Below are 144,179 nucleotides of genomic sequence, written 5' to 3' on the forward strand. Positions count from 1 at the left end.
TTTATTTCTATTATTGATTTCTAGTTTGGTTTCATTATGATCATAGAATATAGTGTGATGTGTGGGGTTAAAGAGAGCAGTGTCTTTCACCAGAATTCCATGAGCAATTCTATGGCCATCATGGGTACAGAATCTCCAGGAGGCATAAGAGGAGGTTGCAAAAGCCTCTGTATAAAGGACTCTCAGGGGGATACTAGTGGGAGTGCTATTTTTATTGTTATTTGAACAGATTCTAGAGACTTCTGTTCTAGGAAATCCTATTTAAAGTGGTCTGATTTGTAATAGCCTATATGGGCTTAAGTAAAATTTTTAAATGAGGAATATGTTTCCAAGATCCAAATAGACTTGAAATATGTTGGGTTTGTTTCAACATTGTGAATGCTGAGAGGGTAAATAGCTGTTTCTTGATAGAATCAAAGATAGAGTGGCCCTTGACAAACCAAAAAATTAAGGTGGTGAGGCTTCTTCCGTGTGTGGGGCAATGATCCATCCCTTTATGTGAGCTCCTTTGTTATTATTTGTATGTCCTGAATAACTGTATCAAATAAATCTTCTCGGAGGAGGATACCATCAATGAAATATTATACCTGTGTTCTGGATAAAGTTGGATGTGGTTAAGATACTACCTGCAATGCAGTTGTGAAGACAGTTTATTAAGGCTGGTGAGATACTGTATTGAGTCAGACTCTTTATTATAAGATCCATTTACTCTTCCTACTTTAAATATAATGGTCTCACTTATTCTCTCTACATATATCGAGCAACATAATAGATGTAATTTTTGCTTTAATCGTCAAATACAATTTAAGAACCTCCTGAAAAGTTTATTACCCATAGTTTCACCCATTTTGTTTCTCTTCATTATTTCCTAAAGTTCCAATCCTTTTTCTGTTATTGTCTTATTTGTTTGGAGAGTCTCAGTTGGCTGTTCTTTAAGAGTAGGTCTGTGATTGGTGAATTTTTTAGTTTTTCTTGACTTGCAAATATCCTTATTTTCCCTTTAATCCTAAAGGATATTTTAACAGAATATAGAATTCACAGTGTACAATTATTTTTCTTTCAGGACTTGAAAAATGTTTATGCTCACCCTTCCAACCTCCATGAGTTTTAATGAGGGATTCTTTTACATCCACTTTGTTCTGCTATTAATAATACACTAATGTTTTTCCCTGGCAGCTTTCAAGATTTTAACTTTAGCTTTAAAAATTTTCTTTAGTTTTCAGAAATTTAATTATGATGTGTTTTTGTGTGAACATTTTGGTATTTATTCTACTTGTGGGTCACTTAACTTCTGAAATATATAAGTTTACAGCTTTCACCAAATTTGAGAAATTTTCAGCTATCATTCTTTTGAATGCTTTTCATGCTTACATCCTTTCTCTTTACCTTCTGGGACTCCAAAGATACAGACATTAGCTATTTTGTCATTTCCCCCTGGTCCCAAAGAGCCTTTTTTCTTTTCTTTTTTCCAGTCTATTTTTTTCTGTTTTCAAATTGAATAAATTTTATCGATCTGTCCTCACTTTCACTGATTCTACATCATTTCCACTCCACTAGTAACATCTTCCAATATAAGTTTTTTATTTAGTTATTGCATTGTTCAGTTCTGTATTTCCTTCCGGCTTATTTTTATAAATTTTAGTTCTCTGCTAATATTTTCCAGTTGTCTCAAATAAATGCATAATTACTTGTTGAATCTATTTTAAGATTTCTGCTCTAAAATCTTGTCAGATAATTCCAATAATTGATTCATTAACTACTGGTGCCAGTTGATTGCATTTCATCACTTAGTTTGTGATTTTCTTGGTTCTTGGCATGACAAAGTATTTTTAATTTTATAATGTGTAATTTGAATATTATGTTGGAAGATATTTGGTGCTATTTAAATATTTATTTTAGCAGGCACTTTCCCTGTTCAGGTGTAGCATATTCATTCTGGCACCCTCTCTGGCTCTGTTGACATAACCACAGGGGACAAATCAGAGTGATGTTTATATACTATATTATATAGATAATGGAACAACTGAATATTGTGCTCTACTGTTGACTATTTATACTCTCAATGAGACTATGAGTTTTAAGAATCTAGAAGCCTTTTTCACATTAAGGAAGAGTAAAATTATTAATGAAAGAGATAAAACAAATATACTTTAACTGTATAAACAAATATACTTTATGAGTTTTTTGGATAAAGAAAAAAACTTTAATGAATTACCATGAAATAATTATATTTCATTTCCACCTCTGAAGAGTCAAGGCACATTTAATCTTTTCTTTTTATTTCCTTTCTCCTTTCTTTCATAAGAAAATTATGTTCTCTACAATAGTATAATTATTTAAAGCAGCTTAAAATGAAATATTTAATAATATATAGTTTGTAAGGATTGAAAACAAAGCAAGACCATATTAAATATGTAAGTGGAAGAAACAGAAGTTTACCCTGTCTGTATTGCTAATGATAGAAAGATAGGAAAAGTTCCAAATTTTGAAATAATAATAGAAAATGGGAAAATTCTTCATTAATTTCAGGCAAATTTTGTTTTTATTATATATTAATTACTTTTCTTTATTTTTAAGTTATATATGTTGAGGGAAATAAAAATAAAATAAGTAAATACTTTTTCAAAGGTATATTATTTTAAAATATGTGGACTGGGTGAAATTTATTTTCATGTATTTATTAGTATTCTTTATGAATAGGACTATTTCACTGGGTGTGAATAAGGCAAACATCAACTATGCACGTCTAAGCAAGACTGAAGTTGCTCTCAAAGAAAACAATAATTACACAGAGTCTCAAACACTAAAAAGGTATAGCAGTCTTAAAAATTTTCTCTCCAAGTTGGATTTTCATCTTGTTATCTAATTCATTAAGCAGAAATATGTTTGAGTATATTTTATTGCTACCAAACATAATATTATACCTCATTTTCTAAGTTGGATTGAATATTTACTCTATAGATTGACTACAGAAAAAACATTTAGAATACATTCAGTTTAAAATATCCGATCAAAAAATTTATGCACAATTGAATATGAGGTCAGTAGACCATAAAAAAAAAGAGGTGAAATGTATAAATGATAAATGGAAATATTTAAAGTTCTTGCAGGTCAGTAATTAGACTTGTACATTTTGGGTTTTATCACTGGCTTTTTCATAAACTAAAAATGAGTTTTCATAAAGCTTAATGTATTTGAATAGTTTATTTGGAAGCATACTATATAACTTTTTAAAATTTATTCATTTAAATGCGTTTATTTGCTTTAAATTAAAAAAAAATTATTACACTACTTAAACCACGCCCAAAAGAAGTAAAGAATACTCTTAGAACATAAAATGTTTGTCTGTCTTTCTCACTCTTTCCAACTTTATATTACAACTTTAATTTCCCCCTGAAACCAGGAACATGTACTGATCCACGGAACTGTAAGGTTTGAATCATTATTTCTTCCCCTTCTCATGTTATGTTCTGAGGTTGGGATCCATCATAAATATTAGTATTATCATCTGGATCTGATTAAATGTAATGGATACACAGTTTTGGAAAATAACCCACTTTTTGGCCTATTAGTAAATAATATTGATTCTTCTTTACACAAATCACTAAAATTCTGTAACACCCAGTAAAACAATGGTCTTTAAAAGCTTGCCCATCCTTGTGTATAAAGTTTTATCTTCATAATTTAATTCAGTCTGATTATTTTCATTGTTTTTTTTACTATAATAGCTCTGAGATTACCTACTGACATAAAATATTTTAAACATCCATAATTAAAACCTAGGGGGGAAAAGACAATAAAACTTCAAAACTAGTTTAAAGCTTTGCAGTAATATTTTACTGCCAGAGAAAGCAGATAAGACTTTCACACTGTGTTGAAAACTGCAGGTAATTAATTCCCATGGCAGAGAAGTGAAGGGAAAGCACATTCCATATTCTTGGGGCAAAGTGTAAAAGGAATTTGTAGCAGATCCTGTTAGGTTTCAGCCTTAAACTGTGAGGGACACTTAGCATGGACTAGGATGGAGGGAAACGGTTGAAGTACACATTATATGAGAAATGCTTCTGGCAGCAAATCATCCACAACAAGAGAAAAAGCTCCAAGTGATACAACGAAAGGACATATTAGGTGTCCAAGTTCTTTACTCATTTCACTTTTAGCCACATCACTGGCTTTCCTTTCCCTGCTTTGCTTTCCTAACTCAGCCACAATTAACCTCATATTTCAGAGTATCCCTGGCTTTTGCCTACTCTGTTTTCTGACTTTTAAAGACTAGAGTTTTCTTTCCTTATGGATTTGTAATTCCGATTTGCCTCCTCCATTTTAGTCATTTATTTCCAGGGGTAATCTGTAGTTCATCACTAATTCGAGGAAATATGTACAATCTCATGAATCCTGGAAGCTGTAAAATGGAGGTGGGGTGGAGTGAGTAGAAGACAAAGGCCTGCACACCATTAATGAGGAAAACTTGTAATTTTCCTGGATTTTGCCAAGACTTGACTGTTTCAAACTCTCTGCAATGTGTTTGATATATCAAGCAGGAATATAATAAACAGTCCACCAGGGGAGCCACGGCAGGTCATAACATCATATACATGGCATGTATAGAACATAGACTTTCTTTAAATTCTTCACAAACGGCATTCAGGTGGGCAATGCTTGACTGTTAAGATTATGACCATGCGTAGAACAATAAAACAATATTTTTACCAGTGACTATATTTTAAGTCATATCCCCAAAACCTTGACTAAAGCATTGTCTGACATATTTAAAGAGTTAGTGAAAGCAGAGTTTGAATGAAAATATACAAGATCTGTTCCTTCCTGAGGGTAAAATTCACAAAATGGTTTAAAGAAATCTATGCAAACATCCCGGAGAATGATATCCTAGGACAAGACCCAGACAACATCCCATAGTTATGCCCATTTCCCCCCACACACACTTTATAAAATTTTAAGTATTCCAGAACTTTAAAGCCTATGATAAGTAAACATGAAGGTCCAGCAATAGCAGGTGCCTTGTAAACATATTAAATGCCGTGGAAATTACTGAAAGATTTTGCTCATGTGTGCCAATGGATTCTTCTACCATACCAAATCATTTGGATAACTGAAGAGAGAAAGAAATGCATTTTATTTTTCCAGGTAGTGTTTTTGAAGGGGTGTTCTCCACACCATCCAAGTTCTAGAGATACATAAGCCCATCAACAGTGGTGAGGGAAGGTGAGTGGAGGGCCAAGCAAGCCATGTTTTGAGTTCTCCAAATGTACTTGAATCAGTGCAGGTTTGCTTTTATCTACTTTACAGTCTGGAAAACTTCTCCCACTTAAACTGTCACTGCACTACAAAGGCTATTCTGGTATAAGTTACAAGATCCAGACCTCAAATGCACGTATGTAAAAAGGAGAATAAATCTTATGAGTCCTAATTGTTTTTACTGCTAAACTATTAGAGCACATATAAGGAATTTGCTTTGTGGTCTTTGTGTGACTGCTAAACAGAGACTGCCAGGTAAACAATTGTAATTAACAAAGGCTTTTCCACTTCATTGTGTTAACATTTCAATTTGTCCTTACCACTCAGTACAAAACTCTTAAAACCACGTCAGTAGTCAGTAATTTCTTAATTATCAGAAGGACATTTATTAGTTTTCAGAGTCGTGAGTTTCAGTTTTAGTTTTTCCAGTTTAATCCGTATTGATCCCCACAGTGTGCACAACACACTACGCAATCGTGACAGTAAAGTATGAGTGACTTTTGCAAAACTGAAACGCTCTGAAGTCTGAATGCATGCTTTTCCCTGAGAAGCTCGTATTAAACCAATGGCCTTCTAAAAATCTATTTTAAAATCAGACAATTAATGACTGTGATGGTTACTGTTAGGAATATATCTCAAGTGGATTCCTTTGATCTTGAAGCAGTTTAGCCACACAGGTATCAATACCACATTAGATAGGTCAATGTTTTTTCCCCAATTTTCACAGACAAGAGAGAGAGAGACACACATTGAGAGGCTGATAGATTCAACTTGATGACTGAATTCCAAACAGTAGAAACTCAAATCTTCCTTCTCAATCCTTGTTACTTTTCCAATAAATCCAAGTTGCCTTTGTAGTCAGATTTTGACTGTTTGTTTTAGTACATATAATGACGTGACAACCATTGGATGATTGTCTGATTCCCTCTATCCTATACACAGAAAGAGAGTAATACACACATTTTTACTCACTATGTTCTCTGTGTCTCCTAAGGCTTGAAGAAACTTTAAGTCCTGATTCTTCTACCAGACTGAACTATCGACAGGGTACATTTCATATTCAGGCTGTTGTTATAGCTTATTACACATACTATTCTGCCATTCTCGATTTTATGGTACACAAAGCATTGCATTTTATATATCTTTGAAAGCCTCACCAAACATGGTATAGTTTCCAGAACACTGTAGGCTACATCTATGTCTGTATCTGTCTATTACATATATGTGTATGTACATAGACACATATGAAAGATGTTGACTTTTGAGAGATCTGAGTTTTAGAAAGAAGACACATGCTACTGATTCCAGTCTGTACTAAGATAAGGAGGTATACGAGTTATTAACCCTCTCTTGACTCAATCTCTGGCTGATGTATGATAAAAGTCCATCTGAAAAATAAGATTTCTAACAAAAGTCATCTTTCTAGAGGATAAAGAAATATCAAAAGTCTGAAACATTTTCCCCAATGTAAAATTAGTATCAATGATAAAACCTTGAAAGCAAAGAGGGACCTCTAATTGACTCTCACAAAGTTTTTGGAAAATCTAGAAATAAAATAATATCTATTTAAATTTGTGAATAGTAGTTTTCACGGCAAAAGCTGACTTGCTTTCTCCTCATTACCCACCCCCAGTCTTCTTATTCAATTCAGATTCCTTTACTTTATTGGCTTGGCCATTAAAGCATAACTAAAAGGAAAAAAAAGTTTCTTGCTTTCCAAAAGTATTTTCGAGTGTTGGTTTCCCTTCTGGCTTCACATTAATTTGAGGTAATTACATAAGTTGTTGACAAATAAACATTCAAGAAATTTTTATGAAGGATAACCTTGGCAAACCACAATAGCCTTTAAACTTTGCTTTAAATTAAAATTCTAGCAGTTTATTATGTTACTTTGTGCCAGGATAAGGCTATAAACTGCTCTCATATTCAAAAGAATGTTTCCATTTAAAATTTACATTTACAAGTCTAATACGATGTTCCGGCTCATTCTCTTCACAGAAAATCTACTGAGTTGTATAACTTTATTAGAAACCCAACTCACATTGTTTCTTGAATCAATTTAAGTTAGTCAACAGTTTTTTTACAATGAAATGTTGTAGGTAAATTAGAGATAATGATAGAATCTATAAGTTACTAAATAGTTTAATATAGACAGGTAATTTATTATGAAGGTAGTGTATCCAGTGATTCAATTTAAAATCAGCTTTGAATTTCATATTACTTTTTGATCACTTTAAGTAGATTGTTTGGAATATTCTGTCATGTCCAGTTTAATTTTAGAATATAATTTATAGAAGGTACCTAGAGAACTATATAAAGTACAATAAATACGTATGTCATGTGGTTTCATCCACATGAGATGCCTAATCAGCTATGAGAAATATTATGGCCAATAAGTTCATTACATATTGTATGTAGAGAGTGATAAATTATAGGCCCGTTCTTTGAGAATGTAAATTGCAATCCTTAAAATTCTTGCGGAGTTTCAAAATTCTAAACTACGGGACATAATTGACAATTTTAAGAAAAACTTAAATGCTTGGAAATTGTTTTGGCAACTGATTTACTTCATGAATCCTATCTAACCTGACAAATTTATACCCTGCATTTTTATGCTTAAATTATTTAAAATTTGAGCATTATGGATGATATGTAATTCTCTTAGAAGATATATTCAGTCCCATAGATAATCATATGTTGGAAATAAAAAGAGGAAAATGTGATAACTAAATTGGCTTCAGTGGGAAAACTTAAACTGATTTCTGTGAGAACCATAATGACCTGAATTTTATTTATGACAAATTCTATAAGTGATACTTACAAAAAGGACTGAACCGAGAGGTAGACTTTGAACTACTCCAGGGGACCGCAAGCATCTCTATTGAAGTCTTCATAGTATTATTTACTGGATCACCTAAGGAGGGGCAAGTGTTTACAAACCTTTTATAATCTTCTATTTTACCTTTAACAAAAACACAACAGAAAGCGCTACCAGCTGTGTATATATGTTTTTATGAACACAGAGAACACACAGAGGCACACATACACAAGTATGTACACTGGGGAAGATTTCCCAAGGTTGGGAAGTAGCACGGATATGCCATTGAAACTGAAATGAAACCAAACATGTCTGGTCTGCTTAGTGGTGAGTAAACTACCATGGCTGATTTTAAATGAAATAGAAGATACAAAAAATGTTTAAAACTGGCATATATCATAAGTATGTATGGTGATGGATCTTAACTAGACTTATTGTGGTGATCATTTTGCAATATATACAAATATCAAATCATTATGTTGCAACCTGAAACTAATATAATGTTATATGTCAACTACACCTCAATAAATAGATTGATAAATAGAAGAAAACTGGTACATATACAATCTGTGGAAAAATGTAGACTGATATCTGCTGCTTGCTAGTTCCGTACATGTACAAATATAATAAAAACTAGCATTAATTATTAATGTATGACAGATACAGGGAAACATTATTTTCTCTATTTTAACAGATGAGAAAACTGATACTTACAGACAGTATCTAACTTGCTTATGACCACACAGGTATGTATAAGTAGCAAACTCATGATTTGAATACAAATCTAATTTCAAGGTAATATCTCCAGTGCTTCACGGCTTGGTTTTCTGGGTTACATAAGGTAACATTCGTAAAATGCCAAATATAGTGCCTGAAATACAGTAGCTATTAAATACCAGCTATAGTATTTAAGCTTTATTAACAATTAGCACCTACCCTTTGGAAGATTCTGGGCAGTTAAATAAGAAATCATTTTGCATATATCTTATTCTCCACTTCAACTCCATATAAGCTGATTATAATCCTATAGATACTTATGAATATAATACAAAATGAGGAAGAGTGTAATAAGCTATACCTCTGTCGTATGTAGCCTAATACTCTGTTTCTGATAGTGACAATAGTTGCAGTAGAGCTTGTTCTTCAGTTTCCTATTGCCAGCCTCAACGAATAGGAATTTACTTATGGTAATCATCCCAAATTCCATTATTTATTAATTATATTTTCATGATATATTAATGAATTTAGATTCTTCCAGAATCCTTGTCAATGTCTACCAAATATTTTTGGGTGGTCAAGGTGTGGTTGGAAGGAGGGGAGTTCTTAGGAGATCAAATCATTCCTAGCCATATTGTAAACATCATCATAAATTTAAAACTATCTCTTTTATTCAACATTTCTTCTAAAATATATACTCCAGTCCTATTTTGTCCCAAATATTGTGCAAAACATTGAAAATACAGTAGTGTGTAAAGAATCCACTGTGCCTTGCTAGCATATCATTTAGAGCTTTTACTGAAATTCAGACAATAGAAGCTTCAAATACAATAATGTATGGTAAGTGCTTTGATAAGGAAAAAATAGAGTGCTGTGAGATGAAATCCAATGAAATCTTGCCCAGTCTAAGACAGTCAGAGACATGTCCCCAGAGAGAATGAGGTTAAGGCTGAGAACTGCTACAAATTGTAAACTGTGATCCCTTTTCAGTTTTTCTCAATCGCAATGAAAACCTTTCCTACCCACCAAGTCATACTTGATAGAAATGTTATAGACATTGACTATATTCTGACATTGGAACTTTTGGTCCAGAACCTAATGAAACAAGTAGTGTTAAGCAATTAAATAAGGTATAAAATGAGCGAATGTGGTAGCTCCCCAAAAATGCATTTTAAGTGGGTATATATTCAACTGCTCTTATACTTACTGCAGGAGGACAGAGCTAGACAATTTGACTTGCCTGCTGTGCATGTGTGTGTGTGTGTGTGTGTGTGTGTGTGTGTTCATAATTTTATAATCATCCCAAAGAGGCATTATATGGTCTCTTGCTTAATATTTCATAGAATGAGACCACACTACAAACATGGTAGCTTGTGATACTCTGAATCTAAGGAGATAGAGTAAAATTTCAGAAAATCAGAAGGAAATAATAGGGACTTCCCTGGTGGGCCAGTGGCTAAGACTTTGCACTCCCAATGCAGAGGGCCCAGGTTCAATCCCTGATCAGGGAACTAGATCCTGCATGCTGCAACTAAAGATCCCGCATGCAAAAATAAATAAATAAATAAAAGATCCTGCACACAGCAATGAAGATCCCTTGTGCTGCAACTAAGACCCAGTGCAGCCAAATAAATAAATCTTTAAAATAAATAAATAACAAAAATAATTAACAGAGAAACACGAATTACATAAAATAAAAATGTTAACTAGACTTATTGTGATTATTTCACACTGTATACAAATATTGAATCGTGTTGTATACCTGAAACTAATATTAATGTTATATGTCAATTATAGTTCAATTTAAAAATTTAATTCTTCTGTAAAGCAGGGGTTCCCTAACCCCTGGGCCATGGACCGGTACTGGTCCGTGGCCTGTTAGGAACCGGGCAGCACAGCAGGAGGTGAGCAGCAAGTGAGCAAAGCTACATCTGCCACTCCCCATCACTCACAGTACCACCTGAACCTTCCCCCACCCTCCCCACCACTGGTCCGTAGAAAAGAAATTGTCTTCCACGAAACCAGTCCCTGGTGTCAAAAAGGTTGGGGACCACTGCTGTAAAGAATAAAATAGAAAAGAGTACAATTGCATGTAAATCTCTAATATTAGCTAATATTTATAGATTGCTTACATGTGGGAGGATCTTGTCTCAGTGATATACATGTTTTGAATCTCAAAACAATAATCTTCATTTTACCATTATGTATATTCATTTTACAGATGAGGAAATTGAGGTATATTGAGTGAGGCAATTTTAGTATACAGTTGATCCTTGAACAACGTGGGTTTGAACTGCATGGATCCAGTTATATGTCGAACTTTTTGAGTAGTAACTAGTAGAGTGCTTCACAATCCATGGTTGGTTGAGTCCTCAGACGAAGAGCTGTGGATACAGAGGAACTATGTGTAGGAGGGCCAACTGTAAGTTATACACGAATTTTTGACTGTGCTGAGGGTTGCTGCCCCTGACCCCTGGAGTTGTTCAAGGATCAACTATTTATCCACATATTCCTTGGTATTCCTTCCTTCAAGACATGAAATCTAACTCTCTTCTCTTGAGTGTGGGCTGGACTTGGTGCCTTGCTTATTAGGTATAGAATGTGGTTAAAATGCAGTGTGTGATTTATAAGACTCTTTCATACAAGACACTGTTGCTTCCACTTTGATCTGTCTGTCAGATCACTTGCTCTAAGGGAAGCCACCTACCATGGTGTGAGATTTCCCAAGCAGTCCTGAGAAGAGGCCCATGTGGTGAGTAACTAAGGCCTCTAGCCAACAGATAGCCAAGAACTAAGGCCTTCTGCCAACAGCCATGAGTGTGAACTTGGAAAAGAATTCTCTGGCCCCAGTCAAGCGTTCAGATAAGGGCAACCTTGACTAACACCTTGACTGCAATTATGAAGAAACCCTCAACCAGACCCACAGAAAATGTGAGATAATAAATGTTTATTATTTTAAGCCATTAAATTTGGCGTTAATTTGTTACACAGCAATAGATATGGGGAGTTAATTTTCTTGTCTAAGTGGAGTACTTGAAAATTAAATTCAGGAAGTATGGCTTCAGAGCTGAAGCTCTACATATAGAATGATGATAGTGATGGCAGTCATTTATGACATTCTGCCATGTACTAACAACTCTCCTCACACTTAGCATAACACCAATCAGTTGATCATTTATTTTACTCAGGCTCAGATGGGTTATGTTCCTTGTTCAAAGTCATTGTGCTACCAAGGTGGAGAAAACAAAGAACAATAAGGATTAATTTAGGGCTATAAAACTGATTGTTAGGAAAAGAAAATGGGATTTGATACCGAGACTTTAATACTATTTTATATTCACACTATCTACCTATAGGAAAATCGAAAATTAGGTAAGGTAATACTTGAAATCATTTTATAACATAATTTTTACAAATATAGGATTGAAGATGTTACTACTACGGCTAATAATACTTAAATGAATATATTTAAATAAGAAATTAATGAGTAGATATGTACCAGATGACAGAGAAAGGTGAAATGTCATCTTTTTTACATAGTCTTATTGGAGATGAGCAAACGTTTTCTGTAAAGTTTTAGATAGTAAATATTTTAGGTTTTGAGGGCAATAAAAATTCAGTTATAACTGTAAAACACAGCTATTGCAGTATAAAACCAGCCATAAATAGTACATAAGTAAATGGTATGGTTTTGTTCTAATAAAACTTTATTTATAATAACAGGTGGTGGGCTGCATTTAGTCTATGAGTCATAATTGGCTGATCCCTTGTCAAATATAAAGTATTTGATATAAAAGAAATAAATATCTCTGATGTATTTTAGTTTATAGTCATTTTAGCCTACATTATTTCCATTCCCAATCTTAGACAACAGAGAGAGTACCAAAATTAACAAACAGGATTTAGTTATACTCCCTGATCACAAATAAAAACAGACAAGACCAAAACTGAGTTTTTCTAGGGGGAGAAATGAGAACAAATCAGAATAGGGCTGAAGACATCCCAGAGAAGATTATCATGACAGTAAATGTGGTCAAAGTGCTGGATTTAGAGTGGGAAGATTACATCAGCTGTTATCTTAGTCCATTTGGGATGCTATAATGGAATACTGTTTGCAGTGTGATGTATAAACAAGAGAAAAATTTTTTCTCGCAGTGCTAGAGGCTGAGAAAACCAAGATCAAGGCACTAGCAAATTCTGTGTCTGGTAAGAACCTTCTTCCTGGTTTATAGATGCCCTTCTTCTCTTTGAAGAAGGAGCAAGGGAGCTCTCTTGGGCCTCTTTTATAAGGGCACTAATTCTATTCATGAGGGTGGAGCCCTCATGATCTAATTACCTCCCCAAGGCCCCATTTTCTAATACCGCCACAATGGGGAGTAAATTTCAGCATATGAGTTTTGGAGAGACTCAAATATTCAGCCTATAGCATTCTAGCCCTTTCCTGCCACTAAATCCATGCCTTTCTCACATGCAAAATATGTTCATTCCATCCCAACATTCTCAAAATTCTTAACTTGCTTAAGCATCAACTTTAAAAGTCTAAAGTGCATGGTGTCATCTAAATGTCATCTATGGGTAAGAAATGAGGTATGATTTATCCTGAGGCAAAATTTCTCTCCAGCTATGAACCTGTGAAACCAAACAACTTATGGGCTTCTAAAATTCAATGGTAGGACTGGCATAAGATAGATATTCGCATTCCAAAAGGGAGAAATAGGAAGGAAGAAAAGAGTGACAGGTCCAACGTAACTTCAAAGCCTAATTGGGCAAATTCCATGAGACCTCTAAAATTCGGTAATAATCCTCTTTGGCTTGATGCTCTTTGGCCTTCCGTACCCACTGGGGTGTCAAAGACTCCCAACAATTTGGAGGGGTGTTGCCCACACTGTGACTCTTTGCCAGGGCCCCATCTATGCCATGGTTCCACTGCACTGGCTGTAAACCACTCTGCAACTCTTGATGGGGTCACAGGCATGAGACACCTAGGCAGGGACATCCTGGACCACCTGCGCCAGAGGGGTGGCCTCAGCCATAGAAATAGTTTTTTCCTCTGGGCAGGTGGTGGGAGTGGCAGTCCTGATGACCTCTGAATCAGTTTCAGGGGGTCATTCTTCCCTTGTCTTGAAGAACATTCCCTGTCTTCTGGTGAGATGGCTGTCTAGGTCCATGGTTTATACCCACACTAATCTCCTTATCGAAAAGTCACCTGGCCATACCCTTAGTATTTTCTGAACATCCTTTCTCAATTTATTGCAGTATGGATAAGCTGAGAATTTTCCAACTCTGTAAGTTTTGGTCCCTTTTTACTTAGTAATTCCATCTTCAAATCATTTCTCTCTTTGAGCAGTTTATAATAAGCAGTTAGGAGGAACCAAGCCACTGCTTCAACGCTTTGCTTAGAGTTCTTCTCAACTAAATATGCAATTTCATTGCCTTCCACAAAACAGTAGAACATGAACACAAATCAATCAAGTTCTTTACTACTTTATAACGAGGATCAGCTTTTCTCCAGTTTCCAGTAACACGTTTCTCATTTCCATCTGACACCTCAACAGAATGACCCTTACCAGCCATATTTCTACCAACATTCTATTCATGATGACTTAGGTATTCTCTAAGAAGTTGAGGCTTTCTCTCTAGCTCTCCTCTTTTCTTTCTCATTTGTCTCTAGAATCATCCTCAATGTCCATATTTCTAGCTTGCACTTCACAACTCTTCCAGCCTCTACCTGTTACCCAGTTCCAAAGCCGCTTCTACATTAGTTGGTATTTGTTACAGCAGCACCCCCACTTCACAGTACCAATTTTTGTCTTAGTCTCTTCAGGCTGCTATAACAAAATATCATCAACTATATCGGGGTGACTTATAGATAGAAGATATTTCTCACAGTGCTGAAGGCTGTGAAGTCCAGGATCAAGGTGCTGGCAGATTCAGTGTTTAATGAGAACCAGCTTCCTGGTTCACAGATGGCCATCTTCTCTCTGTGCTCTCATGTAGATGGAGGGGGGAGCGTTTTATAAGGGCCCTGATCTCACTGATGAGGGATACAGACTCATGACCTAATTACCTCCCCATAACACCACTTCAAAATATGTCACACTGGGGATTATGTTTCAACAATATTTTTAAGGGGACACAGATACTCAGCCTATAACAGTGTTTATGCTACATTTACAAAGTGTACTATTAGGTGGCCATTAAAAAGAATATACTCATTTCTCATTATTCACAGGAGTTATGTTCTATAAAGTTGGTTCTGAATTAGCAAATACAGAAACATTGATCCAAAAGGAATTACAGGGTTAGGTTCCATTTAGCCATAACATTTTTGTCAACTGATCAATAGATAACCTTGTTTTATGTGTGTTCTGTTTAAAGACATATTATTTAATATATATTTCTTAGAAGTAATTAATTTCATGGTACTGAAATAAAGTCAGAGCATTTGGGGGCCATGTGTGTTATATAGATTTGTTTACCAATGCTTTTATAAACAAGTCAATCTCATCAGCTTTAACAGTCTGCTCTTAACTCATCACCTGTATAACACTTAATAGGTATTTAAAAAAAAATCTTTCTACAGCCTCCTGATGTGAGAATCAGCCTTGTCTGCAAGTTTAACATTTTTCAAGCCATACCACCTTTTGAAACGTGCAAGTCAGTCAACACTAACAAAGAACTTTTAACATTTTCATGACCCTGGGTAAAGTGACTATAAATTTCTTCGGCTTTCAACTTCACAACAATGCTGTCCCCTGCACTTTTATTATTAGTCATCATCTCATGAATCCATAAATTTAGCTTCTTTTTCATTATTTCCATAGCTTCATCCCACATTGCAGATGTTACTTAGCACTTCTGGAGTGACCTCACATACAGGTATACAAATTTGCTTTTTCTTTCTCTGGATGTACCCTATTATTGATTCATTAGCATTGAACTCATGGTCCACAGCAGTATAAATCAAGCCTGAATGAAGTTTATCTAACATGTATCTTCTGTGTAAGACACAGCACTGACTGCTTGTGCTTACAAACCCTAGATAGCAGTTCATCACTATGCTTGAGGGTCATTTAAACAGTGAAATCATTGACAAAAGCGTACAAAGGCAAAATAAAAAAAATGTGCCATGTAGACCACAAGAAGAACATTTGTTTAAATACAAGAGCTAAAATAACAAGGCAGAATGTTACCTTGTTTGACCTCAGATGGAATGTGCACATCAGATGGCTCAAATTTTTCACTGTTCTGCACATGTCTGCAAATGACCATAAAGGCTCCAGAAGTATTGATTGGGGTTAAAAATAAATTTTGGCGAATAAGCAAATCCATAAATACAGAATCCATGAATAATGAGAATCAATCATATATACAAAGAAGAATATTACAGCATATTTTATTTGCTTGGATTCACTTTTGAAATATTTTATAAGCATTTGATACATGATGATAAACACCAAGTTTACAAGGATTTATGAGAATTCATTCTCTTAGTACACATACATATATGTACAGTGGAATGAATATGAAATTAATTATTGTCCACACTTGGTCACTGTTTATAACTTAGTGTGTTTACAAGTTTTAGTATACAATTATATTTTGCATAGTGGTAGATGGGTACAGAAAAGAGAAAATAAAGGATTCATCTGATTAACAATGGAAAGTTTATCTCTTTCTCTTCACCTTTGGTATGCACCTCTACTCTAACGAACACTCCCTTTACTCCTCTTATATTCTATACTCTTCATACCAATATAGAAAATGAAGAGAATAATAGAATGATATTAAGTATATAAACTTTGTTAATAAAAATTACCTGCTTTCCTACAATTTTAATAGCAAGGTAATGAATATATTAAAACGATAAAAAGTAGAAGAGACCAAAAAGGAAAAATATATGATTTTATATTGTTACTGAATTTTTTGTTTTATTTTCTGACTTAGTATCATTATACTTGGACAAGTGGCATGCACTGACAAAGTAAGCTTACATGCAAGTGTTAATCTATATTTTATTTCAGCAAAAACATAGTCCATCACTTAAAATTTGTATATGTAAATTTGTCAACAACACTCTCTATGCTGAAGTCATACCAATGTGTGAGGTAAGAAGCCCTTTGAAGATAGGGACTGTCGTGCATTTCAGGTTTGTATCACCAACCTTCTACACAGTTGCCAGGTTTATAGTAGGACCTCAATAAATAGTCACTTTATTAAGTAAATATTAGTTGTTGAAAATGGAAGTATTCCAGTTTTTAAAGTTCATTCAAAAATATGTTTCTGACATATTAAAGAAAAAGTCCATTGGGTCTATGGCAGATTAGTGAAATGAAATGCTAACTATGGTAGTGAATGCAAACAAAGACTGTATGTATTCACAATGAATTAAGTGTTGCAGTGAAAAAAAATTGCCTTCTTTCCACAAAGTTGGGACCATCTGTTTGATCATAATTATTAAGGAAATAAAGTGATTTCTGAGGTTCTATTGATAAACTTTAAGATATTGCTAGACTATTGGGTTGTGTGCAAGAGGATGGTGAGTTCATAGTTTTTTCTTACAACATTGGCAATCTTGCTATGTTAATTTCATGTGAACAATGTGGTCAAATAAAATAATTAGAATGACATAAGGAAAATGGTGTGTTAGTGAAGTGTTAGTACACACATGCTGTAGAGTTTAGTTAAAAGACATAGCAAGAATTTCACCCATAAGTAGAGCCAGTGCAGATTTCTAAACCAAATCATAATATGTTCTATATGCTTAATATCTACAGAGTATGAACTATACAGCTGACTTCATTTTAATTAGGTTTTTTACTTCCTAGATCATCAACACACATGCACACATGCACACACACACACACACACACACACTCTTCTAGAATTCACATATATGGTGTATAGTAGTTTTGTCATCATTAGGCCATACAGAATAACTTCTCAGGTCTAGAGTTTTAAAAGATATAAAATTTTACTAATCAAAAAAAGAATGAAGATATTCATACTGAATTCTTAGTTGCATTACATTGTAAACAGAAAACCATATTTATTCTTAGTGCAATTGAAACTGTATATCATTTTGAGGCTCACATTTTTTCTAGGAGTTCTCATTTCATATTCACTTTCAAAACAAATTAGAATGAATTATGGTATACATATAGTGGAATATTACATGGCAATAATAAAGAATGAATTATGGAAGTGACCACAAGGATGAATCTCACAGAAATTATATTTTGTAGAAAAATAAGGCACAAATGCCTATTTACTGTACATACAAAATAATTTTATTTAAGAACAGAAAAAAATAACTTTATAATGATAAAGTCAGAATAGTTATCTCTCCTGGGGATGCTGAGAGGAGTCAGGGCCTGGGTAGATATTAACAGGGATAAAACATGAGGGATACTTCTTGAGTGTTAGAAATGTTTTATGTCTGATCCCATTGTACCTGTAATACTAATGCACTTTATTCCTTTGTCCTCAATGGAAAAAATTTTCAAAAGTACTTACCACATAATAAATAAATATATATAATTTTTATTAGAGTATAGTTGATTTACAATGTTGTGTTAGTTTCAGGTGTACAGCAAAGTGAATCAGTTGTACATGTATTTATATACACTCTTTTTAAGGTAAGTTTTGATCCACCTCCTAGAGTAATGAAAATAAAAACAAAAACAAATGGGACCTAATTAAACTTCAAAGCTTTTGCACAGCAAAGGAAACCATAAACAAAATGAAAAGACAACCCTCAGAATGGGAGCCACATACTAAATATTAGCCATATTAGCTTAATTGATTTTAAATTCAATGGAGAGGGAATACATTTAAACATTTTACCTGTAAGATATAAAAAGTGGCTTCTGTCTATTCAAAACTATTTTTTAAAGATATAAAATAATCTAACATTAATATATCACTTCTGAAAACATTTGTGTAAAATTTTTTAGATAAATGACACTTTGCTCTGAAATGTTTGTTATTTGATTTGATATGAGCAAGCTGCTCATATATGCAAAAAGAAACATTTGATATTGTATCAGATTATAGTGCATTAATCTGACAAACTTACATCAACTTAAAAAAATGGATTGTTAATACACTCTGTACTCAAGTGTGATGTATACAGGAATACTATATATAGTTATCCTGTATATCCATTATACAAACTTAAGTGATCCACTCTTATCACAGTCCATGTGAGTTGTGCCCCCTATAGTTATTCATTGCAGCATTCTAAATATTTTATGCATAGAGCGTAATCACATTATTTCCCATCAAAATCTTCATAATTAACAAAATTATCCAAACATGCTCTAATACTAATGTCTTCTTCACATTGAAAATGACCTCCCATTTAAAAAATTTTATCTTGTATATGTGAAAAATCTTAGGAGTTGCATAGGATCAGTTCTTACAAATAATTTTCATGTTATTAAAATCAAAACAAAACTACAACCTTCATACTGGTTTCCTACACGTATTGCAATGAGATTGTGGACCTAAATGAATATGAACCCAATTCCACTAAATCTTAAGTGTTTCCTCAACATAATAAATTCAGAAATAACTGTGGTTATTTTATGTTCATCTAGAATTAGATATTATAGAGAACTGAGGCTGTTTATCAGTACATACATTCAAATTTTAGATAAATGTAATGGACTCGCATTCAAGAAGGTTTATTGAGAATTAAGGAATTAGGAAATCCTTAGGAACACCTACAATGAGCAATGAAATGTACTATGTTAATTTGGAACATCAAAAATGCCAGTTATCTATAAATTAGTGAATAAACTCAATCACAGTTCAAAGGAAAATAATAAATGCAACAGGATAATAAAAGCTTTATTATGGAGATAGATATGGACTGAGGTTTGAATAAAGGAGATTATGTGAACTGGCAGACAGAAAATAAATGTGACAAATGACATTACCAAAGGCAAGGAGGCTGAGGGGAGCAAGGCACATTGGAAAACAGTGTGAGTGTTTGTGTCAAGAAGATCTGAAAATAAGCATGATGAGGAAATAAGTACAGATCCAGAAGGTCCTTGATTCTCAGCTAAAGAAATCTGACTATCCTGTAGGCAGTGCAGAACTATTGATTATGCAGTTCAAGGAGAACAGAATCAAAGTGAGGATTAAATCCAGAAAATACATGTGGAAATGTCTAGAATAAGGTTTGATTGTTGGTGAGGATCAAGCAGTTAACTAATGACAGAAATCTTACTTTATGTATTATACTTGTCTTTTATATTGTAGTTTAGATATCATACCAGTGATATTTGCATTCAAGAGGACAAAACTAGGAGTAATAAAAGTTCCCTAGAGGGACTTCCACTCCAGAAATGATCTTCCCTGTTCTTTTAATACTTCAGGTCACTTTATAAACCTTTTATTTTCTAACAAAAATTAATAGCCATATATTTCCCCATTGGGGATTTTATTTACCATGTTTACTCACAAAGAGAAAGCTCTCCAGAAAACCAATGTATTTTCAAGGTAATTTCTCAAGCCATGTTGCAAATATATGCAATTTGATATTGTCCATTATATTTGTGTGATCTCTATATAAAGTATGTTATTTCATCTAAATATATTTTTGTTCTCAAGTTTATTATTAACTAATGAAAATAGTAAATGGGTACAATTTCATTTTTGAGTCATATATTGGCTTAAAATTTTGGTGAGGGATTTAAAGCAGTGGTCTGGAAAAAGGTGGAAGCATTCAGAGCATAGGAGAGGAAGAAACAAAGAATAACAAAAGCATAGATAGGTGAATTGGGAATTTATATAGATAGAGGAAATCTTATTCAGCAACATGGGCCTAAGGGGGGAAAAGGGAGAATATTAAAACATTCATAAAATAGAATTAAAAGCACAAAATGGCATGGAAAAAGTCAGCATTTTCTAAATCACTTAAAGTACATGTGCCAAATATATTTTGGAATGACATAAAGTAGACTTTAAGTATATGTAACTCAGAATATGACACTGTTTTAGATTGAAATGATACATATTAAAGTAGTTCAAAACATCTTGGTTAGCACTAAAGGGAGAATAAAGATATTGACACTGTTATAAGTTTAAAATCAAGTCAACATTTTAAGAAGTACTGCTTTTCCTTTGAAACCTGTTCTTTTTCCTGGCTACACTTTGCCACCAACAGTATCAAGTTAACAGTGAAAAATCCAATGTGGGTTTAATTAGAAAGCAAAAATATCAATCATTCTTAGATACTGTTCCACACTTCACTATGATATTTTCTGACATGGGCATTAAAATGAGCTTTCAGAAGAGTGAAACATGGGAGTAAATATAAGGTTTGCATGTAAAACAGAAGAAAAGCATTAACTAGGTTCTAGTCATTGTCTAGTTATTTGAATATGTTAGTGAACTGTAGAAAAGGAGGACTGGATGTGAGGTGTTCATAAGCAATCTGCACATCCATGTTAGAGCATCCATGTTTACAAAGTTAGTCTGAAGAAATTGACTCAGATCTACTTGAGTTCCTGTGGATGTGAGGTGTGAGGAGTAGGTGCAGGTCTGCCTTTGGAATCTAAGACCTGGCACTCAGTTCAGCCCACCTGGCCCTATGACCCTTGATCGCACAGGGCCCCCCTTCAAACGCCTGATGACCCTCGGCTATCAGTTCATACTGGAGAGATAGACAATGAAAAGATAACTTGAAAATATGCTCACATGGAGAAATGTCATCTATTAGTTGGCTACTCTCTGCCCTTTCCTTGAAGTTCTCAAACTTTTTTAGATAGCATCTTAATAGATATAATTTGTGAAATATAACAACTTTTCTAATTTCTCTGAATATACTCAAAGACTTTTGATTTCTTTTTTCAATTTTTAGATTATTTTCATTAATTATTGCTTCCTGTAGGGATGGATTTTCTTTTTGTCTTTTTGGGTCCTCCTCTCTGTAGTTGATGGCTTTCCTAATTACCAGTCAATATTCAGTTGTTTATGCATAGGTTAGATTAACGTACCAATTAGTTGGCTTGGGTTTCCTCTGTGGCTGGATAATAAGCTTCTTTCATGAGTGGTGAGGATGCCTTGAAACTTTTAAGTGCGCATGCTGGAGCATGAGGGTGCTGGGAGGGAGTGGGGTGGCTTGCCCACTTTTAGGCTTCCCAAACTGGGAAAGCTGTTGGAAGTTCACTGTACGCCTGTGGTGTCCCCAGACATTAGAAAAAGAATAGCTACATCAGGGAACACAGAGAACAAGCATGAACTAGGACTATCCTGAGCAACACAGGATGTGTTCATGCTCTTCATGGAGAACACAAAGCTTAAGATTACACAGAAGCTACAATGATCCATGGCTCCCATTTGTGCCTTTTTGGTGTAAATACAAATGACTTGATTAGTTCAGAATTGTTATCAGGGAGCCACTGAGGACACAGACTCTCACTGTATTACTACTCAAGTATCCTAACACCAAATTCCATTCACAAGATCAACTCCTGGTCAAAGATAGTTGCTAGAACTCCAACTATACAACTGCAATGTAGGCTAAAAGAAAGACAGACAGAAAGAGTAAGATATCTATTTTAGTTAAGGATTTCTTTTTCATTCTCTCTCCCTAAACATACACACACACACACACACACACGTGCACTAACATATACACACATATAAAATGTGTATTATATGTGTGGATATATGTTTATAGTGTTTATGTAAAGAACTTCCACAAATTGGTTTCACATTTTTCTATTTTTGTTTTTCTAAAAATATTCTTTACTGAACACATACACTTATCCATGTATACAGGGGCAAAATTTTCTGTAAGATATATATGGAAAACAGAATTGCTTGGATTATACAGCTTTCTTCCCCCTAAATTGTACCAATTCATACTTCTGGCAAAAATAGATAATTATAAAATATTTTAATGTTTACAAAAAAATAGTATCTCAATTTTGTTTGAATTTTGCTACTTACTAATTGTTTCTTTTCATGTGTTAATTTTCCATTTGCATTAATTTTTATTATATTTTTGCTCATTTTTCCATTAAATTGATGTCTGCTTGTCTAAATGACCTCAACAATACATGCAAATATTGTGTAATATAAGTTCAAATTATTTGTTTTTCTATCAGCTTCAAACTAGTGCTAATATTTTCTATATTATGTCTACATACCTTATTCCAAAATTATAAAATGAAGTTATTCTGTATTTTCTTTTTTTTGCACTTAGCTCTTTATCTGTCTGGATTTCATTTTCACATGGTAAGTAACTTGAATTTAACTTTATCATTATTTTGTTTAAAATGCAGATTAGTTATGCTAAAACCTTTTATTTATTAAATTGTTAATCTTCCCTCAGTGGTTTGAAATACCTATTTTTTTATTTTGTATTGTGATACAGTTGATTTACAATTTTATATACATTTCAGATGTACAACATAGTGATTCACAACTTTTAAAGGCTATACTCCGTTTATAGTTATTATAAAATATAGGCTATGTTCCTTGTGCTGTACTATATCCTTGTAGCATTTTTATTTTTTACGTAGTAGTTTGTACCTCTTAATCCTCTACCACTGTTTTACCCCTCCCCCTCCACCCCCCACTGGTAACAACTAGTTTGTTCTCTATATCTGTGAGTCTGTTTATTTTTGTTATAGTCACTATTTTATTATATTTTTTAGATTCCACCTACAAGTGATATCATACAGTATTTGTCTTTCTCTGACTGACTTATTTCACTGAGTATAATATGCTCCAAGTACATTCAAGTTGTTGCAAATAGCAATATTTCATTATTTTTTATGGCTCAGTAGTATTCCATTATGTGTATGTGTGTGTGTGTGTGTGTGTGTGTGTGTGTGTGTGTATGTATGTGTATACACACACACATCTTCTTATCCATTCATCTGTTGATGCACATTTAGGTTGTTTCCATATCTTGGCTATTGTAAATAATGCTCCAGTAAACATAAGGGTGTATATATCTTTTTGAATTAATGTTTTTGTTTTCTTCTGATTCTTCAGATATACACCCAGGAGTGGAATAGCTGGATCATATGGTAGTTATATTTTTAGTATTCTTGAGAAACCTCCATACTGTTTTCCACAGTGGCTGCACCAATTTACATTCCCACCAACAGTGTATGAGGGTTACTTTTTCTCCATATCTTTGCCAGCATTTGTTATTTGTGGTCTTTGTTTTTTTATATATAATTCACAAACTATATAATTCATCTATGTAAGGTATATAATTCAGTGTTTTTTAGTGTATTTACTGGATTATGCAACCATCTAATTTTGGAATATTTCAGCCTCCCTAAAAGAAACCCTGTACCATTAGCAGTCACTCTCCACCTCCCTCGACCCTTCTACCCAGAGATCTAGGCAAAGACTAATCTATGTTCTGTCTCTATAGATTTGCCTATTCTGGGCATTTTATATAAGTGGAATTGTGCATTATATGGTCTCTTATGACTTAAGCATGATGTTTTAAAAGTTCATTATGTTGTAACACATATCGGTACTTACTCCTGGTTATAGCTAAATGATATTCCTTTGGATGGATATACCACATTTTATTTATCCATCACTCAGTTCATGGGCATTTAGGTGGTTTCTACTTTTTGGCCACTTATTATGAGTAATGCTACTATGAATATTTGTGTATGAGTTTTTGTGTGGATATATGTTCTCATTACTCTTGGGTAGATACCTAGGAATAGAATTACTAGGTGATATAGTAACTCTATGTTTAATATTTTGAGGAACTGCCAAATTGTTTTTCCAAAGTGGCTATACCATTTTACATTCCTACCAGTAGTGTATGAGGGTTTCAATTTCTCCTTGTCAACACTTGTTCTCACCTGTCATTTTGATGATAGCCATTGTAGTGGATGTGAAATGGTGTCTCTGCGGTTTTGATTGACATTTCCCTGATAACTGATGAAGTTGAACATCTTTTCATGTGCTTTCTGCTATCTATATACTTTCTTTGAAAAAATGTCTATTCAAATCTTTTGCCCATTTCTATATTGGGTTATTTGTCTTATTGCATTCTAAGAATTCTTTATATATTCTAGATACTAGTCCCTGATCAGATATATGATTTGTAAATATTTTCTCCCATTTTGTGGTCTTTTTGATGATAGCCATTCTGACAGGTGTGAAGTGATATGTCATGGTTGTTTTGATTTGCATTTCTCTAATAATTAGTGACGTTGAGCATCTTTTCATGTGCCTGCTGGCCATCTGTATGTTTTCTTTGGAAAAATGTCTAATCAGTTCTTCTGCCCATTTTTAAATTGGGTTGCTTGGTTTTTTTTTGATATGGAGTTGTATGAGCTGTTTATATTGATACATTCTGAATGTTAATCCCTTATTGGTCATATAATTTGTAAATATATTCTCCCATTCAGTAGGTTGTCTTTTTGTTTTGTTGATGGTTTCCTTTGCTATGCAAAACCTTTTAAGTTTAATTCGGTCCCATTTGTTTATTTTTGCTTTTGTTTCCTTTGCTGTAGGAGACAGATTTTAAAAATGTTGCTACGATTTATGTCAGAGTGTTCTGCCTATGTTTTCTTCTAGGAGTTTTATGGTTTCCAGTCTTACATTTAGGTCTTTAACCCATTTTGAGCCTATTTTTGTATATGGTATTAGAAAATGTTCTCATTTTATTCTTTTACATGTAACTGTCCAGTTTTCCCAGCACCACTTACTGAAGAGTTTATCTTTTCTCCATTGTATATTCTTGTCTCCTTTTATTTATTTCCTAGAATCTTTCCTTTTTGTTTTATTAGCATGTTTGTTCCTATTTGTCAACCAGTTAGGCTGGTGTCTGTATGTTTGTAGATTACAGGGGTGTAGATCAACCGTCAAATGGGGACTCAGAGACCTAAATGCAGAAGAACATATTTTTTCACAGCCATTTCCCAAACACTACTTTGTGTGTGTGTGTGTGGTATGCGGGCCTCTCACTGTTGTGGCCTCTCCCGTTGCGGAGCACAGACTCCAGACACACAGGCCCAGTGGCCATGGCTCACGGGCCCAGCCTCTCTGCGGCATGTGGGATCTTCCTGGACTGGGGCACGAACCCGCGTCCCCTGCATCGGCAGGCGGACTCTCAACCACTGCGCCACCAGGGAAGCCCCCCCAAACACTACTTTTATAGGTGGTTGAAACTTGAGACTGGAGGGATCTCTCTTTTTAGTCAGGCTTGTCTAACTAATATTCTGGCATCCTACAATTTTGTATACTTTTTAAGAAGTGGAAAAGGAAAATAGGAGGGTGGGAGGGTTTGTCTTTCATTATCTCAGTTGGAGAAATGAAGAAATGTGGTGTTTTATTCATAGGGAAATTTTCCTGGCAAATCTTTTAAAAGTTAGTGGTATTTTATAGATTCTCTACCCACTCCACCCCCTCTACATCAGCCACTCCCCATCAAAATAAAAAAAAAATTATCTTTGGTAGATGAAATTACTGGCCTCAATTCTTTATTCATTCCCTTTACCATGTAACTTTGCAGCCCCTCACACAAAAGGCAAAGTTTTCCACTGGCTCTTACTTGTTTTGGCCAATGAGATCAGGGGGCAGTTACCATGTGCCAGTTCTGCACTTGGGCCTTAAAAGATATCACTGCTCTCATCTCTGTGAGAAGAGCTTTCCCCAGGCAGTTGCTACCCCTCTACCTGAGGCCTGAAGGAATACATAGAGAGCCTGCAGCATGGAGCCAATTGCTACTGGGTCTACAGCGTCAGGCAGAGCCACTTAGCTGAGCCTAGCCTAGCTGAGACAATATCCAGCTGACCTGCAGACCTGAGAGCAAGAATAAATGATTATTGTTTTAATCCACTAAGTTTTGGAGTGAATTACTTGTTATGCAGTAACAAGTTATAGCCAACCGATACAATGCCCTTAATTCCTTTATCTCCCCAATTCATATATTAATTCTCAGCTCAGTATGTTTAGGGGCAAATGGATATTTTCTCTAGCCTTTTCAAAGTGCTTCAAGAGCTGATTCTATGCATTGACTTCAGTAACAACACATTGCTAGTGACCAGCTCCTCTTCCTAATGAATATTGACTTCATGGAAGGGACTACATCTTCCAATCTCTCTGTCCACAGCACCGAGCTTGTGCATGAGACAGTCCAGTCTTGTAATTAAGTCAAGCTTCTCCCACTTAATCACTGTGTAACTTTGGTGAACACATTAACCTCTCTGAATCTCAATTTCCGCATCTGTTGGGGAGAGAGTTAGTGGAGATAATGTACATAAAACACTCAGCACATAGTAAGTGTTAACAGCTGCTATTTATTTATGTTTGTGGAATAAATCAATGAATGCTGTTTTTTTCTTAATGTCGGTGACCTGGTACCCTTTATGAGGTACCTACCTCTTCTTGAGTCCATGAAGTTGAAAACCAGATACTGAGTTTGATTCGGTAGTTTACAGTATTAAGTAAGTTAATGTCACAGTCTCAGCAGGTTTCTGGTGTTGAATCTGGGAACTGGATTGGAAAAAGAGTGGGAATCTGAATATTGGAGTAGAGAAATTATGGTGGATTTGGATGAGTCTGAATATGTGGATTCCCTTACTGCTGTTGTAGAAGCAACATTTTTCCCCATCTACTGAGTCTATTCCTGCTTTGTATGAAGAGCATAGAATGCCAGCTTTGATCATTTATCTTTCAAGGAGATGAAAATTTTACCCATGATCTTTTCTTACCAACCCGCATGTCCTCCAAGCCAATAATGAGGTTGCAGCACGTTTCAGGGACAAAGTCTGACTATGACATGGATTACATGTCAAAAAGATGTGTGTGGTTTTTTTTAATTTACATTGGCAGAAATATAAATATTGCAGAATATGTTTTAGAATGAATTCCAAATCTGTTAAACCATGTTGGAAAGAACATGAGATTGGGGCAAATTTATCACTATGGGTACACCTATCAGATGATAATTTTTGAATTCAGTGTGCTAGCTTAAACAGTTGGAAATGGCTCCAACAGTTTGCCACGTTGATTTTCTAAAACAGGAAGAAAAATGTGACCTACATTAAGTAAAACTGAGATTCCAAAGATGTTTTGGTGTAACACAGGGAAAACAATTCAAAGAGTTAGTGATATTGGTATGTTGGAGTTCTTACATCAAGTACAAAGTCTTATTTTAAATTTTTAAAATTTATTTTACATTTTGAAATGATATTTTATGCAGTTTGTACACATCGGATAGATGCTCTTTCATTTTTGATATTCATAAATAAACACAAGGGTTCTTTTAGTTTTATAGCTCTAGTCCTCAGTACTTATCAACATTAAAATATATGGCTAACTCATGTGACAAAAACAGTATCGAGGTTATACTCAGGTTGCAATAAAGAGGGAGACTTAAATGTTATCAGCTTTATTAGAATTCCAGATAGATGGTGTGACCGTTTATTTATATACATTTCTGTTTTTTAACATATATTCAGCAGAATAACCTTTTTCAGTCAAATTTCTGGATTTCACCTATTGAAATATAATCACAGAAGGGAGAAAATATAGATGTTCTGAACATAAAGGGTAATTTTAAACATTAATCTATTTCTCTGCAGAGCTCTTCAAGTATGGGTAAGTTATCTTGTATACTTTATGAATGGGCTGTTTTCTAAGTGGTAGTAAGTGACAAAGACCATTTTTGTGTGATTCTCTCAATTTTCTATGAGAAATAAAAATTAAAAATCAAATAGCTTATTAAAAAAGTATGTTAAATCTGCCTAAAAAATAGATTAAATATTTAAGTGATTCCTAAATAAGCCACACAGGAGTAGTAAGGCTCACTACGAGCACTGTTATAAGGCAGACCCGGTGGACTCCTTCTCTCTGCTTCCCCTCTTCTAGCAGCAGCATCCAAGTATGTTTTTCATAATTGTGCTATACTCAAATCCATCTAAAAACTGTAGATTGCTTGCACCAAAATGGATCACAGTAATAGCACTATAACTTCTAGGACACTAAATCTAAATATATTTTATCAGTTCTTATCTTACTTCACTTAGTGATCTTTTCAAAATGCAAATCTGGTCATGTTACTTCCCTTTTAAGACACCTCTGGGTTATCTCATTGTCCTAGAAATGAACACCCTTAAAATGACAACCAAGGCATATAGAGACTACTCTCTAACTTTGGAGAATCATCTTGTTACCTTTCCCTCCTTGCTCTCTGCCCTTCAGAGAACTAACTTTTCTTCCCTCCGTGGAACACACCACCTTCTTTCATATTGCAGGCCATTTGCATGTGTCATTCTATGTCCGACATTCTCTTTCTTTTCCTCACCTTCCTTTGCCTAGTTACTTCCTAATTTATCCTCATATTGTATCTCATGTGTTGTTTGTAGTCATCAACATAGAACGCTGCTTTACAGCATTTAGGCCTTTTATAGTTATATATTTATTATCATATTTATTTAGACTATTTAATAATTACATACTGTATTAGTCAGGGTTTCCAGAGAAATAGTAATAGAACCAGTATATTTTATATATATATATATATATATATATATATATATATATATATAAACAGTTAAAGAGTAGTACATATATATATATATAGAAAGTGAATATGTGTGTGTGTGTATAGAGAGAGGAAGAAAAGATATATATATATTTTAATTTATTATAAATAATTGGCTCAAAAGAATATGGAGGCTAAGTCCTAAGATTTGCAATATGCAAGGTGGAGATATAGGCAAGCCAATGGCATAGGTCCAATCTAAAAGCAGGAAAAAATGATATGGCAGCCCAAAGCAGTCAGTTAGGAGGAATTCACTCTTACTCACAGAAGGGTCAGCTGCTCAGTACTATGGTAATATTTTATCTATGGTACCAGTGGTATTCCTCTAATATGTTTGGGATGATGGTTAGAGGAAGGGTCATGTTTGCATGGGAAGTCTGCAGAACAAGACAGTCAGATGACAATGAGCAAAAGGGATAAAGAAGCCTCAGCTGGAAGACCTCTTCCCAAGAGAACAGGCTATGACCACAGGTGGGTTATTCTAAAGGGAAGTCAGGGGTGATCATTCAGATTGACCTCAACCTCTGCACCACTGACTCAACTGTGTGGATTTAGGACAGCGGGTAGCAGAATCAAAATTGTATTAAAATATTTATAAAGCACTAGGACCATAAAGTTACTGCAGTGACTTAGAGCTGGAATATCCAATATTAGTGCCTGAATAGGGTGTGGCAGTCTGGTACCATTGCAAGGTCAATAGCTGCAATTATTAACAGTGCTTAGATATCATCATTGGCATTTTCAGCTTTACAACAGAAGACATCAGGGAGTATGAAAAAGAATGGCTAACACTACATGCAACCCTGTGTGAAATTGTGTCAGGGAATTTCTAATGTATGTGGAATATTAGAGTGCTGGGAGGTCTCACAGTATTGAATGGAGTCAAAGCCAAAGAAATATTGCAATTCTGTCGTTCCAAGTTCCACTGAAACTCTCTCCCTCTATGGATTATAAAAGGTCACTGCAAACAGCTGCTATTAATTTACAATGTTTAATAAAATATAAATTGAAGTATAGTTATTTGGTCATAGAGAAATAGAAGACAAATGTATTTTTCTTTATCATTGTATTCCTTCAAATTAAGAGAATATACTTATATAAAAATTTTGTGTATCATACGTCTTAACATGACAAAAGACTTTTAAACATGTTACAGGCAATGATTGTTTGGAATGCAGATAGCTTCAAATTGTATACCATAAGAAGTATCAGAAGTATATATATATTGTCATAGCATTCTTTTTATATATTTATGGCTGTCCAAAGGTTTCCATGTGAAAGAAAACACTCTCAAACCTTCTCCACCTCTTCACACATGGTTTTACCCATTCATCATCACCAGTATACTATAGGATGTAACATGAGTCTGAAATCTTTCCCAAAACCTACATTTTGAGAAATTTTCCAGAAATATTTTCATCCCCAGTGATTAAAACTTTGATGAGGAAGAGAATTCCTCACCAATATCACCAGGCACACACACACGTGTGTGTGCATATATGCACACTACCCCCATATGGACCAATGTCTACTGTGGTCATGTGCTCAACATTCTCTTTCTTTATGTGGCATATGCCATGCAGATTACATGGAAACTACCAAGGACATGCTGGTAATATCCATGTTTTCTGATCCTTTGGAAATTTTATCTTCTTTGTGGGTTAGGTAAACAAATCAATGAAGCCTAGGAGTCTATGACATTATTTTTTCTCAAATTCAAAGTAAGATACTTTGAATACAGTATTTGGAAGTGATTTTTGTAAGTAAAACTTTGGTTTAAATACTGAATCTGAATTTTCTACATGTGTGACTATGAACAGCAAACATAGAAGCTTTTAAAGCCTTGATGTCTGTGTTCACAAATGTCTGGAGATAATTATACCAGCCTCACAAGATCCACAGGAGGACTTAATGAAGTAATGTCTAGAAAGAGATTAACACAATGCCTGACTCATAGTAAGTGCTCAATAAATTATTAGTAGTAGTGGTATTGTAAATTTTGAATAAAGAAAACAAATGTTAAATCCAAAATCGCTTTACTATAACACCTAAAGAGAATAACAATTTTGAGCAGAGACTGTGGTTTTTTTAATGCTGCATCAGTAAAAGCATATTTTCAAAATGACTCATATTCTTTTTTCACTTCACTTTATTTCCTTCTCTCCCTTATTTCACTGTTACTGAAACTTAAGATTTGTCTTTAGCTTTATCATAATTCATTTAGTTTTTCCAACAAATTAATTCTTTTAGTAGTTAAGCCAACTAGCTCCTCTTAGAGTTTACTCAGCGCTTTTCCATATAAAAACATGTTACTCAATTATAAGTGTGGTTTGCTTGTTTTGGCTGAACTAATTGAGAGCACATTTTATAATGTTTACCTATCCGTGAAATTTTACCTTCTGCAATGTGATATAATTATTAGATACAAAACATGGATTTAGGGCTTCCCTGGTGGCACAGTGGTTGAAAATCCACCTGCCGATGCAGGGGACACGGGTTCGTGCCCCGGTCCAGGAAGGTCCCACATGCTGCAGAGCAGCTGGGCCCGTGAGCCATGGCCACTGAGCCTGCGCGTCCGGAGCCTGTGCTCTGCAACGGGAGAGGCCACAACAGTGAGAGGCCCGCGTACCGCAAAAGAAAAAAAAAACGGATTTATGACAATTTAATTAATAGTTTTATGAATTTCATGAGCCTCTAATTCAAGATTCTCATTTTTTTTTCAGGTTAATTCAAGTATTGCTATCTAAAAATGAACCTATCTCCTTTATACAGCACTACATGAAGTGCATGCATTCCATAGATTTCCCACACAGATAATGCAACAAGAAATCACCCAGCACATTATAAGCAAAATTGCATTTAGAATTTATATATCATTAGCTTCCAGTCTAATGTTGTCTGGGGGACAATAGAAGCTTAGTCCTCCTGATGTTTAATTCTGATAAGAGAGGCCTGGAACCAAAACAAATTTGAACCTCACTTGGTAAATTGACATTGCTTTGGGCTCATTCCATCCTGTCTTACCTGGTAAAAATTTAAAGTGTTTCCTATACAGTCTATTAAATTGACAGCTAAACCTGTGTTCCCAGTTTCTCTTTCAGTGTACTGATTCTCAGTACCACTTCTCCTCTAGATGCCTCCTTAATTCTCTGTTACTCTCTGCTGCCCAATTCTTTTATGAAATTTATAATTTTACTTATTTTAGATCAATCCCAGAGCCAAAGAAGAAAGTTGAACTCTTGGTCCTTATATTTCTTGGCCACAGTACTTGCTATGTGAAAAGAAGAACAAAGCTGGAGGAATCATGCTCCCTGACTTCAGACTATATTACAAAGTTACAGTAATCAAAACAGTATTGTACTGTGACAAAAACAGGCACATAGATCAATGGAACAGACTAGAGAGCCCAGAAATAAACTCACAAACTTATGGTCAATTAATCGATGACAAAAGAGGCAAGAATATACAACAGAGAAAAGATAACCTCTTCAATAAGTGGTGCTGGGAAAACTAGACAGCTACCTGTAGAAGAATGAAGTTGGAACATTCTATAACACCATATACAAAAATAAACTCAAAATGGATTAGAGACCTAAATGTAAGACCAGATACTATAAAACCCCTAGAGGAAAACTAGACAGAACACTCTTTGATGTAAATCTCAGCAATATTTTTTTTGGATCCATCTTCTAAAGCAAAGGAAACAAAAGCAAAAATAAATACATGGGCCCTAATTAAACTTAAAAGCTTTTGCATAGCAAAGGAAACTATCAACAAAACCAAAAGACAACCTACTGGATGGGAGAAGATATTTGTAAATGATATGACCAATATGGGTTAATATCCAACATATATAAGCAGCTCATACAGCTCAATATCACAAAAAACAACCTGACTAAAAAATGGGCAGAAGAACTGAATAGACACTTTTCCAAAGAGGAAATGCAAATGGCCAACAGGCACATGAAAAGATACTCAACATCCCTAATTATTAGTTTGACCCCTGGGGATGGGAAGGGGGACACTGAGGCAACATGGAGAAGAGCTCAGGGGAGCAGAGTAATGAATTTGTTTTCTTTAGTGAAGGAGGAATACAATCAAACGTTTTCTATTCAGAATGTTGTGCAATATTTTGGGATGGAGCATTGGTGTGTTTAGAGATTTAGTTTAAAAACAAAAAGATTGATCAAATCTGTACAGTTTATATTCCAGAATTTTTAAGTTTGTATTAAAAGCACGATATATAATAATAAATAAAATGCTGGCCATGGATGTGGAGAAATGTTGGTGAGAATGTAAATTGGTGCAGCCACTGTGGTAAACAGTATGGAGGTTTCTCAAAAACCTAAAAATAGAACTACCATATGATTCAGGAATCCTGGATATATATCCAACAGAAATAGAAATACTAATTTGAAAAAATACATGCACCCCAATGTTCATAGTAGCATTAGTTATAATTGCCAAGGTATGGAAGCAACCTAAGTGTCCATCAGCAGATAAATGGTTAAAGAAGATGTGAGATACACACACACACACACACACACACACACACACAATGGAATACTACTCAGCCACAAAAAAGAATGAAATTTTGCCATTTCCAATAATATGGATGGACTTAGAGGGCATCATGATAACTAAAATAAGTCAGACAGAGAAAGACAAATAATGTATGATATCAGTTATATGTGGAAACTAAAAAATACAAACTAGTGAATAAAAGAAAAAAACAGACTCACAGATGTAGAGAACAAACTAGTGGATACCAGTGGGGAGAGGGAAGGGGAAGGAACAACATAGGGGTAGGGGGAAAAAGGGTTATTATGGGATAATATGAAATCATGTGTGTGAAACTTTTGAAAATTAAAAAAATTATTGAAATTTGTTGATTGGCAATGTTGTGTTTCAGGTGTACAGCAAAGTGATTCAGTTATACATACATATATATATATATTTTTCAGATTCTTTTCCCTTATAGGTTATTACAAAATATTGAGTATAGTACCCTGTGCTATACAGTAGTTCCTTGTTGGGTATCTTTTTTATATATAGTAGTATGTATATGTTAATCCCAAACTCCTAATTTATCCCTCCCCACCCCCTTTCACCTTTGGTAACCATAAATTTGTTTTCTATATCTGTGGGACTATTTTTTTCAATAGAAAATTTTTAAGAAAGAATATTGAAAAAGATAATTTTCAAAGACAGTGGCTAAGACAAAAATAAAGGTGAATTAAAAACAAGATTAAAAGAAGATTAATTATCAAAATTTTTTAAAAATCTGTCAAAACCCATAGAACTCAACATCATAAAGAGTAAAACTTAATAATGCAAACTTAAAAAATTCACTTAGGAGGTTGGGGGACCCTAGGATAGTTATATTTACACTGAGATTGAACAACTTAGTAAATGTATGGCAAATGATGGAATTCAGATTTCTCACTGTGGCATAGGAGGTTATATTTCAGCAAAGGAAGGAGGCTGGAATGATTCATGTGGTAATGAATTAGAGGTGTAGACATCAGTATGAACTCATGTTCAGCTTTATATAAATATAGCTGGTTACATACAGAAATATTTATAGAGATATGTATATACATGGGTGAGTATACACACATGTATTTCCTTGCTTTGTCAGAACTGAGAGGCCCTAAAACAAGAACTCAAAGCAGCGAAGAGCACACCTAGATTTTAATACCATTCTTCAATAAAGAACCAGGACTCCTTGGAGAAATGGTTGTTTCTAGTTCTAGGGCAGGAAATACACAAGATGTGCCTAAAACATTTTGTAGTGCTGGAAAGTAAAGAAGTGTTCAAAGCAAACAAACTCTATAATGGTGGAGTTATGTCAAAGGGACACAAGATCCACTGAAAGAGCTTCCAGATGGCCAAAGATGGAATAGTTTGTGCAACAAAATAAGTAAAATATTATTGGATTATAGTTCAAAGTATAAAATAAATATTTAAATTCCAACTGATATAAATGATTGAATAAATAAATACATAGAGGATATGAGACAAATCTCCCAAGCCAAAGAATTTTAAATAATTTATGGAATTATTTCATCCTCAAGGAGGTGGAGTGTCATTACTCATGCTTTTTTTTAAAAAAATTTATTTCATTTATTTTTGGCTGGCATTGGGTCCTCGTTGCTGTGCACAGGTTTTCTCTAGTTGCGGTGAGTGGGCTTCTCATTGCGGTGGCTTCTCCTGTTGCAGAGCACGGGCTCTAGGCATGCGGGCCCCAGTAGTTGTGGCATGAGGGCTCAGTAGTTGTGGCTCGCGGGCTCAGCCACTCTGCAGCATGTGGAATCTTCCCAGACCAGGGCTCAAACCAGTGTCCCCTGCATTGGCAGGCAGACTCTCAACCACTGCGCCACCAGGGAAGTCCCATTACTCATTCTTTAAGCTTGAGCTACACATAGTGAGTTACTTCCAAAGATCGCAGTATGGAAAAGTAACTATACAATAGAGAAAGCTGGCAAATACTACCTCTGCCAGTTTATCAAGATTAGTATCAATAACGGTAAGTCACATTGATAGTATGTACACTTGATATATGATGAAAATGGCATGTTAGTTTGTGGTCTTGCTTCTCCAAACTCATACCCCAATGAAATCATGAGAAAAACAACAGACAAATCCCAATTGAGAGACATTCTACAAAATATCTGATCAGTATTCCTTACTGCCAAAGTTATCAAAAACAAGAAGACCAGATGACTAAATGTAATATGAATCCTGGATGAGTTCTTAGAACATAAAAGGGATACTGGGTAAAAACTAAGGAAATCTGAATAAGTATGGACTTTAGTTAACAATACTGAACCAATACTAGTTGATTGTGGGAAATATACTATACTAATATAAGATGCTAAAAATAGAGGAAACTACATGTGGTGTATATGGGAACTCTCTGTACTATTTTTGCAATGTTTCTAAAATAAAAACTTTAGTAATCTAAAATACCTTTAAGAAATCTGTTTTGACAGGCAGATTGTAAAAAAATCTACAAATCAATGGGACAATCAAGAATTTTTTAAACTCTATACCAAAATACTTGGCATTTTAAAGCAGGATTTCTATACTGTATATTTAGAGGCTGTTTCAGAGGTATTGAAATGTATGTTTAGAAGTTAGCATATGCTTTCTAGGGAGAATAAATTTATTGATTTATGTTCAAGTTAATAAAATTAAAATATAACTTCAATTTCTAAAGAACTTTGTGATTTACTGAGTGGTTTCATATAGTCTCTTACTTCTTGTAAAGAGGGTAGAAAATCTATTACTATTCATAACTTTATTATAAGAAGACTAAAGCTCAGATACATTAAATGGCATGTTAGTGCCATAACAGAGTTAGCACATTGCAGAGTCAGAATCTAGAAATGATCTCCTCTAATTCACTGACTTATTTTTCAACTTTGCCCTGAAAAAACATCTAATGAGGTTCTTTAGTCATTTGTAAGACAAGCACATATTAGAGTATTGGAATTTACTTCAGCTACCCTTAAAGAGAACAAGGTTAAGTGATTTTCAACTACAATTAAAGATAAAATATAACTACATTTTCTCTCTGCCTTCCTTCAACATTAGAGGCTATTTTTTACCTTAACTTAAAAAGTAAGAAATTTTCCAGAGATAGTTTTCATGCCAGGACTGTGGATTGTGCTAGAGCTACAGATGCCCAACCTAGGAACAGACTGACCCATGCTCCAAGACCTGTAAGCAATGATGAGAAGTCCAGGTACCCAGTCTTCTCACTATACCCAATGTGAAGATTTCAGACCTAATGATGGCATCTCTACTTCTCTTTGGTTCTGGTACTGATTACTGGCTACTAATATTTTGGCTTTTACTTCTTCCCTTTAACCACAGGAATTATTTCAGGAATGGACGTGTAAGAATTGAGCTGATGGAAGGCAATCCTCGAATTTCTAGGAGTAAAATACAAAGAGTTTTTCACACTGCAGTTGTTTCCCCTCCTCCCCCCAGTTTAATTGAGTGATAATTTATGTACTGTAAAACATATTTTGCACTGTAAGTGTACAATTCAATGACTTTTTATAAAACTATCAAATTGTTCTAACATCTGTTAGAACATTTCCACCACCCCAAATAGTTACCTTGGACTTGTGTGCAGTTAATCCCTTCTCTCTAGGTTATCCCTAGATTACCACTAATCTGCTTTCTAGATAAAATAAATTTGCCTTTTCTGGATATTTCACATTATTGGAATCAAGCAACTTGTGGTCTTTTGCATCTGGCTTCTTTTACTGATAAAATGTTTTTTGTTTGTTTGATTTTTGATATTCATTCGTGTTGTGGCATATATAAATAGTTTGTTTCCTTTTATTGATAAGTTGTTCTATTGTATGGATGTACCACATTTGTTTATCTATGCAGAATCTGATGATTATTTGGATTATTTCCTGGTTTAGCTACTGTGAACAATGCTGCTATGAACATTTATGTACAAATCTTTTGTGGACACATATATCAATACATATTTTTTTCTTGGTTAGACTCCTAGGAGCAAAATTACTGGGTCATATGGAAAACTCATGTTTAACATTTTAAGAAACTGCTGAACTATTTTCTAAAGTGCCTGTACCACATTACCCCAGCAAGCTACAAAGGTTCCAGTTTCTCCACATCCTTGCCAACACTTGCTACTGTTTATGTTTATTATAGGTTTTCTAGTGTGTGTGAAGAAGCATCTTATTTCTCTAATAGCTAAGAATTTTGAACAATTTTTCTTGTGCTTATTAGCTATTCTCATTTCTTCTTTAGTAAAATCTATCTTTAACTTGAATATTTTTAAAAAGACTATTTGTCTCATTATTGTGCTAAGTATTGTTCATATTTTCTGAATTCAAATTCTTCATCAGATGTACAATTTGCAAATATTTTTCCAAGTCTATAGCTTGTCTTTTAATTTTGTTGATTATGTCTTTTAAAATGCAAGAGTTTTTAATTATGATGAAGTCACTTATATTTTTTCCCTTAAGGATCTTGTTTTTGGTACCATATCTAAGAGCACTTGACAGGCCAAATTTCATGAAGATTTTCTCCTATGTTTTAATGTAAATTTATATTTTTACTCATAATTTAGGTCATAATATTAATTTTTCTGTATACTATGGGATAAGGGTCTAGATTCTCTTTTTATGAATGGATATCCAATTTTCCCAGCATCATTTGTTGTAAATAGTATTTTCCAATTGACTTGTCTTGCATTTTTTTTTTGAAATCAGCCATAAACATAAGGATTTATTTCTGGACTCTCAATTCTGCTTAATAATTTCTGTTTCTATTCTTATGCCAGTAGCATACTGCTTTTTATTAGTGTGGATTCATAATAAGTTTTGAAATTGAAGAATAAGTCAGTTCTCCAACTTTGGCTATTGTAGGCCCTTTCATTTCCATACAAATTTGAAGAACAGCTCATGTATTTCTAAAAAATAAGCCGCTAGAATTTTGGAAAGAATTGCAATGAATTAATAGATTGATTTAGAGGGAATTGTCATCTTGAATATATCTTACAATTTATAAAATAGAGTGTATCTCCATTTATTTAGATCTTCTTTAATTTCTCTCTGAATTGTTTTATTGAATTCAGTGTAAAAATCTTAAACTTCTTTTGTTAAATGTACTCCTAAGTATTTTAATCCTCTGTGATACTACTAGGAATTTTTTCTTAATTTCATTTTCAGATATTTTCTTGCTAGGATTTAGAATTACAAAAGATTTTTTTAACATCTTTATTGGAGTATAATTGCTTTACAATGGTGCGTTAGTTTCTGCTTTATAACAAAGTGAGTCAGCTATACATATACATATATCCCCATATCTCCTCCCTCTTGCATATCCCTCCCACCCTCCCTATCCCACCCCTCTAGGTGGTCACAAAGCACTGAGCTGATCTCCCTGTGCTATGCGGCTGCTTCCCACTAACTATTTATTTTACATTTGGTAGTATATATGAGTCCATATCACTCTCTCACTTCATCCCAGCTTACCCTTCCCCATCCCCATGTCCTCAAGTCCATTCTCTACATCTGCATCTTTATTCCTGTCCTGCCCCTAGGTTCTTCATAACCTTTTTTTTTTTTTTTTAGATTCCACATATATGTGTTAGCAGACAGTATTTGTTTTTCTCTTTCTGACTTACTTCACTTTGTATGACAGACTCTATCTCCATCCACCTCACTACAAACAACTCAATTTCGTTTCTTTTTAAGGCTAATATTCCATGGTATATATGTGGCATATCTTCTTTATTCATTCATCTGTCATTGGACACTTAGGTTGCTTCTATGTCCTGGCTATTGTAAATAGTATTTGAATGAACATTGGGGTGCATGTGTCTTTCTGCATTATGGTTTTCTCAGGGTATATGCCCAGTAGTGGGATTGCTGGGTCATATGGTAGTTCTATTTTTAGTTTCTTTAAGGAACCTCCATACTCTTCTCCATAGTGGCTGTATCAATTTACATTCCCACTAACAGTGCAAGAGTGTTCCCTTTTCTCCACACCCTCTCCAGCACTTATTGTTTGTAGATTTTTTGTTGATGGCCATTCTGACTGGTGTGAGATGATACCTCATTGTAGTTTTGATTTGCATTTCTCTAATGATTAGTGATGTTGAGCATTCTTTCATGTGTTTGTTGGCTATCTGTATGCCTTCTTTGGAAAAATGTCTATTTAGGTCTTCTGCCCATTTTTGGATTGGGTTGTTTATTTTTTTGATATTGAGCTGCATGAGCTGCTTGTAAATTTTTTAGATTAATCCTTTGTCAGTTGCTTCATTTGCAAATATTTTCTCCCATTCTGAAGGTTGTCTTTTTGTCTTGTTTATGGTTTCCTTTGCTGTGCAAAAGCTTTTAAGTTTCACTAGGTCCCATTTGTTTATTTTTGAATATTGATTTTATATTCTGCAAGGTAGGTAGACTGATATATTATTTCTAAGGTATTTTTGTATATGTCTAAGATATTTGCGCACGTGTGTGTGTGTGTGTGTGTGTGTGTGCGCGCATTTCTTGGATTATCTGCCTACTGGATGATGTGGTTTGCAAAAAAAAAAAAGGTAGTCTTACTCTCTTCTTTCTAATTCTAATCTTTCTTTACCTCCTCTCCTGCTTCTTGCATGTGCATGCAACTTATTGTATTGCCTAGAACTTCTAGTAGTATGTTCAATAGAACAGGCAAGATGGACATCCTTGTTTTGTTCCATTTCTTAAGGGATTGACAGCCTTTTCTTTTTCATCATTACGTATGGTTGTAGGTGTGGGTTTTGCATTGAGGAGGTTCTTTTCTAGTTAGAGTTTATTGAGGGTTTTTATACATTGCTGAGTTTTGTCAAATCATTTTTCTATATCCATTGACATAATCCTTTTTTGTAAACTTTTCTTTCTATTATTATGACACATTAATTGATTTACTATGTTAATTCCACAACGGGGTCATGCTGTAAATTTTTCTGAACTCAGTTTGAAAATTTTTACATTGATGTTCATGAAGAATATTAGCCTTTAGTTTACTTTCCTCATGATGTCTTTATCTGGCTTTGATATATAGATAAGCATGACCTCATAGAATGAGTTTGGAAATGCTCCCTCATTCTTATTCCCTGAAAGAATTTCTGATGTATTGGTATTATTTTTTTCTTTAAATATTTGAGAGAATTCACCAGTAAAACTATCTAGGCCTGGCTTTTCCTTATATATATAGTTTTAATTACTAACACAATTTCTTTACTAGTTAATGACCTATTCATATTTTTATGTTCTTCTGGAATCAGGTTTGGTATTTTGTATCTTTCTAGAATTTTTTCCACTATATTAAAGGGTACTGATGTACTCATTCTTGATTTTTGTAATTTGTATCATACATATTTTTTCTTGGTCAGTAAGACAAAATGTTTATCAGTTTTGTTCCTCTTTCAAAAAGCCCATTTTGGGGCTTCCCTGGTGGCGCAGTGGTTGAGAGTCCGCCTGCCGATGCAGGGGACACGGGTTCGTGTCCCATTTCGGGAAGATCCCACATGCCGCTGGGCGGCTAATTTGGAGAGGTATTCTTTCACTCATGTGTTGTTTAGTAGTATGCTCTTTAATTTCCAGATATTTGGGGATTTCCCAGATTTCTTTCTGATGTTGGTATTTGGTAAAAGAGCGTACTTTGTATGCCTTTAGTATGTAGTCTACTCTGAAGAATGTTTAATGTATGGTATTTTTTAGTTGTTACTAGTAGATAATGTTCTTACAGTACAGACTTCTCCTTCTAACTAATAAGTTGAGTTCCCTTTGGGTGTGTTATATGAATCTGTCCTACAATAGAATCCCCCTTATAGAAAAATGTAAAACATTGTATATAAGCCATTATATATAATATGAATTACTTGATTAGGTTTGTTAAACTAATGGTGTAATATTCTTATACATTCTAAAGTATTCTGTCCTTACCACTGTACCATGAATATAATAGGTGTATAAAACGCCTTGTCTTAATTTAATTGTAACTGTCTTATCTAATAATTTCCATGGTGTTAAAATAAAATGCGTTACACATTACCCTTTCTAACACAATGAGACATTCTAAGCAACATATTCAATATATACTTTCTTCAGAGACCTCATAGGAAAATGCACACACTGTTGTGCTCGTGGTATATTCACTCATGACGTATGCCCTTGATTTATTAGTGGCAACTCAGCAAGTAGATTTCTGTTATCTATGTTCATGAAGCAGAATGGTAAAAGTAACGAAGTGGCCTTAGTATTTCATGGACCAAACTAGAATGGGTGATTGCTTATCAGGGATGCCATTGTTGTTTCAACAATTCTCACAAATGTATACATATCAGCTCTTTAAATCCTTACATTTCTGGAAGGTAATGATTCCTGGAAAGGCATTTGTACAGATCCACTAGTGCTTAATAAGAATGTCTACTAGTGCTTAATTCTTATTAAGTCCTTGGGAGGATTGATTCCAGTTACAGAAACATTTTCATGGGAGTCAACAATTTTATTTCTCTTGTAACACAAATGATAATCAAACTATTGAGGGAAAACTTTGAGTGTTACTGCTTTCTTGATATCTAAAAACAAGGTTCTAGCATAAATTAACAGTAAAACATTCCTTTTTCTGTTTTTTTTATAGTTATTGACTATATTACCCACACTGTACGTTTCATATCCATGACCCATTTATTTTGCAACTGGAAGTTTGTACCTCTTAATCTCCCTCACCTACTTCTTTCCTCCCCTCCCCTCTGGCAACCCCATTTGTTCTCTGTATCTATAACTCTGTTTCTGTTTTGTTATGTTTGTTCATTTGTTTTGTGTTTTAGATTCCACGTATAAGTGAAATCATACAATATTTGTCTTTTTCTGTCTGACTTATTTCACTTAGCATAATATCCATCCAGTATTCACCCATGTTGTTGCAAGTGGAAAGATTTCATTCTTTTTATGCCTGAGTAATATTCCACTAGATATATATACCACATTTAAAGTTTTTAAAACTTTCCACTTTTGTTTAGATGCCATAGGTTTTTTAAGGGAACACCAACACTTATATAACTTTTTAAACTTTTATTATATTTGGGTACTTTTCTGCTAAATTCTCTGTTATAAGCACTTTAGTCTGTTGGCAGCAGTTAAGTACAATAATCTCCTTAGTGTTCACTCCTTGGAAATTAAAACATGGGTTCTGGTGTAATACTGTTGCTATACATTTTTACTTGATGAAATTTTATGCACTTGAGGAATGTCTGAATAAATAACACATGATTTTCTCTGGCATTTATCCACAAATATTTTGACTAACAGAATATTTAAGAAAAATACCCAGAGTAGTACCCAGGTTTTTATATTTTTATAAAGAAAAAATAAGTATACCACTTATTTTAAAGCCTTATTGATATGTAATTCACATACCATACAATTCACTCAAAGTATACAATTCAGTAGTTTTTAGTATTTCCACAGAATTATGCAACTATTGCCACAATTTTAGAACGTTTCATAACTCAAATAACTCTACATCCATTAACAATCATGTCTCATTTCCCTCAAAGGCCCCTATCCCTAAGAAATTGCTATTCTCCTTTCTGTCATTTATTCTAGACATTTCATTTAATGTAATCATACAATACATAGTCATTTGTGACAAGATTCTTTGACTTAACATGTTTTCAGTATCCATTTATATATTGCAGAGTATATAAGTACTTCATTGATTTTAACTGCTGAATAATAGTTTATTGTATGCATTGACAACATTTTATTTATCTATTCCTCAGCTGATTGACATTTGAGTGGTCATAACTTTTTGGCGATTTTTAGAAATAATGCTGCTATGAACATACATGCACAAGTTTCTGTGTGGACATATTTTTTTAGTTTTCTTGGGTAAATGCCTTGGAATGGAATTGCTGGATCACATGGTGATTCTATGCTTAGCATTATGAGGAATTCCAAAATACTGTCCAAAGTGGCTTCACCATTTCATGTTCCTATCTGCAATGTATAACAGCTCCAATTTCTCTAATTCTCACAAACACTTGGTGTTATCTGTCTTTTTGTTGTAGCCAAACAAGTGAGTGTGAAATAGTGTCTCATAGTGGATTTGATTTGCATTTCCCAAGTGAGTAATGAATTTGTGCTTCCTTTCATGTACTTATTGAACATTTGTATATATTCTTTGGAGAAATGTGTGTTCCTATCTTTCGTACATTTAAAAATTGGGTTATTTGTCTTTTTATTATTGTATTATAAGTGTCTTTACATAATATGGATACAAGTCCCTTATCAGATAAATATTTTCCAAACATTCTCTTACATTCTGTAGATTGTCTTCACTTTCATGTTGTCCTTTAAAGCACAAGTGTTTTTAATTTTGCTGAACTCCAACTTACCTATTTTTATTTCCTTGGTTATGCTTTAGATGCTACATCTAACAAGGCTTTGCCTAACCCAAGGTCACAGAGATTTACTCTGTGCTTTTCTTTTAACTGTTTCATAATTTCAGTTTTTATATGTTCGTCTAAGATCAACTTGGAGTTAATTTTTTATTGAAGAATAGATGATTTACAACAACATTATGTTAGTTTCAGATGTACAACAAAGTAATTCAGATTATATATATATATATATATATATATATATATATATATATATTCTTTTTCAGATTATTTTCCATCATAGGTTATTACAAGATATTGAATATAGTTCCCTGTGTTATACAGTAGTTCTTTGTTTTTTATCTATTTTATACATTGTAGTGTGTCTCTGTTAATCATTGGAGTTAGTTTTTGTGTACACTGATAGAAAGAGAACTCAGTTCATTCTTTTGCATGTGGATATCCAGTTATCCTAGAATCATTTGTTGAAAATACTGATTAATCTTCCCACATTGAACTGTTTTGGCCAACTTGTTGAAAGTCAATTGTATATCACTTTGTTTATAAACTCAAGTAGTTAATTTTCAACTGGACCTTATTGTTCTAATTTTAATTAAATATCCTTTTTTTTTTTTTTTTTTGTGGTACGCGGGCCTCTCACTGCTGTGGCCTCTCCCATTGTGGAGCACAGCCTCCAGAAGCGCAGGCTCAGCGGCCATGGCTCACGGGCCCAACCACTCCACGGCATGTGGGATCTTCCGGGACCGGGGTACGAACCCACGTCCCCTGCATCGGCAGGCGGACTTCCAACCACTGCGCCACCAGAGAAGCCCATAATTAAATATCCTTTTGTTAATTGAAGTATAGTTGATTTACAATGTTGTGTTAATTACTGCTGTACAGCGAAGTGATTCAGTTATACGTACATATACATTCTTTATATTCTTTTCCACTATAGTTTATCATAGGATATTGAATATAGTTCTCTGTGCTATACAGTAGGACCTTGTTGTTTATCTGTTCTGTATATAAAATCTTACATCCGCTAACGCCAACCTCCCACTCCATCCCTTCCCCAGCCCCCACAACCTTGGCAACCACCAGTCGGTTCTCTACATCTGTGAGTCTGTTTCTGCTTCATAGATAGGTTCGTTTGTGTTATATTTTAGATTCCACATATAAGTGATAGCATATGGTATTTGTCTTTCTCTTTCTGATTTACTTCATTTAGTATGAAAATCTCTAGTTCCATCTGTGTTGCTGCAAATGGCATTATTTCATTATTTATGGCTGAGTAGTAGTATTCCATTGTATATATGTACCACATCTTTATCCATTCATCTGTCAATGGACATTTAGGTTCTTTCCATGTCTTGGCTATTGTGATTAGTGCCGCTATGAACATAGGGGTGCATGTGTCTTTTTGAATTATATTTTTGTCTGGATATATGCCCAGGATTGGGATTGATGGATCATATGTTAATTCTATTTTTAGTTTTCTGAGGAACCTCCATACTGTTCTCCATAGTGGCTGTATCAATTTACATTCCCACCAAGAGTGTAGGAGAGTTCCCTTTTCTCCACACCCTCTCCAGCATTTGTTATATGTAGACATTTTAATGATGGCCATTCTCACTGGTGTGAGGTGGTACCTCATTGTAGTTTTGATTTGCATTTCTCCAAAAATTAGTGATGTTGAGCATCTTTTCATGTGCCTGTTGGACATGTGTATGCGTTCTTTGGAGAAATGTCTATTTAAGTCTTCTGCCCAGTTTTCTATTGGGTTTTTGGTTGTTTTTGTTACTGAGCTGTAAGAGCTGTTCGTATATTTTGGAAATTAACCCCTTGTTGGTTGCATCATTTGCAAATATTTTCTCCCATTCTGTAGCCTGTCTTTTCATTTTGTTTATGGTTTCCTTTGCTGTACAAAAGCTTGTAAGTTTGATAAGGTCCCATTTGTTTATTTTTACTTTTATTTCAATTGCCTTGGGAGACTGAAAACATTGGTATGATTTATGTCAGAGAAAACTTTCACTATGATCTCTTCCAGGAGTTTTATGGTGTCATGTCTTATGTTTAAGTCTTTAAGCCATTTTTGGTTCATTTTTGTGTATGGTGAGAGGGTGTGTTCTAATTACATTGATTTACATACAACTGTCCAACTTTCCCAACACCACTTGCTAAAGAGACAGTCTTTTTTCCCACTGTATATTCTTGCCTCCTTTGTTGAAGATTAATTGATTGTAGGTGTGTGGGTTTATATCTGGGATCTCTATTCTGTTCCATTGATACATATGTCTGTTTTTGTGCCAATACCATGCTGTTTTTCTTACTGTAGCTTTGTAGTATTGTCTGAAGTCTGGGAGGGTTATGCCTCCTGCTTTGTTCTTTTTCTTCAGGATTACTTTTGGCAATTCTGGGTATTTTATGGTTCCATATAAATTTTAGGATTATTTATTCTTGTTCTGTGAAAAATGTCATGGGTAATTCGATAGGGATCACACTCAATCTTAGATTGCTTTGGGTAGTATGCCCATTTTAACAATATTAATTCTTCCAATCCAAAAGCATGGGATATCTTTCCATTTCTTTGAATCATTTTCAATTTCGTTTATTAATGTTTTATGGTCCTCATCATATAAGTCTTTCACCTCCTTGGTCAGGTTTATTCCTAAGTATTTTTTCATGTGATTTTAAAATGTATTTTTTTTTACATTCACTTTCTGATATTTCATTGTTAGTATAAAGAAATGCAACCAATTCCTGTATGTTAATCTTGTATCCTACTTTGCTGAATTTGTTTATCAGTTCTAGTTATTTTTTTGTGGACTCTTTAGGGTTTTCTACATATACTATCATATCATGTGAATATGATGAAAAATTTACCTCTTCCCTTCCAATTTGGATACCTTTTATTTCTTTTTCTTGTCTGATTGCTGTGGCTAAGACTTCCAATACTATGTTGAATAGAAGAGGTGAGAGTGGGAATCATCTTGTTCCAGATTTTAGTGGGAAGGCTTTCAGCTTTTCACCATTGAGTATTATGTTGGTTGTGGGTTTATCATAAATAGCTTTTATTATCTTGAGATATGTTCCCTCTATACCTACTTTGGTAAGAGTTTTTTTTTTTTTTTTACCATGAATGGATGTTGAATTTTTCAAATGCTTTTTCTGCGTCTATTGAGATGATCATGTGGTTTTTGTTTTTTTATTTTGTTTATGTGGTGTATCACATTATTGATTTGCATATGTTGAACTATTCTTGTGAACATGGGATGGATCCCACTTGCTCATGGTGTATGATCTTTTTTATGTGTTGTTCGATTTGGTTGGCTAACATGTTTTGAGAATTTTTCATCTATATTCATCAAAGATATTGGCCTGAATTATCTTTTTTGGTTGTGTCTTTGTCTGGTGTTGGTCTCAGGGTGATGGTGGCTTCATAGAATGTCTTTGGGAGTGTTCCCTCCTCTTCAATTTTTTGGAAGAGTTTGAGACGGATTGGTGTAAGTTCTTCTTTGTATGTTTGGTAGAATTCACCTGTGAAGCCATCTGGTCCTAGACTTTTGTTTGCAGGGAGTTTTTAAATTACAGATTCTATTTCACTTCTAGTGATAAGTTTGTTCAAAGTATCTGTTTCTTCTTGATTCAGTTTTAGTGAGCTGTGTATTTCTAGAAACTTGTCTATTTCTTCTAGGTTGTCAAATTTGTTGTCATATAATTGTTCATAGTATTCCCTTATGGCTTTTTGTATTTCTGCAATATCAGTTGTTATGAATCCTTTTTCATTTCTTATTTTATTTGGGTTCTATCTCTTTTCTTCTTGGTGAGCCTGGCCAGAGGTCGGTCAATCTCGTTTATCCTTTCAAAGAACCAGCTTATGGTTTTATTGATTTTTTTCTACTTTTTTTTTAAATCTCTATTGTATTTATTTTCTCTCTGATCTTTATTATTTCCTTCCTTCTGCTGACTTTAGGTTTTGTTCTTATTTTTCTAATTCTTTAAGTGGTACGTTAGGTTGTTATTTTGAGATTTGTTTGTTTTTTGTGGAAGTCCTGTATCACTATGAACTTCCCTCTAAGAACTGCTTTTGTTGCATCCCAGAGATGTTGTTTGGTCGTGTTTTTACTGTCATTTGTCTCAAGGTAGTTTTTAATTTCCTCTTTGATTTCATCATTGACCCATTGGTTTTTTAGTAGCATGTTGTTTAGTCTCCACGTAATCATTTTTTCCTCATTTCTTTTTCTGTGGTTAGTTTCTAGTTTCATGTCATTGTGGTCAGAAGTGATGCTCAAGAGAAATTCTATCCTCTTAAATTCATTGAGGCTTGTTTTTTGCCCTAGTATGTGGTCAATCCTAGAGAATGTTCCATGTGCACTTAAAAAGATTGTGTATTCTGCTTTTTTTTTTTTGAATGTAATAACCTGAAAATATCAATTAAGTCTAAACTGTTCTGTTATATCATTTAAGATCTCTGTTGCCTTATTCATTCTCTGTCTAGAAGATCTGTCCATTGATGTGAGTGGGGTGTTAAAGTCTACTACTACTGTATTCCTGTCACTATCTCCCTTTATGTCTTTATTTATTTCATGTATTTTGGTGTTCCTATATTAGGGCATATTTGTTGATGAGTGTAAAATCCTCTTCTTGTATTGATCCTTTTATCATTATATAGTGTCCTTATCTTTCTTTATGGCCTTTGTTTTAAAGTCTATTTTGTCTGATATGAATATTGTGACCCTTTTTCTCTTGTCATTTCTGTCTGCATGAAATATCTACTTTCATCCCTTCACTTTCAATCTATGTGTGTCCTTTGCCCTAAAGTGGGTCTGTTGTAGTCAGCAAATTGTAGGCTCTTGTTTTTTTTGTTGTTGTTGTTTTTGCAGTATGCAGGCCTCTCACTGTTGTGGCCTCTCCTGTTGTGGAGCACAGGCTCCGGACGCGCAGGCCCAGCAGCCATGGCTCACGGGCCCAGCCACTCCGTGGCATGTGGGATCTTCCCAGACCGGGGCATGAACCTGTGTCCCCTGCATCGGTAGGTGGACTCCCAACCACTGCACCGCCAGGGAAGCCCCTAGGCGCTTGTTTTTTAATCCAATCTGCCACTGTCTTTTGATTGGAGCATTTAGTCCATTGACATTTAAGGTAATTATTGATATGTATTTATTGCCATTTTAAACCTTGTTTTCCCATTGATTTTACATTTCTTCTTTGTCCCTTTCCTTTTGTTTTTCCTTTTGTGATTTGATGGTTTTCTTTTATATTATACTTATTTTTTCTTTTTGGTTTTTGTGAATCTTATATGTTTTACCCTGTTTTTCAAGTATGTTAACCCCCTCCTATAACTACTTGCCTTAGACAGCCACATAGGCTCAAACACATTCTAGGGGAAAAAAATCTACATTTTCTTACTCTCTTCTCCCACATTTTATGATTTTGATGTCCTCTTTTACATCTTTATGTTCCACCTTTTGTTGTTCATTGTGGTTATCATCACTTCCAGAGGAATTTTTTTGTTTGTTTTTTTGATCTGTGTACTGGCTTATTTAAGTGATTTACTTTCCAACTGTGATTTTCTCTTTCCTATTTCTTCTTGCATTTTTGCTATTTAGAGATGACCTTTCAACATTTCTTTTAGGATAGGTTTAGTATTGCTGTGTTCTTTTAGTTTTTGCTTGCCTGAGAAATTCTTTATCCCTCCTTCTATTCTAAATGATAATCTTGCTGGGTAGAGCATCCTAGGTTGCAGATTTTCCCCTTTCTGTACTTTGAATACATCTTGCCACTACCTTTTGGCCTGCAACATTTCTGTAGAGAAATCATCTGATAATCTTATGGGGGTTCTCCTCTATTAAACTATTTGTTTTTCTCTTGCTGCCTTTAGAATCCTCTCTTAAACTTTTGCCATTTTTATTATAATGTCTTTGTGTAGATCTGTTTGGGTTTAGATTGTTTGGGGCCCTCTGTGCTTCCTGTAGCTGGATACCTGTTTCCTTCTTTAGGCTTGGGCAGTTTTCAGCTATAATTTTCCTCAAATACATTTCTGATACTCTTTTCTCTTTCTTCTTCTTCTGGAATCCCTATTCTGCGTAGATTGACAGGCTTTATATTATCCAATAGGTCACTTATATTGCTTCCTTTTTTTTTTTTTTTTAATTTGGCTTTCTGTCTGCTGTCCTGATTGGGTGATTTCCATTATCCTATCTTCCAGGTCACTTATTCTTCTGCATTATTCATTCTGCTATTCATTGCCTTACTTTTTGTTGTTGTTGGTATTTTAAAATTTTTATTGGAGTATAGTTGCTTTAAAATGTTGTGTTAGCTTCTACTGCACAGCAAAATGAATCAACCATACATATACATATATCCCCTTCCTTTTGTATTTCCCTCCCATTTAGGACACCACAGTGTATTAAGTAGAGTTCCCTGTGCTATACAGTATGTTCCCATCAGTTCTCTATTTTATACATAGTATCAACAGTGTATATGTGTCAATCCCTATCTCCCAAATCCTCACACCCCACCCCTTTCCCCCTTGGTATCTATACATTTGTTCTCTATATCTGTGTCTCTATTTCTGCTTGGCAAATAAGGTCATCTATACCATTTTTCTGGATTCCACATATATGCATTAACACGATATTTGTTTTTCTCTTTCTGACTTACTTCACTCTGTATGACACTCTCTAGGTCCATCCATATCTCTACAAATGACCCAATTTTGTTCCTTTTTATGGCTGAGTAATATTCCATTGTATATATGTACCACATCTTCTTTATCCATTCCTCTGTTGATGGACATTTAAGTTGCTTCCATGTCTTGGCTATTGTAACTAGTGCTGCTATGAACATTGGGGTACATGTATCTTTTCAAATTATGGTTTTCTCTGGGTATGTGCCCAGTAGTGGGATTGCTGGGTCATATGGTAGTTCTAATTTTAGTTTTCTAAGGAACCTCCATACTGTTTTCCATAGTGGCTGTATCAATTTACATTCCCACCAACAGTATAAAAGGGTTCCCTTTTCTCCACAGACTCTCCAGCATTTACTGTTTGTAGATTTTTTGATGATGGCCATTCTGACCACTGTGATGCAATACCTCATTGTAGTTTTGATATGCATTTCTCTAATAATTAGTTATGTTGAGCATCTTTTCGTATGTTTCTTGGCCATCTGTATGTCTTCTTTGGAGAAATGTCTATTCATTGCCTTTAGCTCAGCTTTCGTCTCTGCAAATAAGTTTTCTAATTTTTCTTGGCTCCTCTTTATAGTTTCTAGTTGCTTTTTACAGTACTCTGCATTTCTGTGGATAGCCTTTCTTAATTCTTTCAGTATTTTCATTCTCTCCTTTCTGAAATCAGTACCTGTTAGACTCAAGAGATCTGTTTCATTGTTTGTTCTTTCAGGGGAATTCTCTTGGTCTTTTAACTGGTAGTGGTTCCTCTGCTTCTTCATTTTGCTTATATTTCTTTTACTCTGTGAGTTTAGGAGAAACAATTACGTACTGTGGTCTTGGAAAGCTATAATGTGGGAGCATCCCTGTGTAGCTCATGTGGGTTTAATATGTTTGCTGCAATGGCTGACTATAGTATAGATGCCTGTTGCCTCTTTCCTCAGTGTGTGTTGGTTGTTATCCCCTGGAAAGGGGGTGTACACATGCGGTGGCTGGTACCCGGTCCTGGGGTTCTTGGTGGTGGCAGTGGTTGCTTGGGTGCACCCCTGGAGCATGTGATGGGAGTATAGGCAGCTCACAATGACTCCTGGAGTCTGGGATGGTAGTGGCAGCAGCAGCTTGCGACCACTCCTGGCGTCCAGGTGGGAGGCACCGTCTGCTTGTGATAATTCCTGAGGTCCAGGAGTCCAGGAGTTAGGTGGGAGGGGGCTTGCAACTATTCGTGAGGTCCAGGAGGGAGGCAGAAAAGGCTTGCGACTGCCCCTGGAGCCTGTGTGGGCAGTGTCCTGCCCTACGGGAGCACACACACAGGGAAAAAGGCTTACAGCCAGATCCAGCCCCTCCCCTCACACACCCCCAAAACAATGGCAAGTGGCCTCCAAGGTGGCACAGGCTTCCTCTGCATACACCCTCAGTTGTGGTTGCACTGGATTCCAGCCCCCCTCCCAGGCTGTTTCTGCAAAGCCAACCCCATTCTTATCTCCAAAGCCCATGTTCCAGCATCCAGCCCCTGTCCGCACTGGTGGACACGTCTCAGGCTGGGGAGAGCAGGGTGGTGGCACTGACCATTTGTGCAGTCCTTCCTCCTCTCTGGTTGCCACAAACCATTTTCTGTGCTCTCCTCTGAAGCTTCCCTTCTATCCCGGCTGATCTCCCCGCCAGTGAGGTGGCTTCCCAGAGTGCAGGAACATTTCCTCTTTCACAGCTCATTCCTAAGGGCACAGGTCCTGTCCCGATTAGTTTCTTGTTTTTTTTTTTCTTTTTACTTTTTTCATACCTGGTTACATAGAGATTTTCTTGCCCTTTTAGCAGCCTGAAGTCTTCTGCCAGGGTTCAGTACATATTCTGTAAGAATCGATCCACATGTAGATAGATGTATTTTCTTTAACTTTTCATTTTATATTGGAGTATAGTTGATTAACAAGTTGTGTTAGTATCAGGTGTACAGCAAAGTGATTCAGTTATACGTATACATGTATCTATTCTTTTTCAAATTCTTTTCCCATTTAGTCTGTTATATAACATTAAGCAGAATTCCCTGTGCTATACAGTAGGTCCTTGTTGGTTATCCATTTTAAATATAGCAGTGTGTACATGTCAATCCCAAACTCCCTAACTACCCCTCCCCACCACCTTCCCACTGGTAACCATAAGTTCATTCTCTAAATCTGTGAGTCTGCTTCTGTTTTGTAAATAAGTTATTTGTATCAATTTTTTTAGATTCTGTATATAAGCAATATCATACTGTATTTCTCCTTCTTTGTCAGACTTACTTCACTCAGTATGATGGTCTCTAAGTCCATCCATGTTGCTGCAGATGGCATTATTTCATTCTTTTTAATGGCTGAGTAATATTTCAGGTGTATATATGTACCATATCTTCTTTATCCATTCCTCTGTTGATAAACATTTAGGTTGCTTCCATGTCTTGGCTATGGCTATTGTAAACAGTGCTGCAATGAACACTGGGGTGCATGTATCCTTTTGGACCATGTTTTTCTCCAGATTTATGCTCAGGAACGGGGTTTCAATATTGTGTGGTAGCTCTATTTTTAGTTTTTTAAGGATCCTCAATACTGTTCTCCACAGTGGCTGTACCAATTTACCTTCCCACCAACAATGTAAAAGGGTTCCTTCCCTCTACACCCTCTCCAGCATATATTGTTTGTGGATTTTTTGATGTGTGAGGTAATATCTCACTGTAGTTTTGATTTGCAATTCTTTAATAATTAGTGATGTTGAACATCTTTTCATGTGCCTCTTGGCCATCTCTATTTCTTCTTTGGAGAAATGCCTAGTTAGGTCTTCTGCCTATTTTTTGATTGCGTTGTTTGTTTTGATGATATTATGCCCCATGAGTTGTTTGTAAATTTTGGAGACTAATCCCTTTTCAGTCACATCATTTGCAAATCTCTTCTCCCATTCTGTGGGTTGTCTTTTCATTTTGTTTATGGTTTCCTTTGCTGTGCAAAAGCTTTTGAACTTAATTAGGTCCTATTTTTTAATTTTTATTTCCATTACTCTGGGAGACAGAATGAAAAAGATATTTATGTCAGAGAGTGTTCTGCATATGCTTTCCTCTAAAAGTTTTATAGTGTCTGGTCTCACATTTAGAACTTTAATCAATTTGGAGTTTTTTGTGTGTATGGTGTTAAAGAATGTTCTAATTTCAGTTTTTACATGTAGCTGTCCAGTTTGCCTAGAACCATTTATTAAAGAGACTGTCTTTCCTCCATTGTATGTTCTTGCCTCCTTTGTCATAGATTGATTGACCAGAGGTATGTGGACTTATTTCTGGGCTTTCTATCCTGTTCCATTGATCTATATTTCTATTTTTGTACCAGTACCATACTGTCTTGATGACTATAGCTTTCTAGCATAGTCAGAAGTCAGGGAGCCTCATTGCTCCAGCTCAGTTTTTCTTTCTCAAGATTGCTTTGGCTATTCAGGGTCTTTTGTGTCTCCATACAAATTTTAATATCTTTTGTTCTAGTTCTGTGAAAAATGCCATTGGTAACTTGATAGGGATTGCATTGAATCTGTACATTGCCTTGGGTAGTATAGTCAATTTGATAATATTGATTCTTCCAATCCAAGAACATGGTATATCTTTCCATCTGTTTGTGTCGTCTTCAGTTTCTTTTATCAGCATCTTATAATTTTCAGAGTACACGTCTTCTGTCTCCTTAGGTAGGTTTATTCCTAGTTATTTTATTCTTTTTGTTGTGATGGTAAATGGGATTGTTTCTTGAATTTCTCTTTCTGATCTTTTGCTTTTAGTGTATAGAAATGCAACAGATTTCTGTGTATTAATTTTATAACCTTCAACTTTACCAGATTCATTGATGAGCTTTAGTAGTTTGGTGGTAGCATCTTTAGGATTTTCTATTTGTAGTACCATGTCATCTGCAAACAGTGACAGTTTTCCTGCTTCTCCAATTTGGATTCTTTTACTTCTTTACTTCTATAACTGCCATAGCTAGGACTTCCAAAACAATGTTGAATAAAAGTAGTGAAAGTGGATATCCTTATCTTGTTCCTGACCTTAGAGGAAATGCTTTCAGCTTTTCACCATTGAAAATGATGTTAGCTGTATGTTTGTCATATATGGCCTTTATTATGTTGAGGAAGGTTCCCTATATGCCAACTTTCTGGAGAATTTTTTTCATAAATGGGTATTGAATTTTGTCAAAGTCTTTTCCTGCATCTATTGAGATGATCTTATGGTTTTTATTCTTCAATTTGTTGATGTGGTGTATCACGCTGATTGATTTGTAGATATTGAAAAATCCTTGCATCCCTGAGGTAAATCCCACTTGATCATGGTGACTGTCCTTTTAATGTTTTGATTGACACAGATTGCTAAATTTTGTTGAGGATTTTTACATCTATGTTCATCAGTAATATTGGCCTGTAATTTTCTTCTTTTTTGGTATCTTTGTCTGGTTTTGGTATCAGGGTGATAGGGGCCTCATGGAATGCATTTGCTACTTTTAATTCCTCTACAATTTTTTGGAACAGTTTCAGAAGGAAAGGTGTTAGCTCTTCTCTAAATGTTTGATAGAATTCACCCGTGAAGCCATCTGGTCCTGGACATTTCTTTGTGGGGAGTTTTTTAAAAACAGTTTCAATTTCACTACTTGTGATTGCTCTGCTCATATTTTCTATTTCTTTCTGGTTCAGGTTTGGAGACTGTACCTTTCTAAGAATTTGTCCATTTCTTCCAGGTTGCCCATTTTATTGACATACAGCATACAATTGTTTGTACTAGTCTCTTATGATCCTTTGTATTTCTGTGGTTTCAGTTGTAACTTCTCCTTTTTCATTTCTAATTTCATTGATTTGAGTCCTCTTCCTTTTTTTGTGATGAGTCTGGCTAAAGGTTCATCAATTTTGTTTATCTTCTCAAAGAACTAGCTTTTTGTTTCATTCATCTTTTGTTTTCTTCATCTCTATATCATTTCTGTCTCATTTTTATGATTTTTTTCCTTCTACCAACTTACTTTGGGTTTTTTTTTGTTCTTCTTTCTCTAGTTGCTTTGGGTTTAAGGTTAGCTTGTTTGTTTGAGATTGTTCTTGTTTCCTGATGTAAGTTTCTATTGCTATAAACTTCCCTTCTCTTTGATTTTTTCAGTGATCCATTGGTTGTTACATAGCATATTTTTTAGACCCCATGTGTTTGTGTTTTTTACAGTTTTTTTCTTTTTCTGTAATTTAAACTCATAAACTGTGGTTGGAAAAGAGGCTTGATATAATTTCAATTTTTAAAAATTTACCAAGGTTCACTTTGTGGCCCAGCACGTAGTCAATCCTAGAGAATGTTCCAAGTGCACATGAAAAGAATGTGTATTCTTCTGCTTTTGGATAGAATGCTCTATAAATATCAATTAAGTCTATCTGGTCTGATGTGTCATTTAAGGCCTGTGTTTCCTTATTGATTTTCTGTCTGGATGATCTGTCCATTGATGAAAGTGGGGTTTTAAAGTCCCCCACTATTATTGTTTACTGTTGATTTCTCCTTTTATGGCTGTTAGTATTTGCCTTATGTATTGAGGTGCTCCTATATTTGGTGCATATATATTTACAATTGTTATATCTTCTTCTTGGATTGATCCCTTGATAATTATGTAGTGTCCTTCTTTGTCTCTTATAACAGTCTTATTTTAAAGTCTATTTTGTCTAAGAATTTGTCCATTTCTTCCAGGTGTTGCTACTCCAGCTTTTTTTGATTTCCATTTGCATGGAATACCTTTTTCCGTCCCCTCACTTTCATTCTGTATGTGTATCTAGGTCTGAAGTGTTTCTCTTGTAAACAGCATATAAATATGGGCCTTGTTTTGCATCCATTCAGCCACTCTATGTCTTTTGGTTGGGGATATTTAATACATTTACAGTTATGGTAATTACTGATATGTATGTTCCTATTGCCATTTTCTTAGTTGTTTTGGGTGTGTTTTTGTAGGCCTTTCTCCTTGCCTTCTTCTCATCTGCTCATCTATTGTGGTTTGATGACTGTCTTTAGTGGGTTGCTTTTTCTTTTTTGTGTGTGTATCTTTTGTAGTTTTGGAGTTTGCTCATGGGTCCCATGAGGTATTGATATAGCAGTCTATATATGTACCAGGTTGTTTTAAGTTTCTGGTCTCTTTTCCACCTAGAGAAGTTCGTTTAGCATTTGGTATAAAGCTGGGCTGGTGGTGCTCAATTCTCTTAGCTTTTGCTTGCCTGTAAATCTTTTGATTTCTCCATCCAATCTGAATGAGAACCTTGCTTGGTGGAGTGTTCTTGGTTGTAGGTTCTTCCCTTTCATCACTTGAAATATAGCATGCCACTCCCTTCTGGTCTTCAGTGTTTCTGGTGAGATATCAGCTGAAAACCTTATGAGAGTTCCCTGTTATGTTATTTGTTGTTTTTACTTTGTTGCTTTTAACATTTTTTCTTTTTCTTTGTCAGTTTGATTACTATGTGTCTTGGTGTGTTCCTCCTTGGGTTTATCCTGCCTGGGACTCTCTGCACTTCCTGGACTTCTGTGATTGTTTCCTTTCCCATGTTAGGGAAGTTTTCTTTCCACATCAGTGATTTCCACCATTCTGTCTTCCAGGTCACTTACCCGTTCTTCTGCCTCAGTTTTTCTGCTATCAATCATTTTTTCCTAGTGTATTTTTCATTTCAGTTATTGTATTGTTAATCTCTGTTTGTTCTTTAATTCTTCTAGGTTTTTGTTAAACATTTCTTGTGTCTTCTCAATCCTTCATTCTTTTTCTGCATTCCTGGATCATCTTTGCTATTGCTATTTTGAATTATTTTTTCCAGAAGGTTGCCTAGAGCCACTTCACTTAGTTGTTTTTCTCGGGTTTTATCTTGTTCCTTCATCTGGGATATATTCCTCTGCTGTTTCATTTTGTCTAAATTTCTGTGATTGTGTTTTCCATTTTGCAGGCTGCCAGATTGTAGTTCTTGCTTCTCTCTCACATAGATGTATTTTTGATGTATTTGTGGGAGAATGTAAGCTTCCTGTCCTACTGTCCATTGTCTTGATCTGCTCTCTAAATACACTGTTAATATTTATTAAATGACTCATTAATAATAAATATTTGATTCCTGGGCTTTCCAAGATGGCAGAGGAGTAGGAGGACAGGGAGTTCATCTCTCCCCACATACACATCAGGAATACATCTACAGATGGAACAGTTCTCACAGAGCACCTGCTAAACACTAGCAGAGGACCTTGGACACCTAAATGGACAAACAAGATCCCCACGTAACCAGGTAGGACAAAAGAAAGAAGAAGGAAGGAAGGAAAAAGGAAGAGGACAGGAAGCAGGACAGAACCTGCACCCCTGGCAGGGAGCTGAAGGTGAGGAGAGGTTCCCACATCTGGGGAAGCCCCCTTCATCAGTGGGGACATCAGCTGGGACAGAAGGGATGCTTCAGGGGCTCAGAGGAGAGCCCACTAACTGGTCAATGACAGGCAGGGCAGAGTAAGACCTAAACAGATGGTCCCTGCCACAGCCATGCACACCCCAACCTGAGATGGGTGTCCACCAGCACGCATGGGAGCTGGGTGCTTGAATGTGGGTTTTGGAGAGCTGACCTGTGGAGGCGACTGCTGCTGGCTGTGAGGAGACAGCCTGAGGAGAAGGGAGTGAGGAGCTCCATGCTCTTGGAGGAAGCCTGCAGTGCCACAGAAGTGAAGCACCATTGTTGAGTGATGCACAAAGGGCTGGGGCACCTTGCAGCCTCTCTCTCCTCATGTGCCATACCCTGCCTCCATGGGCATTAAGGAAGGCTCCCAGCTGAGCCGGCTCATGAGCCCCAGCCATTGCCTCCTCTGCCCGCCCCCCCGCCTGGGTAACCCACTGGCCCTGATCACCACCTGACAGGCTCGTGCATTCCATTAGCTACCCCAGCACCATCCCACCTCGGTGGCCTACTAGCCCAGATTGCCAACTCAGCTCCTTCCTGCCTGACAGGCTAGTGTGCTCCAGTAACCTCTGAAGCAACCTGAAATAGGAGGAACACATGCAGAGGTAGGGCTAAAACTACAGCTGAGCCCCAGGGGCAGTGTGACTAAGGAAGAAGAGCTGAAATCTCTCCTCGTGACTGTGTGAACCATGGAGTTACACCTCTGCTGATGGCTTCCTAAATTCAGCACCTGCAAAACATCTGAATGGACAAGTGCTCCTGCAGCTGAGATGGGTCTGGCTTTAGCAGCTGTGGGCATTGTGGAATGTACACAGGCGAGTTGGGCCAGGATAGAGTCTGAGCTGCTGCCATAGTTCCCACAGCAGGTCCAGGTGCATGACTACTGCAGTCCTGGTACCTGACCTCAGTGGATCTACTGGGCGCCTCTACTCCAACTACTAGGGAGCACACCCCACTCCTGACAGGGCACTGACAACCGCAAAGGGGAGGCCCTGTTCAATATTCAGGAGAGGCTCTGGTCACACCACCACCATTCAAATCCCTTATCAAGGGGATAAAGGCACAAGTCTCTGGACCAATGTCACCCAACAGGAGACAGAAACCAGAAGCAAGAAGAACTATGATCCTGCAGCCTGTGAAAAAGAGACCACAAACCAGTAAGTCTGACAAAATGAGACAAGAAAGAAAAGTGTTGCAGACAAAGGAGCAAGATAAAAACCTACAAGAACAACTAAATGAAGAGGAGAAGGCAATCTACCTGAAAAAGAATTCAGAGTAATGATAGTAAAGATGATCCAATTTCTTGGAAAAAGAATGAAAGCATGGATCAAGACAATAAAAGAAATATTTAAGACCTAGAAGAACTAAAAACAAACAAACAGAGATGAATGAGACAATGAAAAATACACTAGAAGGAATCAATAGAAGAATAACTAAGGCAGAAGAACGGATAAGTGACCTGGAAGACAGAGGGGTGGAAATCACTGCCATGGAACAGAATAAAGAAAGAAGAAAGAATGAAAAGAAATTAAGACAGTCTAAGAGACCTCTGGGGCAACATTAAACACAACATTTGCAGTATAAGTGTCTCAGAAGAAGAAGAAAAATAGAAAGGGCATGAGAAAATATTTGAACAGATTATAGACAAAAACTTTCTAACATGGGAAAGGAAATAGTCACACAATTCTAGGAAGTGCAGAGAGTCCCAGGCAGTATAAACTCAAGGAGTAACACACCAAGACACATATTAATCAAATTGACAAAAATTAAAGATAAAATATTAAAAGCAACAAGGGAAAAGCAACAACTAACATACAAGGGAATCCCCATAAGGTATTCAGCAGATTTTTCAAAAGAAGTGCTGAAGGGAATAGCATGATTATTTAAAGTGATGAAAGGGAAAAACCCTGAGAATACTTTACCCAGCAAGGCTCTCATTCACATTTGACAGAGAAATCAAAAGATTGACAGATAAGCAAAAGCTAAAAGAATTCAGCACCACCAAACCAGCTTTACAACAAATGCTAAAGGAACTTCTCTAGGTAGGGGAAATGGGAAATGCAAACCCCAAAACTACAATAGACACACACAAAAAAGGAAAAAGTAACACAAACACAACACTAAAGATGATAGTCATTAAACCACAAGAGAACAAGAGAGGAAGGGAAGAAAAAAAGACCTACAAAAACAAACCCCAAATAGTTAAGAAAATGGCACTAGGAACATACATAACAATAATTACCTTAAGTGTAAATAGATTAAATGCTCCAACCAAAAGAAATACACTGGCTGAATGGATACAAAAACAAGACCCTTATATATGCTGTCTACAAGAGACCCACTTCAGACTTAGGGACACATAAAGACTGAAAGTGAGAGGATGGAAAATGGTATTCCATGCAAATGGAAGTCAAAAGAAAGCTGAAGTAGCAACACTCATATCAGGCAAAACAGACTAGTAAACTAAAGACTGTTATAAGAGACAAGGAAGGACACTACATAATGATCAAGGGATCAAACCAAGAAGAAGATATAACAATTGTAAATATATATGCCCCCAACATAGGAGCACCTCAATACATAAGGCAAATAGTAACAGCCATAAAAGGGGACATCAACAGTAACACAATAGTGGGGGACTTTAACACCCCACTCACACAAACGGACAGATCATCCAGATAGAAAATCAATAAGGAAACACCCGCCTTAAATGACACATTAGAGCGGATAGACTTAATTAATATTTATAGGACATTCCACCTGAAAAGGCAGGATACACTTTCTTCTCTAGTGCACATGGAACATTCTCCAGAATAGATCACGTCTTGAGTCACAAATGAAGCCTATGAAAATTGAAATAATTTCAAGCATCTTTTCTGACCATAAAACTATGAGATTAGAAATTGATTACAGGAAAAAAAAAACCCTGTAAAAAACACATACACATGGAGGCTAAGAAATATGTTACTAAATAACCAATGGATCACTGAAGAAGTCAAAGAGGAAATAAAAAAAATACCTAGACACAAATGAGAATGAAAACATGACGATCAAAAACCTATGGGACACAGCAAAAGTAGTTCTAAGAGGGAAGTTTATAGCAATAAAATCTTACATCAAGAAACAAGAACAGTCTCAAACAAACAAACCAAACTTACACCTAAAGCAACTAGAGAAAGAGGAACAAACAATATCCAAAGTTAGAAGATGGAAAGAAATCGTAAAGATCAGAGCAGAAATAAATGAAATAGAGATGAAGAAAACAATAGCAAAGATCAATGAAACTAAAAGCCGGTTCTTTGAGAAGACAAACAAAATTGATAAACCTTTAGCCAGACTCATCAAGAAAAAAAGGGAGAGGACTCAAATCAATAAAATTAGAAATGAAAAAGGAGAAGTTACAACTGACACCACAGAAATACAAAGTATCATGAGAGACTACTATAAGCAACTATACGCCAATATAATGGACAATCTAGCAGAAATGAAGAAGTTATTAGAAAGATACAACCTTTCAAGACTGAACCAGGAATAAATGGAAAACATGAATAGACCAATCACAAGTACTGAAATTGAAACTGTGATTAAAAATCTTCCAGCAAACCAAAGTCCAGGACCAGATGGCTTCACAGGAGAATTCTATCAAACATTTAAAGAAGACTTAACACCTACCCTTCTGAAACTCTTCCAAAAAACTGCAGAGGTAGGAACACTCCCAAATGCACTCTGTGAGTCCATCATCCCCCTGATACCAAAACCTGACAAAGATACCACAAAAAAAAAAAGCACAGACCAATATCACTGAGGAACATAGATGCAAAAATCCTCAACAAAATATGAGCAAAGCAAATCCAATAACACATTAAAAGGATCATACACCATGATCAAGTGGAATTTATCCAAGGATGCAATGATTTTTCAACACCTGCAAATCAGTGTGATACACCACACCAACAACCTGAAGAATGAAAACCATATGATCATCTCAATAGATACAGGAAAAGCTTCTGACAAAATTCAACACTCTTTATAATAGAAACTCTCCAGAAACTGGGCATACAGGATACCTACCTCAACATAATAAAGGGTATATATGACAAACCAAGGCTAGCATCATACTCAATGCTGAAAAGCTGAAAGCATTTCCTCTAAGATCAGGAACAAAACAAGGATGTCCACTTTCACCACTATTATTCAACATAGTTTTGGAAATCCTAGCCATCAGAAGAGAAAAAGAAACAAAAGTAGTTCATATTGAAGAAGTAAAACTGTCACTGTTTGCAAATGACATGATACTGTACATAAAATATCCTAAAGATGCTACCAGCAAACTACTAGAGCTCATCAATGAATTCGGTAAAGTTGCAGATTACAAAGTTAATACACAGAAATCTCTTGCATTCCTATAAACTAACCGGGAAAGATCAGAAATAGAAATCAAGGAAACAATCCAATTAACCATCTCATCAAACAATAAAATACCTGGGAATAAACCTACATAAGGAGGCAAAAGACCTGTAATGAGAGAACTATAAGATGTTGATGAAAGAAATAAAAGATGACACAAACAGTTGGAGATATATACCATGCTCTTGGATTGGCAGAATCAATATTGTGAAAATGACTATACTACCCAAAGCAATCTATAGATTCAATGCAATCCCTATCAAATTACCAATGGCATTTTTCATGGAACTAGAACAAAAAAATCTTAAAATTTGTATAGAAACACAAAAGATCCCAAATAGTCGAAGCAATCTTGACAAAGAAAAATAGAGCTGGTGGAATCAGACTCCCAGACATAAGACTATACTACGAAGCTACAGTAATAAAAACAGTATGGTATTGGCACAAAAACAGAAATATAGATCAATGGAATAGGATAGAAAGTCCAGAGATAAATCCACTCACCTGTGGTCACCTAATGCATAACAACAGAGGCAAGAATATACAATGGAGAAAAGACAGTCTTTTCAATAAGTGGTGCTGGGAAAACTGGATAGCTACATGTAAATGAATGAAATTAGAACACTCCCTAACACCACACACAAAAATAAACTCAAATTGGATTAAAGACCTAAAACTAAGGACAGATAGCATAAAACTCTCAGAGGAAAACATGAGCAGAGCATGCTATGACATAAATCGCAGCCAGATCTTTTTGATCCACCTCCTAGAGTAATGAACATAAAAACAAAAATAAACAATTGGGACGTAATTAAACTTAAAAACTTTTACACAGCAAAGGAAACAATAAACAAAATGAAAAGACAACCATCAGAATGGCAGAAAATATTTGCAAATGAGGCAACCAACAAGAGATTAAACTCCAAAATACACAAACAGCTCATGCAGCTCAATACCAAAAAAAAAAAACCACAAAAAACAAAACACACACACACACACACACACAAAAACTAACAACCTAATCAAAAAAAGGACAGAATATCTAAATAGACATTTCTCCAAAGAAGACATACAGATGGCTAAAAAGCACATGAAAAGATGCTCAGCATCACTAATTATTAGAAAAACGCAAATCAAAACCACAAGGAGGTATACCTCACACTGGTCAAAATAGCCATCATCAAAATGTCTACAAATAGTAAATGCTGGAGAGGATGTGGAGAAAAGGGAACGCTCCTACACTGTTGGTGGGAATGTAAGTTGGTAGACCCACTATGGAGAACAGTATGGACGTTTCTTAAAAAACTAAAGACAGAGCTACCATATGATCCAGCAATCCCATTCTTGGGCATATATCCAGATAAAACCATAATTCGAAAGGATACATGTACCCCAATGTTCACTGCAGCACTATTTACAATAGCCAGGACATGGAAGCAACCTAAATGTCCATCAACAGAGGAATGGATTAAGAAGGTGTAGTACATATATACAATGGAAAATTACTCAGCCATAAAATAGAATGAAATAATGCCATTTGTAGCAACATGGATGGACCTAGAGATTGTCATACTGAGTGAAGTAAGTCAGATAGAGAAAAGCAAATTTCATATGCTATCACTTGTATGTGTAATGTAAAATAAGGGTACAAGTGTTCTTACCTACAAAACAGTAATAGAGTTACAGATGTAGAAAACAAACTTATGTTACCAGGGGATAAGAGGGAGGGACAAATTGGGAGGTTGGGATTGACATACACACTACTATATATAAAATAGATAACTAATAAGGACCTAGTGTATAGCACAGGGAACTCTACTCAATACTCTGTAATGGCCTATATGGGAAAGAATCTAAAAAAGAGTGGATATATGTATAAGTATAACTGATTCACTTTTCTGGACACCTGAAAATAACAGAACGTTGTAATTCAACTATACTCAGATATAAATAAGTAAATAAATAAATCCTACCCATTTTTCAGAAAAAATATTTGATTTCTTCCCACTAAAATCTAGAACAAGACGGGGATGACCCCTCTCACATCTTCTATTCAAAATAGCATTGGAAGTCCCTAGTCACAGCAATCAGACAAGAAAAAGAAATAAAAGGTATCCAAATTGGAAGTGAATCCTAAAGAGTCCACACAAAAATGACTAGAACTGATAAACAGATTCAGCAAAGTAGGATACAAGATTAACATACAGAAATTGGTTGCATTTCTTTATACTAACAATGAAATATCAGAAAGTGAATGTAAAATATAATAATCCATTTTAAAATCACATCAAAAAATTCTTAGGAATAAACCTGACCAAGGAGGTGAAAGACTTATATGATGAGGATCATAAAACATTAATAAAGGAAATTGAAAATGATTCAAAGAAATGGAAAGATAGCTCATGCTCTTGGATTGGAAGAATTAATATTGTTAAAATGGCCATACTATTCAAAGAATCTAAGATTGAATGTGATCCCTATCAAATTACCCATGACATTCTTCACAGAACTAGAATAAATAATCCTAAAATTTATATGGAACCATAAAACACCCAGAATTGCCAAAAGTAATCCTGAAGAAAAAGAATAAAGCAGGAGACATAACCCTCCCAGACTTCAGACAATACTACAAAGCTACAGTAAGAAAAACAGCATGGTATTGGCACAAAAACAGACATATGTATCAATGGAACAGAACAGAGATCCCAGATATAAACCCACACACCTACAATCAATTAATCTTTGACAAAGGAGGCAAGAATATACAATGGGAGAAAGACTGTCTCTTTAGCAAGTGGTGCTAGGAAAGTTGGACAGTTGCATGTAAATCAACATAATTAGAACACACCCTCTCACCATACACAAAAATGAACTCAAAATGGCTTAAAGACTTAAACATAAGAACATGACACCATAAAACTCTTGAAAGAGATCATAGAGAAAGCATTCTCTAACATAAATCATACCAATATTTTCTTAGGTCAGTCTCCCAAAGAAATAGAAATAAAAGCAAAAATAAGCAAATAGGACCAAATCAAAATTGCCAGCTTTTGTACAGCAAAGGAAACAATTTTTAAAAAAGTAAATACAACCTACAGAATAGGAGAAAATATTTGCAAACAATGTGACCAACAAGGGGTTAATTTCCAAAATATACAAACAGCTCATACAACTCACTAACAAAAAACAAAAAAAACCCAATAGAAAACTGGGCAGAAGACCTAAATAGACATTTCTCCTACGAAGACGTACAGATTACCAGAAGGCACATGATAAGATGCACAACTTCACTAAGTATTAGAGAGATACAAATATAAACTACAATGTGGTGAGGTACACCAATCAGAATGACCATAATTAAAATGTCTACAAATAACAAATGATGGAGAAGGTATGGAGAAAAGGGAGCCCTCCTACACTGTTGGTGGGAATGTTAATTGGTTCAACCTGTGGGGAACAATATGGAGGCTCCTCAAAAAACTAAAAATAGAATTAACATATGATCCTGCAATCCCACTCCTGGGCAAACATTCAGACAAAACTATAAAAAGATACATGCATCCCAATGTCAATTGCAGCATTATTTACAATAGCCAAGACATGGAAGCAACCTAAATGTCCATTGACAGATGGATGTGTAAAGAAGTTGTGGTACATACGTACAATGGAATACTACTCAGCCTTATAAAAGAATGAAATAATGCATTTGCAGAAACATGGATGAACTTAGACATTATCGTACTAAGTGATGTCAGAAAAAGCAAGACAAATACCATATGATATCACTTAAATATGGAATCTAAAATACGATACAAATGAACCTATCTATGAAACAGAAACCACCTCACAGACACAGAGAATATACTTGTGGTTGCCAAGGTGAAGAGTGGGGTGGGGGAGGGATGGACAGGTAGTTTGGGATTAGTAGATGCAGACTATTGATATTATATATAGAATGGGTAAACAACGATATCCTACCGTATAGCACAGGGAACTATTTTCAGTATCCTGTGATAAACCATAATAGAAAAGAATATGAAAAAGAATGTATATATATATGTATAACAGAATTACTTTGTTGTACAGTATAAATTAACACATTGTGGGCTTCCCTGGTGGTACAGTGGTTGAGAGTCCGCCTGCCGATGCAGGGGACACAGGTTCGTGCCCCGGTCCGGGAGGATCCCACATGCCGTGGAGCGGCTGGGCCTGTGGGCCATGGCCGCTGAGCCTGCGCATCTGGAGGCTGTGCTCTGCAACGGGTTAGGCCACAACAGTGAGAGGCCTGCGTACCGCAAAAAAACAAACAAACAAACAAAAAAAAACACATTGTAAATCAACTATACTTCAACAAAATAATTTTTAAAATATTTGAGTTCTCAATTCATTATCTTTTATATAGTATCTTCTTTTTTTTTTTTTTTATTGCGGTATGCGGGCCTCTCACTGTTGTGGCCTCTCCCATTGCGGAGCACAGGCTCCGGATGCGGAGGCCCAGCGGCCATGGCTCACGGGCCCAGCTGCTCCGCGGCATGTGGGATCTTCCCGGACCGGGGCACGAACCCGTGTCCCCTGCATCGGCAGGCGGACTCTCAACCACTGCGCCACCAGGGAAGCCCCCTATCTTATTTCTTGATCTGCTATCTTAATGAATGCATAGTTTAATTTTGTGCCAAATTTTAAGTGGTAAAATATGCACAGTTATTGTCCTTCTTGATATATCAAGCATCAAAGAACTCTGAATTAAGGAACTGTAGAAGCCTTTTGCCCTAGCTTTTGATAAATATGACAAAAATGTAAATTGCTACTATAAATACAAGGCACACCTCAATTGACCAAGTTCTGCTTAAAATCCATATTATCAAAATAAATGCTGTTTGGAAATATTAATATTTGTAGAAAATCATTATCATGTTTCCTGGTTACCTAACATGCTCAAAAACCCTACCCTTATTTGAATAATTCTTAAGTTCATGATCTCATTTGTTAAAACAGAAATTCACCCCTGTCCTTTACAGCTAGTACCCAGTTAGATAAGTCTACACAAAACAAACAGATTTACCTGTTAGAGTCTTTAAGTCCTTGAGTAACTGAGGGAATTAAACACAGGACCTAATCCATTTGCCTGGTTATAGTGGCAGCAGGAGCATAGAGCATTAATGGGCATCAGAGTTTGCAAAGCCTCATGCCTTGCAGAGAAGGTATTCATGGGGAGGCCATGGCTGCAACTTCCTCTAGAGCTTGACTGCTGAGCAACAGCAGGACAGTATTTCCTCAGGCTCAATCTGTAGTGTTTTATGGCATGTTTCCTGAAAAGTTTACCCTTAAACCTGCTCTTTAGAAAGTTCAAAATTTCTGTAAACTTCTAGAGTATTCTCTAGTAAATTTCTTTTCTATTTAAAGATATAAAACAAATTTTTCTTGCTTTCACCTTACAATCTCATTGCTAAAATATCCTATATCATTCTGAAGTAGATTGATAATAATCATATAGGAAGTCATATTGTTTGTTTAGTAATAGAATTTAATTAAGAATAGAATATACTGAGGTTCACTGACGTATAAAATGTTCTCGTGTGATCACGGATTTTTTCAGGTATAAATGCAATATTCAATGCATCTAAACATTATTCTGTTTCTTCTTTTCTACTTCTTTCTACACAGGACCTACAGTATGAAATAGAAACTGAGGTCACAGATGGAAGTGGTAAAATATTTCCTCAGCCTATGAATATGATCTCATTGGCAGTTTAGACTCCTCTTTTCCTATACTATTTGAAACTCCAGCCAAACTTGAGAGCCAATTATATACAGAAATGTAATATCAAATTTATTTTTAGGGCAATCAATGCACTTGAAGCCAAGTTTCACAATGAGATTTTAACATGCCCTGAAGATTAACAGCAACTCTCAGGGTGAGGTGAAACGATTTAATGCTCTTGAAAGTTGTCAATCAGAAGCATTATAGGGTGTATATAAACATCTCCTTCCCATTTCATCCTTGGTTTCCATAAAAAGGGAAGTATATTATGAAGTAAAGGAATTAATATTTATAGAAGGCAACTGTATTAGAATCCTTACATTATCTCAGGTAATTTTTAAGAAAAATATTTGAGATAGGCATTATAACTAATTTCCAGATGATGAAACACACTGACTGAGGTTAAGCACTGTATCTACACAAATAGAAAAATGTATTGCTGTATCCTTTCTCCCATTCACTAAGTCATTCAACAAATATTTATTCAGCACATGAAAGGAATAAAGTAGTTTCAATTTGTACTATAAAAGCTATAATAAGATACTGTTTTTTGAATTATATTCTGCATATTATAATATTTTGAATTTGTGTTTTCAGGGCTATGTTAACCAGGTATGGTTGGGACCTTTATTTTCATTTAGTTTGTTTCCAGTGTTGGTAATAACTGTCCCTAAATCTTGTTGTTATTTATAGTGTTAGAGACTTCTTAGACTGTAAATGTCATGAAGGCAAAGATTTTCTCATTCTTATTCATCAATGAAAATATCCTGAATTTAGGATAGTGCCTTGTCAGGTCCTCAATAATGATTTATTTGAATGAATGTATGAGATTACAGAAAATGATACTTTTATTACAAAAGTGAGAAAACAATAATAATTGGTTCATAACTTTTTCCAATTAATAAATAATTAAATTTACATCTGGTTAAATTTACACTGAGTTGGAGATCATTACAGTATTTTTCAGATAAGAAGTTATCTCATAAAACATTGAGATTGTGTTATGTCAATTTGGTGCTGTCAATATGGGGTGGAGCATAAAATTAGAGATATTAAATTAGAAAATAAAAATAAAATTCATTAAAATCTAAACACCCACCATTCAGAAATAACCACTGTTAGAGTATAATCTTGCACATTTTTTGATACCTATTTTTATATCTACCCATGCACTTATTCATTTGTCTATCCTTGCGTACAACATTAGTAAACTCAGTATATTCCTAATATTGGTCATTAGGTTGTAAATATTGTTTGTTCCTTTTTGACTTATTTTGCTTTGCTTGCTATTGTAGAAGCATAGCAAATTTTCTATAGGAAAAGCTTTGCACACATCCACGTGAAGAAATTCCTAGATTTTAATTTGAGGAGCCTGGAGTATGCCTATTTTTATGGTTTTGAAAAAAATGAAAGTAGTTAATTACTCAAAAGTACAGTACATTAGCATCATTTTCTTGACACTGAATATTGGCATGCCTTTTAATTCTTACCAAATTCAAAGATATCTTAATTTTTATGAGACCGTTTGTGTAATATAATGCTTTAATGCTTTAGTCTCAGACAACTGGCTCTTTTTTTCCATCTTCTGTACCACATGGAGTAGTTCTCATAACCCTTAGTTTCTCTACAACTCTGTTGACTAGTAGCACTCCAAATAAGACTCTGAATGTTTCTTAATGTTGTGGATTTTTTATCCTGGCTGTTGATATGCTCTGTTAATGATTTCATATTTCTTCAGTGTTCTTAGCAACCATTATGGCTGTAATTGCAATACAATATAAGTAATGGTTACAATCTTTATCTCTTTTGTGTTCTGTGACTTCATGATAGATAATCTTGGAGGAGCCTTGCATTCTTATAATAGCTGCTGGTCATAGACAATCCTACATTATAGTTTAAATTCTCTCATTCAACCAGTGTTTTTTTCATATGTTTTGGCAGAAGATTGATTTTAGGACTCACTAGCAGGCAACTTCACCATTCAACCTGACTTGTGGGAAAGAAGTAAATAGAATATGAAAAGTAAATTGCTGACATTGAATAAAAATTGAAAGTAAGAAATCAGCTAATATTCAGTGTCATGATTCTCTTATATCAATGTTATATTATTCGTATTATTCTTACTAAGAAAAAAGTCCCCACGTCTTGCTGTAAATATAAAAATACAGTAATTTTGTCTATGATCTCTCAATAAAGCAATTGCTTTTTTCTTGTTTTAATGAAAACTGGGGTCATAGAATGAAAATAATTAGAGCTTATTTTTGCAAACACCAAATCTCAAGATGGATGAGTGCATATGGTTTTAACTAGAGACCTTATTGCTGCAATGCATGAACATTTCTTCATTCATAACCTCATTTATACAACAAATATTTCCTGAATGAAAAATATATGTCAGGATCTGTGGTAGATGCTAGAGATAAATGATCAATAAAACAGAGCCTACTCTTACATTCCCTGTGCATGTAATATAATTGGAATTATAGATATTTGAATGCAAATATGAGAGTGCTATACTGAAGGAATAGAGTCTAGAGGTGTCAAGTGTTTATGCCATAGTCTAGAAGAATCAATGAAGACTCTATTAAGGAAATAACATTTATGATCTTAATGATGAGAATTAGAAATTATTTATGTGACAAGAGGACAGAATTTCAAACCGGGAATATTAGAAATAAATGTCCAGAGCACAAGATGGCAGAGTAGAGGGATGTAAGTTCACCTCTTCTTACAAAAACACCAAAATCACAGCTAACTGCTGAACAATGATTGACAAAAAAACAGTGTAGGGCTTCCCTGGTGGCGCAGTGGTTGAGAGTCCACCTGCCAATGCAGGGGACACGGGTTCATGCCCTGGTCTGGGAAGATCCCACATGCCATGGAGCAGCTGGGCCTGTGAGCCATGCCTACTGAGCCTGCGCATCTGGAGCCCGTGCTCCACAACAGAAGAGGCCACAACAGTGACAGGCCCACGTACTGGGAAAAAAAAAAAAAAAAAAGAACAGAAACAAAAAAAAACAGTGTAACCTACCAAAAAATATATCCTACATCCAAAGACAAAGAACAAGCCAAAATGGGATGGCAGGAGGGGTGCAATTTGTGATAAAATCAAATCCCATACCCACCAGAAGGGCAACCCATAAACTGGAAAATAATTATATCACAGAAGTTCTCCCACAGGAGTGAAAGTTCTGAGCATCACATCAGGTTCCCCTGCCTGCAGTCTGGCAATGGGTGGAGGAGCCCCCAGAGAATCTGGCTTTGAAGGCCAGCAGGATTTGATCACAGGAATTCCACAGGAAACAGAAACTCCACTGTTGAAGGGCATTTACAAGTTCTTGTGTGCACCAGAACCCAGGGAAAAAAGCAGTGACCTCATTAGGGCTTGGGCCAGACCTACTTGCTGGTATTGGAGGCTCTGAAGAGGTGGGGGGCAGCTGTGGCTCACTGTGATGACAAAGACACTGGCACTTCTGGGGAACACTCATTGGTGTGAGCCCTCCTGGAGGCCGCCATTTTCTCACCAAGACCTGGCTGCACCTAACAGCCAGTAGGCTCCAGTGCTAGGACACCTCATGCCAAACAACCAACAGGGCGGGAACACAGCCCCACCCATCAGCAGACAGGGTCCTTAAAGTCTTCTTAAGCACACACACAACTATTTGCTAAACACACACCTTGACATGGTCCTGCCCACCAGAGGGACAAGACCCAGATCCACCCACCAGTGGGCAGGAACAAGTCCCTCCCATAAGGATGCTTGAACAAGCCTCTTAGACAGCCTCATCCATGAGGGGGCAGACAGCAGAAGCAAGAACTACAACACTGCAGCCTGTGGAACGGAAACAGCAATCACAGAAATTTAGACAAAATGAGACAGCAGAGGAGTGAACAGATGAAGGAACAAGATAAAACTCCAGAAGAACAACATACTTAAGTGGAGATGGGCAAAATTCCCAAAAAAAGAATTCAGAGTAATGAAAGTAAATATGGTCCAAGGTCTCAGAAAAAAGGATGGAGGCACAGATTGAGAAGATAAAAGAAATGTTTAACAAGACCTAGAAGAACTAAAGAACAAACAAAAAAAGATGAAGAATAAAATAACTGAAATGAAAAATATACTAGAAGGAATCAATAGCAGAACAGCTGAGGGAGAAGAATGCATAAGTGAGTTGGAAGACAGAATGGTGAAATCACTGCCATGGAGCAGAATAAAGAAAAAAAGAATGAAAAGAAATGAGGATAGTCTAAGACACCTCTGGGATGACATTAAACACACCAACATTCACATTATAGGGGTCCTAGAAGGAGAAGAGAGAAAGAAAAGTCCTGAGAAAATATTTGAAATGATAATAACTGAAAACTTCCCTAACATGGGAAAGGAAATAGTCATCCAAGTCCAGGAAGGACAGAGAGTCCCAGGGAGGATAAACCCAAGGAGGAACACACTAAGACACATAGTAATCAAATTGACAAAAATTAAAGACAAAGATAAAATATTAAAAGCAACAAGGGAAAAGCAACAAATACCATACAAGGGAATTCCCATAAGATTATCTGCTGATTTCTCAGCAGAAACTCTGCAGGTCAGAAGGGAGTGGCATGATTATTTAAAGTGATGAAAGGGAAGAACCTACAACTGAGAATACCATACCCAGCAAGGCTCTCATTCACATTTGATGAAGAAATCAAAAAATTTACAGATAAGAAAAGCTAAAAGAATTCAGCACCATCAGACCAGCTTTGCAACAAATGCTAAAGGAACTTCTCTAGATGGAAAAGAAAGGGCCACAACTAGAAACCAGAAAATTACAAATGAAAAAGCTCACCAGAAAGGGCAAACATACAGTAAAGGTAGGAAATCATCCACACACAAATATGATATAAAACCAGCAGTAATGAGGAGAGTACACATGCAGGATATTGGAAATACATTTGAAATAAAAAGCCCAGAAACTCAAAATAATCTTGTTTATATATTGACTGCTATATCAAAACCTCATGGTAATTGCAAACTGAAAATCTATAATAGATACACACACACAAAAGAAAAATAATCCAAACACAACACTAAAGTTAGTCAGCAAATCAAAAGAGAAGAGAACAAAAGAGGAAGGGAAGAAAAACACCTACAAAAACAAAGCCAAAACAATTAACAAAATGGCAATAAGAACATAAATATTGATAATTACCTTAAACGTAAACTGATTAAATGTTCCAACCAAAAGGGACAGACTGACTGAATGGATACAAAAACAAGACCCATATATATGCTGTCTACAAAAGACCCACTTCAGATCTAGTGACACACACTGACTGAAAGTGAGAGGATGGAAAAAGTTATTCCATGCAAATGGAAATCAGAAGAAAGCTGGAGTAGCCATACTCATATCAGACAAAATAGACTTTAAAATAAAGACTGTTACAAGAGACAAAGAAGGACACTACATAATGATCAAAGGATCAATCCAAGAAGAAGATATAGCAATTGTAAACATATAGGCACCCAACATAGGACACCTCAATACACAAGGCAAATACTAACAGCCATAAAAAGAGAAATCGACAGTAACACAATAATAGTGGGAGACGTTAACACCCCACTTTCATCAATGGACATATCATCCAGAAGAAAATTATTAAGGATACACAGGTCTGAAATAAAACACTAAACCACATGAACTTAATTGATATTTATAGAGTCCATCCAAAAGCAGCAGAATACACATTCTTCTCAAGTGCACATGGAAAATTCTCCAGGATTGATCACACGCAAGATACAAAGTAAGTCTCGGTAAATTTAAGAAAATTGAAATCATATCAAGAAGGAACCAGATAAACCCACGCACATATGGTCACCTTATCTTGATAAAGGAGGCAAGAATATACAGTGGAGAAAAGACAGCCTCTTCAATAAGTGGTGCTGGGAAAACTGGACAGGTACATGTAAAAGTATGAAATTAGAACACTCCCTAACACCATACACAAAAATAAACTCAAACTGGATTAAAGACCTAAATGTAAGGCCAGACACTATCAAACTCTTAGAGGAAAACATAGGCAGAACACTGTATGACATAAATCACAGCAAGATCCTTTCTGACCCACCTCCTAGAGAAATGGAAATGAAACCAAAAACAAATGGGACCTAATGAAACTTAAAAGCTTTTGTACAGCAAAGGAAACCATAAACAAGACCAAAAGACAACCCTCAGAATGGGAGAAAATATTTGCAAATGAAGCAACTGACAAAGGATTAATCTCCAAAATTTACAAGCAGCCCAGGCAGCTCAATAACAACAACAAAAAAAAACCAACCCAATCCAAAAATGGGCAGAAGACCTAAACAGACATTTCTCCAAAGATATACAGATGCCAACAAACACATGAAAGAATGCTCAACATCATTAAAGAAATGCAAATCAAAACTACAATGAGATATCATCTCACACCAGTCAGAATGGCCATCATCAAAAAATCTAGAAATATTAATTCTGGAGAGGGTGTGGAGAAAAGGGAACACTCTTTCACTGCTGGTGGGAACGTGAATTGGTACAGCCACTATGGAGAACAGTATGGAGGTTCCTTAAAAAACTACAAATAGAACTACCATATGACCCAGCAATCCCACTACTGGGCATATACCCTGAGAAAACCATAATTCAAAAAGATTCATGTACCAAAATGTTCATTGTAGCTCTATTCACAATAGCCAGGATATGGAAGCAACCTAAGTGTCCATCAACAGATGAATGGATAAAGAAGATGTGGCACATATATACAATGGAATATTAGTCATAAAAAGAAACGAAATTGAGTTATTTGTAGTGAGGTGGATGGACCTAGTGTCTGTCATACAAAGTGCAGTAAGTCAGAAAGAGAAAAACAAATACCGTATGCTAACACATATATATGGAATCTAAGAAAAAAAAAAAAAAGGTCATGAAGAACCTAGGGGTAAGATGGGAATAAAGACACAGACCTACTAGAGCATGGACATGAGGATATGGGGAAGGGGAAGGGTAAGCTGTGACAAAGTGAGAGAGTGGCATGGACATATATACACTACCAAACATAAAATAGATAGCTAGTGGGAAGCAGCCACATAGCACAGGGAGATCAGATCAGCTCGGTGGTTTGTGACCACCTAGAGGGGTGGGAATAGGGAGGGTGGGAGGGAGACAGATGCAAAAGGGAAGCGATATGGGAACATATGTATATGTATAACTGATTCATTTTGTTATAAAGCAGAAACTAACACGCCATTGTAAAGCAATTATACTCCAATAAAGATGTTTAAAAAAAAAAAGAAGGAACCTAATTAAACTCAAAAGCTTTTGCATGGCACAGGAAACCATAAACAAAATAAAAAGACAACCCACAGAATGGGAGAATATATTTTCAAACCAAGCAACTGACAAGGGATTAATCGCTAAAATATACAAACAGCTCATTCAGGTCAATGTCAAAAATCAAACAACCCAATCAAAAAATGAGTGGAAGACCTGAATAGACATTTCTCCAAAGAAGCCATACAGATGGCCAAGAGGCACATGACAAGATGCTCAACATCGTTAATTAGAGAAATGCAAATCAAAACCACAGTGAGGTATCACCTCACACTGGTCAGAATGGTCATCATCAAAAAAGTCTGCAAACAATAAATGCTGTGGAGAGGATGCGGAGAAAAGGGAATCCTCCTACTCTGTTGGTGGGAATGTAAATTGGTACAGCCACTATGGAGAATAGTATGGTTGTTACTTAAAAAACTAAAAATAGAGCTACCATATGACCCAGGAATCCCACTCCTGGGCATCTATCTGGTTTGAAAGGATACACGTACCCCAATGTTCATTGCAGCATTATTTACAATAGCCAAGATATGGAAGTGACCTAAATGTCCATTGACAGATGAATGGGTAAAGAAGATGTGGCACATATATACAATGGAATATTACTCAACCATTAAAAAGAATGCCAGTTGAAGCAACATAGATGGACCTGGGGATTATTATACTAAGTGAAGTACGTCAGACAGAGAAAGGGCAAATATATCATTTACATGCGGAATGTAAAAAATTGATACAAATGAACTTATTTACGAAATAGAAACAGATTCATAGACTTAGAAAACAAACATATAGTTACCAAATGGTAATGGTGGGAGGAAGGGATAAATTGGGAGTTTGGGGCCTGACATATACACACCACTATATATAAAATAGATTACTAATAAGGACCTACTGTATAGCACAGGGAACTCGGCTCAGTATTCTGTAACAACCTAAATGGGAAATGAATTTGAAAAAGAATAGATACATGTGTATGTATAACTGGAATCCCTTTGCTGTACACCTGAAAGTAACACAACATTGTTAATCAACTATACTCCAATATAAAATAAAAATTAAAAAAGAAAAAGAAACACTATTAATCATTTAAAAAAAGAAGAAGAAGAAATGAATGCCCAGAGGTGAAAATTGTAGTGCATTGTAGGAACTTAAATGAGGATTAATACATTGAGTAAGGGATATTAAGGGAAGAAGATGAGCCTGAGGAGAGATCAGCCAGGTCTAGGTCATCTGGACCTGGGTAAGACATGGGTAGCAGTTTTGATTTTATTCAAAGAGAATCAGGAAAAATATTTTACATAGGGCACTTACATGAAAAGATGTGTTTATCTGAAAGAGCACTCAGGCTACTGCTGAGCATTAACTGAAGAAAAACACAGCTTGAGGTGAGGATATGAATTTGAAGCCTGTTTTTTAATTCAAAGGATACCAAATATTAGCATAGACTGAAGATATGATATCGGCTTGGTTTATAGGGGAGGGAGGGAGGAAATAGGTAAACAGATTTGAAAGAGATTTAGGATATACAATTTTAAGGCATTATGTATGGATAAACTGGAGAAGAGAGAAGATCCATGGATGTCTCTGAAGACTGTGGGTGGGATTCTGGGTGTTTGGCTGTGCCATACTATGTGATCATAAATAAGGATCAACACATTGAGAGAAGAAAAATGAGCTTAAGATTGTGTGTATTGAATTTAACCTTCCTATACGTTATAAAACAAAAGTATCCAGCTAGCAAAATAGATAAAATATCTGGAACTCAAGAATGAACTCCACACGGAGAATATTATGGAGTTTCAACATACAGCTGGTAACTGGGACATAGAAGTCATTAATCTCACCCAGAGAGATGACAGGTTCTTGAACAGAATCATCAAGGAATCCAAAATAGGAGATGAAATTTTCAAACTCTAGTTTCTTCTGGGGCCAGTCAGATAGTACAAATTAATAAAACAGTCCAGATATAAAAAATAATAATAGCATAAAAAGATAATAAATGGCCACTGACATTGTGACTCAAGGTCAAGGGTCAAAGAAAGCGATGGAGGCTGTAGTGGCCTCAGAACAAATGCCTTTTAGGGAGTGCTGGTAGTTAACTCTAACCAATTTTTCTTATTATAAATATATCACGGAATGCTCAAACTCTGGATGTTCATATAATTTTTAAATATTGACAACTAATTATTAAAAATATTGTGAGTACCAAACAACACACAATGGTGGACCAGATTCGACATAGAGCCGTCCCATTTTAAGGAATGAAATGAGAAAAAAACAGTACCAACAGAGGAGACTGGGAATGCATAAACAGAGAAGTACAAATGCAGTGATTCTAAAGAGTTAACAGACTTCCTTATCCACAACCAAGTGATGATAAGCTGTGGGATAACAGAACCTTGTGCTTGGAAACGGCTTCAAATATTAAACAGCCTGTATTGATATTATTCACAACATTGCCTTCCCTCTCCTACTGTTCATCTTCATCATGTAGGATTTATTATGCTCCCTTGTGCATAAGTTGCAGTGCTAGTTGTTTAACTAGTAAATGGAATATCTAGTTTATCTTTTTCAGAAATATTTATCATTAATCATAGTTTAACATTTTTTTGTACTTCCAACATATTGATTCAGGAATGTGTTCATCCTAATTCTCTTTAAGATATTCTCTCTTTAAGATATTTTCTCTTTAAGATATTTTCTTCCATTTTTCTTTCCTTAAATAGCATGGCAATATATCCTTATTGGATAGTTTTCTTGATAAGATTTTGCAAATGCTCCAACTAGAACAGAATGTGATTGCCAGGATCTGTGTGTAGCTGGAATGACAGAAGCACATTTATTTTTTTGAGGGATTTATTGGATAGAAGTCAAACACTATATTGACTTGGCTCTAAAAAGATTTCCCTTATGCACCCTATAAGGTATTATAGTTTCTTGGCAAACGTGAAGTGCTAACTCCTCTCTTGGGGTTGAGGCATATCCTGCTGAAGCAGAAGGATGAACATGATAATCTAACAGGTATTTTTCCATTCATGACTACTGTGATCTAAATCCACCAGACAGCTAGATCTTTTTAAAACATTTAAAAATAATTACACTTAAGATATATCCTATGAAATATATATTTGCTTTAACATTCACTGCAATATTCTGAGTAATTTCTTCCAGCTATATTGTGCTCTATCCTAATGTTTTCAGGAAGAAACTTGGGAAACCCAATATATTATATATTTTCAGGAGAATGTCAATTTTCTCATAATTAATTCCAAAATTTACAAATGTCATCCAAATTTATAACTTTCCTTATAAAATTTGATAAAGTATGATGAAAAGACAAACCTGTGAATGCTTCATATTTTAAATTTCTACAATATATTGAGTCATTGAAATAAATCTGAGTATTTGAAACAAGTCTTTTATGAAATATCTGCCCAAGTACATAATTTTGTGCAAAATTTTACTATATATGCACTTGAATTAAATATCAGCATAGAAGAGTAACCATCTATGTTCACCTAGCAGCTAAGTAGCCTATTCCTTCACACTTAGGCATATAAACTTCATACTTGTATGACAGCAAAATTAATATTTACTATGCTTTATGGATATTTTGGTCTCCTGTAAATGAAAAAAGCTGGAGATACTGAAACCCCAAATGGCAAGTTTTAAAGAACAGATCAAAAGCTCAGGGAAGAAACAGTGGAAAATACAGTACATGTAATTATTTTATTCTTCTTCTCTTTCCCTAAATATCTATTATGTGGTTACCACAAAGTGCATTTATCTTTAGCCTTTCTCTGTATCCACCTGATTTTTCCTTGACTCCTATTTATTTCTTATTATCTTAAGTTTCTGGCTTATTACATTTTTAACCACTTCACTGAGGTAATACTGACATATAAAAACCTGTACATATTTAACATATATAACTTAATGAGTTTGAAGATAAGTATACACTCCTGAAACCATCACCACACCTATGCCATAAACATATCCATTCCCTCCAAAAGGTTTTTCCTGCATTATTTCTTTACTATTATGTGCCATTAACTGTAATAGGCTGTTTACTAGTAATCTTTTCAGTATTCACACCAAGCCTGAATGCCTCAGTGTATCACACATTGTTCTTCTTCACCACTCCCCATATTTAACAATCTCTAGGCCCTAAATACCTTTCATATGTCTTATAAATATCTCAGTTATCAAACCACTTCTATTAAAACCTGTCAAGTCTAGGCCACTATCATTTTTCACCAAGAAACTTCTAATTACTCTCCCTATATAGACTCTTATCTCATTAGAATGATGTTAAAAATGAATGTTTGTCATGCCATTTCAACACCTTAAAACCTTCTACCTCCTCTTACACAAAACCTACATATTTCCAAATATGTGTCAAATTCCCAAATGATTTGCTCCTATCTGCCCTTGCAAATTTGCTTAGTGTCATTCTCTGGCATCGTATCTAGAATTATTCAGTCCCTCAAGAATTCCAAATTCCATTCACCGGTAGGGCACTTTCACATGCCTCTCCATCTACATCAAGTGCTCTTTGCCTCAGCCTTCCAGAATACTACCGCCACCACCGCTTCCCATGTGTCCATTGGCTTTTCCTCTTTCTATGACAAGGTTTCTGCCCAGATTCCATTAGGTCCTCCAGTCTACACTTTGTAAAAACTCAATATTTCTTTCTAACAATTAATTGCATTTATATTTAAATATTTTATGTGTGGCTTTCCACTCTGGATTGTAAAACCCATGCATCCCTAGAGTTTACAGTGTTTGGCATGTTAGAGAGTTAACACATACTTGATAATGAATAAATAAAATAAAAAATACCCATATTTAAATCATTTGATTCATATTTTAGGATATGAGATTCCTATATGACCTCGCTACATGTGACTCACAAAGGTACCTAGGATTAAAAGTAAAACATGATTTGATCTATACTTAGTACTTATGTGTTCCTCCTTAACTAATATTGTGATAAAATGATTTATGAGATGAATTGAATCAATTTAACAACTTTTTTGTTACATTATTATTTGGTGCATTCAAGTAAAATGTATCAAATAAAGCATATCTAACTTAATTTTTATATTTTAAAACTATAGACAAAACCAAATGGAAAAAAATGGGCTTTTTAATACTCCAAAGGAAATAGCAATACTGCGACTAGATTAGTTTTCATTATCAAGACATTGTTTTCTACTTATCTTCTGAATCTCAGGTCAAATGTTTGTTTTGGAGTATTTATAGGATATTTTTAAAAAGGAACAAATTCTTAAGGTGTTGTTAAATTTTCTGAATTTTTAAATTACAATTTAGAATACCTTGTTTTAATTTATTAACAAAAAAAACGCCACAGTTGAATTTAAAAACATTTTTATTCATCTATCCATTACTTATTCTCCATTTTTTCTGTAATACATGAAGTCCCCTGTGATGCCCATTTTTCTTGCTATTCTTCAGTTTTCCAGGACCATAGGACTTTTTCAGAATACCCCTCCAAGTCTGTTTACCTTAGTGCAGTTAGAGAGGCAGCACAGCATTATGGTCAATAGTACGACCTCTGGAGCCAGCCTGCCTGGATTGGAATCCTGACTTTGTCACTTACTAACTATAGAAAAGTTTCCTGAACATCAAAAATATGGAGCAATTAATTTGATGGCCTTTGGCTCAGAATGCAAATGCTTACAAAGTTGACATTGTGCCTATAAGCCCTAAATAAATAATCTGCCAACCTCAACATCAACCAACATTTCTGAGGGAAAATATCTCATGATCTGTTACCTCAACAATTTGAAGCATGCCACTTACAACATCATTATTAGAATCTAAAGGTCATTTCTTTCAGGCATCTCCTTAAACACAGATAAGAGTACACACATACACACACACACATGCACACCCACTAATACAATAAGAGAATTTTGGATGATGCCAATATGCCGACAGAGTTATTTGGGGCGGTTTTTATCAATGTTTATATTTTACAATTTTCCCTTAATATAGAAAAAAGTTATTTAACTTCTGAATCTTAGATTTTCAACTAGAAGGGAGTACATTTATTATCTCAGTGTGTATAGACATTTTTCTTGTAACTTTATAGATGACGAATACAATTAATAAATAAGTCACAATAAGTCACAATAATTGCCTTACTGAATTAATACCATAAATACACTTCTATTCATCTTTATTTCATTCTTATAGCATGTTGTTTATATTAAATTATTTTATCTTTAATCACATTTCATTGATAACTAGAGAAAAGGGAAACTAGTGTTTTTTTCTTATTTAAGCAGTATAGTAAATTATTTGGAAAATACATAGCTACTAGAATATTTAAAATATCCAAATTATTTGGAACAAAAAATATAATTTAATTATATATTTTCCTACAAAATTTGACTAGACTTATGTAGTCGAAAACTGACCTACCATTGTTTGGGAGCTTAAAGAAAATTTACAATGTATTCCTTGGCTATCTGTGTGCTCTCCAACTTATACAGTCTACAAAAAATGCAGCATAAAATATTACCAATGGCATAATGAAAGCCCAGTGTAAGAGAAATATCTTGTCTAGTGCACCACAGTCAAGGTCATTCTAGCTTCAGTGCAGAGAGGCATTCAATGCAGGTATATTTGACTCTGGCTGAAGACCAGTCAAAAATGATTAAACTCAAGAGGATAAGGACCATGTAAAGATAGTCAAGAGGACTTTGGTTGTCTGATTAGAGAAAATCACTCTAATAACATGGAAGCTAAAGAAGAAACAAAATCCTTTGTCCTAAGAGCTGCATTACCATCCATGGGCTCTTCCCTTTCTTCCACAATGCAGTTGTTAAGGGCTTCTAGGGTTAATATCACAAAACTGTTTAGACTTCTAATGGACTTCAAGTAAAGAAAAACACCCTCCAAAATTTAGCACTAAAATTGGCTTCTTTAAGAAACAATGAGATTCTTTAAAAATGAGGAGTTCAGAAGTTAAACATTCCTATGGTTGGGGACGTTACAGATGGGTTTTTTGCAACCAAGTCTATCTCCCTGTATGTTTCATCTGCCTATCTTTATTCTCTTTTCCTAACTGGCTTCAGAAAATAGAGGAAATCAGTGCCACCACTCATCCACATGACAGACCTTTAAATATTTTAAGGCAATTCTTTAGTATCCCACTATGCTCAAACAGAGCAATATACATATTCCCATTCCCAAAGACCTCTTAATTTATTGGATAAAGGACAGTATAGAATTTGGTAACTCCAAGTGTCTGGCAAGTAAATGAAGGTTTCATCTTCTTCACCACCAGTGTTCTAACACAGTGGTCCTCAGTCTTTCCTCAGTCAAGTGCAGAGCTCAGGCTGGGTCTGTTAGAATGACACTGAGATTTCCCAAGTCACGTACAATTCAAGATCAATACATCCTGTGTGATAAATGATCGACTGCTTACTTGAGTCACTTTTAACTAATTTTCTAAATGCCTTTTCTTTGGTATGGCTAAAAATCATGTGTCCAACTCCCCTTACTTTCTCAGTCTGGCAGACTCCTTGGAAAATCTGAATATTTCACAATGGAAGTCTGGTAAAATTTACTCTCCACCCAAACCAAACATTGGGAGCACCACCAGAAGAGTTTATGGTTCTTTCTGGAAAAGTAGGATTTGGGGGATAACTCTTCTCAAGTCTGTTGCACTGTTGTGACAAAGTCAACCACAACCGCTAAAACACAATATACTCCTCTTCTTTTGTGCCTAAGTTTACCCTGAGTTACTTGGAGGAATCAACTTTCCCAAGTTGATTATTCTTGTTAATCAGCCCTTCTCTTGTTCCCTAGAAGTTATCTAGTTCTCTTCCTTTCAAATGACCAAGCCATATTCTGTAGAGATTGCTTTTAGACACCTGGAACATTATTCAAATTGTGTCTCTATTCTAATATTCATGGATTACCAGCCTATTTGATTCACTGACACTAAAGGTTACAAAAATACCCTTTTGTGAATCATTAAACATGACATTTTCTTTTAATATCCTTTGGTTATCTAAAGATGATGAAGCATGCTATCATCAAGGTACCAGCTTCTACTTTCACACAGGCATTAAAAAAATCATATATTTGTGTGGCCATGATATACAATATGATTTAGTTTCTTGGTTAAGAATGAGAGCTAAGTTTCAATTAAACTGAATTTGTGAAGTCAATTCTTTTGTATCAGATCCTACACCAACAAGGATATGAAACATAAAGAGTCCATGCTAATTGCACTTTAGGGAAAGTACTATCATTGTGGTTTTGTGCATAATTTCATATTTTCCTCTGATATTGAACACATGTTGGCATTTGGAAATGGTGAACAGTTTCTAAAATTCTGAATGAGTATATTTTGTGATATAAAAACACATCATACAGAATCAAAATTGTTCAGCTCTATTTGAATTATTCAGAATATTAAGTACTCTCATGATTTTCATACGCTTATATTGAGACGTTTTCAATAATAGATTCATCTTTCTCAACCTTCATGGAATATTAATATTTCTTCCTTCAAATTGTGTTGAATGATTTAAAATATGTAAATGACTTAGGAAGGTAGATTGCATATAATAAACCCTATATAAGTGTTTATGATAAATATTAATTAAACATAAAGCAATCTTAATGTGATAATAAATTCCATTAAATTGTGAAGCATTTCTCATTGGAAATCAGTGTATTATATCTTCAATGTTATAAAAATTGATGGGTTCTGAATTCATGTGTATTTCATTCAGTTTTTATGTCAGTAAAATATACATGTAACATGTATGTTTAATTATTTTTATATTATAATATGTGAGAATCAAATTTCATTTTGGGGCAAAAATAGAAAGACTCTATCTGTTAAAACATAATTTTCTCTCTATGTAAATTGATATGATGAAAATATATTCATTTTGAAATAAAAATTTATGCTTTCAAATTATCCTAAAAAGTTAGTCTCAGAGTAGTAGTTCTATACACTTAAAAAAAAAAAAAAAGAAAGAAAGAAAAACAAAGAATATGATATTCCCAGAGTTGACTGGAAATGTTGATGGGATTTTGCACAGGTTGTTATGCAAGCCTGGAATAACTGGAAGGCAATAAAATTGTGACCAAAAAAATCATGGCTGTATTCCAGGATGAGCTGTTTGCAGCGTTTTCTGTTGCCTCCTGGTGCAGATCTCCTAAGCTCAGCCTGCTGAGTTAGAGGGATGCAGAGGTCCTCTATGATGTGCCATACTATATAGGTTGTAATCAAAGCCAACATGTTGCTTAAATAATACAGATGATGAACAACTTCTGATTATTATATTTGGGGATATTATGTATATGTATCAATTACTGTACATTTATTCTTATGGCTTTTTAAGATATATTTTAAAGAGATATCATTTTAAAGACATATCAGAGAAAAAAGATTTTAAAGCATTTTAAAGAGATATCAGAGAAAAAAAGTGACCTTGAATTTATGGCAGTTTTAAGAGAATTACTACTTTATTATTCCATTTTTTTTATTTGAAAAAGTGTGACTCAAGTTTGTTCACATTATGTGTAAGATATTAGTACTCTAAGGAATAAAAGTTGGTCTAAACCACTTAGTTTTAATGTTCTTTCATGGATATTCGATGATATAAAAAATAGTCACTATAATGAGGCTTATAGAAATGGAAGAAGATTTAGCTAATACATGATCCTCAAGACACTTCTCCCACATTCTGCTGCTTAAAGAATCCCAGAAGGAAATCAAAAAAGCTATTTAAAAATAACAACGAAACATATGACCCAATTTTAAAATGGGCAAATACTTGAATAGACATTTCTTCAAAGATGATATGCAAATGACCAAGAAGCATATGGAAAGATGCTTACCATCACTAGTCATGAGGGAAGTGAAAATCAAAACGACAATGAGATATCACCTCACATCCATCAGGATGGCTATCATTAAAAAACAAACAAAACAAAACAAAAAAACAGAAAATAGCAAGTGCTGGTGAGGATTTGGAGAAATTGGAACCCTTGTGCACTGTTGGTCCTAATGTAAAATGGTGCTACTCCTATGGAAAACAGCATGAAGGTTCCTCAGAAAAATAAAATTACTATATGATGCAGCAATTCCACTTCTGGGTATATATCCAAAAGAACTGAAAACAGGATCTTGAAGAGATATGTGCATACCCATTTCACAGTAGCACTATTCACAGTAGCCAAGATATGGAAACAAACTAAATGGCCATTGATGGATGAATGGATAAACAAAATGTGGTACATACATGCAATGGAACATTATTCAGCTTTAAAAAGGAAGGAAATCCTGTCACATGCTAAAATATTGATGAATCTCAAGGAGATTATGCTATATTAAATAGACTAATCACAGAAGAACAAACTCTGTATGACTGCACTTATATTAGATATCTAGAGTAGTTAAATTCATAGAAACAGAAACTATAATGGTGGTTGTCAGGGGCTTGGGGGGAAAAGGAAATGGGGAGTTGTTTAATAGGTAGAGAGCTTCAGTTTTGCAAGATGAAAATGTTCTGGAGATTGTCTGCACAACAATGCAAATATACTTAACACTACTGAAATGTATACTTAGAAATGGTTAAGATGGTACATTTTATGTGTTTTTTTAACCACAATTTAAAAAAAGATTAAGCAATACTTAGAATAATTTATAAAAATTATTGCTTAGAAAGAGTCACTAGAAAGAAATGTCATCTTACTTCATTTTGTCCTCATTATTTCAGATGAGAAGCCAATCATTAAGTGCATCAATGTACAACTATACCTATTGAGTTGATTTACTCTTTCTGCTTTCAAGATTTTCTCTTTTTCTTTGGTTTCTTAGGGGGTCACTTCTTTTTTTCAATATTTATTTATTTATTTGGCTGCACCGGGTCTTAGTTGCAGTATGCGGGATCTTTAGTTGTGGCATGCAGGATCTTTAATTGAGGCATGCGGGATCTTTTAGTTGCAGCATGCATGTAGGGTCTAGTTCCCTGACAAGGGATCGAACCCAGGCCCCCTCCATTGGGAGTGCAGAATCTTAGCCACTGGACACCAGGGAAGTCCCAGGAGTCACTTCTTTATCTTTTTAGCTTAGTAGTCAGTCGATGTTTAACAGAGGTTTTCCTCAAACTCCTTGAGTCCTTAAAGATTTCATACCCTGCTAATAAGTCTGTGTGGATAGAAGAGTACACTCAAAGTTAAATATTTTTTACCAATTTGCTGTGGCTTTTATTTTACACTGGACCCCTTTCTGTTTCTTTTCCACGTGTTCTTATATTCAGGGTTGGTTGGAATATATGGTTAGCATGGGCCCACTCATTGTCCACTTCACACGCACATAGCCTCAACTAAGTAATATATATACCACTACCACCACTGTAACCTTTGACTAGTAAGGCCATTTATCATTCTCACACACTGCAAGGTCATTTTCACTGATAATGCCACTGCATGTTAGCATGATGCACATTTTTCCAAATCTTTTTTTTTTGATGTTAATGTAGGTTTATTTTTTGATGTTAATGTAGGTTTATTTTGAAAATTTTTTTGAATTTTATTTTATTTTTTTATACAGCAGGCTCTTATTAGTTATCTATTTTATACATATTAGTGTATATATGTCATTTTATACATATTAGTGTATATATATCACATTTCTCCAAATCTTATTTGCAGCTATATTTTTTTTTTTTTAGGTACACATTTCAAAATTTTATTTGAGTGTTTTTGTAGGATTAATATAATAGGTAAGAATTACCTTCAATATAAAATAATTATTTGAAAAATAGCTCAGTCTATATATGGTAATTCCAAAACAGTTTCTGAATCTGCAGGGATAAAACACATTATGGATACAAATGCAAATCAATCTCCATAATTTGTTTTCATGATTTTCTTTTTTTTGTCCAGTTTTACTGTGGTATAATTGACATACATCACTGTATAAGTGAGATTACATTATTTAAACTGCTGAAGGAAATACATTATCAACCAAGAATTCAATATCCAGCAAAACTATTCTTCAAAACTTAAGGTGAAATAAAGATATTCCAAGGTAAATAAAGATTATCTGTTGCTAGCAGACCTGACTTAAAAGGAATACTAAAGGAAATCCTTTGGACTGTAAGAAAGTCTTGGCAAATGAAAACATGAATTAATAAAAAAATGAAAAACATTAGAAATGGTAAATATATGGTAAATATAAAAATACTATAGATACATAATATTTTTCTAATTTCTACTTTTACCACTTTAAAAATCTAAGGTTTTTCTCTCAATGAGAAATTGGGCAGTGTGTGGAGACATTTTTGGTTGTTAGGACTGGGGGCAGAGGTGCTATATAAATATTGGGTGGGCCAAAATGTTCATTTGTTTTTTTCCATAAAATGGCTCTAGTAGCACTTAGTTGTCTTTAACTTTATTCGAAACAATTTTGTTAGATTGTATGTGCCGGCTGTCAGATCAGCATGCATTTAAAAGAAGACATCAAAATTAGTGAATATTTGTGTAGCCATTTTAACAGTGAAGATGGAAGGAAAAAAAAGGAACATTTTCAGCATATTATGCTTTACTATTTCAAGAAAGGTAAAAATGCAACCGAAACGCACAAAAAGATTTGTGCAGTGTATGGAGAACGTGCTGTGACTGATCAAATGTGTCAAAAGTGGTTTGTGAAGTTTCATGCTGGAGATTTCTCGCTGGACGATGCTCCACAGTCGGGTAGACAAGTTGAAGTTGATAGGGATCAAATCGAAAAAATAATTGAGAACAGTCAACGTTATACCACGAGGGAGATAGCTGACATACTCAAAATATCCAAATGAAGCATTGAAAATCATTTGCACCAGCTTGGTTAAACGAATCACTTTGATGTTTGGGTTCCTCATAAGTTAAGCGAAAAAAACCTGCTTGACCGTATTTCCTCAAGCAATTCTCTACTGAAACATAATGAAAATGTTCCATTTTTAAAACGAATTGTGATGGGCAATGAAAAGTGGATACTGTACAGTAATGTGGAACAGAAGATATTGTGGGGCAAGTGAAATGAACCACCAACAACCACACCAAAGGCCGGTCTTCATCCAAAGAAGGTGATGTTGTGTATATGCTGGAATTGGAAGGGAGTCCCCTTTTACAAGCCTCTTTCAGAAAAGCAAACAATTAATTCCAGCAAGTACTGCTCCCAATTATACCAACTGAAAGCGGCACTTGACGGAAAGCATCCAGAATTAGCTAACAGAAAACACATAATCTTCCATCAGGATAACGCAAGACCGCATGTTTCTTTGATGGCCAGGCAAAAACTGTTACAGCTTGCCTGGGAAGTTCTGATTCACCTGCCATATTCACCAGACATTGCACCTTTAGATTTCCATTTATTTCGGTCTTTACAAAATCCTCTTAATGGGAAAAATTTCAATTCCCTGGAAGACTGTAAAAGTCACCTGGAACAGTTCTTTGATTGAAAAGATAAAAAGTTTTGGGAAGATGGAATTATGAAGTTGCCTAAAAAATGGCAGAAGGTAGTGGAACAAAAGGATGAATACATTGTTCAATAAAGTTCTTGGTGAAAATTAGAAATGTGTCTTTTATTTTTTCTTAAAAACACCAAAGGCACTCTTTGGCCCACCTTATATATACCTAGTGGATGGAGGATAGGGATGCTGCTTAACAGCTTACGATGCACAAGACAGTCACCCCACAACATGAGTTACCCAGTCCAAAATGTCAATAGTGCCACTTTTTAGAAACGCTGATCTAGATCACGTTTCTGCAACTGATATGTGCAACCTTCAAAAACCTATTCACATGCTTTCCAGGAAGCCAATCCTGATACTATAAGAACCAGAGAATATTTGTCTCACTTTCTGCCACCATTTAGCTTGAAAATATGGCCAGTATTTAGTATATATCACACTTCATTGCAATTATTTGTGTATATGTTTATATCTGCTCTAATATAATATGAGCTCTTTGAGAACAATAGTTTCCTAATCACATATGTATCCCAAGCAACAAGCACATGACCTAATATAGAGTAAGCCTTCAATAAATATTTGTTAAATAAATAAATGGATGGAAAATGGAAGGATTAAAGGAAGGAAGGAAGGAAAGGAATATATTCAATGACAATTAAAACAGAGATGTAGTCTTCTCTTAAGAAGATGAGGAAGAATAAGATTTTCAAAAATTTACTTTCTAAATGCTTCCACTAAATACAGATGACTATTTTGCCTACAATTTTTGTTTATTTCAATAATACTTATGAAACTATAACTCATACTGTAAAATTTAGCACAAAGGTAGCATGCAAATGAAAAATAAGTTATTAAAAATGGACGTATCTTATGGATAGCTGGTTGTTTTGTGTAATACATAACTTATCTATAGGTACTACAAACTGCATCATTTTTACAAAATCAAAGATGATATGTTGTGCAGGATATCATGTGCTTCTCCTTCAGATACATTCACCAGCTCTATAATATGCATTTATCAATCTGCCCTCAAATTACATAATTTGAATGAGTCTCATCTATTTCCTGCTGGGATGTTGACTGATACAACCATATAGATATAATTTCTAAGAATATGTTAGATATTATATATGATGTTGCAAAAATATTGAAACTTTATTTCCTTTATAGTATATACATGTCGAAACACTATAAACGCAATGGAACTGGAGATATCTTTCAACTCAACGCTTTTTCTCTATTTCTAATGTCATTGCCCTATCTCAGACTTTAGTCATTTATTATGTATGTTATAATTATTTTCTAACCTCATTTTCCCTGCTTCCGGCGTTGCTCTCTCTTTCAATCTATAGTACAGAAAAGTTATCCAAAAATGCAAATCTGAGCAGATTCAATACTACTTAAAATCAGCAATGATTTATCACTACCAAGGTCTAATTTGGACTATATTTTTTGAACTGCTTAGGGTTTAAAAGCAACACCTTTCCAATTACTATAGGTAGCAGATAACTAGTTATTCTGGGCAGCTAATAATTATCATACATCTTCAATTTCTGAAAAATTAATAGCTGTTTTAAGAAATAACTGAGTCTTGATTGGTATAAAATCTAAACTATGAGATGTGAAGAACGGAAGATATTTTTGAGACCCACCTGGTGGCTACAATGAGATCAGAGGTACGATTAAGAGAAAGACTAAAAATCACAAGACCTCATTTAAATTTTAAATATACTTTTTCCATATAATACCCTCCCCTTTTTTAGTAGTGTGTGAAAGCAGGCATTCAGACTTAAAGCTAATTTATATAACAGGTGCTCATTAAACATAGGAATATGTAATTGCAAGCTCAACCTGTGGTCACCATACATATATGGAATGCATGATGCCAAATAAGTATCTCATCCTAGTTTTTAATATATACTAATTTTTTTTTAACTTTCTAATGAGAGATGAGTATTTTCAAATGTGAAGTCTGGTCAGTATTTCAATCCAAACCCAACATATTTTAACACACATATTGGAAAGGTTTACTATATCATGCAAGGTATAAAGTTGATTAGAATATCTTTACAATCCTATGAAGAAGGTAAAGTACAGTTCAGAAAAGTTATATCTATATATTAACCAACAAAAGTTTAGCAATTGTATTTCACTCTCATTACAGGGTTTAGGGGTGATTTCTGAAAAAACAGATTATAAAAATGTTTTCTGCAATTGTGATTTTGTCCTTCACTGTTCAAGTAAAATCATGTGTCATCCAGTTGCAAAATATTATTGGCAACATGTATACAAACCACTGCAAATTAAAAAAAAAATTGTACCCAGGCAGGCCTGACAAAGATTTATAGACGCTTCTAATCTAATCAATTCGCTTGTACTAGTAACTAATGTCATTATTTTCTGCTTCTATTCTTTTGCCAATGTGTAGAAAGAGTACATTCATACTTACAAATGCACACAACATGACAAACCAGGATAAATGGCATTTGAAAACCATTATAAAAGGACTTTCCTGAAGTCATTTCATTCAACAAAAATTAATTTAACTCTAAAAAACAAAGGCTAATTATAAAGAAAATACATAATAAAATAGTACATTACAGAGTACATTAAGTTGAACTTCATTTGCCTTTTTTTTTTTCCAGTACGCAGGCCTCTCACAGTTGTGGCCTCTCCTGTTGCAGAGCACAGTCTCCGGACGCGCAGGCCCAGCGGCCATGGCTCACAGGCCCAGATGCTCCACGGCATGTGGGATCTTCCCGGACCGGGGCACGAACCCGTGCCCCCTGCATCGGCAGGGAGACTCTCAACCACTGTACCACCAGGGAAGCCCCCTTCATTTGCCTTTTAATAGAATCACAATACTTCTGTAAATAAGTATTTTAATTGGTCTGTTCTTTGGTGAAAACAGCTCTATTTCATAGTTATGTCGTGTGAGGCTGCAACAAAGATAAATCAGATAATCTAAAGAAAATTGGCTACTGATTGCCTTTATTCTCAGTACTGGGAATGGAGAAATCTTCATCAAAATAGCTCCTAAGTATTCTCTTTATTTTAAATTGCCCAATGTGACAGAATGTCCAAGACTGCTTCTTCCTAAAACACACAGCCTTTTGTTCTTCTTTTACAAAGAGTAGTTTGCTATATAGGTACAGTAGCTTATGCTGGTGTTGATTTTTCATGATAATATTACTATAATTTATACTAAATGACTATAATTTATACTAAATTTATAACATAGTCAGAACAATATATTTTAAAATTGTTTAGGGAAGTGTAATAAATAATAATCATAAACATTTAAAAAATACAAAGAAAGCAATGAGAATAAAAATCACTTCTGTCACTGAGATAAGTCCTTTTTCCACTCTCTATCTCACCCCCCCCCCTTTCTACAGGCACACATACACACATATGCAGAGTAATCTACTTTTTTAAAACATTGCTCTGTGAACATTTTCCTTTAGGCATAAGTCTCCTTTATTGACAATATCATGTTGTATGAAAATTGCCATACTTTATTTGACTAAACTCTTCTTTTTAGATATTCATTTATTTTTCTTTTTTCTGTGAACAATGTTGCAGTAATGCTTCTTGTGGTTTTCGTGTGTGTGTGTGTGTGTGTGTGTGTGTGTGTGTGTGTGTGTGTAGCCAAAATAAGTACTTAGAAATTATACTTTTGATCTGTAGCACTTTAAGAATGTCAATATGTACAGGACAGAATGTCCTCAGGAAAGTGGAACTATGTTTTTAATAAATCAAAACAATGTAGCTCCTCATGTGATGTCTTTCAAACATGGTACTAAATGAGGAAAATGGAAGAAGACTGACAAACTTAAATTATTACCTTATATTTTATTTAATTATAACTGCATGTGGTGTAAGAAGTAACTTAAGAGTCCATCCTACAAAAAGTTCATTTACTCTATCATTTGCCCTTCCTAGCCCCCCACAAAAAAAAAAAAATCCCTCCCTGGCTTCCAAATTGTTTAAAGTATTAAAGGAAATTTCATATAATTGCCATAGATATACCGTTAAGCACTTAAAACTCTACATTATAATTCCATTAATCTTTTTTTATATTATTTATATAGACAACATTTTCATTTTGTAGGACTTAAAAGTGAATGCAGCTGTCTATGGTCTTTCCTATGTATCAAGCATTGTTCTTTGTTCTTCATATTACTACTCTTTATCTCACAAAAAAAACAAAGAAGTAGATACAATTAGGTGAGCAAACTGAAGCTTTCACTGGAGGTTTTGGGATTAATTCCTGAGCTTTGTGCCAAGATTAGTCCTGCTATTGTTCTTCAGATATTTTATATAAGGGTGCATTTCTGTGTGTTATTATTGAAACGAAAGTTACTAATATAGATATATGAGCAGGATGATCCAGCCTGATAAATAGGATCATGGCTTGACAGTGAAATAAGCCAAAAGGTAAATATTATATCAGTCCAGAGTAATATGATTTACAGAATTAGGGAAACTTCTAATTTTAAGATTGCCCTAATTGGGGCTTCCCTCGTGGCGCAGTGGTTGAGAGTCCGCCTGCTGATGCGGGCGACACGGATTCGTGCCCCGGTCCGGGAAGATCCCACATGCCGTGGAGTGGCTGGGCCCCCGTGAGCCATGGCCGCTGAGCCTGTGCTTATGGAGCCTGTGCTCCACAACGGGAGAGGCCACAACAGTGAGAGGCCCGCGTACCGCAAAAGAAAAAAAAAAAAAAAGATTGCCCTAATTGAAAATGGCCAATGGCAGAGCTGACTAGGAGCTAGGGGCTGATGGAGGTTATGTGTATGAGTGGGTGGGTACGTGTGGGTATATGTATAAACAGCCTTTTCTTCAGCTCTATCACTGCCTATTGACTGGATGATGACTGGCTGTGCTGGTATTCACTGGGTTCTCCAAGTCACTAGTGAAACTGCAGGAAGTTACTGGGTTGGGGACTGATAATCACATCCACTCTACTCCCCCACCTGGGTAGTTAAATTGTGCTCTGTTTTGGATATTGAAAAATTTTTAATTGCCATATTTTAAGTGAAAACAATTAAGGTGTATTTTACCCTGTCTTATTTATGTCCATAGTTGAACCATAGCGCTTTTCCATAGGACCTATTAGTTTTCTGCCTCCCCAGATGTTTGTTTTCTTCCTTCCTTCCTTCCTCCCTCCCTTCCTTTTCTTCCTTCCTACCTTTTCTTCTTTATTTTTCTCTCCCTCTCCCACTGTCTCCTTCCCTCCCTCCTTTCTTCCTTTTCCTTCCTTCTTTTTAAATTTTTTCCTTTCCTTTCCTTTCCCCTTCCTTCCTTCTTCCCTCCTTTCCTCCCTCCCTCCCTCCTTCCTTCACTCTTTCTTTCTAAAATTGACCTACAACACTATATTATTTTCTGATGCACAACATTGTGATTCAATATTTATATATATTACAAAATCGTTATCCCAATGAATCTAGTTACTGTCTGTCATCATAGGAAATATTACATTATTATTAACTAGATTCCCCATGCTGCATATTTCATTCCTGTGAGTCATTTATTTTGTAACTGGAAGTTTGTACATAAATTTTCCTGACCTATTTTACTCATCCTCCCACTTCTCCCTCTGGCAACCACCTGCTTGTCCTCTGTGTCTATGACTGTTTCTGTTGTGTTTATTTATTTGTTTCAGTTTTTAGATTCCACACATAAGTGAAATCATGTGGTACTTGTCTTTCTCTGTCTGACTTATTTCACTTAGCATAATACCCTCCACTTTCATCCACATTGTCTCAAATGGCAAGATTTCATTTTTATGGTAGAGAAATGTTACATTGTACATATATATCACCTCTTCTTTATCTATTTATCTATTGATGGGAACTAACTTTGCTTCCAAATCTTGACTATTGTGAATAATGCTGAAATAAACATAAAGTGTGCATACATCTTTTCAAATTAGTGTTCTTGTTTTGAAAAAATACACAGAAGTGGAATTTCTGGATCTTTTGGTAATTCTATGTTTTCTGTGGGTTTTTTTTTTTTTGAGGCTCCTCTATACTGTTTTCCAAGTGACAGCACCAATTTACATTCCCATCAACAATGCACTAAGGAAGAGATCAGTTACCAGTGGTGAAGAAAAGGCAGGAGACATGGGGTCAGCTTTCCTGGGTGTGGATTCCACCTCTATTGCTTACAGAAATGTGGGACTTAGCAAGTAACACTCTCTAAGGCTCAGTTTTCACACCAGGAAATGGAAGTAAGGTTAAATAAATAAATGTTTAAATTAAAATTAATAGAGAACCAGGAGAAGATGGCGGAAGAGTGAGACATGGAGATCACCTTCCTCCCCACAGATACACCAGAAATACATCTACACATGGAACTGCTCCTATAGAACACCCACTGAAAACTGGCAGAAGACCTCACACCTCCCAAAAGGCAAGAAACTCCCCACGTACCTGGGTAGGGCAAAAGAAAAAAGAAAAAACAGAGACAAAAGAATAGCGACAGGACCTGCACCAGTGGGAGGGAGCTGTGAAGGAGGAAAGGTTTCCACACACTAGGAAGCCCCTCCACAGGTGGAGACTGTGGGTGGTGGAGGGGGTAAGCTTCGGAGCCGCGGAGGAGAGCGCAGCCACAGGGGTGCGGAGGGCAAAGAGGAGAGATTCCCCTACAGAGGATCGGTGCTGACCAGTACTCACCAGCCCGAGAGGCTTGTCTGCTCACCCACCAGGGCAGGCGGGAGCTGGGAGCTGAGGCTTGGGCGGTCGGATCCCAGGGAGAGGACTGGGGTTGGCGGTGTGAACACAGCCTGAAGGGGGCTAGTGCGCCACAGCTGGCCGGGAGGGAGTCCATGAAGAGGGCTGGAGCTGCCGAAGAGGCAAGAGACTTTTTCTTGCCTCTTTGTTTCCTGGTGCACGAGGAGAAGGGATTAAGAGCGCCGCTTAAAGGAGCTCCAGAGATGTGCACGAGCCGTGGCTATCAGCGCAGACCCCAGAGAAGGGCATGAGACACTAAGGCTGCTACTGCAGCCACCAAGGAGCCTGTGTGTGAGCACAGGTCACTATCCACACCTCCCCTCCCGGGAGCCTGTGCAGCCGCCACTGCCAGGGTCCCATGATTCAGGGACAACTTCCCCTGCAGAACGCCTGATGCGCCTCAGGTGGCGCAATGTCACGACGGCCTCTGCCACCACAGGCTCGCCCTGCATCCGTACCACTCCCTCCCCCCGGCCTGAGTGAGCCAGAGTCCCCGAATCAGCTGCTCCTTTAACCCTGTCCTGTATGAGCAAAGAACAGACGCCCTCAGGTGACCTACACGCAGAGGCGGGTCCAAATCAAAGCTGAGCCCCGGGAGCTGTGTGAACAAAGAAGAGAAAGGGAAATTTCTCCCAGCAGCCTCAGGAGAAGCAGATTAAACCTCCACAATCAACTTGATGTACGCTGCATCTGCAGAATACCTGAATAGACAACGAATCATCCCAAATTGAGGAGGTGGACTTTGGGAGCAAGATATATTATTTTTTCCTCTTTTTGTGGGTGTGTATGTGTATGCTTCTGTGTGAGATTTTCTCTGTATAGCTTTGCTTTCACCATTTGTCTTAGTATTCTGTCCATTTGTTCTTTTTCCTTTTTTCTTTTTAAATTTTTTTCATAAAATTATTTATTTTAATAACTTTATTTTATCTTACTTTATTTTGTCCTCTTTCTTTCTTTCTTACTTTTTATTTTTTCTCCCTTTTATTCTGAGCCATGTGGATGAAAGGCTCTTAGTGCTCCAGCCAGGGGTCAGGGCTGTGCCTCTGAGGTGGGAGAGTCAACTTCAGGACACTGGTCCACGAGAGACCTCCCAGCTACACGTAATATCAAATGGTGAAAATCTCCCAGAGATTTCCATCTCAACATCAAGACCCAGCTTCACTCAACAACCATCAAGCTATAGTGCTGGATACCCTATGCCAAACAACTAGCAAAACAGGAACACAACTCCACCCATTAGCAGAGAGGCTGCCTAAAATCATCATAAGGCCACAGACACCCCAAAACACACCACCAGACATGGACCTGCCCAATAGAAAGACAAGATCCAGATACATCCATCAGAACACAGGCACCAGTCCCCTCCACTAGGAAGTCTACATAACCCATTGAACCAACCTTAACCACTGGAAACAGACACCAAAAACAATGGGAACTATGAACGTGCAGCCTCCAAAAAGGAGACCCCAAACACAGTAAGATAAGCAAAATGAGAAGACAGAAAAACACACAGCAGATGAAGGAGCAAGATAAAAACACACCAGACCTAACAAATGAAGAGGAAATAGGCAGTCTACCTGAAAAAGAATTCAGAATAATGATAGTAAAGATGATCCAAAATCTTAGAAATAGAATAGAGAAAATGCAAGAAATATTTAACAAGGACCTAAAAGAACTAAAGAGGAAACAAGCAATGATGAAAAACACAATAAACGAAATTAAAAATAGCAGAATAACTGAGGCAGAAGAACAGATAAGTGACCTGGAAGATAAAATAGTGGAAATAACTACCACAGAGCAGAATAAAGAAAAAGGAATGAAAAGAACTGAGGACAGTCTCAGAGACCTCTGGGACAACATTAAACGCACCAACATTCGAACTATAGGGGTCCCAGAAGAAAAAGAGGAAAAAAAGGGAGTGAGAAAATATTTGAAGAGATTATAGTTGAAAACTTCCCTAATATGGGAAAGGAAATAGTTAATCACGTCCAGGAAGCACAGATAGTCCCATACAGGATAAATCCAAAGAGAAACATGACAAGACACATATTAATCAAACTATCAAAAATTAAATACATAGAAAACATATTAAAAGCAGCAAGGGAAAAACAACAAATCACACACAAGGGATTCCCCATAAGGTTAACAGCTGATCTTTCAGCAGAAACTCTGCAAGCCAGAAGGGAGTGGCAGGACATAATTAAAGTGATGAAGGAGAAAAACCTACAACCAAGATTACTCTACACAGCAAGGATGTCATTCAGGTTTCATGGAGAAATTAAAAGCTTTACAGACAAGCAAAAGCTGAGAGAGTTCAGCACCATCAAACCAGCTTTAAAACAAATGCCATAAGAACTTCTCTAGGCAAGAAACACAAGAGAAGGAAAAGACCTACAATAACAAACCCAAAGCAATTAAGAAAATGGGAATAGGAACATACATATTGATAATTACCTTAAATGTAAATGAAATAAGTGCTCCCACCAAAAGACACAGACTGGCTGAATGGATACAAAAGCAAGACCCGTATATATGCTGTCTACAAGAGACCCACTTCAGACCTAGAGACACATACAGACTGAAAGTGAGGGGATGGAAAAAGATATTCCATGCAAATGGCAATCAAAAGAAAGCTGGAGTAGTAATTCTCATATCAGACAAAAAAGACTTTAAAATAAAGACTATTACAAGAGACAAAGAAGGACACTACATAATGATCAAGGGATTGATCCAAGAAGAAGATATAACAATTGTAAATATTTATGTACCCAACATAGAAGCACCTCAATATATAAGGTAAATACTAACAGCCATAAAAGGGGAAATCGACCATAACACAATCATACTAGGGGACTTTAACACCCCACTTTCACCAATGGACAGATCATCCAAAATGAAAATAAATAAGGAAACACAAGCTGTAATTTATACATTAAACAAGATGAACTTAATTGATATTTATAGGACATTCTATCAAAAAACAACAGAATACACATTTTTCTCAAGTGCTCATGGAACATTCTCCAGGATAGATCATATCCTGGGTCACAAATCAAGTCTTGGTAAATTTAAGAAATTTGAAATTGTATCAAGTATCTTTTCCAACCACAACGCTTTGAGATTAGGTATCAATTACAGGAAAAGATCTGTAAAAAATACAAACACATGGAGGCTAAACAATACACTACTTAATAACCAAGAGATCACTGAAGAAATCAAAGAGGAAATCAAAAAATACCTAGAAACAAATGACAATGAAAACACGATGACCCAAAACCTACGGGGATGCAGCAAAAGCACTTCTAAGAGGGAAGTTTATAGCAATACAATCCTACCTTAAGAAACAGGAAATATCTCAAATAAACAACCTAACCTTACACATAAAGCAATTAGAGAAAAAAGAACAAAAAAAACCCCAAAGTTAGCAGAAGAAAAGAAATCATAAAGATCAGATCAGAAATAAATGAAGGAAACGATAGCAAAGATCAATAAAACTAAAAGCTGGTTCTTTGAGAAGATAAAAAAAAATTGATAAACCATTAGCCAGACTCCTCAAGAAAAAATGCGAGAAGACTGAAATCAAAAGAATTAGAAATGCAAAAGAAGTAACAACTGACACTGCAGAAATATAAAGGATCATGAGAGATTACTACAAGCAACTCTATGCGAATAAAATGGACAACCTGGAAGAAATGGACAAATTCTTAGACATGCACAACCTGCTGAGACTGAACCAGGAAGAAATAGAAAATATGAACAGACCAATCACAAGCACCGAAATTGAAACTGTGATTAAAAATCTTCCAACAAACTAAAGCCCAGGACCAGATGGCTTCACAGGCGAATTCTATCAAACATTTAGAGAAGAGCTAACACCTATCCTTCTCAAACTCTTCCAAACTATAGCAGAGGGAGGAACACTCCCAAACTCATTCTACGAGACCACCATCAAATCACCCTGATACCAAAACCAGACAAGGATATCACAAAGAAAACTACAGGCCAATATCACTGATGAACATAGATGCAAAAATCCTAACAAAATACTAGCAAACAGAATCCAACAGCACATTAAAATGATCATACACCATGATCAAGTGGGGTTTATTCCAGGAATGCAAGGATTATTCAATATATGCAGATCAATCAACATGATACACCATATAAACAAATTGAAGGAGAAAAAACATATGATCATCTCAATAGATGCAGAGAAAGCTTTCAACAAAATTCAACACCCATTTATGATAAAAACCCTGCAGAAAGTAGGCATAGAGGGAACTTTCCTCAATATAATAAAGGCCATATATGACAAACCCACAGCCAACATCATCCTCAATGGTGAAAAACTGAAACCATTTTTACTAAGATCAGGAGCAAGACAAGATTGCCAACTCTCACCACTACTATTCAACAGAGTTTTGGAATTGTTAGCCACAGAAATTAGAGAAGAAAAAGAAATAAAGGAATCCAAATCAGAAAAGAAGAATTAAAGCTGTCACTGTTTGCAGACGACATGATACTATGCATAAAGAATCATAAAGATGCCACCAGAAAACTGCTAGAGCTAATCAATGAATTTGGTAAAGTAGCAGGATACAAAATTAATGCACAGAAATCTGTGGCATTCCTATATACTAATGATGAAAAATCTGAAAGTGAAATTAAGAAAACACTCCTATTTACCATTGCAACAGAAAGAATAAAATATCTAGGAAGAAACCTACCTAAGGAGACAAAAGACCTGTATGCAGAACATTATAAGACACTGATGAAAGAAATTAAAGATGATATAAATAGATGGAGAGATATACCATGTTCTTGGATTAGAAGAATCAACATTGTGAAAATGATTCTACCACCCAAAGCAATCTACAGATTCAATGCAATCCCTATAAAACTACCACTGGCATTTTCCACAGAACTAGAACAAAAAATTTCACAATTTTTATGGAAACACAAAAGACCCCGAATAGCCAAAGCAATCTTGAGAATGAAAAACGGAGCTGGAGGAATCAAGTTCCCTGACTTCAGACTATACTACACAACTACAGTAATCAAGACAGTATGGTACTGGCACAAAAACGGAAATATAGATCAATGGAACAGTATAGAAAGCCCAGAAATAAACCCATGCACATATGGTCACCTTATCTTTGATAAAGGAGGCAAGAATATACAGTGGAGAAAAGACAGCCTTTTCAATAAGTGGTGCCAGGAAAACTGGAGAGGTACATGTAAAAGTACGAAATTAGAATACTCCCTAACACCACACACAAATATAAGCTCAAAATTGATTAAAGATCTAAATGTAAGGCCAGACACCATGAAACTCTTAGAGGAAAACATAGGCAGAATACTGTATGACATAAATCACAGCAAGATCCTTTCTGACCCACCTCCTAGAGAAATGGAAATAAAAACAAAACTAAACAAATTGGACCTAATGAAACTTAAAAGCTTTTGCACAGCAAAGGAAACCATAAACAAGACCAAAAGACAGCCTCAGAATGGGAGAAAATATTTGCAAATGAAGCAGCTGACAAAGGATTAATCTCCAAAATTTACAAGCAGCTCAATAACAAAAAACAAACAACCCAATCCAAAAATGGAGAGAAGACCTAAATAGACATTTCTCCAAAGAAGATATACAGATTGCCAACAAACACATGAAGGAATGCTCAACATCATTAATCATTAGAGAAATGCAAATCAAAACTACAATGAGATATCATCTCACACCGGTCAGAATGGCCATCATCAAAAAATCTAGAAACAATAAATGCTGGAGAGGGAGTGGAGAAAAGGGAACCCTCTTGCACTGTTGGTAGGAATGTAAATTGATACAGCCACTATGGAGAACAGTATGGAGGTTCCTTAAAAAACTACAAATAGAACTACCATACGACCGAGCAATCCCACTACTGGGCATATACCCTGAGAAAACCATAATTCAAAAGGAGTCATGTTCCAAAATATTCATTGCAGCTCTATTTACAATAGCCAGGACATGGAAGCAACCTAAGTGTCCATCAACAGATGAATGGATAAAGAAGATGTGGCACATATATACAATGGAATATTACTCAGCCATAAAAAGGAATGAAACTGAGTTATTTGTAGTGAGGTGGATGGACCTAGAGTCTGTCATACAGAGTGAAGTAAGTCAGAAAGAGAAAAACAAATACCGTATGCTAACACATATATATGGAATCTAAGGAAGGAAAAAAAAAGGTCATGAAGAACCTAGGGGTAAGAGGGCAATGGAGATGCAGACCTACTAGAGAATGGACTTGAGGATATGGGGAGGGGGAAGGGTAAGCTGTGACAAAGTGAGAGAGTGGCATGGACACATATACACTACCAAACGTAGAATAGATAGCTAGTGGGAAGCAGCCACATAGCACAGGGAGATCAGATCAGCTCGGTGGTTTGTGACCACCTAGAGGGGTAGGATAGGGAGGGTGGGCAGGAGGGAGATGCAAGAGGGAAGAGATATGGGAACATATGTATATGTATAACTGATTCACTTTGTTATAAAGCAAAAACTAACACACCATTGTAAGCAATTATACTCCAATAAAGATGTTAAAACAAATAAATAAATAAAAAACAATGCACTAGGTTTTCCCTTTCTCCACATCCTTTCCAACAATTGTTATACGTTGTATTTTTGATAACTATTCTGAAAGATGTGAGGTGATATCTCATTGTAGTTTTGATTTGTATTTCCCTAATGCTTAGTGATGTTGAGCATGTTTTCATTTGTCTCTTTGCTATGTGTATGTCTTCTTTGGAAAAGTGTCTATTCAGATCCTCTGCCCATTTTTTATGGGGTTGTGTGCTTTTGATGTTGAGTTATATCAGTCCTTTTTATATTTTTGATATTAACTCTTTATCAGATATATTGTTTGTAAATATCTTCTCCTATTCAGAAGGGGAGCTTTTCATTTTGTTGATAGTTTCCATTGTGTGCAAAAGTCTTTTAGTTTGTGGGAACTCCCTGTAGGTCCAGTGGTCAGGACTCAGCACTTTCACTGCCAAGGCCAGGGTTCAATCCCTGGTTGGGGAACTAAGATCCCACGAGCCACATGGCACAGCAACAAAACAAAGGAAAACAACACATACACACACACACACACACACACACACACACACACACACACACACACTTACATGCACAAAGTCTTTGTTTGATGTAGTCTGCTTTAATTTTGCTTTTGTTTCACTTGCTTGGGGAGACATAATCCTCCAAATATTGCTATGACTGATGTCAAAGAGCCTACTGCTTACATTTTCTCTTAGCAATTTTATGGTTTCAGATCCTACATTTAAGTATTTAATCCATTTTGAGTTTAGTTTTGTACCTGCTGTGAGAAAGTAGTCCAATTTTCCCAACATCATTTATTAAAAAGACTGTCTTTTCATGTATATTCTTTCCTCTTTTGTTGTATATTCATTGACCATGTAAGTGTGGATTTATTTATGAGCTCTTTGTTCCATTGATCTATGTGTCTGTTTTTGTGAAAGTATCACACCGTTTTGATGACTGTAGCTTTGTACGTTAGCTTGAAATCAGAGAACGTGACACTCCCAGCTTTGTCCTTTCTCAAGATTGTTTTGGCTATTCTGGGTCATTTGTGTTTATATACAAATTTTAGAATTATTTAATTCTAGTTCAGTGAAAAATGCCATTGGTATTTTGATATGGATTGAAGAACCTTGGATAGTATTGTTATTTTAACAATATCAAATCTTCCAACCCATGCCATATCATTCCATTGGTCTGTGTTGTCTTCAATTTCTTTCATCAATATTGTATAGTTTTCTAAGTATAGGTCTTTTGCCTCGTTAGAGTTAGTCTAGGATATTTTATTCTTTTAGGTTTGATTGTAAATGGCTTGCTTTCTTAATATCTCCTTCTGATAGTCTGCTTTTAGTGTATAGAAAGACAACAGGTTTTTCTATATTAAATTTGTATCTTTGAATGTACTTATTAGTTCTAATAGTTTTTTGGTGAATTCTTTAGGATTTTCTATGTATAGTATCATGTCATCTGCAAACAGTGACAGTTTTACTTCTTCCTTTCCAATTTGGATTCCTTTCAACTGTTTTTCTGCTCTGATTGCTGTGGCTAGGACTTCGAAGACTATGTTGAATAAAAGTGGTGAGAGTGGGCATCCTTGTCTTTTCCTGATTTTAGAGAAAAAGATTTTTTTTTTTTTTTTGCGGTACGTGGGCCTCTCCCATTGCGGAGCACAGGCTCTGGACACACAGGCTCAGCGGCCATGGCTCACGGGCCCAGCCACTCCGCGGCATGTGGGATCTTCCCAGACTGGGGCATGAACCCGTGTCCCCTGCATCGGCAGGCGGACTCTCAACCACTGCACCACCAGGGAAGCCCTAGAGAAAAAGCTTTTTGCTTTTCACAGTTGAGAATGATGTTCGCTGTGGGTTTTTCATATATGGCCTTTATTATATTGAGGTGCGTTTCCTCTACAACTTGTTTGTTGAGAGTTTTTATCATAAACGAAAGCTGAATTTTGTCAAAAGGTTTTTCTGTGTCTATTGAGATGATCATATTGATTTTATTCTTCAGTTTGTTAATGTGGTGTATGACATTGAGTGATTTGTGGATGTTAAGCCATTTTTGCATGCCTGAGATAAATTCCACTCAGTCATGGTGTATGATCCTTTTAATGTATTGTTGAATTCAGTTTGCTATTTTTTTTTAAGGATTTTTGTATCTATGTTCATCAGTGATATTGGCTTTTGTTTTTTGCAGGTCTTTGTCTGGTTTTGATAACAGGTTGACACTGGCCTTATGAAATGAGTTTGGAAGCATTCTTTCCTTTCAATTTTTTGGAACAGCTTGAGAAGGAGAGGTGCTAGCACTTCTTTTAATATTTGGTAGAATTCATCTGTTAAGCTGTCTGGTCCTGGACTTTTGTTTGATGGTAGATTTTTTTAAATTACTGACTCAATATCAATACTAGTGATTGTCTGTTCAGATTTTCTATTTCTTCCTGATTCGGTCTTGGGAGATTGTACATTTATCCATTTTTTTCTACACTGTCCATTTTATTGGCATATAACAGTCTTAGTAATCTATTATGATCCTTTGTATTTCTGTGGTGTCAGTTGTAACTTCTTTTTCATTTCTGATTTTATTTATTTGGGTCCTCTTTCTATTTTTCTTAATGAGTCTGGCTAAAGGTTTATGAATTTGGGTTTATCTTTCCAAAGAACTAGTTTTTAGTTTCATTGATTCTTTTCTGTTCTGATTCTTTTTTTTTAGTCTCTATTTCATCTCTTATATTTATGATTTCTTTCCTTCTACTAACTTCAGGTTTTATTTGTTCTTCTTTTACTAGTTCCTTAAGGTGGAAGGTTATGTTTTTCACTTGTCTTGATTTTCAAAGGCATTTAACATATTTTTTTCTTTCTTGAAACATGCATTTCTTATTCTAGTAGTTTTACAAATTCCTGTTTATCTAGCAGTCAACATTTCAATTTTTCTGATAAAGAAAATAAATAAGCATTGGCCTAGTTCAGATATACTGTTTTACTAAATCTCTGTGGGAGAGAGAAGTATGATAAATGTTCTTTTTATATGAGCCTTTATATAGTGAGTTTATGTTTCTTTTGATATTAAATGACACTGTTTCAAAAAGTTTTAAAATTGGAATTGAAATTGGAGGTACTATATATAAGGAGAAAAGATAAATCAATCCATTTGTGTGGCATTTATATAACTTAGTTGATATCGGATTAGTATACTTAAAGTTGATGTTTATAGAAACACAAAGAAATTGAATCAAGAGAAAAACTATATACAGATCCTCCTCTAATAGTGCAGATTTCCTCATGCATAAATAACAAAATTAATAGTCATAGTATAAAATATGGATAAAACATATTAAGTCTTAATTCACTTCTTTATAAAGTATTATCCCTTGACATATTCAGAATAATCTGTGAGGGAGGCACCATGTGTTGAAGGAACAATGTTCTCCACCATCAATATGTTCCTCTTAATTATATGCATGTGTGATTCTCTATTAATATTCCTCAGTATGGATGAGTTCAACGGATGTCACTGAATTTTCCATGTTCTTGGGAACACTTAGCTTTAAAAAATGCAGGAAGTGGATATTGGGGAAAGACAGAATAATAGTAGAAAAAAACTGAGGTGGAATATATGGTGCTTTTATTTTTTTAATTATTCTTTTTAAGACTTTTTTTTTTTTTTAATGTGGACCACCTTCCAAGTCCTCACTGAATTTGCCACAACATTGCTTCTGCTTTATGCTTTGGTTTTTTGGCCCTGAGGCATGTGGGACCAGCTCCCCCACTAGGGATTGAACCCACACCCCCTGCATGGGAAGGTGAAGTCTCAACCACTGGACAACCAGGGAAGTCACATAAACGGTACTTTTAAATTTAACTTATAGATAGATCTGACCGAGAGACAAGGATTCATTCTCATCTAGTTGTACATAAGGTTATTACAGACAAATTAAAATCTGTAGGGTTGGTTCTGAAAAATAATTCTTTATTTATAGCTAATCCATAAATTGTTTCCAACCACAAAGATATTTTTCTGTCTCAGAATTACGAATACTTTTGAATTTTAATGGAAATCAACCACTGTAAGACACATTAATTGTTCACCTAGCAAATGATTTTTGTGCAATTACCATATTACAAATAGTACCATGTTCTGGAGATATGGGATGATTAGGAAATACATAGTTGCTGCCCCCGTAGAGCTTTCCGTTCTTCAGGGATAAAGATATTAAACAAATTAGGCTAAAAAAATTATACAAAAGGAGCAACTGGTGTGCACAACAGGAGCACCTAAGCTTATCTAGAGGTTTTCTGGAAAATTTCTTTCATAATATTCAACATATCTTCATAATATTTAACTAAAACAAAAAGCATGAAAAATAATTAGCTAGGTAAACGGAGAAGTAGAAAGAAAAAGGAAAATGTGCAAAGGCATGAAAGCAAGAGAGGTTTGGTTTATTGATAATGTGAAAAAAAAAACCCTCAGCATCGCTAAGCATGGATGTGAAATAGAAAAGGATAAGTAAAGAAGCTGAAAAAAATGTCAGGAGCCAGGACATAAGGGACCACATAAGCTTCACTAAGGTTTTAAAATACAACCTAGTTTAGAAATACCATACGAGCTACAAGATGGAGATAATTGGGTTACAATTGTGAAGGTACAAGAAAGGGAAATGAAGTTGCTCAGGTGAGGGATGATGATGCCTAACTAATGATGAGGATAGTGAGGAATGAATTGGATCAGAACTGTGTGTTGTAAGTAGAATGGTGAGAACATAATTGATTGAAAGTAGGAAGGATGTAGGGAGAATAAAAGAATGGTTTCCATGTTTTAGACTTGGGCTCTTGAGCCAATAATGGTGATATTCATAATGTAAAGAGCACTGGTGAGAAAAAGAGTCTGATGTTTTCAGTTTAGAACATGCTGATTTTGTGGTAACTGAGCCACATACCAAATAAGTATGTCTAGCGGACATATAGATCCAGAGTGTATAAGAAAGACACTAATCATACATAGTAATTACAAATGGAGTAAAGTATTAGCTGATGGTGGGGTGGCCAGAAATGTATTCTGCAGAAGAAGATGGGGAGCTCTTTCAGTACACAATTCAGGATTGTATTATACCATGGATGAGGTACAATTACACAATTGCCTTACTGGATAGTTTATAATTTGAAAGTTGCAAAGTTTAATCATCTCTGTGTTACTCCTCACTCTACCACTCAATCACTTCCTGGTTGAGCAGTTCTAGGAACACTCTGTGTGTAAGCCTTTACCTCACATGAAGTTAGATACTGTAATCTGCTCCTTCCCTCTTTTGGGTTCAAGTCTACAGCATGGAGAATGCTTATTGAACTTACATTCTTGAAGTCTCAGTTCTCTGGCCTCAGGGCCAAAATTGTGTCAGATGATTTCTAAGTCCTTCCTAGCTCCATTTATATTGCTTTCTAGCAACATTTTATAATTTAATTATCATAACTAAAGGATATTATTTTCTTAAAGGTTATAAATGTTCACTTAGAAAAATAATTTCCAACATTGATTTACTATTTTTTAAATTAAATTCTAACATTGATTTGGTCTCTTATTATAATAAATTTCAAAGTCATATTTTTAGTGGTATAATTTTCATCTTTGAATATTATTTATATATAATTTATATATATTTACATATATACAAAAATTTTACAATTGCTTCTGTAATGATCTAGCCATTAAAATACACTATTTATTCAACATGAACCATGTATTTGGCTCATACTTCATCTTATTTAATCTTCTCATATCATTTAAGATATGCATCATTTCTAATTTATAGACCTCTGTCTTTGGGCAAAGTCATGCATCTAAAATTCTATGATTTTTAAGAGTATATTTAAAATTCAATGATGCAGTAAATATAGGAATCACACATGTTCCATTATTGAATTATTTTTTTAAATGTTTATAAAATGATCATGACTCTTTAATTGCTGCTTTAGGAATACATATTTGGAAATCTCTTTGTAAATTATCTTTATATTTTAATTATATATTCTATTTTCTATTATGCTGTATTATCTCAGGGTTTTTTTGAGTTCTGAAAATGATTTTGATAATAAAATTTATTTTGGGACTGTTTGTTTCAAACAATGAGCTATATTTTGGGGGAATTAATATTTCCTGTGATATACTTGCATATCATTCAGTAGCCATTTGCATCAGTATATGATATTCTTAGAAGATGGCCAACAGACACATAAAAAAGATGCTCAACATCACTAATCAGAGAAATGTAAATTAAAACCACAGTAATATATCACCTCATACCTGTCAGAATGGCCATCATCAGAAAGAATACAAATAACAAATGTTGGAAAGGATGTGGAGAAAAGGGAACCCTAGTACTCTATTGGTGGGAATGTAAATTGGTGCAGTTGCCATGGAAAACAATATGGAGGTTCCTAAAAAAACTAAAAATAGAACTACCATATGATCCAGCAATTCTACTCCTGGGTATATATACCCAAAGAAAATGAAAACAATAATTTGAAAGGATACATGAACCCCAATATTCATAGAAGCATTATTTACAATAATCAAGATATGGAAGCAACCTAAGTGTCCATGAACAGATGAATGGTTGAAGAAGTACTGTGTGTATATATATACACAGACACACAGACACAGACACAGACACACACACACACACACACACACACACACACACACAGTGGACTATTACTCAACCATAAAAAAGAAATACATACACAAAATGGAATATTACTCAGGTATAAAAAATGAAATTCTGCCACTTACGACAACATGGATGAACCTAGAGGTTATTATGCTTAGTAAGATAAGTCAGATAGAGAAAGAATAATACTGTATGTTATCACATATGTGGAATCTAAAAAATAAAATGAATGAATATAACAAAATAGAAAAAGACTCACAAGCATAGAGAACAGACTGATAGTTACCAGTAGGGAGAAGCATGGGGGAGAGGCAGGATGGAGGTAGGACATTGAGAGGTACAAACTATTATGTATAAAATAGATAAGCAACAAGTATATATTGTATAGCACAGGAATTATAGCCATTATCTTGTAATAACTTTAAATGGAGTACAATCTATAAAAATACTGAATCACAGTCTTAATACAGGATTGTTAATAAAAAAAAGGAAAAATGTGTGTATATGCATTATATGAAGTTACTGTCCTTTTTACTCTCTCATTCTCATGTTCACTTTCTTCACCCATCAGCTCTAATGCTAGCTCAATAATAAGGAGGTAAACAGGAAGAACCTCCATGAGAAAGCCTATCTCAAAGTTACATATCCTCTCAGAAAAAAGGAGCCATCCTTTCTGATGGTAAACTTGGAGAGTGTGTATTGTACAGCACAGGGAAATATAGCCATTATTTTGCAGTGACTTTAAATGGAGTATAATCTATAAAAATGTCAAATCTCTAGGTTGTACACCTGTAGCTAATATAATGGTGTGAATCAACAATACTGCAATAAATACTGCAATAAAAAATTGAAAAACATAAAATTAAAAAAACACACATATATATATATGTCATTTTTAAACATTGATTTAATGTGAAAAGAGCCTTTACCAAAAGTTTATATTCAATAGAAGATTAAATTATGTGTTAAAATGGATTCTGCAAGGAACCCAACAACTCTGTTATCTTAGAAAAAATAAAGGTTATAAATTTTTTAAATGTCCAGCTAGGCTACATTTTTTGTTTTTGCTTCTTCTTTGTTTTTAGTACAAAAAAATAAGATTTTATATATAGCCATATTCTGATGATATAAAAAGCTAACCGTTCATTTTATAATCATTTTATTATATTTTTATGAATTAGTCATTATCAATAGAAATTAAAATTTTTCTTTGCTATGTGTATCTCCTTTCTCTATGAATTTTAAAATTCTATAATGATGTCTATCAAATTCTAAAATAATATAATAATTAAAATACTCAGTTAAGTTAGAGTGAGTAGTATAATGTAGATCAGAAAAGTAATTTCTTCATTTAATCTTAATTTATAATGAATAAGTCAAACTGGTTTATGTAGTGGCCTACTTTAGGAGTATCAAACTGATAGTGTTGACATTTAATCAATATCAAATCCTTTGAATTACTGTATTTCTACTTATTTTTTACCTCTCATAACATTCTTAAAATTCAATCTGCATCATAATGTAATAAATACCTTCATATGTTATACATTTAACTTACTAGTTAATAATTTGAAATTTTGCAATTAGTTATCATATTAACATCATCCAGTATATACTCAGTGTTAAGTTAGTTTATTGATACACCTTGATATTTTGGAAAATTGAAGGCTCATTAAAAACAAGAACTAATATTCACAGATTGTTTGCAATGTGCCTGGGTGCTTAATAAATCCTCAGAACAAACCTATGCTAGATAGATAGATAGATAGATAGATAGATAGATAGATAGATAGATCTCTCTTCATTTTATAAATGAGGAACCTAAATTACCGCAAGACTGTTAATAAAGATTACCCTCTGATCCTCTGCTGAGAGGTTTATCGAAGCCTAAAAAACTTCTCAAAGGCTAACACTTTATTGAATCATGTAAACTCATGATACAAATTATAAGTTTTCAATTTAAAAGTCTTGTATTCTGAGAAGTTATAACTAGACTCTTGAAATATGGTGTTTCTTAGATAAGCACTTTGACAAAAAGTAGGAGGAGATAAGAATATAGATTAGCAGTTTATCCATATTAATGATAGGTTCCATTCAGACCCTACACTTTGAGTAAAAATGGATGTTCATGACGGAATTACTACAGATTTTAAACCAAGCTAAAGGACTGTCAAACAAAATTAGTTCTATATTTTACCATTAAAAACATAACTTCCAAACAACCTGGAAGGCCAGGATTAATTTAAAGTTCTCAGGCTCCTCAGGTATCTGTGCTTGAATGTGTTGGCCAGAGGAGAGCTGGACTCCAGCTCCATGTCTTCAGCCCACAGCTTGCTCCCACTGTCTTCCAATAACTGGCCTTTTCTTATTCCTGGAGGGACCTCAGGCTCACACATGTGAACATCCCAGGTGTTACTTTTAGGCTCCATCAAACAGCTTCTTTATGGAGCCTCCCCTTGGCCATTCTTTGGGCTTAGAATTGTGTACACTCCAGTGTGTTCTGCCCTGAGGAGGAGAGACTCAAAGAAGAGGCCCATACAGGAACTGGGAACAAGGTCTGGGCATTTAGGCAAGGACTTTTAAGGTCCTGGATACCTAGAACATGGCCCAGAATGGGAACCTTTGGACTTTCGTTGGTCATGACTTGTTGGCTTTAAAGACTCCTCCCAGGGCATGGCCTCTGGTATAAAGATGGTAATATTTAAACTATGTATTAAATGTAACCATATTTTCTTACCCTATTTGCTGATATTATCCATGAGTCCTAACTAACATAAATAAGTGATTGGACACATGGATCATCATCATCATCATCTTTCTAACAACCAATTCTCCTCACGAGCATCAATTCACATATCTTGGAGAACTTGCTATCCTCTATTTTAACCATCACTATACAGTGGGGGCTGTTCTTTCTGCCACAGGTCTAAGGATGCACACATAATCCATCCTGACATAGGATTAGGTAAGGAGAATAGGTCTCTTTGAAGTAGAGAAACTTTAAGGTATGAGATGGGAGGGAGCTATCTGGAAAGCCATTATTTTCAACCCTCTGAATAAAAATCTAAGAAAATGTTGCCAGTATGCAGAAGAAAGCAGGGAAGGGAGATGGTAAGTTCCAAACAATGTCCCTGATCCTCTTAGGACTGAGCCAAGCCTCAACATGGTGCTTTTCTCCAAGGAATGGAGACCTTATAAAACAATCCACTCGGGTTGTTCAAGACCCTAAATTATCCAGACATTATCAAAAAAAAGTATGAGAACTGTAGATACAGCCATCAGCTTATTAAAGAAAATCTCCCCTTTGTTTTATCTGAGAATATCATTTATTTTGCACTAGTTTGAGAGCAGCTTGCTTCTCAATACTGTGACAGATTTTCAATCTGTAACCTGTGAGTGCAGGGGATCCCTGTGAGTGCTAGAGGCCATATGGTGCTTCTCTGCAGTCATATGGAAACCCAGCTGGGCCACCTAAAGATTTATGATCAATTATCTATGCTCAAAGGCCATAAAGCCATTGAACAATGGCTCTTTCTGAGTTGCTATGTGAGGAAAATAAGCAGCTATTGTAGAGTTCCTTTGTCGACAGAAGAAGTTATTAACTCAAATTACACAAGTTTATACTTCAAATGGGCTCTTCAGCTGATAATAAAATATTAAGTGCTTTGAAAGAAGTTTTAGTCTTCAAATAATAAACATATCCACAGACACAAACACACACAGAACACACACTTGCATCCACATACGTAAACACTATCAAACTTTCTGGTATGATTTACGTAAACTCTACCCTAGGACATATGTATGAAAATAATGATTTTTAAATGGTTCCCTCCTATACTTTCATGATTATTTTATTCTAAGTGGGAACAGCCTGGAAAATAATTTATGAATTGAATTCTCATTTTTGAGTCTTGCTATCTTCTAATTATCTATTGTCCTCTCCAATTTGATGGCTAACAGATCTGGGAAAATACTGTGTTCTCTCAGGTTCTCAATATAAAGATTACTCAGTTTATTGGTAATTTTTTCACGTTTATTGTGCCCATTGGCATGTGCACATGTTTTATTTCCACATTGTTCCAGGAGGAATTTGAGAAAGAATCTTTATAACCTACTTTTACTAGTTTGAGTAAAACTTTTATTTATTAGTACTTCATTTCCAATATTGGTATTCTGAAGACAGTTGTCCTTTATAAGAAGAATGAAAAATAGTTACTTCTAACGCTGTTGCTCAGAAGGGATGCACGTAGAATGATGGAAAGACTTAAAATGAGACTGAGGCAGAATTAGAATTAGGGCCATTAATTTTCTAATCTTCTAATTTTTCAGGATGAAAATCTGGGATTAAAAAATAAACTTCATCTGTTACATTGCATCAAATGTCACATTTGAATTATTTACCTCCAAAGGTTCTATATATTAGAATAAACTCTGTGCTATAAACTATATTTAAGTGTCTGATATTTTTATCATTGTGAATTTATGACATAGAGTCATTTAAGTTTACTGACATACTAATACACTGCATAAACCCCAGCTGATGGTTTTATATTGTAAATACAGCTTTGCTTGTTTTATTTTTATAATGAATCTCTACAAGGGTCCTTAATTATGATTAATCATAAGAGCTCAAATGAACTGCAATATGGACAGGATTTTTTTGACAAAATCTTGAACAATTAATAATTATTTATGCTCTGCCCACTTCAACAAAAGAATCAGACTAATGTCTCAATATCACTACAGAGAAAATGAAAATCTATTTTATAAGTAATTTAAAAGTCTATTTCTGTCAAAACAAGAATCAAACTTTGAATTTTGATAATTTCTTTTTTTAATTAATGGAAGTTTCTGGTGATATACTGCCGATGAACATATTCTGAGCTTATAAATTACATATTACATTTTTCTAGACTATTGTTAATAACCAAACATTCAAATACAGCCAAAACAAATATTATTTTCACTAGTTTATAAAATTACTAAATTCAATATAAGAGTAGTTGTTTGTTTTCTATAAGTATCAGAAAGAGAGAACTTTTAAAAATGTGCACAGATGTTAAACATTAATACTAATATTAGTATGTTATCAAGGTTATATAAGTATTAGAAAATTCAATGATGTTTTTCTATAGATAGTTACTTAACAGTATTAATGAGTTTTCCAGTGTCTTTCATCTTTACATAAGGAAAACATTTGTTTCTAAAAATTTACACTGAGCATGGATTTGACTCAGAAACAAACAAAAACAAGTGACACAAAACTCCAGAGGTTTCTCCACTGCACTATGATTTTTTGTTATCTTTATTGTTTGTGGATTGTTATAACAGGGGAGATTGTTAATCAGGAAGAGAAGAAAGATGTGAACGGGTGATTTCCAGAAAATTACTGATACAACTATTAATCTATAAGGATATGTATGACCTTTATCTAATCCCCAGTCTTCCCTAAATACATCTGTTATTATCAAAAGAACTTCTTAGCTGTAGAAAGTCTGTATTATGTGGAATAATAATGGCAGAATTCTTCTCAAAAAATATAGTTAGTGTGACAAAACAGACTTAGTAAATAGTAAAGTTATCCTCTAGACAAAATTTATCATCACATACCTATATGTACACAATAATATCAAATCCAAGGGGGAATTAGGAATGTTGATTAAGGTCTGTAAAATACTTTGAAATTAATTGTTATTTATGCCTTGTTTAATTAGAAAATATAATTTGTGTTTACTTTTAGATTTTCAGAGTACTAAAACTATTTTATGTATGCCTGAAAGCTTTAACTTGGAAAAGCTTTAGTGTTTATTCTAATTGCTATCTAGTCTTTGACCTTTATTGCACTGCTAAATCAGTGAAACAAGTTAAAAAATTAATTCAGATTTTGGGACATAGCAGTGTTATAAAAACAATGCCTAAAATTATAATGATTAAGGATGCACATTTTTAAAACTCCAAAATATAATTAGGGAAGATAAAAATGATATCCAAGGCTTACATATTTTTGCACTCCTTCAGTAAAATCAGAATAATGAGCTCCCTGTAGTCATTAAAAAATATGAGAGGCGATTTAATTGTTTTGGGGGCTCCCAACCTGATGCTTATCCTATAACTACAGCTCAGACAATGAGTATTTATCATGGACCACAAGAAGTGAACCTGTAAAATCGATAGAGTAAAATGATGTAAATCACCAGGCAGTAAATAGTCACTGGACCTCTGGATTTTTAGAATTCCTATTCTTCAGTGAAGCAATATGAACTCTACAAGAATGGTAGAAGAAAAATTTAATGATCTAGAATAGAGATGACAAACTGGTGGATTAAGAGAGTAAATATTCACTGGACTTATGGGGTTTAAAAAATTCTCATTTCTTTAATGAAGCAAATGAATTCTCTATATGGTTGAAATATATACAAGGATGATCTATCAAAGAGGTTGCACACCAGTGACCTGAGGGATCTAACTTAAAACTGTGATGCGTTTACACTGAATTGAGTAAGTAGGCAGTGTTGTTTCCAAATTGAACTTCATTGGCAACATTTAAAAATCTTTAGTTTTCCTATAAAAATCCACTTTCTAATTTATGTTAAAATTGAAAGGCTCTGGTCACATGGTACCTCATTAACACACAGTGACGATCCATTAAACCTGTGGAGCACTAGCTATCTACCTTACATTTGTTAGTGTATATATGTCCATGCACAGGGATATCAGCTCTGTGCTTTGTGACCGCCTGGAGGGGTGGGATAGGGAGGGTGGGAGGGAGGGAGATGCAAGAGGGAAGAGATATGGGAACATATGTATATGTATAACTGATTCACTTTGTTATAAAGCAGAAAGTAACACACTATTGTAAAGCAATTATACCCCAATAAAGATGTTAAAAAAAAAATCTGTGGAGCACCTGCATCTTAGGGTGCATATTACCTTCTACCATACCTTTTACCTCTCCTTCTTTGAGACATGAAGGTTAAATTTCACATGGAACTGCCTGAAAACCTTCCCTGCCTATCTACCAACTCAGTTTATTCCATATTCTGTACTATATTCATGGCAATTACCATTATTGAAAATATCTTCTTTGCTTTCTTGTTAATGAATGGTCAAATTTTTATGAAACATAAACACCAAAGTGTAGGGATGTTGTCTGTCTACTTCCTTAGCATGTTCCCCAGGACCAAGAATAAAACCTGGTATATAGAGTATTCTAAATAATAATTCTTAAGTGCATATGATGTGGCTGTTGTCCTTTATGTGCAAGATGGTCTGTTGTTTTGCTCAGGTTAAATAAAAAATATCAAATTCTCCTTGTGGTTAAAACTCCATCACAAATAGGAAATACAAAATTTACAAAAGTTCTATGTATTACTTATATTTGACTTGCTTCACATTTTTTTATCTTCTTTTTTAGAGTTTTTTAAAGAACCACTCCCACTTGAAGCAAACAATTATACCACTGCCCTTAATCAAATAATATATTTCCTTTTGATTTATAAGTCTATATTTATAATATATCAATCTTTATAAACAATTGTCTGTTCAAATGATTTTCACATCCTTTAAACAGTAGTATTTTAAAAATCATTACAGCTTTATCATATACTGTTTCACATTCATTATTCTTATGTAGAACTTTTTTTTATAATATTACCTCTTTACCTTGTTAATTTTCCCAAGTTGAGTAAAAAATGACTGCCAGAAATGCAACACATTTACTTATTAGAGTCAACTTATTCTATTCACATTATTATCTCCAGCATTTCACATTATTATATTAATTTCATGAAATAGATCATATACCAGTTTGACGAAAGTTATCAATTTTGTTTCATATATTTGTAGGCAAATATTTTAATAGATCTATGTTAATTCCTTTGTCTCTTCTAGCTTTTGATTCATGTGGTTATTAATAACAGTATCTCTTGTTTTTCAACATAATTGCCCTATTCCAGAAATCAAGTATAATTTTAACTATTGAGCTAAAGTGGTACCCATCCTCATTTTATGAAGGTATCTTTGTCTTCTTAATATATTTTTGTGACTATTGTAAGAAATTGATTGAAATGTTTCAGGGAAAGATAACCTATACTAATTTATGTGAAACAATTAAAAATGATAGATATTGGGATAAAGAGGTACACATATGGCATATTTTGGGTAGAACGTTTAAACACAAGTATTGTGTTATTATATTAAGACATCTGGTTTCAATATATTATTTTAAATTATTGATGTCTTACTAAAATCAAAGTACAATAGAATAATTGAAATAAATCCATATGTTAAATTATTTGATGAACTGAAAAATAGCTCAAATAATCTAAGAAGTGTGTTTCTTTCTTATGTTGATTTTAGATTAATTATTTATTTAATTATAAATAAGATACCAAATAAAAACTTGATAAAAGTCCAATTTCAATTTCCAATTCTGGCCAAGATGGACTTTCCCTCAGAATCTCACTACTACAACTAAAATAACACAATCATAAGAAGCATAATACAAACCTTGGACTGAAACAATCATAGGAAGACTCAGAAAGGTGGAAAGAAGAAAGTGACTTGCCTAGAGACCCCAGGACTTGAGGAAGAACTCATCACTGAGTTCCCTGGGTTTACTTACTATCTCTCATATAGCTCAGATAGGGTGCTGCAAAAGCCTCCAACCTGGAACCGACAACAGGCAAAGATGAAAGTTCCACAGAAAGCCTGGAAAATGGTGGTCTGGTAACACTCCACCCCAGGAACATACCAGTGGACACTACCACCTCCGTGATCTCAGTGATGGAGGAAGAGGAAGAACTGATTGTCCATCTCCCTCCTAGTAGAAGCAGGGTAATACCAGCAGAGTCTAATGGTGAGGTAAGCCTCTACTTACAAGGCAGCAAAGTGCATAACAATACAGTGTGGGGTGGGGCTTGTCATCACTATGTTTCATGGCTCCACTCCCATCCCAACTGTCGGTAGGACCTAGGCAGGAGTGGAGCCTCCACCCCTCCCTGCATTAATGAGAATGAATAAGGCATTGTGAACTGAGGGTAGGTAACACTCCACTTTCTCACTAACTTTGTTGTCAGCAGGACCCAGTTGGGGACCTGAACGCTGACACATCCCCATCAGTAAGGAGACTGAATAAGGTGTTAGGAAGCAGGGTCAACTCTGATTCCTTCTACTGACTCCAGCATCTGTAGGTGCCAGTGGAGGTTTATAAATAAATCAACATACGTTTCTAAAAAGAAAAAAAAGGTCTAGTATTCCCCCCAACATAAGAAAAGATAAACAGAAGGAAAAGAAACTAATAAAACAAACAGAAAACAAATGATAAAATGAAAAATTAAAGCCATAAAATATCAATAATTACCTTAAATATAAATGGTTTAAATACACCAGTTGAAAGACAGAGATTGGCAGAATGTATTTTAAAAACTAGACCCAACTGTGTGCAATTTACAGGAAATTCACTACAGATTCAATGACAAAGGTAAAATGCAAGTAGAAATATGGGGAAAGATACATCATGCAAACATTATTTTTTAAAAACAGGAGTGGATATGATATATCCAATAAAATAAACTTCAAACTAAAGATAATTCTTAGAAATGAAGAGGAATATTACATAATGATATTAGAATCCATCTACCAAAAAGACATAATGAACCTAAATGTTAATGCCCAAAACAACAAAGCTTTAAAATATATGAAGCAAAGACTGATAAGGCAGAATGGAGAAATAAATGTATCAATCAATAGCAAATATATGATAATAAAAATTAAAGACACAATACTATTTACAATTGTTCCAAAGAAAATGGAATACCTAGGTATAAGTCTAACAAAACAGGAATATGATTTGTGTGTTTAAAATTACTAAATGGTCATGAAAGAAAATTTAAAAGGCCCAAGTAAACTGAGACACACATAATGCTCATGTATAAGAAGACTCAACATAGGAAAGATTTAATTCTCCTCACATTGAAATACAGGATTAATGCATTTCCTATATATATATATTAAAAAAGGACTGTTCTATGTAGACACAAACAAACTTATTTCAAAATTTATACAGAAAGTCAGAGGCCCAATACATCTAAAACAATCTTGAAAAAGAAGAATAAAGGAGGGGAAATTACTCTTCCCAATATTAAATCTTACTACTAAATTCTTTTCCTTAGAAAATAATTAAAAGATGCAACTGTAGATATCATCTCTTTTTCAAATATTTTACGTCTGTTACTGCAATGTTCTGTTCATGTTCTACCAATTTTCAGAAAGGGAATAGCCATATAAATTATTTTTCTTTTGTTATTATTTCTCTGTATGTTGTATTTGTTCATATTTAAAGAGAAAAAACAAGCTTATAAAAAAAAATTACAGAAAACAATGGTACTGGTATAACAATAGACAAACAGATCGGTGGAACAGGATAGAGAACTCTAAAACTGACCACATTAATATCCCTAAATGATTTTTGACAGAGGTGCAAAAGTATTTCGATGGAGGAAAGATATCCTTTTCAACAAATGATGCTAGAGCTATTGGAAATTTATAGGGGAAAAAAAGTCAACCTAAGTTTCACACATTAGCACACAAAATTAACTTAAAATAGATAACAGACAATATAATATATAGAACTATAAAAACCTTTAGAAAAAAAGATTGGAGTAAAATTTTGAGCTCTAGGGCTAGACAGGAGTCTTAGACTTGACACCAAAGCATGTCCTATAAACATAAATACAGATAAACTGGATCTTATAAAAATTACAAACTTACTCTACAAAAACCCATTGAAGAGGAAAATATAAGCTGCAGCCTAAGAGAAACTACTTATAAACCACTTATCTAATATAGAAATTGTATCTGGAATATATAAAGAACTCTCCAAACTCAACTTTAAAAAAATCCAATTTGGAAATGAATAAAAATCATGAGCAGATATTTCACAATCTCACACTCTTCTCTGATTTCAGAAAACTCTGAGAATTTATCACGATTATCGGAAAAGTTCTCTATACAATAATCCCCACTCTGAGTGTTCTCTCCACCTTCTTACCCACAGCAGGCTGATCAACATGATCCCACTGTTCACAGATTAGGGTGCATAAATCACAACTCTCTTAAGTGTGTATAGGATAGGTGTTCTTTCCCAAACTCTATTCCCATAAACCTGGAGATGGAGCATATATCCTCCAGGCTCCTCATTGCTGCCACTTGCATACAGTTTTCTGTGTCTCTTAAAGCCTTCAACTCCCTGGAATTATAGGTCACTTCCTTTACAATGATTGAAGATTTTAACATTCAAATTCACCCCCTATTCTTCCATAATTTATGATTTCAGTATCAACATATCAGATCCTTTCAGTACCCTGGTCTTTTATGATCTTGGCTTCTTTTCCTGTATGCCATCTCAGCTACTCATTTATATGATGAAATATGAAAAACTGTTATTTATAATGAGTGCACCCACACCAGTTTTCTCTGTTGCCCTACTCTCTGGACCACAGCTGTATGTCTGTTCAATATTCTCCCTCTAACATCCCAATTCCAATAAATATTCAAATGTAATGGGACCTATAATTTATTAAACATTTTCATTCTCTTCCAAATTGAACTCACTTTTTTTAACTTAGCCTTTAGAAGTTCCTCCTCGCACCCATCTTTGACCCTGGTGTGCTAGAACCAGCTCCTACTGCCTCCCAAGAACCATCCCATCCTGCCTCACTTACAGTGGTGTCAAGCTGATAGCTTAAATATTTACACCACATAGTCTGTAAACATCTGCTAGTACATGACTGCCTTCAAATCCCTTATGCTTATACTCATTCACATTTCCCTGACAACAATGTGGCCATGCATATGGATCTGGCATTATCTTCTCTGCATCTTGATCTCTGCCTTTCTATCTCTCACCATATATACTTCATTTTTTTTATAACCCTGTCTCTATATTTCATAGTTATTTGTTCAGTTAGGTACAGTCTACCTCCACCTATGAAAATATAACCTCCACAAAAGGAGGTATTTGTTTTTTCAACTTATCTCCCCTCTGCTGTATAAAAAATAATATAGACTAGTTCCTGGCATATTAATATTAATAACAAATCTTGATATATTTTATTGAATTAATTATTGAATTAATGATATCAAGACTTTTGAAACATTTTAAACTACCTATGTAATATGCACAATTCCTTATTTTTTAATATAATATTTGATTTGAAGAATATATATAATATATAATCATAAGGTATAAAAATAACAATAAGCTCCTATGAAATATCCCCAATTTAAAGTACTACCAACCCAGTGTTTTTCTCATCTATTCCATTCCTTTGTTTCCCCTCTTTGGTAACAATTAAATTAAATAGATGTTTGCTATTACTATAAATTTAAAAAGTAGTTTCATCATAAAAAGATACTGTTTGATTTTTAAGTTAGGTAGAAATGATATACCATGTGTAATCTTCAAGAGCTAGCTTTTTTTCATTCTCATATGTGTTTTAAAATTTAAAGTGTTGTATATAGCTGTCATTTATTTTCAATAAGTGCTTCATGCTTTCCTTAGCCACTTTAAAGTAGACTGTTATTTTATGCGTTCGCAGTTTTTGGTATTGTGAAGAATACTGCTAAGAAAATTCTTGTAAATATTTCCTGGTACATATTTCCAAGATTTACTCTAGAGTAAACTAAGTCAATTATAGTTCCATTTTCTATCAGGAATCGATTGAAAAAAATATAAAAATAATGCATTAAAATAACCGTTCAAATATAAAATGCTTAAGAATAATAAGATGTTGAAAAAATCTACATTGAAAACTATAAAACTGCTGAGAGAAAATAAAGACTTAAATACATAGAACATATACTCACCTATTAGAAAACCCAGTACCATTAAAATATTAATTCTCTTTAAATTTATTTAAAGGTGTAATACAATCTCAACCATGTTGAAATTTTTACCTCAAAAAACTCAATATTTTAATTTAAAAAAATAATGGAAGTATTATTTCCTCACACATAAACCTCACACTTATTTTTAGCATTACATGGCAAATTAAAAGCTTGATCTTATAGTAAATATTAATGACTCCAAAAATCTGGGAAGGATGTTCTATTTTTAAGAAACTTTCAGGTGATTGTGATGCATGTCAAATTTTGAGAAGAAAGAATCTTCCCTCTGTACTCAGTCACTTTTCAGTTTTTTAAGACTAAGTTCTCGGTTTAATAATCGAATGCTCAATAGAATGTGGTCATTGAAATCCAATCAATACTACAAAAGCCACAACTTTAAATTTTTGCATTTATGCACTTACCAGAACACGTCAAATTCTTCCCTTTCTTAATATTCTTCAAAAATATATCAGTGCTTAAGATTTTGCCTTTACAAGTAATCATGATAATTACCTGTTAAAATGATGTTGAAAAAAGAAATATTTTTCAATACTTCCTAAGTAGCAATAATTTCATATGCATTGTGAAAGCTATAGAAATGAGAGATGTGTTTGAATTTTGTTGTTATACAAACTGAAAAGTGCCTGCCAGAATTGGCAAAGCACAATAAAATAAAGAGTTATTCACTTGAGTGTTTGTTCTAAAAGTCGCCATTGCCAATTTTTGAAGAAAAAAGCATAAAAACCTAGCTAATGCACCTAATACTACACCACAGGGTATATTTTTCTCCAACCCATCTGGAAAGCAGCTAATGCCCTGAAACATGAGGATTGATAGCCCTTTTAATTTTTATCCTTGCCAGTGTAGGTCTTTAAAACATTTTATAACTTCTAAATCAGACATGTCAGTGTTTACATCAGAATACAAAATGGTAGACATGATCAAAACTCAAGAGCCTAATGATCAACAAAATTTCTCATGCTGCATGCAGCATACTGTCTTATGCTGTAATTTGTAAGGAGTAAAACAAAACATGAAATGAATTCTAATTCAGTATATCTTAATAGGATATCTACCTGGTGGATTCCCAATCCATATATATAAAAAATATTATGTGTATCATGGAGCAAATGATTACTTAGAGCAGAAAACTCACTCTGGTTGCCTCAGAGGTCTTAAAAGCATATAATCTGTAGCAATATGTTTATCTATAAAATAGAATTCAAAGGTAATTAATATGTGGGAGACATTTATAACCAAAGTTAAAAAAAATTAGAATTAAAGTTTTCTTAGATGTCATCTTACAAATATGCACTTTTACAAAGCAGATATTCCCTCTACAGTATTCACTGCAACATATTACCTTGCATCATAAAGAGGGATAAACCAAAAACAGTAAGATGAACCTGAGTACTTCCCTAGAGAATATCACTTAATTTTTAAGAAAATAAACTTCAAAAATTTTGCAACTCCTAAATATTTATACAAGCAATTTAGAGAAAAGTATATTACTGAGTACTAATGGAAGTCAGAAACAGTACTTTGGTATTATAATAGTGTTAAGGCAGGGATTAGTAATGATCCTCCCCTAAGTGTTCTTAAATAAGCACCATAGCAAATGAAAAATAGTTATGACAAAAAGAGAATCCTGCTTTATTAATATGTTTTAAAATAAGATCTGTTTAGTTTCATCTCCTTGGATTTGGAATGTTCAGATGTGAATAAAGAGACAGAGAGACTGAGAAGCTTGGCTATACATGTGGACCCCATGGAAGCCAGAGGCAGACAGAAGAGGCTGACCAGTCTTGGAGGAGGACTCAGTCCCTTTTTATGTGAAATACAGAAGTGCAAGAACACTGCCATGGTAGCTGATCCAAAAGGTCTTGCCTGATAACCATGCCTATTTATGCAATATGGACTATAAATATCCTTGCCTTTGATTATTCAAAATAGCAATTTCAGTTTTGGAAGGTCTGTAGAGGGTAGTTACAGTGGATTTGCAGAAGAGAAACATTAGCTGAAGGGACAGAGTGCTGACTCATTAATGTGAAACCAGATCTTCATATGATGCATCCACTGTCTTCACAAAATAGAACTGGAGAATTATTTTTCTCATATATTTTATGAGAAATATTTTAAAGTTTTAATGTTAAAATAAATGTGGATATATTTTCAACAAATATAAGATTTCACTAAATTTTAAAATAAAACATAGAAAATCAAATGTTTGTTTTATATTGGGTGGTAGCAAGTTTCATTCCCAGAAACCTCCGTATAGTATAAGCTTGAATCTCCATTATATTAGGGCTACCTTGGTAAAAATATTTCATAAGTCATAGTCTGTTAAGGGCAAAGCACTGGCTCTGAATTCGCTTTTTGAGCCCACATAACACTTACTGGATATGAGGCCTTAGCCACTGCTTAATAGTTCTTTGCTTCATTCTCCCTTTTCTGAGACAGAAATAATTAATACATAACTAGAAAAATACATGTAAATAGGGAGATACATAACGAGCTTTCAGAAGGAGAATTGCTTTCATTACTATTGCTATTAATAATAGTATTACTATTCCTACCATTATTACTATTACCACTTCTAATTCTACCACTAGTAGTGCTCCTTCTTTCACTGGGCACCTGCTTGAATACCTCCAAGGATGGTGGGTTCAATGCTAACTATAACAGGATCTGTGTTGTTAGATGGATCAAAGAGTTTGTAGTGTTTTCCTTACTGTTATTAAACAAAAAACTGCCTCCCAATAATCTGTACCTACTTTAAATTTTTTTCTCTTTACAGAAACAACTTCTTACAATAACCCTTATTCAGATATCTGACATAAATGTTATATATCAAGTGGGTTTGCTCAATTTTCTCAAACACATTTCATCTGAAGTGGTTCATATTATCATTACTGTCTTGTTCTCTCTCATCCAAATATGGTTTGGTTCCTCAGTGTACTTTGTAAATTCAGTGTTCTAAAATGTATAAAGTGCTATTCATGCAGTCAGAACGACACAGGAAACATGAAATTCTTTTACATGTTAATTGGGAAACTTACTGTTAACTTTATATAGAATTGTGGTGTTGTATTTCCATTAAACTGACTGGCAGTGGTCCCCAACCTTTTTGGCACCAGAGACCATTTTCATGGAAGACAATTTTTCCACGGATTGGGGAGGGGGGGGATGGTTTTGGGATGATTCAAGCACATTATATTTATTGTGCGCTTTATTTCTATTATTATTACATTGTAATATATAATGAAATAATTATACAACTCACCATAATGCAGAATCAGTGGGAGCCCTGAGCTTGTTTTCACTTGCCACTCACTGATAGGGTTTTGATACGAGTCTGCAAGCAACTGATTTATTATGGTCTCTGTGCAGTCAAACCTCTCTGCTAATGATAATCTGTATTTGCAGCCGCTCCCCACCGCTAGCATCACCTCAGTTCCACCTCAGGTCATCAGGCATTAGATTCTCATAAGGAGCGTGCAACCTAGATCCCTCGCATGCGCAGTTCACAGTAGGGTTCGTGCTCCTATGAGAATCTAATGCCTCCACTGATCTGACAGAAGGCGGAGCTCAGAAGGTAATGCGAGCGATGAGGAGCAGCTGTAGATACAGATGAAGCTTCATGCTGGCCCGCCGCTCACCTCCTGCTGTGTGGCCTAATAGGCCACAGACAGATACCATGGGGACCCCAGCTGACTGATATTCTGATGACTTCCCCTCCTTGGCTCCTTTAATGAAATTAATCATCTAGTCTTTATGCTTTAACCTCTTCTTTTTTTGAAAAGTGAGCATTCCTCTTCGTCTCTACAATATTTTAAATTATCTGTTTGTTTGAATCTCTTATGGAACTTTAAGTCTTTGTGTACAGGTAAAATCACATTCATCTTGATGTCTTCTGTGTTTACTGAATAAACATATAAGCAAAATACTAGATTGAGAATTCTAATTTTAAGTCCAAAATCTGGTGTTTCACTTTTAAATTCATATGCTTTGTAGTAAAATAGTCATAAAACTCTTTCCAAAATTTATTTAAAATGATGAACCAAGAAATAAAAAGCATCTACAACTTACTTCTGTAATATATATTCAATATGTAGAAATATGAGCACTTTATTCTTTTAGTGTGAAACAAAATCATTTTAAAGGATCATTTAGATAATGCTCTATTGCTACAAGCACTAGTACAAATAATATTCTACACATATAAAAACACAGATTTCAATATGCCTTAAGTAGTGCCTCATTAAAAAAAAGTAACTTTTTATTCAAGAACAATTTTTCCTTCTAAATTTGTTAAAGAAATTTCTTTAACAGATTAGCTTTTTTTTTTTTTTAACATATATAGTTGTCTTAATTTCTGGAGCAAAATTAAAAGTTACTGATGCAGAGAATTTTCCCTCTGTAAATGTCTGTAAAGAAATAATGATTTTATTAATAACCTAGAAATATGAGGTTTTTTAAACACTGCATCATAGCATTTACAGATGGAAAAAAATTATACTTTCAAGAGTCATCTGTTGATGAAATCTTTAACTTGCTATTTGTTGGCACTTGTTTCAAGATAAATCACTTCTATTTCATGTCTATGTTTATCAAAGTAATTTCATAAAATTCATCCCATTTAGGATGCTTCTATCAGGTGCTAAGGAAAAAAAATGAGAATATTATCTTCAGTAATCTTAGAGCCAGAAAATGCTCTAATGGCAGAGTTCCACCTTAAATCTTTTAGTTTTAGTAAGGAAATTATTTTTTTTCATGCTGAGGCTGTGACTGTATAATGACAAAGGAATATATAATAAAATTAATTTGATTAAATCAGAAATTTGACTTTTTAAAAATCAATATTTTTTTTTTCTTAAACTAAACAACAACAACATGAAACAAAACCAAAAACTAAGCTCCCTTAATACAAAGTTCGAAATTTCTTCTACTTCCCTTCTAGTCTACCAGGTACTTGAGTTTTAGATTATACCATTATAAATCCCTTAAGGACCTTAAGAACATTAACTCAAAACTAAACAATTGACTTTTTACATTTATTTTGCTTAATATTTATGTTTACCTTCATTTTTATCCTCCTGGGTTTGCTGTCTTTTTTGATAAAATGAAAAAGTCAAATGAAACTGACACTTTAAAAAGTCATGGGGCTTCCCTGGTGGCGCAGTGGTTGACAGTCCGCCTGCTGATGCGGGGGACGTGGGTTCGTGCCCCGGTCCGGGAAGATCCCACATGCCGCGGAGCGGCTGCGCCCGTGAGCCATGGCCGCTGGGCCTGCGCGTCCGAAGCCTGTGCTCCACAACAGGAGAGGCCACAACAGTGAGAGGCCCGCGTACCATAAAAAAAAAAAAAAAAAAAAAAAAAAAAAAGTAATGGAAGACATCTCCAAATACTTCTAAGTGCTGAATTTTAGCACCGATGGTTTGCTGGACCTTTGAAATATCTTCTTTGATCTATGTAAGAGCAATATTGGCTTAGAAGGACGTTTAGCATATAGTCCTATTCTTTTTCCCAAAATTTATTTTCAATCACAATTTAAACAAACTGAAAATGTAGAGAGCATTAGGATTTATATGTTCTGAACCTTGAGATGTATAGCACTCTGGATGAAATCTATATAAGCGTTTTTAAGATGTGACTTTAAATATTAATCATGTAAACACAAGCTTTTACTGGGGTTCTGTATTGAGGCAGCTATTCGTTCATCTTTTCTATTCAAAGAAATATTTTTCTTGTAAAATTTTAAACACTTCTAAAAATTAAATCTTCATTATTCAAGAAATTAGAAGTAATAAAATCCTCTTCTCACTGTCATATAGTTTATATCTTCATAGCAGTGGATTATTCTCTAATTAAAAATACTTTATACCATTTTATAAGATGAGGTTCCTTTGCACCTACAAAGTGTCTACCCATTTTGCAACCCTCCATGAAGACTTTATCTGAACGTTTCGATGACACACAATATTTTCTCCCCCTTCTCAACTCATTTTGCAATTATAATCTGCATATCTTTTGAATCATAGACCTCGTGATCTTATTTCATAGGTACTGTACAAAAATTTCATATGCTTTGCCACCCCCTTTCCCTTCCACTGTGAAACTGGAAGCTTCTCAAGGCCATAGGCCATGTGGTAAATTTCTTCATACGTTGTCACAGTACCATTACTGAACAAAGCACAGAACCAGTGATTAAAAAATATTTTATGTTTTGTGTAATTATTCCATTCCTACAACAAACTTCATTTGGTTATAACATTGAAAAATACCTTCTGAATTAACTTATGATTTTGATGAGTGTTTATTAAAACTAATTTTATGTCAGAAGAACAAGTGTGTGGGGTAAACAGTATTTAGTCTCTAATAAGGATTGGCTTAAGTGATCGTAACTCTGACAAACATCATGCTGCCAGTCTAAGAGAAAACAGCTGGCAGACAACCAACAAATAAAAATTCTCAGTATTTTTTCCAAGGGTAAACCTAGGGTGAATTAAAGCTCTGAAGTCTACTAGAACAAGAATAACTAAAATATGTAAATTGTACTTTTTTCTTCCTGTCAACTAAATAGGCATGGTTTCATAAGCATGATTTAATCCAAAAAGCAGATGTACGTTTTCCCAATAATACTAAATGGAGCCAACTGGCTTGCAGAGTACTTTTTTCCCCCCTGTTATTATTGGAAGTGACAGGTTGAAAGAAGTAAGAATTATAATTTCAGGACATGGCAGTAGATGCAAAGAACTGAGTTCCAATCCTTTAGAGGAAATAGAAAAAAAAATAGAGAAAGAATAAAAGAAGGACATATGAGGGAAGAGTATTGGCATTGAAAGCAATGATGTCAACCAGAAATTACATTATGAAATAAGCAGTGACAATAGTAAAAAGCAAGTATTGTAAGTCCCTAAATAGCTCTTCAACATGTACCTAAAGGGCTCTTATGTATTAATCAATTCCTATTCAACAAATTTGTTAGATGTTTGCTATCATTTAACTATCCTCCCATGAATATCTAAATCCTTTCCTCAAAGAACCCAAGTCATATCACATTTTTCTGGTATGGTGGCCTGGGAAGCTATACTTGCTGAATCTGTAGACTTTTCTGGATAGGCCTATGGATTATAGCTCTCAGATGGCTTCTTATTCATTTCTGTATTTGTACCATATAGCTTAGTGCCTACTACACCATAACTACTCTTTGGCCTTTTTATATACAGACATGTATATTCAAATGGGTCAAGTATATAATGTTGTAGTCAAAAAAATCTAATCTCATTCTGAGTCCAACACTGATATGTATTAGCTAGCTGTATGGTATAATAAAAGTGGCATAAAGTTTAAGCTATTTGGTTTTTGAGTTTTTAAAAGATTTAAATTAAATCTATGTAAAGCACTTCACTCTATACCCAGCACATAGTAGACATTCAATAAATGGAATTGATTGTTATTAATAACAAACTTAAGGGCATTACAGAATTTGATCTTACAGTGAAGAAAACACATGAAATTCCAGTTCTCTTCTGAGTGACAAAAAAGCGTTTTAAAAGTCCTGGTATATTGGGCCTTCAGGTTTGCTTTTTCTTCCCAAGTCCAAAGTCCCTAATTAGAACCACACTGTGACAAGCTAGCTGAGTCCTTAATAGAGTTTTCTGCCTTGACTGGTTGAAGAGCTAAACTCTTCCTTACAAAGTTTGAATTATCAGTGAGAGTCTTACACACTTTCAGCTCACATCAACAACTAGCTTTCATCCAGAATGAGGTACTTCAATTAAAATATTCAGGATACCCATAAGGAAAACTAGAATTTGAGCATATATTCAAGGCCTTATTACTGCAGCAATAGACTGGGAAGAAGCTGAAATGTTTCAGAAATACATCTATCCTACGTATTGTATTATATATCAGGAATTCAACAGCGTTTAATAAGAAACAGGGTATTTTTTTCGTGTACTTTGGATTTCATTATGTAGCTAAATCTAGTGTGGGTTGTATAATTGCATTTAAGTGTGGGTGCCAGGAATCCCATGTTTTTTGTACCTCATAAGATGTACAAATGCACCAGGAAAAGAAAGCCAAAATATGAGAGTCTTATATATGCACTACAGGATTTCAAAAGGCTCAACAATAACAATGATAACAAAAACAACAACAATTATAAGAGCAACTAAAATGTTGAGTGCTTACCACTATGTGCCAGGCACTGTTCTGTGTTCTTTACCTATGTTAACTCATCTAGCATCACAGGAATTCTGTGAGTTAAGTCTTGTTGTTATCTGTTTAAGTCAGGGTTCTCCAGAGAAACAGAACATACACACACACACACACACACACACACACACACACACACACAAGACCAAGAAGTCCCACAATTTGCCTTCTGCAAGCTGCAGAACCAGGACAGCTAGTTGCGTAACTCAACTGACTTACACAGTTCAAAGGCATGAGAAAGGGGTGGGGGGTAGATGTTGTAAGTCCCTGTCTGAGTTGGAAACCCCAAGAAACAGGAGGGACAGAGTTCAAGGACAGGAGACAATGGATGTCTCAGCTCAAGCAGAGAGAATGAATTAGCCCTTCTTCCACACTTTTGTTCTCTTCAGGCTCTCAGTAGATTGGATTATGCCCACTTGCCTTGGTGAGGGAGAGCTTTACTCAGCCTACTACTTCAAAGGCTAATCTCTCCTGAAGATACCCTCACAGACACATCCAGAAACAATGTCTACCAGTTATCTGGGCATCCCTTAGCCCAGTCATGTTGACACATGAAATTAACCATCACATAATCTAAATTTTACATACGGATAAACTGTGGATTAGAGAGGTTAAATAATTTCTCCAACGTTAACCCTTAGTAAATAAATTTTAAAATATTTTACAAATTTTAATATATCTTGAGGGATAGGGGTAGATAATTTGTCTAGTCTCTTTCAGGAGAAAAGCTCTGCTTCTGCTGGAATACACTGTATATTTATTTATACTTATTTCATAGTTCATATTATACTTTTAATAGTTAATATCTGATATTTCTAGATTATTTTCTTAATATTAGATTTTTCTTGTATTTGAACTGCATGTTATTTCATAACAACTACAAAATTTCTTTAACCTTCTCTTAATTATCTAACTTTAAGAGAGAGAAGAACTGGTGGCTTCCAGTGGCTTCTAAGTCATTCAGGAAATGCAGATTTCTGGAGAGAAATACAAGACAGTACATCATTTATGGAGACTGACAGACAGGACTCCTCTAAGAAACTGCTGACTGAGCTATGACTTAAGATTCCTGAAGCAGCTGCCTCAACCTGGTCCACTGCCTGTCTCCACAAGGAGGGACTAGATTATTTCTCTTTACCAGGAGTTTTCTGGTCTCTACATTTCTCAGAATATAGACTCTTATTCACAGAACACAGTAAGAGAAAAATATTATCCTATCTCTAGAATCCATATTTTCTTTCCCATGATCAGTTTCTTCCCATAATGACTGATACTGAAAAAGTCAACTCTGTTGAGGAAACCCCAAATTCTACCTATAGGTATAGGGTCTGCCCAATGCCTCAACCAAAGAATCACACAGTTATCATACATGGACCTCTGCTTACAATATTGCTTTTACATAAATAAAATAAAATGCAAGAAAAACCAATTATGTTCAAATAAAGGAACTTTTAAATGATGATTTAAATAAACAGTTATAGTTCTGGGTATAATTAAAACAATAATTCCAAAGGAGTTACAGGGTAAACAATATTTCAGGCTTTTTACAAAAATTTTTACAAAATTTTAATTTAACAAATTTCATTTAGAAAAAGAGTTAAAGAAATTTCTATTGGTGACAAACTCACAGGTACTGCTAATAGTTCTGAAGTTAGTGAAAACAGAGATAAATTAATTTTACCCATAATTGTTCAACTTCCCCTTAGCCTTTCATCTGCAAACTCTTTGACGGTGCATTCATTCTAGAGTATTAACTCTAGTATAGAGGCAAATAAGAGGATTTAAGAGGGGCCTTCATAAAAGGGGCCTGACGATACTGTTGATATTGAGACAAGAAGTCAAGAATAGCAAAGTTTGCTTTAAATAATTTGAATGAGGTAAATGAACTCAGCATCTCAAAACCCCAAGGAAGCCTACTATTCACACATAAATATATTTTAGGAGAGACAGAAATCAAACAAAAATGAGATTTGGTTAATTTTGGCATGACTTGGGACATTATATGCACTTGAAATTGAAACTCCATTGGAGGAAAAACTCAGATCCACATGGAAATTTAGTAAAAAAATTTGGAAAACAAAAAATTGTTTGAAGGAAACCAATTGTTTTAAAATGTATAGGCCCCCAAAAGAGGGAGACTGAGTTAATCTTTTGATCCTCAAAATACAGAGTGAACCTAACTAACATCTGGGTAACATAAACAATGTGGTGATGAACATCTTTGTATAAAACCCTGTGTACATTTGTGTATGATTCTTGGGATATATTTCTAAAAGCAGAATTTTTAGTTCAAAGGATATAAAATATAGAGGAGTGAATAGCACTGTGATCATAAATGCCCCTGTTAAAGAAAGAAAGACACATTTCAGACACCTGCCTGCAGGTTACCCTCTCCACTACACCTTCCAATGTTTGCCACTGGAGCAGCTTTGCTGGTTTCATCCCTAAAGTAGCTATATCTGTTAACATGACCACTCTACCTGCTTCTTAAAGAGTTAAAACCTAGCTGGGACTAAAACACTGAAAATCAGCTGACACTGAAAATGAAACAAGTAACCTCACTATTAACACTGTAAGAGCAGACATTTACAATGCTAGTTGCAAAGTTAATAGGAAACATTGTTTTCCCCAAGGTCACCCAGCAGCTATAAAATGACAGAACAATGGCCTCTAAGTAACTATGGCTCTTTTATTTATTTATTTTTTTTTATACAATGATGTTCCCAGACCCACTTTGCTATACCCATATAACTAACACCAGGGATATCCAAGTGCTAAACTATTCTCACGTCATGGCAGCAACCAATCCCTACTTAATATCCCATTTCCTAATCTGACCACAGAAACACAACTGATCTATGCTGCCCTTAGTTTCCTCCTCAGAATCCCTTGGAGGGAACCCAAATCTTTCAAAAGATGCTTCCCTCTTTCCTTTTGTTCAGTGGCATTCTGTGGTTCCCCTTGGGTGCCCTGCTTCATTGAAGAAAGTCAAAAAATATGATTTTGTCAGACTACAGTACTGTGCTTAGTGGGTCTTTGGCATTAGCAGTTCACTCACATTATAATTTGTCATCAACTACATCCATGCTTTCCACTAGCTCCGACAACCACTGCCAAACTGTGTAGTTCCCTCCCACAATAGATCACTCTCCATTCTATCACTGCTTCATCTACTTTTCATTCTCCAGTACTGACCCCTTGCTCCCCCTTATTTCTGACTCCTGTGACTACATTAGATTATTGAAGGGCTGCTTGGCAAAGCCATTGCCTCTACCTCTGATATCTGAGGCTCTTTGGTTTTTTCTTCTGTAAACTACTCTGAAATGCCTACGTGACATCTAATCTTAACCATCTCACAAGCACATAAAATTTAGTATGTCAAAACGTAAAGTCTTGGCTTTCCACCTAGAACATAATGTTTTTTCAGTCGTTGTCTTTTTAGCTCCACTCTATACAACTGGTTAAACTAAATACTTGATGTTCTACCTCTCTTCACGAATTCCAATCCATCAACAAGTTCTGCCAACTCTAATTCAACAAGATAGACCTAGAAGCATCCTCTGCCTCCATCTTTACTGCTATTCCAAACTTCTCCAAGACATTATTATCTCTTACATACTCTTCCCTGATAAGTTCTTAACTGTGCTTCCAACTTATTTTGGTTATTTTATGTACAGACTTTTAATTTAAAAATATATTTATATAATTATATTTAATTACATAAATTATAAATATTTTTTATGTTTTAGTTAGCATCTCTTTGCTAGGTACTTTGATAGACACTGAAATACAGGATGAGGCTGTACATCCTCCCTGCCCCCAGGACTGTGGAGAAATAGACAAGCAAATCAAGGATTAGAGTCTGAGAAGTATGAGAAGACAAAGGAAATGACAGGAAAGTGTGGGAATGTATGTGAAAATATAATAATAATATTCATAAGGACACTTGCCAAGAAGCTAATGAAGCTCAAACTGAAGGACCTCTTGCTTACATAAGCCCAATTCAAAGCCCCAAGAGGGGATTCTAGAAATGTGTTTTCAGGGTCACATGTTTTTGTGAAATGTGCAAAAGTAAGATATTTTAACCGCAATTGTAAAGACCACTGTCTTTTTCCACTCAGACCTCCCTCTGACATACATCCTTTCATCTAAGGTAGCATTTCAGTGGCCACAGTCAGTTTGAGGGGTCTGGTAAAAGGAAGTTGAGTTGGAAATACATTTAGTTTTGGCTTAGTGGGATATATTTTTGTGGTTCACAGTTATTTCAGTGTATACTTATATTCTTGCAAGCCATCGTCCAGCAGTAATGACTGCAAAGAATGTATTTCCCCTTTACCATGCCAATCCGCCCATCACCCAGATATAAAAGACAGGACTATAGGTTGTAATAAATATGTCATGAAATTTAACAACTTAAATTTAAAAGAAACTAATAAAAGCTTTACCAAATTTGGTATGGATTATAAAAATTTTCTTGACATTATGAATAACAAATTGTGAAGAATGGAACTTTTCAAAATGCCAATGATAATAATTTTAAAAGAAATTCTTAATTATTTTTCTATTCTCATTACTGAAATTTGTATTATAAGATTATTGTCATATGAAAAGGCAATCAAAGAGGTAAAACCTGATTGTTTTAAAAAAGTACCATAGACTCCTGACAGCTAATACAATTATTTTTATTATTTTTATCAATATTGTGATATTCATAGTATTTGATAACCTTATTTTTTTTTTGCAAATACCTGTGATTATACCTAAAAAGACAAGTAATGGAGGAGGGGCAAGGGATACAAACTATCAGTATTTTACCTAGTTTTTAGTAACACAAAACTTAAATAGAATGTAATATTGTTCTAAGGAATCACAATTCGACTTTTTTTTTTTTTTTTTTGCTCCTTTTAGGTCTGCCCATTTAATTATTGAAATTAATATTTGAGTTTCTATTATATTCACCAATGATAAAAATTGCCTCTCTGAAGTATCTGATATCTGAAATTTATCAGAATTGCCTATCACCTGCACAAAAGAGACACTTTTAAAGACAGCCTCCCCAAATCCAGATGGGAGAGTTTGTCCCTAAACTATGTGCAATAATTACAATCAAATCTGAATGAACCAAGACCACCAAAGGAGCACCACTGAAGGTGTTGCAAGAATTGAAAATTCAAAATTATTGCTTTATGTTTGTTATAATAATTTCCATTAATATTTATCTTATATTTGAGTCTTGTTTCAAATCCTAATTTCCTATAAACTTAAAAACTATTTAAATAATAGTGAAAACAATTCTGCCTAGAAAAACTCTTCCCAATTTTAAACTCATATTATATAAAGTTAATGTGTCGTACAACTTCCAGATTCTGATCAAGCAGGGAAAAATGTTCTAACGCTGAAAGAATTTAGGGCTGAATGGGTTGGCTGAATGCAAATTAAGAGAAAAAACAGTATATTCAATGCCTTCAGTTTTAGTTTGAAAGTAATGGAAATGACAAACACAAATCTCTGTGGATTTTCTTGTTACACTTTCTGTCAGTTGCTTAATAAAAGCCTCTCCCATGATGCTAATTTTGCCTTTAAAGAAGTGTTAAATATTATTTAATTTCCAATATGTTGCTATGGTAAAGAAGATTTTGCTGTCTGCTCTTTGAAGATAGTTAAGCTGAAAGGGTTGTGTAGCCTTCTGATTATTCTTGATTTTATTTTAAAGTCGGCAGCTGGGAAGAAAATCTTCCTAAAGGAAGTATGATATATGACTTGGTCAGGAACCAAAACACTTTGAAGTGGCTCCTGAGCCAGTGAAAGAAACCATCTGCCTGTGAAATATCTGTGAATGAAGTCTGACAGTAAATATCAGAGAAGTGAGCGTTACATGGCAACAGACTGCCACACACAGTTACAATACATGCTGAAATTTCCTTCTATGTGCATATTCATATGGACATCTAATTTTACTGATGAATAGTAATGATTGCTTGGCAGATATAACCCATCATCAAATGCTTTCTGGCATCTGAGTTGGGATGTCTGTTATTTAACCTCTTTAGAATGATTTAATGGGACTGGACCAGAGGGAATGTGGAGAAATTGAGCCTGCTAGACCAGATTATTGAAGGAATTGTCCAGGTCAAAAGCATCTCAAGAAGTCCATTCCTTTTGATCAATAGGTTGCTTTACCTAATTCAACCCCTATGTCTGATAATGATCAGGAATGCTTCTTCATTTCTGGTTTCTTTAATTAGATTAGAATTCCTTAGCACTATGTTTGGGGGAAAATTCATATGCTATTTCCAGAGATAAACCTTATTAATGTTGATAAAATATCTCCTAGTTTTTATCTATGTAAATATATATATGACATAATATAATATGATACAATATAAGTTTATACAATATGCTTTTCTGTAGGTATATTATACTTAAATAAAAAGGCAAGACGTGTGTGGAACAAATATTTGTAACTTTTCATATAAGATGACAATATTATATAGTATCTATTTCACTATCATTGTAAATATGTTTAAAACTAATATTTAAATATTTCTTTCTTTTACAGTTATTCAATATTATATTTTATCAGATAGACTACTGCATAATTGTCATAATTTGAAAAATAATTTGACAACTTTTTCAATTATTTCTTTAGGTTACTAGCAATGTAATTATGAATAAATTGGTACTTGTTACCAATTTTTTAATAAAATTAAATTAAATTTCTAATAGAAAGAGATGGAGTATTATTAGTTTATATCCTCATTGTCACCAATCATAACTGTATTTTAAATTTCTGCCAAATGATAAGGAAAATGTTCATTGACATTTTAATTTCCTTACTATAAATATCAGCGTGGTTGGATAATCTTGGCTCTTTTATTTGTGAGTATTAAGTCCTTATATATAAATATATGCATCATATTATGATATGCAATATGATACATATATAATTCACTCAAGGTTGTTTATTTTCTGGGTAATTTTTTTTTTCTGTTTTATCAGTATACTTTTAAATATTTGTGATGGTAATACATTCTTTGCCTATTGTAGTTATATATTTTAATATTTGGTAGTGCAAATATCCCCTCAATATTCTCTTACAAAATTATCTTAGTTAATTTTGTCTATTAATTTTTCAAGATTTCTTTAAAATTAAATTTTATTTTGTAAAGATAAAACTTCATTTGTTAATGGACAGTTGGGCTATTTCCAGTTTTGGGCTATTATTTAAGCTGCTATAAATACTCATGTACAGGTTTTTGTGTGAATATAAATTTTAATTTCTTAGGGATAAATGCCTAGGAGTGCAAATATTGGTCATATGATGGTTGCATGTTTAGGTGTTTGGGTTTTTTTTGGCTGCACCTGGAGGCATGTGGGATCCCGTTCCCCAACCAGGGATCAAACCTGTGCCCCCTGCATTGGAAGTGTGGAGTCTTAATCACTTGACTATCAGGGAAGTCCATATGTTTAGGTTTTATAAAGAAACTGTCAAAGATTTTTCCAGAATGATTTAATATTTTACATTCCCACCAGAAATATATGAATAGTATATTTTGTCTGCATCCTCACCAGAATTTGGAGTTGGCACTATTTTCAAACTAAGCTATTCTTTAGGTGTGTAGTGATATCTCATTGTGGTTTTCATTTGCATTTCTCTAATAGCTAATGTGTTGAACATCTTTTCACATGCTTATTTCCCATATGCATATCCTCTTCAGTGAAAGCTTCCTTCATGTTTTTGTCCATTTTCTAATCAGATTGCTAGTTTGCTTTAATGGATTGGAATTTTGTTAGGCGTTTGCATATTCTAGATAGTAGTCCTTTGTCAGATACGTGATTTGCAAATATTTTCTTCCAGTCTGAAGCACATTTTTTCAACCTCAGAGTCTTTCATAGATCAAAAATGTTTAATTTTGATGAAGTCCAATGTGTCAATTTTTCCTTTTATAAATCATGCTTATGGTGTGAAGTCAAAGAACTCTGCCTAGCCCAAAATTGCAAAGAATAATGTTTTTCTCCTTTAAAAATTATGGGAGTTTTGTTCTACATTTGAGGCTGTCATCAATTTAAAGTTAATTCTTGTATGAGGTGTGAGTCATAAGTCCAAATTTTTAATTTAATTTAATTTTTTGCCATTTAATCGATGCCATTTGCTTAAGAAACAATATTTCCTCCATCAAATTGTTTTTACACATTTTTCAAAAATCATGTAGGGATATTGGTATAAATGTTTTGGATCTCCATTCTGTTCCATTGATCTGTACATATGTCACTCTGCCAATACCACACAGTCTTGATTATTGTAACTATTTAATAAATCTTGAGTATATAACAATTAGGTAGACTGGTTCCTCCTGTGTTTGTCTTTTTTCAAAATTCTTTAGTCATCCTAATTCCTTTTCATTTCCATACAAATTTTAGAATGCTCTTGTCTGTATCGACAAAAAATCTTATTGGAAGGTTGATAGGAATTGTGTTAAATATATGTCAATTTGAGGAGAAATGATATCTTTGTTGAATCTTCCAATCCATTACAGTTTGTCTCTGCATTTATTTTGCTATTTAATTTCTTTCCTCAACATTTTGTTGTTTTCAGCATACAGATTCTATATAAATTTTGTTTGATTTGCAGCTGGGTATTTTTTGACTGATTGTTAATGGTATTTTTTTCAAATATTTCATGTCCATGTGTTCATTGTTAATATACAGAAAGACATTTTATTTTTGTAGGTTTATAGTATATCCTGAAACATTGCTAAATTCACTTATTTCGTCTAGAAGTTTTTTCTTTTTTTGAAAATGTGTTGGGATTATCTATGAAAACAATCATGTTTTCTGCAAATGGAGACAGTTTCATTTCTTCCTTTACAAACTGTATGCCTTTTATTTCCCTTTCTTCTTTAGCCTAGAACTTCCAGCTCTATGTTGATGTTGAGTGGTGAGAGTGGATGAACTTGCCTGGTTTCATCTTAAAGTAAAAGCATCCTTTTTTAACCATTAAATATAATGCTAGCTGTTGGTTTTCTATAGATAGTCTTTACTAAGTTAAGAAAGCTTCTAATCTTTCATTTTTTAGGATAGAGTTTTTGTTATGAGGGTGTTAATTATTTCTGGCATTGATTGATATGGTGATGTGATTTTTCTTTGTTAGCCTGTTGATAAATTATATTGATTTTTGTTTGTTGAACCAATCTTGCATATCTGAAATCAAATCCACTTGATCACTGTCTTTTTAAATATTGCTGAATTATGTTTGGTAATATGTTGTTAAGTAGTTTTGCATATATATTAATGATATGTTTGTCTTTAGTTTTAATTTTTGTGTGTGTCTGACTTTTTCTCGGTTTTGTATGGGGTAACATAAAATGCATAAGATAAACTTGAAAACGTACCATCCTTTTCTCTTTTCTAAAAGAGATTATGTAGAATTGGTGTTAATTCTTTAGAAGTTTGGTAGAATCATCCAGTGAAACCATCTGGGCTTCAAGATATATCTTTGCAGAGTTTTTTCCTGTTGTTAACAGTACTGATTCAATTTCCTATCAGCATAGGACTTTTCAAATTCTCTGTTTCACACAGGTGAATTGTGGTAGTTAGTACTTTTTGAGGAATTGGTCAATTTCATCCAGGTTTTTAAATTTTTGTATGTAGAATTGTTAGAATCTTCCCTTATTATCATTCAATACCATCAAAGTTTGTAGTGATGCCCCTGGATACTAGTACTTTGTGTCTTCTCTTTTTCCTTTTTGTTAGTATTGCTAGAAGTTTGTCAAATTTATTGATATTTTCACAGAACCAGCCCTTAGGTTCAGTGATTTTCACCAAAGTATTTTTTTTTCCTGTTTTCAATTTGATTGATTTTTGCTCTTGTCTTTATTATTTCTTTCTTCTGCTTCTTTTTGGTTTATTTTGCTATTGTTTTTCTAGGCTCTAGAAAGAGGAACTTACTTCTTTTATTTGAGACTTTTTCAATTATCTAGTGTATGTATTTAGTGTTGAAAATTTTGCTCTAGACATTGCTTTATCTGTGTTCCACAATGTTGATACACTGTGTTTTAACTGTTGTTCATTTTAATATATGTTTATTTCCCTTGAGACTTTGTCTTTGGCACATGGATTATTTAGAAGCATGTGCTTACCAAGTATTTAGAAATTTTTCTGTTAATATTACTACTGCTTTCTAGTTTGATTACATTTTCTGTTGGAGAATATATTTTATATATTTTCCATTCTTTTAAACTTGTTGAGGTTTGTTTTATGGTATAAGTTCCATGGGCACTTAAAAAGAATGTGTATTCTGCTATTTGAGAGTATGCCAATTAGATCCTGTTGGGTGATGGTACTGTTGAGTTCCTCTATATCCTTGCTGATTTCATATAGTTCTATCAATTGTTGAAAAAGGGCTCTGAAGTCCAATTATAATTGTGGATTTCCCCATATCTTCTTTTTGTTCTGTCAAATTTTTTCACATATTTTGCTGTTCTGTTGTTTAGTGCATTCACACTTATGATTGCTATGTCTTCTTATGTTGGGTATTTTATTATTATGTAATATATCTGCTTATTTTTTTGCTCTAATATCTACATCTAATATTAATATAACCACTCCTACTTTTTAAAAACTATTATCTGCATGACAGGTGTTTTTTATCCTTTTACTTTCTACCAGATTATATAGTTATATTTGAAGTAAATTTCTTGTAGGCAGCATATAGTTGATTCATGATTTTTTAATCCACTCTGTCAATCTGTCTCTTTATTATTGTATTTAGACTATTTATACTTAATGTAACTTTTAATATGTTAGGACTTTAGGTTGCTATTTTTGGTTTGTTCCCTCTGATTTTAATTTCTCTGCCTTCATGTTGGTATTTGAACATTTTTTAGAATCTTATTCTGATTTATTTGTAGTGTTTTTGAGTGTATCTCTTTGTACAGCTTTCATGGTTGCTCTAGCAATTTGCAGATATATGTAACACAGTCTACCAGTTTTATCAGTTCCAACGAAGTGTAGAACTTTCATCTTCCTTTATGTTCTTTTATTTTCCTTATTATAACATAATTTTCTTAAATTTCTCTATATAAATTAGAATCTCTAAAACATTGTTATATAATTTCTGCTCCAACCATGAAATATAATTTTGAAAACTCAAGGAGAGAAGGAAACAGTATTTTATTTGCTTCCCATTTTTGCTTACTATGTTTTTACTTCTTTTCTGATAGTCCTACATTCCTTCTTTTATTTTTCCCTCTCTGTTTGGAGAACTTCCTTTATCCATTCTTTCAGTGTAGTCCTGTCATTGGCAATTCCTCAAGTATCATTATGCTTAAATCATGATCTGGCAGAAAACACTAAAATAAAATGAGCAAAGTTGCTCATGGAGTATATAAAATGGAATCTAAGATTTTAATTCAACTGGAGTCATCAAAAAAGCATAATGATTATTTTGCATGGCTATTCATGCATTTACATTAATACTCTGGGGGATATCGTTGCTTTAAAACAGATAAGAAAGTCTCTTGCCTATTGTTATGTCAAAAACTAAGCCAAAGAGACATTAAACTAACAATATTTAACTTTAGGCCACACTTTGAATGAGACATTTTTCTAAACATTTTAATTTCATTCAAATCCTTGTGACAACAAATGAGGTAGATACTTTATTATTCCTACTGGTGGTACCAAGGTCACATGGCTGCCAAACTGAGGGGCTTGGGTCAAATCCTTGCAATCTGATCCCAGAACCAATGCTCTTGTCTAATATACTACACTGTCTTTTTACACCCTAGAAAGATATCAAATAGAAATAACAGATGTCCTTCTATTTTTGTTTTTGTTGATAATAAAATTAAGAATAACGTAATTTGTTTAAGTTAACTTGATAGCAATAAGCTAAAGAGTCTCCTTTCTAGGTGAACTGTGGAAATTTCAGCCTGGCTGTGTGTGTGTGTGTGTGTGTGTGTGTGTGTGTTCTACAATGCAATAAAATGTGATAAAGGTGAGGAAAAAAGAGAATAAAGGATTTAATCTAGTATGATCAGAGTTTTTTGGTGATCTTCCAAGATGTATTATATTTAGGCAAATACAATTATAAGATTTCTATGTGTAGTCTTCAAATCCTGTTATATCTTATTTGCTGTTGTCATTTGTCAGATATTTTATCATATAACTAAAGAATTCTGTCTCTATGATAAAAGCAAGTATTCAGTATATTCAAAGGATGAACTATATTTTATTATGATATTCTAATCTTCCTTATATTAATATATTAATATCATGTGCCTACCATGCAAGTCATACTGTGCTGACACAAAGAGGTTCTTGAGCTTTCTAAGACAGTCAGCTAGTTCTGACAAAATATACTGCCTGTAATTTTCACAGTGGTCATCTTTCATAATTCTGTAGGAAAATCTAGTCATAGAAATGCATCTTCTATCTCTGTAGACATTGTTCATATCCTATCAAATCAAATCAAAATCTTTTTCACAATCTGTCAGTTGTAAAACTATGCTATTTTTTAAAAAGTTTTTGTTTTGAAAGCTCCTATGTCAGTTATTCAACTGGTCAAATATCCTGCCTACTTGATTTTCTCCACTTAAAATTATTCTACCAGAAATTGACAATGAAAGTTATTCATTCTTGATATGGTCCTATATTATGTACATTCTCTTCATCTTAGTCTTCTATCTTTCCAAAGAAGCATGATTTTCAATATTTATATGTCATATTACTTTATTGTTGAGACAAATAGTCAAATGAAGTATGAAATGAATAAAATGAAATTTTATGTAACAAACATGAAAAATAATCCCTATTCATTATACCAACTACTTTTCATTGAATTTAATTGTTATAAATTACATAAATTACTAAATCAGTTGTGTAATCTTAAATTCCAAGTATTGCTACTCAATAATTATTTCCTAGATTCCAAAACTGCTGTGATATACTTCAACATTAGGTAAAACCTATGCCACTAAGAATTTGATTCATGCTGCATATACCATATTTTCTATCTCAGTACTTCACTATTCCTAACCTTGTTTCACAGAGGAATCAAGGTAGCTTAAAGAACACACACACACAAAATGATGGCACATAGAAAGAAACAAAAATTTTACACCGAAACCAAAATACTGGCCCTGAAATAAGATCCATTTCAAAAAATGTAGATGAAGGGCTCCATATAATTGCTATAGTTCAACTTTACAGTAAATTCTGAATTTCTTGGAAACCTATACGAAATATACTCTACTATACAGGGTTCTCATAGGAGAGCACTGAGTGAACAGGAGCAACTGTGCAGCAACTTGGAAGAATGAATTGAACATCACTACATTTTACAGTTTAGAGATCTTCAATATAAAACATACTGCAAAAACATCAGCCCTCAGCACACTGAAAAGATTATTCACAAGGTTATCAAGAGATAAAGAAAGTTATTCCTAAGTGAGTAATTCTCCTTGGAGCATTTTAAAATTTGTGGAGGTGAGAGAGGCATTATTGGTGTTTTGTAGAAAGAGGCTAGGGATGGCAAACATGCTCCAATGTGTATAACAGTCTTGCACAATAAAGAATTATCTAGAAATCTACCTGAGTTACAAATGCCCTGCTAGACATTCACCTGAATGGGACATATATTTATAAGTATTTGAGCTTAGAAACAAACTCTATTTTAAATAAAAATACAAAGTATTTCTTTCAC

Source organism: Delphinus delphis, chromosome 5, assembly GCF_949987515.2.
Source record: "Delphinus delphis chromosome 5, mDelDel1.2, whole genome shotgun sequence".
NCBI classification, from domain to species: domain Eukaryota; kingdom Metazoa; phylum Chordata; class Mammalia; order Artiodactyla; family Delphinidae; genus Delphinus; species Delphinus delphis.